The following is a 133,721-nucleotide window of genomic DNA, read 5'->3' on the forward strand; positions in this document are numbered from 1 at the left end:
GACACAGAGTGAGTGATAAAAATATATTCTGCTTATTATGTTTTCTAATTGGAGGAGACTTTGGCATTTATTTCATTTTTTTTTTTAATATGGAAGGATATTAGATGAGATTGTACAGCCAACAGGGTTACTATTCATAGATATCCTTGTAAGCTGCCAGTCATCAGAGCCAGTAGCTCTGGAGAATGGAAAATTCATGAGATGGTGGAAGTAACATAAAGCTGTAAAGCAATATTTTGCTCTTCAGCCCTGGGTCAAAGCTGGTTCAGGTGGGTACCATTTCAGAAATAATTAGGATTGCATGTCATATAGGTTGGAATGATCTTCTTGAATTTTAAATTACACAAGATAGGTCTATGTACTAATATTTAAAGGAGTATTAGTAGTAGGATGTTGGAACAGCTGGTTCTGTGTGGTCTTGGAAGGAAATTCAATGTGCTTTTGGGTGCCCATGCCTTTAATGAGTTAAAAGTACTGATGAGTTTGAGCCCTTCCTCCTCCCCCTCCTTTCGTCATTGGCTTCTCCAAAAGCTCAGCAGAACTTTGCTGCTTCTCTCCTGATCCTTTGGTTGTTTTTCCAGATCTGGGGAACAGGAGCAGGGAGCAGTGCAAAAAAAAGGGAGGGGGGAAGGAAATGGAATCCTACCAACCTTGTTTGTACTCTTAATGTTCTTTTCTTTATTGTTTATATTTTAGCTGAAGTTTGAAATGTTGGTGATTAATACATGCATGTGTTTGAAGGAAGGACCAAATCAAGTTTTCCAGTGACTAAACAATACAGAAGTGTCTGGAAAAAATGGTTTATCAATGGTAATGACAAAATGTTTATCAACAGAAACAAAAGTTCTTCCAAAAAAATCATTGAACTTCCATTTGTCCTCTTGTTTTGTCTGGTTGTGACAGCAATTAAGTGGTGGAAATCATTAAGAGACAAGAGAAATTACTCTGATGAGTAACTGGGCAATTAACTACTCCTAAATCAATAAAATGTTTAATATCACAATTTCTAAACTTTTTTTCCCCATTTGATTTAAGCCTTCTCCCCAAACATCTTTCTTTAGTCTTTTAGTCTTTAGTGGTGGTGCACGTATAAATGCTTGAAACTCCAGACATAAGCAAACAAAACTAGACTCTTGTTTAACATGAATATGTTAAGAAGTTGCAATTCTCTTCCTTCAGTATGTCTGGGAATACAATAATATTTGAGGATAAAGAATAATGAACCCAATAAAAACAGAAAAACTTTCAAAACTACAAACCTTGAGAGAAAACTTGAAGTCTCAATATTCGTTCAATGTCATGACATAACCATACAATTCCATGACTTCTAAAATTGCTTAATTGTTTCCATCTTTTGATTCTGCAGAGAAATGTGCACTTGCTTGATTTTTGTAGGATGCAATAATTACCATATATTTTCTTTAGTTAAAGGCACAGGTGAGATGAAAAAAGTAACAACTTGATTCTTTCATAGAAGAATTGCTTTTGCTCCAAGTAAGGCAAGAACATTTTTGGTACACTCCACAAGAGTGCAAATATATGATGACTTCTGAGAAAAAACCCACAAATTTTATATGATTTTTTAGTCAATACAACTTTAGTCAGAAGACTTTTTGTATAATATTAGAAATAGATTTCTCAGCACACTCTTTTCATATGAAACTGTTGCAATAGCAAAATGCAAAGTTAATCATGATGAAAGGCAACTTGCAGAAGTTCAGAACCTTCTGCTAAATGCCTTTTAAAAGACCCAAGTGTAAGATTTCTTGGTTCTGAAGCTGTGGGTTTCCACTGATTCTGAGCTGGGCTTAACCAGAAACCTACAACAATAGTTAGTACATGTTTAATGTGCATTGATAATAACAGAGTACAGACATCCCCAGTCCTCTTTTTCCCTCTCTTTTTTTTTTTTTTTTTTTTGTTTTTCTTTCTTAGTACATGTTTTATGTGCATTGATAATAGAGTACAGACATCCCCAGTCCCCTTTTTCCCTCTCTTTTTTTTTTTTTTTTTTTTTTTTTTTGGCTTTGCATGTTAATCTGCCATAATTAATTGCAATTGGGAGTGCTGTCAGTATTTTATCAGCTGCACATTTATGGAGTGGGTAAGATGTTGATTATTAAGATTATTAAGAAGTTCCTCCTGATAACAGAGTGCTAGATGTTGCTGGGGATTTAGGGGTTTATGGTTGGGTTTGGGTTTTTTTTTTAAATACAGGGAGGGAAAAGATATGAGCAAAAAGTAGGAATGGTGAATGTCTTCCAGTGAAGTTACAACTCAAAAGGATCAGGAGATGTAATTGCAACTGCACAGATACATGGAGCAGAAATGCAGTGCATTGATTCCATACCTTGATATTTTCCAGGATATATGTGGGAGAAAGATTACATATATTTAGTCAAATCAATTCCATGCTCAATCCTAAAATTAATATTTTTCAGATAACCTGGCAAAACTGCATGAATAAGATAAATGAAAAAAGGCTGGCTTTGTCTAACCCCCATTTCCCATCTACCCACTTAAAAACTCCAAAAAGTGAACAAATTGATCTTTTGCAAGTATTCCCAAGCCTTAGAAATGAAATATAAAGGAACACTTTTAATGTAAGAGCCTATAAACACTTTTTATTTTTAATTAGTTTGTTATGGTGACAGACAAGTCAATGGCAGAAAAAGGAAAGCTGAAGGAGAAAGAGTTTCACCACCATGGTTTAACCCTTGGTGACAACTCATCCCCACTGCTGCTCATTCACTCCCCTCCTGTGGGATGGGGGGAAAATCAGGAGGGTGAAAGAGAGAAAACTCATGGGTGCAGATAAAGACAGTTTAATAGGTAAAGCAAGAACCACACATGCAACCCCAAAAAAGGGAATTTAATCACCACTTCCCAAGGGCAGGCAGCTGCTCAGCCATCTCCAGGAAAGCAGAGCTCCATCCTGCATTATAGTGACTTGGGAAGACAAACTCCACTCCAAACATCCTCCCTTCCTCCTTCCCCCAGCTTTGTATGCTGAGAATGATGTCAAAGGGTATGGAATGTCCCCTGGGTCAGCTGGGGTCACCTGTCCTGATGGTGCCCCTTCCCAGTTTCTCAGGCACCCCCAGACCCCTCACTGGGGGGAGCACAGTGGGAAGCTGCAAGGGCCTGGACTCTGTAAGCACTGCTCAGCAGTAACAAAAGCTTCCCCAAATTATCAACATTTTCCAGCCCAAACACAAAACACAGCTTCATATTGTGTATTGGGAAGAAAATTAACTCTACCCCAGCAAAAAACAGCACCCAGACAATACCAAGATACTATGAGGGCTGTTATTTTATTTTATTTTTTTTTTTTTGCTTAGGGGAAGAATTGTTCAAAAGCGAGAGGCATAGATCTTACCCCAAGCTGTATTTAATATCTAGAGCGAGGTGTGTGTCTTTGCAGCATCACATAATTTCAAAACTATCTCAACAGCATAAGTGAGTATGTAGCTGTGGAGTTTTTCTTTTGTTTTCTTTCATTTTATTTTCCAGTCTGCACAGGTTATCTCTTCCCACACAGTGCTGCTCTCCCATGGGCCTGGTAATATCCACATCCTTCTCATATTTGCCAATACCAGCCCTCATTAATTTCAAAGTGAACTTCAGGAAGCCCTAAATGGGGCAAGACCAAAGACATGGGTGCATTTTACAGAAGAGCAGGTGCTGACAGTGTCAAAACAGAGCACAGTGAATCCTGCAGGTCTGGCTGCTGCCCTTGATCCTTAGAGGTTAATACTCTCTCCCCCTTATTCAAGAAAAAAACTCTCAGTAGGAAAAGATTTCCCCTCCTCACAGCTGTAAGTACAGCTCACGCTGGTGAAACTAACTTCATTGCCCAAAGATGTGAGATGAAAGTCCTGCATCAGACACCTTTATGTGTTTCTAAAAGGCATCATCTGAGATGCTTTTCTGGTGCCACTGCAGAAGCCACACCAAGCTCTCTGTGGTCCTTGCCAAAATGGTCAATGCCCTCAGGTGTTTCAATCAAATAACATCCTCAGCTGATTGCACAGATTTGAGACTGAAAGATGGTAAAAAATCTCCTCCTAATCAGTGCTCTCACTTCATGTAGTGCTTTGAGGGGTGGCAGAAGGAGAACTTGGGGCAAATCATGCCTGTGCCACCCTCCCATGCGTGCTGTTCGGAGAGCCCTGGCCTGCCTCCCACCATCACCTCTCCAAGCAGGGGGCTTGACCTCCCAGAGACACGGCAGCTGAGGCAGGGTGGCATTATTTGGTAATTGCACGATTAGGTGGGGATCCCTGCATCCAGGTAAGGCAAAGCAGGTGGGCAGGGGAGCTGCACCAGTGGGGAAGGACATGGAAGGTCACGGACTTGGAGAGCCCTGTGTGTCTGGAGCTGTGTGGGAGGCACTGGGAGCATCCTGGGGGGTGACTGGGGGAAGAACACCTGCTGTTACCACTCGGAATGGGATGAAGAACGATGCCCCAGTGCTCCTGGACGCAGCTTGAAGTTGTTCTGGCAGCTCTCCTCTGCCACGCAAGGGAGGGGAGTGATTGAATTGACTGATTCTCTTGCATGTTGCTTTCACTCTCCCTTTCCCTCCTCTCCTAGCACACGCATACACACAGCCCTTCTCCGCCACTTCCTAAAAGGCAAGGTCTCCTAGGTAAGGGATCAAACAATCTCAGCCTGGGCATGGCAGACGGGGAGAAGCGGCTCCAGCCCCTCTCAGAGAGGGGCGGCACAGCCGGCTGAGGCTGGCATGAGGGGAAAGCCCCCCGGCGCCCCCCGCCCGCTGGGCAGCCCGCAGGCAGCCCTGCCCTCTCCGGGAAGCTTCTCTCGCCACGCCCGCTCCGGGGCAGCCCCTGGGAGGGCTCCGGGCTGCTCGCCCACCTCCCGCTGAGAAAGGGGCGCGCCCAGAACAGCATCGCATCCACACCTCCGGGAGGACAGCGGCGTGGTGAGAAGGGGAGGGAAGACGAGGAGGACAACGCAACTCTCATGCCAACCTCGCAGCCGGCTCTTCCTCCAGGAGGCGAATCCCGGGCGCTCCCGGGGAGCCGTGCCCCGGCAGCGCCGAGGGGATAAGGATGAGAGGCTCCGGCGGCGGCTGCAGCACCGCGGACAGCGGGCGGGCCGAGCGGCACCGCGGCCTGCGCCCCGCGGCCTCGGGCCCGCCCCGGCCCTGAAGCGGAGCCTGCCCCGACGCGCACATGTAAGATCCTGACCGGGATGGATGCTGCCCCTGCCCCTCTCCCCTCGGCTCCTCTGAGAAGCTCCCCGGCTCTAATGCCGCTGCTCACTTACACTGGGAAGTTTTGCGGGGGTTGGAAAGGTCTCGGGGCGCTCGGGCTCCTGCGAGCCTGGGATGGGCGGTGGGAGTGAGGCGGGCGGGCTGCGTGTGGCAGCGGTTTGGCTTCTCACCCTTGGAATTTGGGCTTGCTTTCAGTGTAACGCAAAGGGCTTGTTGTGTGCTACCTGCCACATGGTTTGGAGCCACGCTGTTGTCTTCTTTTGTAGCTGGGTGAAATGTTTAAGGGTTTGTTTTTTGTGAAAGCAGTGTGGGCAAGGTGAAATTAAAAAAAAAAAAAAAAGTGAAAGGGGACGCTGTTTCATGCCTGTTGCACCTTGCAAGGTCTAATGGTTGTCAGGAGTCCTTCTCTGCACGTTGTTTCCTGTCTTGAGATAACTACGAAGTGAGCATTGAAAAGGGTAGGGAAAATGACATACAGCGAGAACAGAGATTACTAGTTCTTTGCAAAGCTTTTCTTGCTCTTTTTAATGGAACTCCTTGTTGAAAATCAGCGTTACACTGCCCCCTGCTTGAACAATTAGAGATTTTTCGTTTCTCTCATCACTAGTAAAAATTTATGAATGAACAGGTATTTCTCTGTTGTGTTCTCTAGTATGATCCAAGCCTGAGTTTTGAAGTACTATTCCTAGTTCTCAAAGCCAGATTTTAAAAAAATAAAAGTAGAACTCATTCTTCTTGTGACAGTTCATTTGGTGGTCAAACATATTAATGCATGAACAATGGGAGAGAATGTAAAAATAGCCTAAGTTTTGGTACATCTATCTCAGGTGTTCTGTGATAAATTTGTAATAATTAGCCAACTTCACAACCAGAGATTAAGGGGAAACAAGGAAGGAAGGGGAAAAAAGTAACCTACTCCTTATTTTATAATACAAGAAGAATTTGAGTAAAAGAACAAAGGTGATTATTTGTCAGTCTCTCCAGCTGTAAAAGTCTTGTATTGGTGCATGACATTTCTATGGGATGGGAAAGAAAATGCTGATGATTAGTTTATAAGAAAGAAGAGGGTGAGACAGCTGAAAAGCAGCGGATGTTTTTTTTTCTGCAAGATAGCTGGTAGAAAACCAAATTCCATTTCCTTTTTGCTTCCCAAACCACAAGGCAGAGCTGACTTCTTTCTAACAGAGACCAGGGAGGATTTGAAAATGTAGATGCTGCTAAAGATTTGGTGGTCCATCCTAAGTGTTTCTAGGCTATTGTCCTCAGACCTTACACCTCACGTCATGAAGACGTTAAAAGTGTTCATGTGTGTCATCAATCAGCATTTTTTAATGGCAACAGAGCCTGTTTTATCTTCCTGAACATTCTCATGCTGCCATTCCCTAAAACGATTTGGAAAGGTGCGGTTTTGCTGACTGCTCCTGTAATTGCATGAGGAGAGAGACCTCTTTCCAAATTTTTCTTCTATCTGTATGAGGAGTGGGAATGATGGGGAGGGGATATTACTTCCTGCATCTGGTTTGTAGGGCTACTCTTCAAATGAACGAACATCTGCCTGCATGGGCTAAAAATTTCTATTAATTACATCTAAAAATCTATTAGTGAAAAATTTTATAATACATCCTAGGCATGTACTCAACTTTACGTGTAGGAGAATGACGACATTGCTGACAGTATTGAATTGGGGTTTTCAATGTTGGTCACAATCCAAGAATAAATAAAGTGTCACTTCAGCTTTTCAAAGCATAGAAAAGTTCAGAATAAGCTGCTGCCAATCAAGGCAGCCATCCCAAATTTTACCGAGTCTGTTTACATAGTAAATCAGCAATATGTGAAAAAGGATACTTAAAAGTCTTGTCTTACAGGAGAAAAAGCTTGACTTAAGGTAAGATTTAGAAGGCTGATTAAGATATTTGACAAAAAGGGGGTATCAGAGGACTCTGGCAATACAAGTCTATGCGGCATTTGGAATACCAGAGTAGTCTATTGTATATAGGATAATAAATGTAGGCAGTTGTGTTCAGTCTGTGTTCCTTGCCTGAAGTCTGGAGTATACTTCAAAATAAGTTGCAATTTTTAATTAAAAGATTAAACAGCTTACTATATTTATCCTGAAATTTTTGAATTATTCTTTTAAATTGATTGATTTTTATATCAGTTTGTGTTTGCTTTTAGAACCCAATTTCCTTCTATTTTGTTCATGTTTATAGCATGTCTTGGCTGGCCAGGTTTTCTGTGTGGAACCAAGGGTTAACAGAGAAAAATGGTCCTTTGATATATAAGAGCTGTGTCAATTCCAAAGAGGCCTCAGGGAGTCTGCAGCCTTTATGTGCCCTGATTCTTTTCAGAAGTATTGATGTAAGTAGAAAGAAAAATAATAAGTAAAGTGTCAATTTGACAGTTTCTGAGGCTCTGTAGGAACTGAGGGCAGTACTTTTAAAATGGCTTTCAGAAACTGAAATTTTCTTTTCAAAAAGGCAGAGTTAACGTCTCATCAAAGCCTGCTCTGATGGGTGCTTACAGAGCTTATGGAGCACAGTAATGGTTACATATCCAAAGTCTCTTCTGTAGTTTTTGGACAAAGGGGGCCATTGAAAGGTCACAGGGAGACTCCTGCAAACCTCTCCCCACTTAGTGAAGGCAAACCCAAAGTGTAGTTAGAGACCAAGCGTCCCTAAAGCTGCCTTTGTAAATGTCCTGCTCAATTTCTAGGCTTAAAGACAAGCAAAGGTTGACATCACCTGAGAATTCCAGAATTGCTGCAGTTCCTAATACCTATTGATTTCAATACCTTTCACAGACTTTGGATGTTTTGAAATCTCAAGCAGGTACTATTCAGCCTCTCCTACACACTTTTAAAACTCTGGTTCAAAGCCAGGTGTGAAAACTCCAATTCAGCCTTTTAAGGCACTTGGATCTTTGAACATTTTCTCCAAGGCCCAGCTCCAGGTGGTAGCCCTGCCCTTCCATAGGTTTTTGTGTGGGACTAGAGAGGCAGCAGAAGGTGAATGGCAGAGTCTGGAGCAGTGAGGAAAGGGAGGTCAAGGAGAGGCCATTTGCTGGAATAAGCTCCCTGTGAAGCAGCTCAGCTTCTTTGTTGTGTCCATCCTATCCTCCATGTCAGCACTTAGATCAGTTAAAAGAGTGTGGCTGCAAAAAAAAGCAGAGTTTCAGCTTCAGTGTGTTTCTAATGCCTCGACATTAAGAGTGAATCTCATGTTATGCCATGTTCTCCTCTCAGACACTGAGTGCCTCAGCACCGTCAGAGCCAGCTGCAAGGACCTGCTCTCAGTCACTTCAATTAGAAACTGAAATGCTCCCAGAGGAAGATTTGTTACGAGCTAAATCACCTTTCAGAAAGAGCTATTCTTTTCCACTCCTCACAGGAGTCCAGACATCTTGTGGCTCCCTCAGCCATGGAAAGCTGGATGTGCTTTGCTGCAACCAGTGTTCAGGCTCTGAAATTCTTAATTCTCTTTTCCTGGGCCATTTTGTCTCCAAGAGCACTGCATGCATTGGCATCCTTTCCTAGAAAAACACAGTATTTAACTGCAGTGCCTGATGAGTTTGATCACTAGCTGTCTCAATAAAGAATGCAAATACAGATTCATTTCAATCCAAAGCACCTTTGAAGAAAAATGGTAAGATAAATGCAATCAAGTCACAATTACTTTTATTAAGTGAGCACATTACACAGTCTCAGTAAATATAATTAGTTCTAAATCTGCCTGCACATAGCTGAAAAGCAGAGTAGAACATGGTGTCGAGTACAGTCGTGACATTGCAGTAGGGTTCAGTTTCCAAGAGCTTCAGCTACTGCATACTTTGCTCTTTGCAGTGCTACTTCTCTTGTCATGATTCAGTGCTCAGGTCAAGCGTAATTATAACTTCTTTTCAGAAGGGGGTTTGACAGCTGAGCATGTCTAATGAAATTATTCAAAGTTAAAAGTGTAATTTTTTTATTCATCTCTACTTCTCCATAAAGATGATAAAGTGTGATAGCTGAGATATTGATCTTCTCTGCTGATGAGCAAGGGGATGGAGCGGGTCATAATTCATCTGAGGTGAAGCTCTCTGGCTGATGCTGCTCTTGCCCTTAGCTGCAGGGAGTGGAGATCAGCTTCGTGCTGTAGGGACATCCCTGCAGAACATTTATGGCAAGATAAATATTGGATAGTCATTATCTCTGTGAAGAGCAGGTGTTCTTTCTTGTTTCCTCTTTTTCTGATGCAATTTCTGTTGTTAGAAACTGTCTACGAAACCAGTGTTCTCTCTGAATTGAAAAATGAAATGAAGGTCCTCTTTTTCTGGCATGTTTTTACATATACAACAAACAGGTGTGAATTAGCTCTAGGCCAAACTCTAACCTCTTTTTCAGGCAAAAATCTTAACTAGGCCAACAGTAATATTTTATGTGGGTTTATGTTTACTTTGGGTGTGATTACAAGACTATCTGTCCCATCTGTCTGGGTTGTCCTTTACAGGTAATAACATAACTGAAGAGAGAAGTTTTTCTAACAAAAAAGTAAAGTATCAAGAACTGTACTTCTACATCAGGAAAAATATCTAATAGATTTCTCACTGCTGGAAATTATAGACATTTCTGTGTTGCTTCCAGTACTGACACCTAAATATAACAACAAATGTAAGATTGCAAATGTCTTATCATACATGGGTTTTGAATATCAAAAAAGCCCAGTGGAATCCTCCAGCTTGAAGCAGATAATAAAATTAACTGTCCTAAAATTTTCAGGCATGTGCAGTCCTGCTTCAGTTGTGGGTGATTATGGAGCACCCACCTGGGCTAAACTGGTTTCCTCTTAATCCCAGCAATGATGGCTTAAATTATCACTAGCTCATCCTTTCAAGTTGCTTAACATTTTAAAAGATTTAATTCAACACTCAGGAACTCCCAAGGCTGTAAATTTTTAAAGTGCTTTCTGGTTCTATAACTCCCCACTTAACCAAGTCACAACTCAGAAGTGTTTCTTTGCATGTGCAGTCCTTGCTTGAACTCAGCAAGGTTCCACTACATGTTTAAAATGTAAATGCTGTCCTGAATAGCTAAGGACAGGAGTTCCAGTTTAGAAAAGCATTTGTGCATATGGTTAAACACTTCTTTTTAACCACACGTTACTCGTCCTAGCCTTGCTGGAACTGCTTCTGAGATGAAAGCTAATTGTTGAGGAAAATATGTGTGTATACGCATATATGTTTCCAAAATTTGGACTCCATTGATCAATGAAGCTTACAATGTTGACTTCAAAGGGCCCCAAATTTTACCCAGGCATTTTTTGGCTTTAGACAACTCCATATCCCAACTCAGATATGTTAATTGCCTACTTTATTTCTTTAGTTGTTGTTTTCTTTTCTTTTACAGTAAACTTCATGCAGTCTAGGGAATTAATTCACTTAACTACATTGCCTTCATTATTCTTGTATCCCTCATCTCTGTGTGCTTCTTCAACTTCAAACCATACTGGAAGGAAATAGCTTTAAGATTCATACAACACTTTATCTCTCATTGAAGCCTGGGATGATATGTTCAGTTCCTACGAGCTTTTATTAAGATGTTACAGTGATGCACCAAAGCTTAGGGGGAGAGGTTCTTGATTATGAACCTCTGTTTCAACCTTGTGTAGTCGCAAAATTGATTTCTTAGGATTTGTTAAAATTTTTATGTAACTCCTAAAAAATCCTGTAACATTTCTTTGAAAGTCTTCAGTCCATATCAGCACAAAAGTGATTAATTAAAATGATAAATATGTGTTAGCTCCGTAAGAACAGCAACCTTGAGAATTTCAGTGTCCTGGATCTTTAGGTATTTTGACTTTCTGATAATCCTGTGTTCTGTCAGGTTCTTGCTGGTTTTACTCCTTTTTTACCTGTTCTTGAAGGCAATGGACCTTCTCCACTTTGGCTGCTAGCACAGGTCCCTCTCATCACTCCCTGCAGAACTTTCCAACTTCTGTAGTATTTTTTCAGAGCAGCCCATGAACTTTTCATTGACTGAAGGTCAGAACTGACTTGGAGAACAGATGGAGTGTGGAAGGATGAACCTTTGCCACCCACCGAGCATTAACACCTGCTTATTTGTTACATCTGTCCACTGCAGCTCCGAGGCTCCTGAAGATTTTACCCAAGTGATTTAGGACTTGCTGTTGGGCTGAGTGCAAATGCTGTCTGTGAAAGAGGTGTTATTTTTACCTTTTTACTTAGGCTACACATTCTGTGGGCTTTGGATGGCAATTAACTCCACATGCTTAGACTCTAAAAGGCGCTGTGAGTGTGTTGAAATGCTGCTGCAACAACATTTTTTAAAAGAGCCACTTTGAGGCAGCTCTGTATGCAAAATGTGAATGTTTTAAAGGCACAGATACATTTAGGATTTCCATTTATTTCATACAAAAGTGTGTTTTCTCACCCATGTACCCTCTTTGGGACTTCCAGAGAAGGTGGAATAGTTTGTCTTCATCTCACCAGCTCCAAGTGAAGGGCATTTCAGCCACATAATCAGAGGAAATTTATGACCCTTTTTCTCCTGCCCTCTGTGGTGAGAGATCTGTGTCTTGTATTTCTGCAGTAGCTCTCTAAGAGATGCTTACTTGGGACTGAAGTGACACTATATCAGGAGTTATTCCTGTGTTTTTCTAGACTTCTCCCTGGATTTGGGTACTTGTATTTGAAGTAGTGGTCAACTGTATTTCAGTAAGAAATTAGACAGCTCATTATTAACCTGCTCTTGATGAGGAAACAGAAAAATGGTATTATGTACCTTGAAAAAAAGCAGGGAATGAAAGCAGGTGGTTTTCTTGTACCAGCTGAATCTTAGCAGAATATGCAATATAATTGTCCTGTTACCATATGTTTAAAATTAGAAACATATAAACTTCATGGAACATGGTTTATTGGCCTGATCCAAGGTCTATCGACCAGGGATAGTCCTGCTAACTTTCTTTAGGGCTCATGCCCTCAAGGAAAAAATTCAAGAAAAGTAGTTCAGAGAAATATTTTCATGTGTATATTAATCCTAAATACGATGTAATGAAGTTCTAAACAATACAAATGAAAAATTATGTGTATGTCCATTTCTTTTCCTATTTATGAAGTCAAGAATGTGCTGAGCATCCTTGTTGCAGTAAGGAAGGGTGAACAAATCACAGGAGACCTTGTCTTTTGTTCAGAAGCTAATCTTTATTCCATGTGTCCTAAATGATTTTAAGTAACTGGCTCAGGCCATAAAAAGCTAGCCAGATGTGGTCATAATGACGCATTTCCAACCTTACGTCAGGTTCTGTGAAAAGATGACTCTGCTAGGATATATCCAACCTTCCCTTCTGGTTTTCTGCAGGTTGAGACACAGCAATTCTAAAGACATGCATCGGCGGCACGCCACCCTTCGGGAGAAGGGCCGGCGCCAGGCCATCCGGGGCCCTGCCTACATGTTCAACGAGAAAGGCACCAGCCTCACGCCAGAGGAGGAGCATTTTCTCGATTCCGCAGAGTATGGCAACATTCCCGTCGTGCGAAAAATGCTGGAGGAATCCAAAACCTTGAACTTCAATTGTGTCGATTACATGGGACAGAATGCCCTCCAGCTGGCCGTAGGGAACGAGCACCTGGAAGTGACAGAGCTGCTCCTCAAGAAGGAGAACCTCGCCCGAGTCGGGGATGCCCTTCTGTTAGCCATCAGCAAAGGGTACGTGCGCATTGTGGAAGCAATACTGAACCACCCGGCCTTTGCGCAAGGACAGCGCCTCACGCTCAGCCCCCTCGAGCAGGAGCTGAGGGATGATGATTTTTATGCGTACGATGAAGATGGAACTCGGTTCTCCCACGACATTACCCCCATCATACTTGCTGCCCACTGCCAGGAGTATGAAATTGTTCACATCTTACTCCTAAAAGGTGCAAGGATTGAAAGGCCACATGACTATTTTTGCAAGTGCAATGAATGTATGGAAAAGCAGAGGAAAGACTCCTTTAGTCACTCTCGCTCAAGAATGAATGCCTACAAAGGATTAGCCAGTGCTGCTTATTTGTCTCTGTCCAGTGAAGACCCTGTCCTTACTGCCCTAGAGCTTAGCAATGAACTGGCCAGGCTAGCCAACATTGAAACTGAATTTAAGGTAACTCACCACTGTGCCTTTTTCCTTGGGCTGAGAGTGTTCAGGCTATTGAGTAGTTTACATGTTTGATCACATTTTGGGCTGCTGTTTGAGAGGTGGGGGAGAAAGACTGGCAGAGACTGCCAGATGTGTTAGCTATGCATAGATTCAGATCACTGTCATTCTTCAGTTAATAAATGCTTGGAACTGAACATTGCATATTACAGCAGAAGCTTAAGTTTCTGTGTTGCACACTGTGATTGCTTAGAATCTCTAGTTTGCAGCAGGAATAAAAATTAGATTATTCAAAAAATGGAGACTCGTTTTTTGTAAGAAAGGTAAGTCTTTTAATTGAGCAATCTATTTTAGAGGCAGAGTTCTAGAGACTGTTTTAAGAAACCAGTACATCTAGTTCTGCTACAATGATAAAAGGTATAAATCAAGAAGTTTTGGTTCTCTGTAAAATAATTGAAACTGCATTGCATCTTAATGGTTTTGTGCTGCATCTATACATAATGAATTGCATGAAAAAGGAAAAGAGAAACAATCAGTAAATAGCTATGAAGTTTATCATCATGCCAAACATAAGAGTAGAGCTTGTGGAACTCTATTACAAGTTGAGATTTCCATTATCATAATGAGTTTGTAAATGTCCAATGCCATTTGAAGTATTTCTGTATGTCATTTACATGATGTAAAGAGCATTGTCTCCCTTTCTAATCTAAATTAGCCATTAAACCCCTCATTTTCAGTGGCTTAGCCGTCAACATTAGACTTTTTTCTGACTTACGGCTACTGTGCAGCTACAATCAGGATCAGTGACTCTGGGTAATAAAGTCCATGTTGTGAGTACACTGGGGCAGGATGCTCACCAGGAATCCATCATTTCTAATTAAGAAAACTATTCATGTGTTAAAGCATCTGTTTCAGGATTTGTAGCTCTATACCACAAAGGATTAGTGAGGAGATCAAACCCCTGCACCAGGCACTGGAGGGGCCGCCTTCAATCCCAGGTTCAGTTTTGAGCCCCTCACTCCATGAAAGATTTTGGGGTTCTAGAGCAGGTCCAGAGAAGGGCAACAGAGCTGGGGAAGGGTCTGGAACAGAAGTCTGATGAGGAGCAGCTGAGGGAGATGGGGGGGCTCAGCCTGGAGAAAAGGAGGCTCAGGGGGCACCTTCTCAGTCTCTACAGCTCCCTGAGGGGGGCTGTAGCCACCTGGGGATTGGTCTTTTCTCCCAGATAACAAGCAACAAAAGAAACAGCCTCAAGTGGTGCCAGGGAAGGTTTGGTCTGGGTGTTAGGAAGAATCTCTTCACAGAGAAGGGGGTTAAGCCCTGGAAGAGGCTTCCCAGAGAAGTGGCTGTGTCACCATCCCTGAAAGGATTTAAGAGATGTGTAGATGTGTCATTTGGGGATGTGGTTTAGTGCTGACCTTGGCAGTCAGGTTAAAGCTGTGTCTTAGAGGGCTTTTCTGACCTAAATGGTTCTATGAATCTGTGCTCTCCAATTTAAAAGTAAGAAGAAAACATATTCTCAGGCTTCACAACCCTTTAGTAACTCTAACAGGAAAAAATTCCCAAAGCCCAAAGATTTTATTTGGCAATAAAATCAGGATAAAATTTTGCAAACTCTTTTTCCCCAAGTGCATCAGAATGCAAGGACACAATAATTTGAAGGGGAAGTTTTATTTGGATTCAGTCTGACTGAAGCAGCCTCCTTGGGCTCAGTGAATCCAACTGCTTGACCGAGGGTTGCTCCAGTGTGAAAGCACTGGAGGCTCATGCCCACACTTAACAACAATAATATCTCATTAATGCTCCAGCTTCTTTTCACAGACAACTGTATATTGAGAGGAGCATGAGCAGCCTCAAGCACTGCATGCCTGTCAGTCCTGATAAGTGTCTGGCTGCAGAACAGTAAATATATTTCTACCAGAATCCTTCCTTTTGTTCCTGGAGTTGCCAGTGGGTCTGTACTGGCACTGGCAGGGGCACACATCCTTCAGGAGCAAACCAACCATCCAATATTGAAGAGCTTCATGGTGGTTGTATCTCTGCACTGGCAAACGGATGGGAATAAATCAATACCACGAAAACCCCCAAAACATTAGAAACCATTTGCCAAATGACTGCATTTCCAGGTTTTCCAAGTTCATTGTCTTATTGGAAAGGTCTGTGCAGCACACAGCCATACATGTTAGTGAAGCACCTGCCATTAATTTTCTTCAAAGATTACACATTCTTTTGGTATATTACTTTTTCCAGAAATAAGAAATTTCTCAAGATTCTAATGTATCCTCACTGTAGAAAAAACCCCTCAGAGCTATGTATTTATGTAAAAATATTTATTCTTATTAACATAATCAGTGTGATGTGAAATAGGGCATTAATAAAACAGTGGGGGGTTTTTCACAGAACATGACAATTTAAGAATTTATTTTGAGGAAAGAACACAATTGCTGAAAACGTATTTAAGAAGCCCACAAATGAAGAAAGTTGATGAAATTAGACAAGTTCTATAAAGCTTTTTTTATGACTAAAATAGAATTTTCCCAGAATCTCAATATGTTTGATTCCTAAAGTTTATAATTAAAATTGGTACTCAACAGATTTATAAAATTATCACTTGGAATTATTTAAGAACATAATTTTAAAATTATGTGCAATTGCAGAAATGCAGTTTTCAGGAGGTACAAAGAGTCCTTGAAATGGAAAGACACAAAATTTTAATAATGTAGGTGGACAAACAGTAATTTAGTAACCTCTGAAGAAACTGCTAGCATGAGCTAATTAAAATATAAATGCAGTGCCTCTTGCCTGCTGCTTGCTGCCCCAAATCTCTTATGCAATAGCACCTTTCAGCACACCAAAATGAGAAGCCAATGCATGTGCTATTTTTTTAGAGAACATTATTTTTTTAAGCAAGTTGCCTCTTTCTGCAGAGAAATGTGAAACAAAACAGCCACGTGGACCACTTCTTTCTTTAAAGAAGAAAACTCATGTTACTTGTGGTAGGCCAATTTATCCATTCTTTAGGTTTTTTTACTGTGGTAGAAGCTGAGTAGATTTTTATCACCCTAAATTGCTAAGATTCAGTAATATGCTACAAAGCTGAAGAAACAGCTTTGCAAAATGTTGCCAAAACCCAATTTTTCTTAAAAATTGTAGAAAAAAAAATTGCTATGAAATATGTAGTCCATTAGTCTAGAAATAAATAAGGCCCCTTCTCCAAAGTAAAATGAAAAATATGGAATCAATTGTTTCTATGAAAATACATGTACAAATGGGATGGGTGGGAAACCCCTAAGAGATGGATTTCAGAAGAGAGAGAAGAAACATCAGAGTCCCTTTGCATGTTTGCATGTCTTTAAGCAATGATATTCCCCTGTATTGGAGGCAGCCCACATTGAAAAAAATAACCTTAATTAAGTGCTTTGTCATTTTTGTGTATCCCACTTGAAAGCCCAAAATTAAGAAGTAGTTCATGACTTTCTCTCTCCTTCTAGTTTTAATTTTGTGTTTTGAGAAACCAAACCAACATCCACTGGAGCGAAGGCAGAGCAGATTGGGGGCCTCATTTAGTCCAGTGGATGGGTCCCCTCTCCTGTATTGTCCTCGGGAACACAGAGAAAGAGAGGATCCCCTGTGGATTGAAGGGCTCCAAGTGACCATGCCTCTGCAGAGTGTAGGAAAATCTGGGTAGGAAACTGAGGGACACATCAATTAAAAAATCAAAAGTACCATTAAAACAATATAAGGCAAAGTCAAAGTGCTTTGTAGTTTTCCACAAAGGGAGGAAAACAGACATTAGGCTAATGATTTATATGTGAAGCTGTTTCAAGGGAGAAAGCATTTATTGTCAACCTAGCAGAGCTAAGATCCCTCTAGTCCACACAGGAAGAATTCTCCCCTCTCATTCTCCCTTTTTTGCTCAAAAAACCCATCTCTGTACATTCCAATTTCTTTGAAAGTTTTCAGATCTTAGACCTCAGCCATAAAGCAAATAATCCCTCTGCCATCTACCACAGTTTGTTTTGCTCATATAAATAAGTCTGATGTCACTTGCAGTGTGAATAACACGGCCAGGATTTGTCCATCTGAAGCAGTCATCACCCTGAGCCAGGCTGATGAGAACTGCTCTCCTCTTTGGTCCAAAGAAATCCATCTCCCTCGTGGCAGCTCGGTGTGAAAGCATATGCAGATGTCTGCGCAGTTACCAGCTGTTCACAGCCAGGTGACTCATTTCCAAGACTGGAATATTAAAAGCAGTGTCAACAGAATCGTTTTTAAATGTCTATCAAAAGCCTTAGGAGACTGAATTTCTGGCAAACAGCCTGCAGGAAATGCCTTTGCAACTGTCTTTAATAGCAGCATCAGCTTAATATTACTGTCCACAATGTGGAACTGAGTGAAACCCAGAATTATAGTTCTGTTTACTTTTGCTAAAGCAGTGACTGTGTACTGCTGTTTCTGGTGAGATCCCCCTCCACAGCCAGGACTGTTTTACAGCCTTGCATGCTCTCAAATTAGACCACATGCTTATGTATGTCAGGAAGCATCCTTGTGATGAAGTAAATCAGGCAAATCATTCCATTTAGCAATCCAGACAAATCAAATTAGAGCCTAGCAAAGGAGGCTTAGAAAAGATCTCACCAACCATAAGCAGTAAATCAGATCTCAGCTCCTCCTGACTAAAAGCAAGATCAAAATCACCACCTGGAAGACATATGGTGTGTAGTCTTTGTTTACTGCTCCCACCAACATTGTCCGTGCAATTACTACAGCATAACATGTTGGGGTTTTTTCCCACTTACATGTTTCTTACTGTCTCTTTTCCTCTAAAACACTTTCTCTAAAAGCTTTTGGGATCCAAAAGCAGGTCCTGGCAGTGAGCCTGCTCTCATGTGCAGGTGAGCACCAGGTCCAAGTTCAGCTGGCTGAGGGACTGTGGGATGGGAGGCTGGTGGGGCAGCAAGTCAAGTATGTGGATGCCTGCAGGGATGAGCCTGAACTGCCTCTGGTTCCATTGGGGCTGCAGTGATGCAAAGCAGCTGAGCCTCAAATCCCTCTGTTCTCATGACGATGAAAGAGTGACAAAGCAGCCCTTGAGACTCTATGGCTTGTTAGGATGATCTGACACTCCTCTTGCCTCAGGAAGTCAGCTCCAGCTTTTATTCTACCTAACTATAAATTGTTAACTTCACAGGATATGTTTAACCTATATTTCTTAAAAGAAATTACTTAGTCCATTTTCTCAGTATTTCTGGCTCCATGCTGCAGGGAGTTAAAAAAATCATTATTAGACTCTTGGTCTTTTGAAATGAGTGATAAAAAGATGGAAAATGGAATAAAACACTGAAGAGTAAAATAGTAGGAGGGGGAAATACTTTGAGAGAATGGAGGATAGCAGTGAACTGGGAAAGAGAGAAATACTTGAAAATCCTCAGACTGTAAAACAGCAAGGCTGCACTTAGAAACTCTGCTTCCTAGCCAGGCTGAACAGACTCTGGGGTTTGTTTGCTCTCAGGACTGACTGGTGGGAGCGGGTGCCTGCAACTCATCTCCCATTGGAACCAGAAACTGGCGTGGGAACCTCTCTAATTAGCCTCATGAACATTCCTGTAAATCCATCGCTTAATGTTTCCGCTCTGACCCCTTCTTCCTTGAGTGATCTTTTCATCTTTTCCTAATCTCTGCCCTCAGCATATTCTCTGGCAGACATCTTGCTTCTGTTATGTTTGGGAATACTTTTTTATGACTCATATTTATTATTTCAGCAAGTTAAAGGCTTTAGTGTGTTTATGTGGCATTTGTTTAAGTTTTCATTTAATTTTTCATACATTCTGTTCTTTATTTTTCTTCCAGACAGGAGTTGCATACTTTAAAGAGATGAATTTTTTACTTAAGCAGCTTTCTTTTTCTTTTCCTCATGTTTCTCTTTGCTGGGTTTTAAGAAGGGAAGGCAGCAGGGAACATCAGAAATTTGGTCTTGTTGGCAGAATGTACTCATTGCCTTTTACTGTTGTTTTTATTTCTCTTGCACGGCTCTCAATCTTACCTGTGCCTGTTTTGAAAATTAAGCATCACCAGTACAAATGAGTATAGGAACATCACTACTCACAAGTGATTTTTTTTAATATTAATTTTTCCTGGTCAGTCTTATGTGGTTTGGTTATTTTTGACTTTAAAAATAACTGATCCTTTTTTCTCCCTCTCACCTATAAGCCAATTTTTTCCACTGCCAGGAAAACACACACATTTAGAACCTATGATTTTTTTATTTTAATTTTCCTTGTGCAAAGCAAATGCATAAACAGGTACAACCAATTAATTACACAACTCATAGTACAGGAAAGAATCAAGTCCCAGAGAAGCAGGAAAACAAATTTCCTATTGATACAAGTTTAACTTCTTGTTGGAACAAATTAGGTATTAAAATAAGAGAGGAAATTAAAAGTGATAATGGAAATAGCCTGGGAGAAGGAGAATATATTTAAGCCTTCTAGTGAAATCAGTGTTTGGCTCACTGAGTGGGATTCACTCTGGGCAGAAGGAACTCATTCTCTATGCTGTTCTTTTTCAGAGACAAATTCACTAATAATAGCTGCTACACCAGCTTTGTCTTGATAGCTAAATTAATTAATCCTGGTTACATTTTTTCTAAGGATATGTAGCAGAGACTGTGCAAAAAGAATATATATAGTCTTTCTGCCCTTAAAACCCACCAAATCTGTGACTCTTGTGTTGCTCTCTACATATTTATAAACTAAGAAATATCCTTTATATTTTGAGAGTTGTTATGGTAAGTGCTCTTTTTAGGTTCTGTGATTAAATAATTTTCTGCCTGGCATATTGCCCAAGAAAAATGGTTTTAAAATGTTACATGAGAAGAAAATCTTCAAAGCTTTTCAGAGGGGTGTAGAACTGTTGCCAAAGCTGTGATGTCTGGAGCTGCCTTGAGAAATCCAGATTGGTGTTTCTATGTGTGAAGGTGTGTTAGCATCTGTCTGTGTCTGCTCCCAGTCAAGCAGAGTAGCAGGTGCTGTGGTTCACAGTGAAGGGTTTAACTCAGTCATCTGCACCCCACACCTGTACCTGGGAAAATTAAGACCATTTTTCATGAAAGTTGTAACTCTGTTGGCAGCACAAGCCACTGAGCAATCACATAAAATTGGATAATGTCTACTGCCCACAAGGATATTGCATCTACCTTAGGGGTGACATTGTTGTTAAAATCTCCCAGCTAAAAGAAAACCTCTTTAAAGTTATCAAAATACTTTATATGCAGGAAAAAGTTTTCTTTACTTTCCTGGGGAACCAGCCCATTCTCTCTTTTGAAAAAGTGAAAAGGGAAAAAAGGTTCTTTCTACACATCAAAGCATAGACAATGCACCAGTGTAAGAAAATGGAGTATTTGAACTAATGCCTCAAGGGTTTTACTCCCCTAAAAAATCTCCAAAACTTGAAGGAAACTTTCAACATTTGAGGCTGGCCAGACAGATGTAACCCTGGAAATACCTGGCTCTCCCAGAGAGTATGGCTGGGACACATTTGTTTCCTGTGATGCTACTGCAAGTGAGATTTTTGGCAATGCCAGTGTGCACACCATCAGTGCAATGTTTATTACCCTTTACAGCTCCCTGGGAAGTCATTTTTAGTCCTACTCAGTTAAGGATGAGCAACATTGCAACTGCAGCACTTACATCTTACTGCTTCTGGCTTGATTGAACACGTCCCTGGAGCAGGATTTTAGTTTAGGTGAGCAACAGACATGATAATAAAAACATAAAATAACACGGAATCATCTTATAATCATTAATGGGAGAAAACATCTGGGAAGCAGAGAGCAATAGAAAAGTGTCACAAGGAAGCTGCACAGCAGTTGCCTCACCACTGCCAAGCAATTCAGAAACGTTTTTACATATAAAGCTTTTAAGCCAATCACTGTGATGCTTTAGCCAGGTAGAGAAATAAGTGTAAAATCTGGAACCAGCTGAAATTGCTTTAAGGTAATTTTCCTCCTGGAATTTCAGTGTTTCCTTACAAATAAGCAGCCCATCCTCCATCAACAGCCCATTTCTGAGGAGCTGGAAAATCCCTATACAAATAGTTTAGAAATACTGTCAAAATTTAAATGTAAAAAGTTCAGCTAACCACAATCTTATTATTGTCACATTTTGATCTTTATAACAGCCTTAACATGGGAGAAAAACTCAGTAGCTGGCAAAATCATGACCCATTTGACCATCATCTTCAGATTTGTTGAAGCCATGATTTCTTCCTCACTCTTTGAAAGAATGACGTGCAGTGAAGTAGTGGGGTGACCAGCAGGTCTGATCCGAGGCTGACCACTGCTCACAGATTCCTCTCTCCATAAAAATGAGGAATAACATCTCACATCTCAGATCCATCACAGCAAGGTGTGATGGGTTGGTGTATCAGCAGGTGGGACGGATCCCTAGCACAATCTCTCCCAATGATCTGGATCTCTGAGAGGATGAACCTTTGTCTCTCCAGTCTCTAAGCAGTAAAGGTGAGACAAACCCCTCTGTGCCCCCTCCTGCTGTTCCCTGGCTGCCCTGTCCCTGTGCCGTGGTGCTGGGCTGGAGCATCCCGCATTCCCTGCCAGCTCTGCTGCCAGCTGCTCGGCACTCTGATCAGCAGGGACAGTGATTTGGCCACTTGCCTGTGTTTAGTTAACAGTGACAGAGTGTTTTCCTTTCTTGCCCACTGAGCGTGGAAGACAAAATGATCGGTGCTCAAACTGGTGCATGGCAGTGCAGCAAGGAGGGTTCCTGCTGCCCTGAGCTGGCTGTTGGAAAGGAAAGACTCAGTGGGCCTTTCCATCCCAGTCACTGCGTCCTCTGCAGGGATCTCAGAGCTCCTCTGACTTTGAGCTTGCCCTTACACACTCACCACTCATCTAAGAGAATTTTCTCAGCACACTTACTGATACAAAATGGCACAGCAACACAATCCCTCTTCTTCCTCCCCTCAGCAATGACTGGTACCAAGAGGGGTCCACCTTAGAGCACCATAGACAAAGATATTTTTCAGAAAGCCAAAATCCAATTCTTGGTGAGGAAAACAGACAGAATAGGCTGCAATCACTACTGTGATATCATTCCTACCCAACATTGGTAAGCTTTGCATTTAATTAGTACCACCAAATGGCCAACCATTCAGCTGGTACCAGCACTGGGTTTTGGGAATGGTTAGGAGCCAGGAGGTTTATGATGAGCGAGATGACTGCTTTCCAAAGAGTGCTGCTCATTATTCATGTTGGGAAGGGATATCTACTGGAACTACAAATGAGCATAATGAGGATGATTGCTCCGAATAGAATAATGATGTTAGATCAGCAGATGGGAGAATGGAGTCAGGTACGTTTATCCAAGGCACTGTAGGGAATCAATATCATATTAATGAATGTAAACGAAGTGACACATTCTGAGGATTTCAAGTCTGACATCAAATAGGATGCAGATGGGAAGTGATTTAGTTTATCCCTCATTATGTTATTAATTGTTGTTGTTGTAGGTAATTATGATGAACTTATCCTCACTGAGTCCAGGCAGACTATTCAGAGAATTGTGGATAAACAGTAATGGTATACAAACAATTTCATATTACTTTAAAATGGTGCTAGGTACTGTCATATCTATGTTTTTTTGGCATTTACATGATCAAAAATGACAGTTTTCTGGAATATAACTCGTTGCAGGAAAATTTTCACCAGTGCAGCATGGAAACAGCTCATTGCCCACTGGGCTTCATTTAATTCTCACTGTTCAAACTCCAGGATCTGAACTCATTTCAGGACAAAGAGATATAATTGTGCACTTTTTATATTCATATTTCTGCTCAAGAAGTTCTGCAGCATGACTTCTAGGTCTGCTCTTCTTAGAGAAAGGAGAATTTCCATATAGTCAAGAGTGCTCTGTGCCAGGACTCAGCAGCTGGAATCACATTTTTCCAAAGTGCTTGGTTGCTCCTTATCTGCCGTGGGAACCACAATTTCACCTCACTGATGCTTGTGACCAGTTTTATTAGAAGCTCTCCTTGCTGGGCATTGAGAACTGTGGTAGTTGGCTGTTTGAGACCTGGAAAACATAAGGTTATTTTAATTATTAATATCACTTGCAGTGGCTCGCAGTTAAGCCAACATTCACTTGCAGGATGGATTTAGGAGGAGTATTTTTCCTGATATGCATGTATGCTTGTAGCCAAGCTTGTAGCCAAAATTCCTGTGAGAGGAGGGACTCATAGCACCTTTGAACTTATAAGTGTGTTTCTTAAGCAAGTTGGAGGTGCCAAATTTACCTCCAAATTTTTAGCCTAAGGGATAGATGAAGCTGTCATTAGCAAACAATTACTTTGAATTTAAATCCATTATTTTCTCCTGTTTTTTCCTCATCTGATTTTCACGAAACACAGAAATTTCAAGCAGCTGAGCTGAAAAGAGCCTTTTGAGTTGAGGAAGAGCAGCTAATTCTCAGTTAGCTGAAGAGTTGAGGAAGAGCAGCTAATTCTTTTAGTGCAAGGAACCTATTTCATCTCAAATTGTATAGGAAATAGAAATCTTCCCCAGTGAAGCTAGCAACAAAGAGATCAGGAATGTAATATACATGGGAAAATGTCAGAGAGAAAAAGTGTGGATGGCATGAGAAATGAGAAGCTTGGCCCAGAGGTAACTTTGTGCTTTGATAAATCTCTGACATCAGAGCTGCAGAATGACCTGAAAGGAGGTTGTGGTGAGGTGGGGGTTGGCCGTTTCTCCCAGGTAACCAGTGATTCTCAGTGTCATATTCCCACACGAGGAGAGAGCAAATGTTTGAATGTCATGGAGAGGGATTTGGAGCAATGCACTGCATCATCATGAGCTTGATTTTACTGCTGACATGAACAGAACTTACACTCTTCTTCAACCACAAAACCATCAGAGTGTATTTTGAATTTGTTTGCATTTAAAGAGAAGCTGTTGACAGGACATTGGAGACAGGCCCTCTCCTTGGTCACATTTGTGTATTCCCCACATTTGGCATGCACATTTCACTAATACCTCGGCCCTCTTTATGAGACATCCAGACACTTGATAGTTTATCTTCTGAAGACAGGTGTTTCAGCATAAACATTCAAATGAGCTAGGGAAAATCTGCAAGAAAAAAAACACCTTTCACTTAGCTGAGGAATCAAAACCTGTGGCTTATTTGTGATGTGTGCTTGAAAACAAGCTGAGATGATAGCAAAGAGAAGTACCTCAAGCATCAAATGCCATCTTATGTTGAAAAGCTGCCATGCCAACCTTGAGACTTTAAATATTCTCATTTTTAAAAAGAATTGTAGACCAATATAATTTCTGTTCTCGGTTAATTAAATATTTTCAGAGACTTGGAAAGGGGTGGTAGCTCTCTGCTGAATAGCACTGATATTCCTGCACAGGGATGCTCAGTAATGGTACCTGTCAGGCTGAAGGTGACTTTGGGGGAAAGGAGTAGAGGAGATGGAGGTGTTTTTCTGGCAACTCATTAGGTATGAAAAGAAAGACTGTATTCTGTTCAGGGTGAGAACTTTGGATAAGTCAAATCATCCATTAATTTCAGTGTAGAGGGAGTACAGGAAACTTATTTTAAGTTTCAGATAGTAAAGAAAATCAATAAAAGTAATACAAAAGGCTGAGAGTGGACTGATTCTGAAATTTCTTATCCTAGGGAGTCTAAAACTTTGATTGAAGAGTTAGGAATCATGCTCAGTCTCAGTCCTTAACTTTCTTTAAGGATTCTGTTTGATTCCTGCTTTGGCTTCCCCAAATAATCCATCCATTAATTTTAGATTTAAAAAAAAAAACCATCCAGACACCTTCTAAAGGAATTGTTCCAAGGGGAGGTCAAAGTTAAGTATTTTTCCTTTTCTGTTTTTATTGATGGAAAAACACCTTCCAATATTTATTCATTAGTTTTGGTCCCACAGAAGCTACATTTATCAAAAATACTAATAATTTCCCAGAAGGTATTATTGGTAGAGTTTGTAGATTTGTAAGAGCTAGAGCAGAAAAGAGCTAAAGTGCAAAAGAGTAGAAATGAAACAGGGAGGTACAAACCTGTCCTTTCTGCTGCTTTTGACAGTTCACACTTCAGAGTTCTTGGAATGTTATTACTGAAGATTAAACACATACCTGGACCTGCAAATGATGCTGCAAAAACATGGTAACAATTCTAAAGGATTTTCAACCCCACAACTAGAATTACTACCACCATCTTGTTGAGCTTCTTGAAGGACTTGATGTATCTACCAGTGAATTGGTATAAGATGAATTCCATGTGGTTTGATTGATTCCTCACTGCTCTATCCCCTTGTGGAGGGATATGCTCTCTCAGAGATGAGCTTCTGCAGTGCATATGAGGAGATGAATTGCAGCTAGAAAGCTGAGAAGAATAAAGAGATGCCAAAAAAAAATAGCCTCATTGTAAATCAGTCAGTGCAACTGCCATTGAAATCTTTGTAATGATGCAAGGGATGTTATCTCCATGGCTTGTTGGAAGTCAGAAAATTTTTGGTTCTCAACCAAATGATGTTGTTATTTTCTGGGCTTCTTTGGAGAAGAAAAATGTCAACACAGACACACGCTGGTTTGTCCTCAGGCTTCCGTATTGGCCACATCTCTTGGTGTCTCCTGACAGAATCTAAAATCCCCCCTTGCCTGGAGGCCCCTCTGCTCTGCCATGCTGCAGCCTGGCACTGCTCACAGGACAAACCACAGCCATGTTCATCTTGGCTCCATTTAGAAGGATCCAAATTGCTTGGAAAGCAACAGAGTCACACTTGTGAAGTGTCAAACTCTTGTATCTGAACAGGTTGTTTATTATGCATGCTGGAGATTAAGAAGTCAAGGTCTGGATCATTTTGAAAATGAACTGAGGCACCTGTTCCTACCTCTAGAAACATTTAGCAACCTGCACCTGAGTGGGGAAATGTGTTAAATGAGCAGTGGGCTCTAAATTCAGAGACATGCCCATGGGTATGGCACAATGCACCCAGAGCTCCAATAATTCTCTGATCTGCTGCCACTTAAGGAGGAAGAAAACATAAACCAACTGGATGTGCTTTCTGCAGAATTAACTGTACAGCCTTGGCATAGACTGTGCATGTAGGCATTTAGTCTGGAAACAATAAGAATGCATTCAGCTGTATTCAAAAGTGTCAGCAGCTGGCAAAGCTCTTTGGGAGGGTGCTCAGTGCATTTCAGAGGATAACAAAAAGTTACATGGTCAGGATCGGTGCAGGGCCCTTCCTCAGCATCTTCTCTCATCACCTTTCCTGCCACAGGCCTTGTGCTTCTTTTCACTCCCTACCATATGGCCAGTCAAAGACACTGTAAGTACTCAGAAGGAAATCTGTCCCACAGCTTTTCTATATAGGCTTGTGCATATTTCATGTGGTATCTAATTGGTAAAGATTTATAAGCATTTTGAATAATTGACATGATGGTTTATTTAACAATTTCATTTCAAAATCTAACAATTTCATGCAAATCTTGCATGAAATATTTCTGCTTTTTGTCCCACTCCTTTCTCTCAGCTGTTTTCTTTCTACAATAATTTTTACTTGGGGGAGTTTTCTGTTCATATTTACAGAATTACCTCTCCATTTTTTTCTTGCTGTCTCTTCTCAAAATGCTAATCTAAGCAATGCAATATTTCTCTCCTTGATATATGTGCTATGTGTGATGTAGAATAAATACAAAGAGCCAAGAGCTCAAAGAAACATAAAAAGAGACTCTGTGCAATGTGCCCACAGCTTTCATTTGCACATCAAATTTAATGCTACCCAGAAATGCCAAATAGGTTCCTAGTCTTAGTTTTTCTCATTTCACTTAACTTTTTTACTCAGACTCCATCCCTCTGACCTGAAACAGCTCTTTTCTGAAAAAAAAAATCTGGTTGGTTTTGAACAGATGTGGAGACATGACAGAGTTCATTTAGAACATAATCAACAGATAATAATAGGGTACTCAGAGAAATTGCAGTGAATGACAAGTACCATCAGCCTTTTCAAAACAGCAAAATTAGACATTTTTAACTCCACATGCACAACAGTGTTAGAAGAAGCAGGAAATTACTAATTTGGAATCCTTTTATTACATTCTAGTTTTTAAAAAATGATATTGTAACATTCTCAGGCATTATCCTGATCCTGCTCTGCTCAGTGCCTCTATTGGAAATAAAATTCTCTTCCATGTGTTGTTTGAAACAGGGTGGCTCTCTCGCCTACTTGGTTGTATCCTTCATCTTCCTCTCTGAGGTTTGACAGCACTCAGCCTATCAGGATGAGGCCCCAGCATCTCTCATGTGTAATTTGCAATTTTCATTACTGTAAAAATCCATCTGGTTTATGAGCCTCTTAATCCTCAGACTTCCATAATATGGCACCTAATTGGGATGCTTGGGAAGGTTTGGGTTATTGTCATTGCCTGTGTCTGCTTGTGCTGCCCTGCCAGGAGAACTGAGCTGGATTTTGTGTCTCCAGCCCTGAGTTTCTTGTTGTGGTACAAGTCTGACCCTGCTTGCCACCCACTGCCTGGCCAGGCTTGCAGCCAGGATGGTTCTCCACAAAACTTATTTAGACAGCAGGGCCATGAAGTGCCTGGTTCAGGGGTTGAGCCTGGCTGGCAGGGCAGTGGTGAAGTGGGGACTGTCCCTTTGCACCCCAAGACACAGTGGCCATCTGCCCCTCTGTGTTCTGGCAGAGCCAGGGGAGTCCTCAGGGCTATGATCTTCAAAAACCTTGGTGTAACAAGAATCACAAAGAATCACAGAGAATCACAGAATCACAGAAGCCTCTGAGTTTGAAGGCACCCACACAGAACATCAAAGTCCAGCTCCTGGCCCTGCACAGAGCAGCCCCAAGAATCCCATAATGTTCCTGAGAGTGTTGAGCATCTTGAGCTCTGTCAGGTTTGGTGCTGTGACCACTGCCCTGGGGAGCCTTTTCCAGTCCCCAGTCACCCTCAGGTTGAAGAATATTTTTCTAATATCCAACCTAAAGCTCTCCTGACACAGCTTCAGGCCATTTCGCCAAGTTCTGTAACTGCTCACCAGTGTCTGGAAGTATCTGGAAATGCATCCTTGTTCTTCTTCACCTCTTCCTCTCACCCCTGGCTAATCTCTGCCCTGGGGTGCAGCCTTCCATCCACAGTCCCAGCACTCCTCCCTGCAGGGAAAGCAGCATCTTGGATGCTTCCAAATGTGTGAAATACAGGTGAATGTGTGAAATAAACAGTGCTGGTATGAACACCAATAGAGCTTGGATGCTGCTTGTAAATAAATCTTCTTGGCTTCCTTGGGATTTTCCCCGTGCATCAGAATTCACAATTCAGGGTTTTAGATGCAGGTACAGAATTTCTGCTTGCGTCACCAGAACTGTGCTTTGCAATCCAGGATCAGGAGAAGCTTGGCTGTCAGACCTCTGTTCATCTCAGGTTTTAAGTAAAGAATAATGTGTGCTTGAGAGAAATACCCTGACATGAGGAGAGTCATTGAGTGTGCTCTCGCCATCAGGGTGATCAGGATTTTCTATGATGACTGTGAGCACTAAGGAGGCGAGAACAAAGATGACAAATGATTTTGTAAAAGGGATCATCAGAAGAAACAGCAGGTTCAGTGATCTTTGAGACTTGTCTTAACAGATGAGCAGCCTCCTGAGAGATGTAATCTGCCCACCTGCCTGGCTGCAGAATTGCTGGAGGCCATTTTATTTATTTTATTTTATTTTATTTTATTTTATTTTATTTTATTTTATTTTAATTTTATTCTTTCTACAGCTTGTACCTTGGATAGGATGTATGCCTGCTTGTGTCTACTTAAAAATCAGACTAAAAAACTTTGAATGAGAAAATCATCCATAGTTTCTACAAATGTACAGAACCAGTAAAAACATTAAGGTTGGAGATGTGCATAAAGTTGGGTCTTGAGAGAGTTTTCCAGCTGGGAACCTGTCATTTGCAGATGCTTTGGAAGCACTTTCCTAGTTGCTACTAAATGTCTTTCCTCAAAGAAAGAAGAGGGAATATAATCTAATCTAATACAACCTAGTTGTTCAGGTGATGTAGAAGTGGTGATGACAATTACCTAAAATGTGCTGGTTAAGAGATAAGCTTGTGAACTTTGCAAACAGTACATAGAGGATGGCATTAAAGCCCAGCAGAGTTCTCACCCTTGTTCTGTTTTAAGCTGCTGGGCTAATTAAGCATCTCCATTACCTGTGGCAGCAAGGCATTTCATTCCCACCCTACACATGTTTTTAGATCTATCTATATTTGCTGTCCTTCACTATTTCTGTAATTATTTTGAGGCTAATATATTTGTTTGGCCATCTATTCTTTCAGTGAATAGGTAAGCTTTCAATTTATTGAAATTCATCTTGGTGTGGGGAAGATTAAAGCATGGAATTGATTTGAGAGGAGTGCTTTGAAGCCATAAAGTACAATCTGTCTTTCATTTACATTTCAGACCTTACCTCACCCTGTATTTGTAAACATTTACTCCAAAAATCCTATCTATCTACACAAAATCTAGCTAGATAGATGCTAGATTTCGATGTAAATGAGCCATCATTTTTTGCCTGAGGCATAAGAACATCTTACATCTTAGTGCTCTAGCCTGAGACACTTATGGAAGTCTTGGTGCCCCAGCTTCTGCATTGGGGCATTCACCCAGATAAAGATCTGCTTATTGTACTCTCAGGTCTCCTCTTAATGAAGATTTGAAGTTCTTGCTCCTCTCCATTAAAAACACAATTAGAACACCTGGTCTGATTACAGCACTCAAGGACAAAGAGAGGAGCTCAGATCTAAACTTTTTTGATACATAAAAGGATGTAAGCATACAAGTTTCCCTTGCAGAAGGTGTCAGCAGTAAAATCCCCACTATCCCCAGTGTCTTCAGCCCCTTCTCCTAAACACAGATCAGAAATGGCTTCTTCCCTTTCCTCTCGGAATGCCCCACTTGCAGCCCTGAGGGGCTTCCTGGGCCCCTGTGATTATTATTCTGTGGTTATTCAATTATTCTGTGCTCTTCCCAGCTCTTCCATGCATGAAAAACGAAGTTGGGACACGCACACACATTCGTGATAGAAGTAACCTCAAACCTATGACAAAGTCATTAAACCAACTGATTTTAAAAACTCATTATCATCTCAGCTCTGAAGGGTTAAAACTGACCAAAGAAGTTAAGCCACCTCTAATTAAGTATTTTAGACAGTGCTGTTCTAATTAATGAATGTTTGTACAGTGCTTTGAGATCTTTGTGTAACAAGGAAGGCTAATATGTTGCTATGTGTAAATGATAGAATTGATAATTTAGAAAAGAGAGAAGCACAAAGCTAGGTTACCTTTATCACTTCATCAAAGCCAGGTTTAACTATCTTCTTTTGGCTGCTGGCTTAATTAGATAAGGTACTGAACTTAATTAACTCATCAAACCTAATTTGAAAAGACCTCTCAAGTCAGTTAGAACTTGTCTTATGCTTATTGTTCCTATTTGTTGCATGGAGCCTTTAATATCATCATTTTGTTATGATATGAATGGTAGCCTTAATTGTATTCTACTTTACAACATTTACTCAGATGGTGGCACTTTCCTCATTTTTTTAAGTGTCAGCACATGAAAATCAATCACAATTTAATTTAAGGCAGGGAACTTGCTCTTCTAGTCCTCTGTCAAGTCAGGTAGAGGTTATCTCTTTCTCCACACGTGTAATTTGAGTTTTCAAAGTGAAATTATTTCACAGGAAATCATGTTGAGTTTCTGAAGTTCCATTTCTTGGAGAAGTGTTGTGACAATGATCATCTGGATGCTCTTTCAGGAATGTTTAACTAAATTCTAACGTTTGAGGCTGAAGTTGGTATTGCAACTGTATTATTCATTTGAACACATCTGTGTGTGATGCTTGTACCAGTCTAAAACTTCTTGAAAGTTAAGAAAGAAAGAATTACTAGGAAAGAATCTAAGCTGAAAAGTTTGCTGTATATTTTAACCAGTTAGTAGGACTTTTTTTTTTTTTTGCCATATTTTTACATTCCTAAAGATACACCATAAGGAGAGCAGAGATCAACTGATTGCTTAAAATCAAAATTTCCCTAGAAATTATTTACTTGTTCTGTAAAACCTGTTCTATTATCATGCAAACTATGCTGCTGATAGAGACATTGCTAATTAGGTCTGGAGGAGTTCCTGTACTTTTGTGAAAAGCCATCAACATGCTGTGTAAATCAAATGCTTTCTTACTCTTCCAGGAAGCAGTTTTGCAGAAGTAACCTTGCTCACAATTGCTCTCTCTTCCCTTTTTCATTTGCTGTTTGCAGCCCAGCTTTCCAGCACACAAATAAATATTTTTTCTGTTCTCCCTCAGAACGACTATCGGAAGTTATCTATGCAATGCAAGGACTTTGTCGTGGGGGTGCTGGACCTGTGCAGAGACACTGAGGAGGTGGAGGCTATTCTGAATGGAGATGTGAACATCCACTTGTGCCCTGAGCACCACCGGCCAAGTCTGAGCAGGATTAAACTTGCTATTAAATATGAGGTCAAAAAGGTGAGCTCTTCCTGGGTCCCATATGTCTTCACATTTAATTATGCTTCCTTGATGCAGCCTGAAAAATAAGCAAAAGATAGATTTTAGTGGTACAAGGACTGTCCCTAGAATTTTAGCAACTTGTGGCTTAATTTGCATTCTCTCACATCCTTTAATATGGAGAAGTTTATCTGCAAAATGAAAACTAAATTTTTCTAGAAGTATTTGAAACAACTAGTCAGCCTTACAGAAGTGTGTTGTGTGAATGGAAAATGTTATTCTGGCAAATTCTAGGTCTGGGTGGTCCCAATTAATTGCTCCTACAATATGCTTTGATGGAAACTGGGCTCCTGCTACAGGACTCAATGAGCATTCCAAATTTTTGAGCTAACATCTGCTCTCTCATTCCCCTCCCAGACCCACCACCTGCTTCATTTTTCCTCTTGACTGTGCTGCTGTGCTGGCTGGAGAAGGTCTTTTCCTGTTATGAAAGCCATTAATTAAAGAGAATCTTAAAACATATTTGAAATTAAATGCTTTCATGCAGGAGCACGTAGCATGGAGCCAAATATTCTCTCCTAGGATGCTGTGTCTCTGCTTTGTTCCATCACCAAGACCAAGCTGAACATCTCAGTTCACTCTCAGTCTGATGTTCTACAAGCTGGGTCAAGCTTAGTTGTTGAAACTGTTGCTTTGGTAACGGGAGGCCAAACTTGCTCTGGTGCTCTTTCAGAAAATGAACTAATCTAGAAGACACAGATAGTACCTCATCATGGAACAGAGCCCAGTGATCCATGACCTGAGAATCATCAGTCACAGAATCACAGAACATTCTGAGCTGCAAGGGACCTTGAGCCTTTTCAATGTGTGAATTCTCCTGTGCTACTTTGCTCACTTATCCTTCTCAAAATTTGTGTCACCCTTTTGATACCAAGACCACGAACTGGAGCTGCTGTGCCGTTCTGGGCACTTCCACCCTGGCTCACCTGGTTCCAGAGGGACATTCCCCATTTCTGACCCTGTCTGTATGTGCAGCTTGTCACAATGCATGAACATTGAGCTAAAGCACCAGCGGGAGGTCATGTACAGTTGATCTTTTCATGTATAAATATGTTCCTAAGCCCAGGAAAGCTGAGCATCCTTTGTGGATCACAGCAACCTGTTGCACACTGATAAAAACTGTTAAACTAATTGCAGGACATGCACAGGAGCATTCAGCAGTCTTGTGATGGCTCCCAGGTCAGCACTTTTCAGCACATTCTTTTCAGCAGCTGGTTTGGTGTGTGTTTATGTGCAAGATGAATATTTAACTGCTAACTCCAAAACAAGACAGTTCAGTCTGTGAGAGACACAGACACACAGAGAAATAGCTTTGGCTTTGGCAGTGACATGATAATGGACTGATACTGGTCACACTTGCTGAACAAAGACATTGGTTATGGCATCACAGTAACTAATTCCTTGAGAGACAATGCACTTCAGGTGCAAGCTTTTTATTCAGTTGAGAGATATTTAGGTTCATGTGTACAGATCTTGTGATTTGAAATCCATTTTCATTTTAAGGAAATCCTATAACAGAGAAGGGTCAGAGGGAGGGTGAAGTATTATGTATATTTAATAAACTGATTCTTGGACAGATTCTGTAAATTTCAAGTAACTTTTTCTAAGCTAATGACTCATCATGACTAGACCTTGTCCACTTCTGGGCTCCTCAGTACAAGAGAGATGTGCTGCTCCAGCAGAAAACAAAGTTAATTAAGGCACTGGAGCACCTTTCTTATGAGGAGAGCTGGGCCTGCTCACACCTGAGAGGAGACCCCATCAATGTCTGTCAGTGCCTGCTGGGAGGGTGTCCAGAGTGTGGAGCAGGCTCTGCTCAGTGATCCAGCTAGCAGGACAAGAGACATCAGACAGGAATTGATGCCCAGGAAGTTCCACCTGGATATGAGGAAGAATTTCTTCTCTGTTCATGTAACCAAGAACTGGAAGAGATCACCCAGAGAGTGTGGAATCTTCCTCATTGGGGATATTGAAGAACTGTCCCAACATAATCCTGTGCCATGTGCTCTGGGATGACCCTGCTTGGGCAGGAGTTTTATACAAAAGAACTTCAGAATGGTCTGACAAAAAAAAAAAGAACGAGGGGTTTGTGGTTATGAGTTATTTTTTCATTAAGTTCCTATCCAGACTAAATATTTGCACTTGCATGGGAAATTTTAAGAAATATTTGATGTTTAAAAAAATCTATTTCTACCATTAGCTTTTTAATTCACATTTCCATATTAATACTCAGTGCCTACAATAGGCTTTCTTTGATGAAAAATTGCAGAGAACCATGAAGCACATTGAAAATTATTATTTAATATCCATTACTTTACTTTTAGAGCTGCTGATGCAGTCTGTATTTCATCACATTTTTATTTCTAGAGTCTGGGAAAGATGTCAAGGACTCCCACCTTCAGACAGAAGAGCAATTGCATCTGCAGAGTTTCATCAGGCCTTTGCAAAATCTTTTAAAATCTTCCCAGTTCTTCCAAATTTCTTTGTTACATCACTGTCCTCATACAGTGCAGTTACTGCAATCACAGTGTCTGAGGAAAATCTGTGTTCACATCAGAGCTGGAACCTTCTTACGTCCTCTGCTCAGTAAATCTGCACCTGGTACCTATGCAGGTTTTTGCTCATATTAATGGAAATGTCTCTGCATTTTTCCTTCTGTGCTTCCAATTAAAGTCCCCTGTTACCTTGTTCATTTTCAACTTCAAAAAAGCAATTCTCTGCTCAAGTGAAAGGACACAGTTTTATTGATCATTATCTTTTTTCCTAATTCACAAAGTTTGAGATGAACCTTATAAAGTCATTCAAGAAAGCATCAACAATTGCAGGCTTCACTTGTTGGTCTCTTTTTTCCTTTTCTTTTCTTCTGCAAAGCATCCTACTAACACATATGAGAAGATTGTGAGAAGCTTAAGGCTCTAATTCAAGGACTTTCTATAAAAGGTTTTTGAAGAATTAAGAAACTCTGCTTTTACATATTTTGCATCAAGGAGAAACCCAAAATTACAGTAGTATATAAAGTGTTTATAAAAACGGTGTATTGCTGTTATTCTTCACACTTTTTGAAAGAACTAAATAATCACTCTGTACTCCAGGATTTTTGGAAAAAATTCACCCAAGTGTCCTCTGACCAAGTTTTCCAGAGGCATTTTTCTGTTTAGATCAGCTGTCCTAATGGTTCCTTGAATTTATCAAAATGGAAACAGTTTGTCAAGAGCAAAACAAACCACTTTCAAACACTTAAGCATTTACTGAGTCCTTAATTCTTTCCAAGAACTGAACTTTTAGCCCATGTATGGGATTGTTGCAAATGTACCATTGTCTCCCCTGGTTTATTTAGTGATGCTTTGCACTTGCTCACTTCAGCCAATTCGAGATTTCTTTCTCATCCAGCACTGCAGGGTCTGGGGCACAGGGAGGAGGAGTGTTGGGTGCAGGAGGAGCAGCCAAGCACTCTGATGATGAACTCGTGTTCACCTGGACACTGGAGTAGAGGCTGGGAGATCTCACAGTGAGAGAAAACTCTGGTGGGGTCCAGCAGCTGCTCACAGAAGAGGCAAAATAAAAAGCAGCATTAGGGTGGAACAGGTGGCTTTGGTGGATTATAACCAAAAGTGGCTTGAGTTGCTAAGTTGAAGTTCTGATCCCAAGGACCATGGGCTCTGTGGCCATGGATACCCACATGCTCCTCATGCAGGTTTACAACACCTGAAAGCCTACTGTGCTCTTGACTGAAAATTTTATAGTAATGGTTTTTCTCTTTTCTTGAAACATTCAAACAAACTTGTTTTCACCCAGGTACTTGCTATGTAGGGGTAGCACACATTTTTTCCCTGTGTGAACTCATTTCTAATTAAGCCAGAATATGATTTCTACTTTTGAGAGGCAGAGGTACAGAGGTTGGAACCACTCTTGGACAGCCAACAATGAGAAAATTAAAGTTTTGATGTCTCACAACAAAACCATTTTGCTGCTGTATATCAGCTGAAGGGATGCACATATTTTATGTTCTCATTTTAGTCTGTACCAATATGATCATTTCTTGTTTCTCTTTAATGTTGGCAGGGGACTTGTGTCAACATTTACCTTTAGCTGTAAAGCTGTGGCTTCTCTATAGGTGTAAAGCTATTGCTCCTCTCTAGGAGGTGACATTCATTTCCCTTCTTTCCCAATGGCAAAATTATCATTATTCTTCTAATTTCAAATGTTGAATGCCCACCTCTGTCTTCTCAGCAGCTCTGTCCACAGCCACCACAAAGCCAGAGCACCTTTCTCTTTCACCAGTTTTAATTTAATTAACAGTAAGACACACAAATTGGGTTGGGAAAAAAAAATAAGAATTAAACAGAACACCAGATGGCTGTGTAAATCCTATTTAAGAGAGAGCTGGAACAGGAACTTTTTTCATAACTATATTATTAATAATTAACATATGGAGGATGCTCTGAACAGAATACTCATGGCTGCATTAGATTATAACTTTTCACTGTGTTGGTCACATGACTCAGAGACTTGAGGGCATGAGCAGTCCCAGCTCTCATTAACTGCTGCAACAGCCTGAAGGGAGCTGGGGAAGGCTCGGAGAGCCAGCCCTGCCTGTGCTGAAGAGACAGTTTTTCCCCCCAAACGTGCAGTTACAGACACTGCCCCAAACAAGCTCCACCAGAGCATCCTTAGGAAGGTTACCTGGGACAGCTCGGGTTTTTCTCAGGAAGCACAGGAAAATAAAGTGGAGAACAGAGGGCAGGAGAAACCCAGAAGTGACCAGAAGTTCTGGCAGTAGCAGGGCAAGGAGTGTCTCTGTGCCACATGCCATGGTGGGTGAGATCTCTCTGCTCTCAACCTGCAGCTTTCCTGCAGGGAGAGCCCTGGGGCAGGACTGCTGCAGGGGAGAGGGCAGAGGGCCCACCAGGGCCCAGCCACACCTGCACACCAGCCTGAACACCCATGGAAAACTACATTTGGATAACCCAAATGAAGTGATTCACATCCACAGCTTCAGTGTAGGAATTTCTCACAGGACAAACATTGACCTTTCAGTGCCCCAGTGGCTGTAACACACACAGATATGGCTTGGAACTGGACAGGGTTATGGTTTGCCATCTGATGAGAAGCCTCAAGGAGAAGAACTTCTCAATCAAGAGGGCTTTCAGAAAGTTTGTATTTTTGTTTCTGCAATCCCTCATTATTTCTTTTTTCCACTTTTTAGTTTCAGGAATATGTAACTGAGGTCTTGTGAAGTCATTGATGGCCTGGACAGAGGTGGTGGGAAGAAAAGCTTCTCTTGCTTCTGTCAGGGGAGAGCCAGTAAAATGTAATTTAATATCAGTGGAAACACTGTGGTCATTCTGGACTCCAAAGCTTATCCATACAATTTTTCTTTTTACATTTTTAATTGCATGTTGCAAATGTTTTGACAGAGATTGGAAAGGGAAGGAGTTACTTCCCTTCCCCAAAGAATGCACTTCTATATCTGAGTATTTCATTAGCAAGGTTCCTTCCTCCCACTAAAATCTGTGACTCTGATTATTTCCTTTTTCCCAGATGTTTTAATTTCTTTTCTTTTCCTTGACGAATCTCATTTTGTTATTTCCTGCACATACATCCATCCTCTTAAGGTTTCAGTGAATCATTTCTCCATCCTGAATATTGTCTGCAATATTCCCAGTTTACTGTAATATGCAGACTTAATTATTTTCATTTGCAAAGTGTCACAGGGTCTTAAGTGTCCATCAAGATACAGACAAGTGAGCACAAGAATACATCAAAACCATTGTATGGATGTGCATCACTGATGAAATGGCTTAAAATTACCTTTATTAATAATTAATAATAAAATTCCCATAGAAAAGGGCAATTTTTATGGTTTGCTACAAACCTGACCTTAGCTGACTCCAATTTTGACTTTGCCTAAATCCCCATAGGCAATGTTTTAAATCTCTCATTCTGTGCCCTCGGTGGCTGTTTTTTATATACCAAAAGGACATTGTTGTTTGGTAGTTTTTTATTGTGGCATGTTTTTAGATGAATAATTCAATGATAAGGATTTTCAAGTGGTTTTGATTTTGCACAGATATGAAAATCCTGGAATGTTAAAGGCTGGGACTTGCAATTCAGTCTCTTGTTTTCAGATAAAGAATTCAGTGATAAGATTTATTCATATATGTAAAAAGAGGAGAAATCAGACAGTAACAATAAATCTCTTCAGAAAACATGCAGCCCACTAGAAGAAGAAACTGAAGTTTTCCAAGAGCCGAACACCTTATTCCCTACCCTAGAGGAGAATGCTGAGCCCGAAAAAGCCCGATCTTTATCTCAGAAAAGTCAAATTATAAAGAAACTTAAAGGCAAAGCAAAGTTTGAACTGAACCAATCGAAGAATTTGTGTAAATTCTACATTTTCTTGTTACATACATCAAACAGATCAGGCTTACCTTTTCATTTCATATGGTCTAAAATTAATAGGAGAACAACAGAAGTCCCTTCCGCTATTATTATTAATTTTGCCTTTCCAGTCAGTGCTGAAGAGCATTAGTGTCAGTGGGCAAATTGCATTTGCAGTGCTCTTGGCAGTTTTATTTACCTCATTATTTTTGTTTTCTATTAGACCAGTTTGTTTTTAGTGGGTTTAAGTTGTTCCTGATCAAAGCCTGTTTCCACCGCTGTCACTCATCTAACAGGATCATGCCTTGCCCTTTCCAGAGCTGAGCCACACGGGGGCTTTGGGGCCATCACATCAGCAGTGCCCTGCTTCTGTCCCCTGCCACCTTTGCCAAGTGAGATCCCAGCCCTGGTAATGCACTCACAGATTTAGCAGGGAGCAGATCTGCCTCAAACACTCTTCTTTTCATAGAGTGAGTCACAGGAAGAGATGTGGCTGTAAACTGGAGCTATGCGAAGGTTTTCAGGGTTCAAAATTATAATTTTGTACTGGATAACTTAGGTCAACCAGCAAGTGGATCCAGATACTGGATTTCAATAAAACTGGGGGAATGTGTGAGTATCCTGGGATTTGGTGTGAGTATTTGCCCTCTGCCAAATGGCTCTAATAACAAAGATATTTTGGTTCAGAAGGAAACAATGTGAAAGGTTTTGTGAAAGGTGCAATTTATTACTAAAACTGTTCTAAATATTTGTGGGTTTATGGCCTAAATGTAACTCAGAGGCTGAAGTTGCACAATTAGTTGGGGATTTTTTCCCTCATAGTCCTGGCTCAGCTGGGCCTTGCTTACAAATACAAACCTTTCCCCTTTGCTACAGGTTTAAAACCACTGAAGTTAGACTACAGACAGCAGGTCTGAGTATTCACCAAGCCTGTCACAAAGCTCATCTGCAGGATGAGCAAGAACCTCATGAATATTTGTGTGATGCCATTAGACAGTCAAATGGGCCCCAGGGACAGAGGGAGAGCTGCAGCAATCCTCAGGGCAGGGACATTGCCTTGTTCTCTGGCTGTCTGCAGCAATATCTCACAGGACCCTTTGTCACGTTCTGTTTCCTTTCATGCTGTGGATAGATCCCATTGAAATGAGATTTGATCAGCTGAATTTTCTCTCATCCATGAAAATATTTCTTTTGCATCTGGGCAAAGGAATTTGGACCTGTTTTTAGTCTCTCTTGTAAGGTTAGTCTGGTGCAAAGTGTTTTTTTTTAAAACAGGGCTTGTGGCCATGGATAGAATATAACTATAATTAGAGCAGATCTTTTTTTGTGAAAAGGTTCCAGTGTCACAGCATGGGTTTGTTGAATGGGACTTTACTTGTTATTTTTAATTCATTAGCAGTAGGGTATGTACTTTTCTATTTATTTCTTAAACTTTCTGCAGTTTTATTTGCCTCTCTTGCAGCCACAACAGCAAAGAGTGAACCAAGTTCCAGCCATATTTACCCTCTGACAGAATTTAATAGCACATGCATTTGCTAAAGACAATTTTTTTCACACTCCAGAGCATGAAATAAATACATAATATATAGAATATCCCACCTGCTTCTGCTAAGGTCTCAGAATAGTTTCTGTAAAACAAAGGGCTCTTTGTTCACTTGGAAGTTCACAGAGCAGAGTACAATGTGGAGGTAAGGAAAGGCTTCTGTCTGTGCTGGTCTTTCCCTGCACTGCGTGTTTTCCAGCTAAGTTCAGTAATTCCCTCTGAGCTCTATCATCTTTGCTCTGCATCAAGTGAAACAACTCTGTAACGGGTCTTTTACTGGATAAAAAAAAAATATTTTGAGACATTTTTCACCTTTTTTCCTGCCCCCAAAAAAGTATGTTTCAGTTCAAGAAAAGTATTTTATTCAGTGTAAATGCAGACCCTTTATTTAGGCTTCAAGTCTTAAAAATGCCTAAAATATCAAAGGAATCTTCAAAAGGGAGAGGTGTTATAAAAGCAGGTAAACAATGTTTTTTTAATACACTCAGTGATTTTTTTTCCCTCTTATTTGCATGTGGGCATATGTTTACCTCTTAATTCATCTGATCCTCTTTGGTGAAATGGCAGGATACTTTTCACCCTTCAGGGGAAGAGCAGCAATATCTGCTTTGACCTTTCCCTGAGTTTTTTCCACCCCTGCCAATGTTTGCTGATACTCCCACAGTGTTCAGCGACCTGCTGAAAAGGGATGATTTCATTTCTCCTTTGGTGAAGGCTTTGCTGGGAGAATCATGGCACTGCCTGTGCAGCAAGCCCAGCTTTCCCTCCCTCCCTCCCTCCCTCTGGTTTTGCTCAAGCACAGCAAAGCTGCCAAGGAAGCCTCAAGTCCCCTTCCAAACCAGCCCTGGCTTTGGTCCTGCTGGGAACACGAGCATGGGAAGCTCAGCTCAGGCTGTGTTTGTCTCTGAGGTGTCAGGAAATCTTTGTGATTATTCTGATGTACTTTTAACTTTCCAGATCACACAATGTGTGTGGTCCAGATCCCACCTGGTTTTTCCAGTGTGTGGATCCCTGCAGGAGCACTGCTCCTGTGTTCCTGACACCACAGAATCACAGAATGGTTTGGGTTGGAAAGGGACCTTAAAGATCACCCAGGGCCAACCCTCCTGCCATGGGCAGGGCAGGCAAAAGGGGGAAAGCCATGTATGCAACCCATTTGCTGCCCCCTTCTTTTTCACTTGTAATTCAGGGGCACAACGTGCCGATTGAAACCCTTTGGATGACTCATTTGAATCAGCATTTTCCCTCAGATTTCTGGCATTTGAAGCATTACACACCCAGCCCAGGGTTCCTGTGAGCAGGTGCTGCAGCCTAAAATGTGTTAATAAATGAATAAATGTAGGTTTGCAGAAGCAAAGAGCTACATCAAAAGATAAATGCTTAATAATGAACCCAGAAAGGTTGCTTCAAGGACATGAATGCAGCTACATGATGGAAAGAGAAATTGCTCATCCCTGCCCCTGCCAGTGTTTCTTGACATCCCCTACTCCTTAAAGTCTATTTATGCAGCTCCTTTTTAGCTCACACTCAGTGATTAAACACACTGAAGTCTGCAATAAGGCTGACAGGGAAGGCACAAGCTGAGAGGACACGACAGGAGCACCTCAGGACTTTCTAATCCCAGGTTCATGTTGTTAGTTCTGATATGCAGGGTTTTATCTGTTTTCACTGCTTCGCTGATGAGTTTGCCTTCCTAGCACAGCCCCTGGCTATTCAGTGTAGGGTACATTAGCAAAGTGAGGTGATCCTGTCTGAGTGGTTAATTCTTTTGCCTCAGTGGTAGATTTCTGTACTTTTAAGGGAAATAGAATTATTTCAGTAATAAAAGAGATACTGGTTTCTTTCTGCACGATTAATTCCAATCATCTGAGGTTGACCTCTGTCTCTTAGCTGTCTTGCCATAAGTTTCCTTATTTCTGCTGACAACATTTTTCTGTCCAAGATAGAGACTCTCCTCTCCTCTCCTCTCCTCTCTTCTCTGTTAAATATAATAGAAAATAAAAAATAAAAGTCTTTCTATTGCAGTGTATTCTATCAGAAGTAACTTTCTGTATGTTTATAAAATACAAAGGTACTTTATCATCTGTGGAGTGAAACTCCCGCTTTCATGAGCAACTATGATAAAGAAAAAAACCCTTATTCTGTCATAAGAGCTCAGAAGTGTTTCCCCACAATGCATATAACATGTTAAGTTACCAGATGTGGAGTGAAACTCCTGCTTTCATGAGCAACTATGATAAAAAGAAAAAAACCTTATTCTGTCATAAGAGCTCAGAAGTGTTTCCCCACAATGCATATAACATGTTAAGTTACCAGAGAGAGCTGTCACACATCAAATTAAATAGAAATGTGGAAAAGTGATCACTCAATGTGGCATTCACAGTGGTCTCTGAAACACCCTCTTTATTCCTATGTGTAAAACTCTTCCTTTGGGTCCTTTCAGTTCTCACTGAAGTCTTCAAGAAACTTTTTTCCATATTCCAGATAAATATTCATGTCTCTTATTTAATCCTCTGTAGCACAGGGCTTTTGGAGGTGTCAATACTTACCTGAGTCTTCCACTGCCTCTCAAAAATGCTGCTTTGGTGGCTTCATTATTTGAGCTGATTAATGTGTGATTTTATTATGGATTTTTTAGCCTTTTTTAACTTAAAAAGCTGTATGACATAGGCTGGAGGGAAGAACAATTTCCTTCCTATATCAGAGGTATGCACAGTAGCAGGAAAAACCACTGCCATCTGCTGGGATCCCAGGCCCTGGGGCCAGCAAAGCTCCCACCGTGGTTTCTGAATGCAGAAGCACTGGAAAACATTTTGCTTGAGCTCACAGATCCTGATGCATTACCTTAGTGACTCTGCCCAGGAGATAAAGCACTCAATGCTTTTAAGTGGCTGGTTTTGGAGCCAGGCAATCCCCTCCACTGCCAGTGCTTCCATTTCAATCAGAGATTTCCTGCCCTTCTGCACAGGCCTGGTCACACTGCTTTTTCTTGTCTGCAGCACAGGAGCACCCACAGTTTGTCCCTAAAAGCCTCCTCGCCTCATTTTCCAGCACTGAGGAAGGAAAAGAGCATTTAATGGGAACATTGAAAAAGCACTGCAGCATTCAGTCCTCTGAAATTCAATATCACACATCAGCATTTGTCATTATGCTTTGAAGCATTCTGCCTTGAAGCTTTTGTCTCAAGCTCTGTCCTTCTCCATGCCTAAGTGTCTAACCAAAGCATTAGTGTAATCTTTAACTTGGTGTCAGTGCCCACACCCAGGGAAGAGAGAAAGTTAAATGTAGCATCTCTGAGGAGATCTATGATCAGTGTCTGAAATGTTGATAGCGAGAGGGCTGGCAGTGCCCAGGGGGTCACTCTGTGTTTCATTAATGTCTGATACCAAAAACAATGAAAACTGTACTGCTTGCTGTAAGCAAATAGCAGATCAAAACTCATTCATGCTCTGATCTTCCTGATCCTTAACTTGTTTTCCCCTTATTTTTGTAATAATCAGAGTAAGATGATGTCCTGGGGTGACTTCATGATGCTGAATTGTATCCCCATTCATCTGTTTAGCCCAGAAATAGATTTTGTGCCTTTAAAATTAGATCCAAGAGCAAAGAGGGGGAGAGGTAAAGCAGTGAATTTTTTTTGTGGCTGTATTCAAAACCAAAGAGCTTCAGCTATGTGTGTTGTCTGTGTTGTCTGCAGAATGGACAGGGAGCATGAGAGAGCTCTCCTTGGATTTTAGTTAGGTTTTTTTAGTTATCTGAGGCTGGAAGTTTTTTTGGAACTGTTCAGCTGTTGTTCAGTCTGAGAACACCAGGATTATCATCCAGGCCCCCGCCCCCCCAGGCTGCAGTGCAGCTGGGACACCAGACCTGAGCCCCAGAGAGAACAAGAAAAAAACAAGGACATACCCACAAAAAAGACTCTTTCTCTCTCCAATCCTCCAATCCACAGAAGGACTTTCTGAATTTGCCATCTCTTCAGAACAACAGGTTCCATTGTTCAATATTATTAATCTTTTCACATTTGTGAGTATTTTGCTTGTTAAATAAGTAGTGTTTTTCACTTTTCCCCGAGGAAATCTTTTCCCAAATCAGTGGCAGGGAGGGGCCACTTGAATTTGCTTTCTAGAGGAACCCCTTTGGAGGTTTTTCCCCACATTTGCCCTAAACCAGGCCAAAAACTCTTTTGGTGCCCAATGTGAGGCTTGAGAAAGTGGAAAAAACCTGCACTGATTGCATTTTGGTTGTACTTACTCTGTACTGGGATAAAGCAGTCAGTAGCCATGCTGCTTCAATCCATAATGTCTCTCTGGGTGGAGGCCTTCATGTGGTTCTGGTCTCTAGGCTTTTTGAGGTTTTAACACTTTTCTGGTCCCTGGGTTTGTTTTCTTATCTGGAGACAGCTCCAGTATTGTCCCTACATGTAGCTTTTACAATAGAGGGACATGGATTAGAATAGCTATTGTGCTGGGCTCGGTGATAATGATTTATAGGGAGTTTACAAAGGTACTGGGGTTTGTTCAAGGTATGTATGGTTTGTGGTTTCTTCATCCTAACCCATGTCCTAGTTCCATTCTTTGGGGGTTTATAAGTAATTGCACCCAGTTTGTTAGAGGAGGAGCAGGGGATGAGGGTTTTCAGCCTTTCCTTTCCTTCTTCTCCTTTGAATCTGTTACATCACTTTTTTAGAATGTTCTGCTCCCCTGAATGTTAAAGAGACCACTTTCCTGGTATTTTATCTGGTAAGCTTCCTGTGCATGGTCTGCAGCACGTCTAGAGTGGCTGGTATGTCCAGAGGGGCTGATGAGACCCCTGACCCAGGACTAGACCCAGTCATGGGAAACCCTGAGTGGCGTGGGGAATGGGAGGATATGGGCCAAACAGATGACAGAGGAACACCACCTAGGCTCTGTGGCACTCTGCCTGTCTTTATTGCCTTGTACAAAATAAATTGTTCCACTGAACTGGGTTTTATGGCAATTCCTTCTCAATTTTCCGATACTTGTGTTTTTATTGTAGCTGTTTCCAGACACATTGAAAAAATGGACAGATTAAAATGTCTGATGAAGTCTCTGAAATACCAACCAGAAGTCTTTGACTGTCTCATTGCCAAGGACAACTGAATTTCTTTGTTCAAATCAATCCTGAACAATTGCAACAGGAGGAAGAACTCTGGATATTGCTTGGGCCCTACATCCCAGAATTCTGCACATTCACCAGTGTCATTTCCCTTCCCATGAGTCACTACAAGTGTTGTTGAATTCATGACATCAAAAGGGATCAGTTCTCTACTGAGCTTCCTTCCACTTCATTTTTTTGTCCATTTGCCAGGAAGATAACAAGCCCAAGCAGCATCAGGGCAAACATAAACACCAGGCTTTAGGAAATGCCCTCTTGTAATACTGCTGTCATCACCTCAACCTTAAACTTTAAATGCTCAGAAGGACTAGGACTCATGATTTATAATTACCTTTTTTGAAAGCATTCTTTTTCGTGAAAGCAGCTTAAAAGAAAGCATATTAAAATGTTAATATTTCCAGGAAAAAAATTCTAAAGACAAAGGAGGTTAAAAGTACCCATCAATTTTCTTTGTTCTGTTTGATTTATTCAGTGGAAGGGGTAGAGTCTCATTTTCTTTTTTTTTTTTTTTTTTTTTTTTTTTTTTTTTTTTGTCTTCTTTTTGAGAAATGTAGACCCCAAAGCCTAATTCATCTCAAAAGCATATTTTAAACAGCTGCTAATGTGCTGTTATTGAAGGAAAAGTGTTACTGCAGAGCAATCCTAATTACTGTGCAACTGTATTTCCTCCTGAACAGTAAAAGTTCTGTTATGCAAACATCTCAAAAAGAGTCCATTAAGTTCCCAAATCGATCATCGTTCACAGGTAGTGAAGATGAAAGCACAGTTAGGATTTTCTCTGCTTTTCTCTGCATTTAATTTTACCTCTTTTATTTTTTTACTTCAGAACAGTAAACTGAAGAGTCCCAGTTACAGGGTACAAAAAGTCATGGCAGTTGAAATCCTCCAGCTGGGTGATCCAGGGCAAGGTGTGGCAGTCAGGTCCTTGTCCCTGTCCTTGTCCCTGTCCTTGTCCCTGTCTCTGTGGCTCCTGAGCCCTCCGCAGCCTCTGCTTTCCTCCTCTCTTTTTTTCTTGACCCCCTTCCTCCCCCCATTCACCTCCAGAAAGTTCTACTCTTTGAAAGAGCAGAGCATTTTACATTTCCCTCCCAGGAACATTTATTCATCCACAGAACTAATAAATGAAACCCTCAGTTCTACTTATGAAATTAGCTGCACCAGCAACATATTTATTTCTCATTTTTTCTTTCTATTCTTTTGCATTTTAAGTATTCTTCTTTGTGATTAAAATAGCCACATTCTAAATTCAATCAACTCAAAGAATAATATGAACTAAAGTTTAATCTTTTATTATAAAACTGTTAGGTAGGATCTGGTAGTGCTGTAATTTTGCCATTAAGAAACTGCCCTTTTCACTTTTCTGCCACTCACATTTACTTTTACCTCTTTTATTTTTTTACTTCAGAACAGTAAACTGAAGAGTCCCAGTTACAGGGTACAAAACAGGTACTTTCTGTACCAGAGCACCACAGCTTTTCCTACTGCTTTTGAATTTGTCTTTTTGTCCTATCAGTAAAGAATGAGCTGTCATGTTTTGAAAGGCACTCACAGATAAAGCATTTAAAGTAGCAAAATACCAGCCAGATCACATAATTTTCAGGAGAGCCCTGCAGAATGGCTCCCTTTGGGTCTTTACAAAGTGAATAGAACAATATAATATCAGCTTCTTTGTCAATGGCCTTGGCAAAGTCACCACAATGTTTTTCAGCTTGACTTCCAAGCCCCTCTCTGTGTCTTTTCTAATCTCAGGGTACACTGTCTTACCCCGAGACATAACTTGCTCAGATGCATTTTGTCAGTGCTAACCACTAATGGATTTTGGGGTTTGGCTCAGACATTCTGCTTTTTAGTCATACAAAAATAGCTTTTCTCTAGAGAAGACAAGGAGCAGAAGTGATGCACGTTCTGCCACCACCTGGGGCTCCTGTTTGCAGTTTTCTGTTTGTTTGTTTTATGGACAACAAAGACATGACCTGTCATGTTCCATGGGCAAGATCAGAAGGTTATTCCCTGAAATCTCTTCCTCTTCAGACAATGCCACTGATGTCTCTATTTCTGCTTTTCTTACAGTTTGTTGCTCACCCCAACTGCCAGCAGCAATTGCTCACCATGTGGTACGAAAACCTCTCAGGCTTACGGCAGCAATCCATAGCTGTGAAGTTCTTGGCTGTTTTTGGGGTCTCCATCGGGCTGCCCTTCCTTGCCATAGCCTACTGGATTGCTCCCTGCAGCAAGGTACAAACTCCTGATGGTCTGGGGGGGTTACAGGCAGTTTTACCCAGGGCCTGCTGGGTGAAACCCCAGATTTTTCCATAAAGATGTTGGGAAGTGATTCGTGGTATCCTCTAAGACTGGCCCGGGGGAGAGCAAGCTTGGGGTGTTGCTTGACAGACACAAATGGAACTGTCATGGTTTGAGGTTCATCTTTACAGAGAAAGAAGTGGGGTGGTGGGCAAAGAGGGTGAGGGGGTGGGTGACAGGAAAACAAAAGGAAAAAGTAATGTGTAGGAGATAACAACATAGGGGTGAAATGAAGAAAAAATAGAAGAGCCACCAAAACTGGAAATAACTAAAGGAGGAGATTCTTGTTTAAGTTAACTCTGATGTTTAAATTCTTCCTTCATGCACTTTTTGTTGTGAGTTCCTCCCCTCTTCAGGCCTCCTTTGTTACCTTTCCTCCTTCTTTCTGAGCTTGTGGTTTTAGTTAGTGGAGCATTGTTGTGGGTTTAGTTAATGCAGCATTATTGTGGTTTTATTTAGTGGAACATTATTATGACATATGGGCCTGAAACTCTGGCAAGCCCCAGGCAACTTGTTACTGTTGCAGCAAGGACTAGACTTAATCATAAAATCTTTATGGTTTTGAGGGAAGAGATGATGCAACTTGGAGTACTGCTGTATACCTAAATATAGATTAAACTCTCCTGTGGAGGAGAGTTTGTTGAGACCTAGAGGTCAAAGGACCAGAGCCAAACATTAGCTTAGGTAAAATCTTGAGTTGTTTGTGGTATGAAGTCTGTAGGGGTTTCATCCTGAAAGAATCTGCTCAAACAAGTGGAGATAAATAAGTGTGTGGCTGAGTGATAAAGAGCTTTGTCACTGATCTTGCCACAGAAAAAGGGGTGGCAGGGGAGAAGACCATTTTACATTCAGCAATAGCCAGCAATATCATCCCTTACAAGGTAGATGTCTTCTGCAGGAGGCTTGTCACAGATCTTAAATTTGATAAAAATGACCCCTGGCACTGGTATTTTATTCAGTCTTTAAAGGATCTTCTTCCACTTCCTCTAAAAACAGTGAGGAATCCTTTCTAAATGTGTGAAACTCAAGTAGTTATAGATCCATCAATTAGTATTGAGGAAAGACTGTAATTTGAAATACATATTAACACAATCAGAAAAAGTCCTTCAGTACATCTGAGATAACAAAACACGTTTAAGCCTTGGTCTCCTCCAGAATGGCTCCAGGAGGAATACTTTGTGTTAGAGGATATGAGGATGTAACTTCATCTCCTCGAGGTCTGTACCAGCACAAAACCTCTCATTTTTCATGGGTACCAGCCAGGACTCAGAGGTGCTCACAGAGAAGTTCATGCCAAAGCCAGGCTGTGCTGTGGGTGTTTTTGGCTGGGTCATGGAGGGAATTATTGTGTGGAATTATCACCTTGATTCCTTCATGTCAGACCGCAGTCTAGCCAGGATTTATGAAGCTGTTTAATTTCCTTCACCTCTGGTGAATGTGTTGGGAGTTGGCACACCAGCCAAGAGCAACATTTGTGGTGCAGTCTCAAAATTAATATGGCAATAGTTGGGAAGAACAATTAGACTATAAATAAATGGAGAATTTAAAACAAAAACATAAAAACTAAGAGGAAAGAAACTGAGACAACCTCCTGCTAAAACTAAAACAGTTTTACAGCAGAAGTAAGAAATTATTTGGAAAGTTACTTGGTTTTAATTTCTTGAGGTAGGTGTATTAAAATTTTAAAATGGGGGGAGGGGGATAGTTAACTTTTCATCAGCTCTGATTTCATTATCCTAAACCTTTCATGCATTCTCATTTTTCAATGTTCCTTCCTTTTCACCCCACTAGACTGTGAAAAACCACATGTAACCTTCTAGCACAAAGGCCAATTGAAATTTCTTTCAGACAGGTATTGTCTTTTAATGCATGGATTTGCCTTGATCAGAACAATATAGTCTTGATTTTTGATTGGGGCCTGTGATAGAAATAACTGAATCACAAACACAATTTTTTCCCTAAGAATTGGTACCTCACCCAAAATCATCACTGTTAATTTCAAGGGCTGCAGGTTGATCCAAGAGCCTCCTATCCTCTCACCGTGTAATTGCAGAAAATTCTACAGAGGCAGCATATCCACTCTGAGCAGCCCAGTTTTGTCCTGGTCGACTTTACGAGTTTTTTATTTGGTTTTTACTGATGGAAGCAGTCTTGAGTTTTCACAATTGGGCAAAGAAATCATTTTTCCACAGTAATAATCAATTAAGACATTTGACTTAAATCAGGCCTGTCTTCAGAGACTCATAGGTGCCCAGGCATGAGTCAGGGGCTCATTTCTGGAACAAGGCAGTGAGAAAAATGGAGGAAATTTCTAATGTGGAATACTGCAACAGGAGCTGTCCTGAGCAACACTACTGTGTGTCACATTCTTATGATGATCGAATTCTGCAGTTTCACATAGAGTAATAGAGGCCTTCACATTCAAAATTCCTTCACTGATGTATCTTAGCTAGGAACATACTTTAATGCCTGACCTCCCCAACAGAAAATTGTCTTTAATAAAGCTCTGTGGGGTTAGAAGGTACCGTACCAAATACTACCCACAAAAAATTGGTGCATAGTATTGACTGGAGTTTGTACCTCAACCTTACATGTTTTTTAAATTCAGTGTCACAGAACTGATTTATTAAAACCAGTTTTAGTGTCAGTCAGTCACTTCATGACCCATGAAATTTAAGCCTATCTTGTCCGGAAATATCCTTGCTGACTCATCCATGTCCTGGAGGCCGTGACTCTGAAATAAGCTGTTGCTTTTGATGCTGGTCTCCAAAACGTTTTTTTCATTGGTAATGAAAAGAGAAAAGAGATTGGATAGAAAAATTGCACAGTCTGTTGCCTGAAAATGTAATGACAAGAGCAAGAGGGGCTGTTTGGATTGTCTGCTGAGCTTCAAGGTGTGTTTTCTTTCTCGGGTTGGTTGAAGTGCGCGTTCAAACATCACAACACCGAGAGGTCACTCACACACAGCCCTCTCTCATTTCCTGAGACCACACTGGGGGTTTGTGGAGTGCAGCTCCCACTGCAATAGACTCTGCACTGTTGAAGCACTGGAACTTTAATGGTTGCCTCTGCCCAAGCCATATCTGTACCTTTTGACCCCTAAAATAAATGAGATCACTACAACAGCATCCTTCATGCTTCTGCTACAGGCACAGTACTGAGCTTAGTAATGGATTTTTCTTTATGCTTCTAGCCTTTTTTGTTCTCACCTCCTCAAGCTGAAAAAATTTGTAGTGATACCACACTATATATTTTTGTTTTGACATGAATGTATGCTTCATTATTTTTCTATCATAGAGATAGGATGCTAAGTCATGAAATTATCTGCTCTCTTAAGAATGAACCTTTGTATTCACACACTGTCAGTGTTTCTATCTTAGCAGTAACAGCCAGACACTACCCTGCAATCCTGGTTTGATGAAAGGTGGTACTTTGATTTTCTAAAAAATCAAGAAATTTATACACTCATGCAGTTACACACCTTGTGTTTAGCTGTATCATGTTGTTTGAAAAATCTTATTGTCATAAAGCATTAGACTAGCTGGAGGAATTGACACTTCATAATTTGTTTATTTTTAGAATATTTTAGTCTACACCTTCTGTAGCTCTTAGCTAAAAATTAGATTTCTGAGAAGATATAGAAAGTGTCAGCTCAAAAAAATAATGGTAAGCTTTCTGCAGTAATAAATGGGACAAATGGCTGATGTTACATTAACTAAATGCAGATTTCTGTTAAATCATGAGAGAAGTAAGGGAAATTACCCACAGAATTCATTTGGTTCTGTAATACACGGGATTATTTCTCTGATAACTGAGACTATGCTACTTTAATCTAAGGTCTTTTTTTAACATTTCTGTAGACAGCAGGAAAAGTCTCTGTGGAGAGGATTCATGATTCAATAGGTATTGCTTTTCTTCTTTTAGTGAATTCAGGGTAGAAATGAGTCTCATACGGATTACAAATGCACTTTCTTAAAAACTTCTTGCTAAGGATTCATGGCTGGTGTTCCACTTTACTCTTGCAATCTGAACTCTCTCAGGTCATAGGAGGAAAACTGTGTGATTTCAGACCTATCCCACCACCCCATGGAGCTCAGTACTGAAATTATAAATTCTACTACAAAGCAAAAATCTACACAACATCAACCATAAAGAACTGTTGAGAATGACACCAATGGTGACAGCACAGGAGGTGAACCAGAGCTGTAAGGGTTGAGATTGGTTTTAACAATTCACCCACTCCTATGTCTGCCATATTATTCCAAGAAAATATTAAATAAACTTGGGTTTCAAGTCAGTGCAATATCTACCCAACTAAACATGTTCTTACTGACCTCAGAGAATGTTAATAAGGACCTCAGGAAAGAGCAGATATTTTCATTTTCTTTAATGAAAGTCTCTTCAGTATTTAGAAGCATGCACATTTTCCAATAGGATTTCCTATTCTGTCAACTTTATAAAATATTTTATTGACATTTTATAAACTCTAATAAGAAAAACAAATAAATCCCAGAATCCTAATACTTCCTTTGAATTTCTGCTAGACCTAGACACCTCTGCTTTTGAAATATTTCCTGTCCTGCCATAAGAAGAGACCAGGGCTCCTTGGAATTAATCTGCTATTGGAGATAAATACAAAAACAAATAATTTCCTTTTATGTCCTTTTTCCTATGAAGTTTTATTATCAAATCAGTGGATATTAAGAAAAAATGGATGATATCTTGGCATCAATATGAATCAATGAGTAATAAACTGAAAAAAAAAATCCAATTGGCTTTGAGGAGAGTTTGGAAAGACCCCATCCAGGCCAGCTTTTCCATTGCTCCCTGTTGTGTCCAACACTACAGGCTTTGACCCTACTGCTCCTGAAAATGCTTCTACTCTTTCCATCATTCTGAAGTAATGTTTTCTTGTGTCACAGAAAATTTAAAATTTAAAGAGTGATATTTAAATTCATTAACCAAGAAAGCTTGTCAAGAAGAGCAGAACAATTATCTGTAGTGAAGAGACCTGCTGCTCTTGTTCTTGGCTTAGTGTCTTGAAATAAATCCTTGTATTCTGGGAGTAATTCTCCAGCTTTGGTACTAATTATGAGAGAAGACTATCATAGCAAAGATTTGAAAAGCATTACTAAAGCATATTTAAACAGAAGGCTATTTCTTACACATTGATAATGAACCAAGAATTCACCATTAATAAAAGATTCTAACATGTAAGGATGAGAATTGTGTCCATCATTAGGATTTATATTGACACATGAGTGCATTCATATAACACATGCACAAACAAACATCTCTCATATAAATGTCCTGTCTCTTCATTTTCCACTCACCATATGGCCAGGGCAATTAGATATTACATGTGGGTTTAAAGAGGCACTGTAAGACATTGCCATGCATAGAAAATTACCCAATGCATAATGTCTGGTAACAGCAAATAACAACTTGAACAAATCTAAACCCGATTTAGCTAATGATCCAAAATGAATTACTGAATCCTTTTCACTGTGGGCAAAAGGTTTCAAATTTTATAGTGAAAAAATGTCTAGGAGGTGGGTAAATAAAAACCTTATGACTGTGCATGTTCCATTGCAGCTGGGACGTACCCTCCGCAGTCCTTTCATGAAGTTTGTGGCTCATGCAGTTTCTTTCACAATCTTCCTGGGACTGTTAGTAGTGAACGCCTCAGATCGCTTTGAAGGAGTCAAAAATCTCCCCAACGAGACCATCACGGATCATCCAAAACAAATATTCAGAGTCAAAACAACCCAGTTCTCATGGACAGAATTGCTGATCATGAAGTGGGTATTGGGTAAGTAAAACCAAAATGTCCACAAGTCCTCTGTGGAAATTCAACCTCATTAGGAATAGCATGATACACAGTGACAAGACAAAAGAAAAATTAAACAAAAACAAAACCAAACAAAAAGCCAAACCAAACCAACCAAACAAAAAACCTAACAAAACCCCAAGCTAAACAAACAAAAAACCCAAACCAAGAAAACTCCTCAAAACTGAAACAACTTACTATGAGTCTAGAGGTTGATGTCAAGAGTTTTGATTAAAAGAGGAGTGAAAAAGACGTTGATCTTGGCCACCACTTTTGAAAACATTGAATGATGCTTAGCAAATTCTCATTTACCTGATTTTTCCACTTTCCACCGTAAATGCTATAGATGTTGCCTATTTCTCTCTGTTGGCTTAATCATTGTATCTTAAAGAAGGTAATATTATAATAGGAACCTGTGGCTTCACTCTGGGACAAAGTGAGCAGAAAGAAGTGTGGTGAGTCTGTCTGATTTATTACCCTGCTATGGGATCCTACTGTAATTCACTGAACCTCAGTGTCTTTGCAAAATGAGTATAACGTCATTTGCTTTTCTTGTAGTGCCCTCCAAGCTCTAGTGATGAAACCTAGGCAAGTAAGAGCTAGATTTTATGAAATTCATAGTACGAAATTTGTACTGGTGAGAGGACAGTGCAGTGCTCAAATCTTACAAAAGAAATTAAGTCATTCAGCAATTACAAAGTAAGGATTCTTGTGGGTGAACCCTTTGAGTGTGAAAGTGTGCCACATGCACAAGTCAAATTTCTAAGGAGTTTCAGACTAATTCAGATGTCTCACTTTTCCTACAGGCATCATTTACTCCTGGCAGGTCACTTAGTTTGAACCACTAATCTAAACAAGTTCAGGAGAATTTATTGGGAAATTGAGCTTATCAACTCTGTAGAATCTTTGTATACCTCTTCCGTAGCTATTTTTGTTCACCACCATGATTTTGATTCTCTTCTTGCAGAAAATAATTCCACTGTTCCATAAGTACTGATGGCATTAAATTCCCCTGAAAAATAGGGTATGGCTGCTCTATCTGATGACTTCCTGGCCAATGTTTCTTTGTTCCCTGTCCCTGTGATAATCAGAATCCCATACAGGATATTAGGCTAGAAAATACTGAATAGATGCCAGACTGGATATAGTAAGACTGTAAGATATATTTTTAAAATTATATTAAATCAGTTGGACAAGATGATTAGATTTTAAACTAGGTATTCTTTTCTTATAGGCAGTAGGTATCTGTCTGCTTGTTGAGTTCCTGAGAGATGAAGAAGAAAACATTTCATTTAAAGTGAAGGTTTTCACTTTTCTGGGAGAAGAAAGATGATTCATTGTACAGACTCCTGAATATAATGAGATTTTCTAATGACTGCCTACATCTGCACTGACAATCTTTTCTGGCCATTTTACCTGTGTGCCTCCAAGAAATGTTTCAGCAATACTGAGGTGATAGTTTGGTGCACATGGCCTGCAAACACCTGCACTTGTTGAGCCCTTTGTGTGACCCTGAACTTCAAGGATTGTAAAAGCACTAAGGGTAGCAACTTTTGGTGCTACAATCTTACAGATATTATAAATACCTATATGCAAGTAGAAATATAATTAAAGTGGCCAACATAGACCTACCTAGTGGCCTTCTCTGATGGAGTGACTGTGTAAGTGCACAAGGACAAGCTGCAGATGGCATTTAACTGGACTTCTGGAAAGCCTTTGGCATGGATCTCCACAACATCCTTCTCTCTAAATCAGAGATAGATGTATTTGATGAGTGGGCTGATAGGTGTGTAAGAAAGTGTTGGAGAGTTGTGTGGCCACTGGCTCAGAGTCCACTGATGGACATTGGTGACAACTGGTGTCCCTCAGGGGTATGTGGACCAGTGTTATTTAACACCAGCATTGATGGCAGAGACAGAGGGCTCAAGTGCCTCTGGTAAATGCTGAAGCTGACACACCTGAAGGATGGGATGAATTGTCCAGACAAGTTTAAGGAATCATGGGGATCTCATGAGGTTAAACAAGACCAACATTCCCTTTGTACATGGTGCACAGCAGTTTTGGCTCATGCACCCAGGGCTCATTACTTGCCTTGGCTGCCTCTTCCCTGTGGCCAGGACTTCCCAGCTCTTGCCTTCAAATGAGGAAGGCTGGCATTTTCCTCATGGACAGCATGGACTGAAGTGTGCGCTGAAAGCAGGGCTGTTTATTTCTAAATCCCCACTGCAAAAGCAGCCAGGGTAGCAGTTGAACTCTGGGTAGATGCAATCTGAGCACTATTAATCTCTTAATCCAACAGCCTTTGGTGGACCAGGAAGGCTCAAAGGCAGCATCTGCAACATCGGCTGCTCCTGATTTACATACCAGGCCAGAGGATATAAAAATCTGACAAACTGTTCCTTTTTGTGCACAGGTGGTGAACAACACTTCTTGCACACTCCCATTTTTCTTCCAGATGGTCTGTGCCTGTATCTTGACTCTCCTTCCCCTGCTGAAACCAGAATTGCCCATCGAGGTGACATTTCTGATTATCCCTGTTGTGGGAACAACAGACATGCAGAAGCTGGAGCCTAGAGCTGCTCATATCCCAAATATCCCATATCCCCTGCCAGAGCCATTGGGGGCCTCAGAAACACCACACTGCAATCTGGCAGAGTTGCATTGTCTAACTACTTCTCCTTTTTTCTAATACCTCATCTTATGTTCCATCCCCTGAATTTTAGCTGATTTTTCTCTTCTCAATACTTTTACTAAAGAGGAGCTTTGAATTACTCTCTCACAATGTATATACAATTACCCAGCAGTACTGACCAAGTAATTACTGTAACTTTTCCACTTGTCCTGAAAAGACATTTTTAAAAAAGGATTGCCACAAAGTTGGGGAAAAGAACAGTGGAAATTATAGGCCAATAGCATGTTACTTTCACAGAGGGGTTCTAATTTTAGTCAGACTCCTCACTTTTAGATACTTCTTACTTCATTAATTTGTGATTTAGGTATATTAAGTGAGCAAAATTAGAAATAAATTTGGATGGGAATCATTTCTGGTCATCAGTGAACAAGTGTTTTGTTGGGCAATGCTACCACACATCTGATATTTCCTTAAGTGCTTTAGTACCTTTATAAAGCACACATATAATGCAGAGGGCTAATGGCTCCTATCCATCATTTCTGGAATGCTTTTTTTTCAAGGCAGAAATGTTTCTTTAATATTTCATCCCTGCTCTAGGAAAATTCCTGAGAGACCAATTCTTCCACCTTCTCCCTTAGGCTATTTTTTACTAAATCTCGCTCATGGTGAGTGACAGTGTGGGATGAAGTTCCTGCTTTTACACAGCCAAGCACCATGGAGGAGGAGAGCTGGGAGGCTCCTCTCCTGCCCCCTGCTCAGCATTCTGCAGATCTCCCTGGACAGACCTAAATCAGGGTACATCTCCAGGGCTGTGGAGGTCACAGGCTCGCTGTGACCTTGGCTGATGGTGCTGTGGATAGTTCAGCTTTCCTTTTTTTCTTTAAATCCTTCCCTGTGCACAAGGACTGAGAGCAGCAGTTCTCCACTCCTCCACCCTCGGGCTAAATTCCCACTGACCTGTTTCCCTCTCTGTAACCCAACTTCCCCGTGCACCTCTGGGGACACCCCCTGCTTCCAGGAGCTTCAGAAGTAGCCAAGCAAAAGCATTTACATCCCACACCATGAGAGCTTCCAGCACAGAGGATGAAAGCAGTTCACAGAATGGAGAAGATTGCAGGAGGTCACATGGAAATTGGCAGGCACTGCTCCTTGATTAAATGTGAATTTTGCTGCTGCTATGGAAACAGGACTGGGTAGAGTGCAGGAAATATTTATCAGTGGGTTAAATATTCCAACACTTTAGCTATTCAGGAATAAGATTTTGGCCCTGGAGCCCTGCTGGAATTGAAAGTTGGGCAAATTGGTGAATCTGACCTGAGCTCTTTGACTGAATTCACTTGTCCACTCCAGCTCTTCCCAGTAGGACATGGATGTCAAACATTTGAATTCACTGGGTTTGGCATTTAGGTTTATTTGTAAGTCTGTTGTCAGAAATCATAAATTTGGGCTAAAAGTGTTTTCAAAGTGGTACTTCACACTTTAATATATGGAAATTCATTATTTAATATCAAAAGCTTTATGAAATTGGAAGGACAGAATTTCTGCCTTACTCTTTTTTAATCATATTAAATTTATTCTTGAACAGTTCTGTTTGCATTCTCAAAATGGACACACCCACTATCTTAGGGACGGAGGAAAAGAGCAGCAGAGCAAGCAGTGTCATCTTCAGTGCCATGGTGCAGGAACGTTATTCTGGGGAACAAGAGAGGAAATCTACATTTTTTCTGACTATATCAGTAGTAGAATTTTCTGCTGTCATCAGAATTTCTGAACAGTGCTTTTTCCGTCATCATCAGAAATCAGCTTTTCCATTGACTATACTACTTCCATTGACTTATATTTTGAGATTTCTGCTTCATAAGCAGAAAAGGTTGTATTAATTTTTAAGAAAAGATGGCACGAGTCGTTCTCAATTAATTTGTTTAATTAAAGAGTCTTTTGCTTCAGTGTTAGAAGCCACTGCAAGCAGGAAACAAACAGACCTGTCTGAATACAGAAACACCTTCTGTGTTTGCCAGCTCAAGATGCTCTGATCCCTCCACAGGTATGATATGGTCAGAGTGCAAGGAGATCTGGGAAGAGGGTCCACGTGAATATGTGGTGCATCTCTGGAACCTGCTGGACTTTGGGATGCTGTCCATCTTCGTGGCATCATTCACTGCCAGGTTCATGGCTTTTCTTAAAGCCTCTGAGGCACAACAGTACGTAGATCAGTACGTTCAGGATGATGACCTCAATAATGTCACCCTTCCCCCTGAAGTTGCTTACTTCACCTATGGTAAGATGCTTTTTGCTCTCTAATACTTCCTGTTCTTTTAGGTTAATGTGTGGCAGTACTGAAAGCAGTTTTTTTTTGTGATATTTATATAGTTTTTTCTAAAAAAACCAAGTTTTCCCTGGATCTACCCATTCCAGCCATCTTCCTAACCAGTTGGAAAGGACCCGAACCTCATTCAGCCTCTGCTCTTGTGCTATGGCTACATTCAGGTCAATCACATCCTAAAAATGTAGCTTGAGCAACAGATAATCAGGAACTCTGAGTGAGCAGAATGGAATTTAAATTACATATGAAATAATCTGCTTGGCTTTCCAAATGAGAGAGGAGGGAAATGTGTGAACAAACACAGAATCTGAGGCTGCAGTAACTGCATTTCTGTTACATCCAACACCTCTACAAAAATAAATAAGAATAACAATAAAAATAGCTGCTGCTCATCAAAACGTACATTTTTGTAGAGCCTGTATCGTCTATAAGTGCTGACTTTGGGAAATGCAAGGCACAGCAGTGCCTTGAAAATGTTCTTTTGGATGGCTGAAATGGTTTTCCTTCGCTATACAGAAATGACCAGAGCTTCACACACGTGTAGGGGCTGGAGACACTGCACAACTCTGTAAGCTCTAGATGGCACCTGGGCAAAACCCATGGGGATTTTTGCTCACAGGGGGCAGCAGGAGCTCCAGAGCTGGGCACCAAGCAGCACCAGTGGCTCCCCAGGCCTGTAAGGTGGTTGTTCTGGTGCTGTGCTTGGGCTGGACAGGAGAGCTGAGGCAGCACCTCCTCCACTGCAGATTCACACAGCCCCAGAGCCATGGGCCTGACCCACAGACAGCAGTTCAGAGCCACAGGAGCTGGGTGGCCTCACCAGCTCAGCCTCGTGCCTCCCTCTCTGCCCACGCAGCAAGAGGCCAAGACGAGGTTGTGGCTTCTCCCTCTCTGCCTTGCTGCTCACCCATTTAAAGTGAGTTCATGACACAAAGGTGCAAAGGGTCCAGAACAGAATATCCCAACAAGATCCTGTGAATTCCTCCATCTGCTGCTTTTCCTTTGGTTCAGATTACTGCAAATAATGCCTAAGTTTGCTGCTGTGGCCCTGAAGATGTCACATGTTTTAACTGTGAGTCACAATCTTTCCATCAAGAACCTGAATTGATGCAAGGACACTTATACGATGTATTATTATAAATATTTACATTTCAGCAGATTAGGTAAATGATGCATATCTAGAGCTTTCTAAAGTAAAAATATTAGGGTAACTAGACTTCAGAAACTGGTTTGAATTTAGAGATAACATTAAAATGGTACACAATGTTTATACCTGCTTTATCTGAACAAATCCTAACTTTCTGATCTAATGGTGGGAATAGAAGATCTTGGTCTCCCTAATGCTTCCTTTCCAAATACTGACACCGTGCCCTGTATCCAAATCTACAGTTACACCTATACTCCACTGTTAGTGGTTTTGGTTTTCCATCTCAAGAGCTTCAAATGGAGAAAGCACAGCACAGCTGATATTCAACTAGGAAACAGAAAATATCAAATTTGTTTAAAGCCATGCTGTTTTTTTCACTGTGTGGCTTCAGTAAATCCCAGTGATTTGGTAATTTCCTGCCTTTACCATGTGAAAAATACAACTGATTCACCATATTTGTACAGCATGTTGTGGTCCATTGTACAATTGCCCCAAAGTTGGTTTTTTTCCTCTTTAACTCCCACCCAAACACAAGACTGCGTCTGGAAAAAGGTCATTTATCATAGCAGCTTCCACCTAACCCTTTTTGTTACTAACACCTAGTGTACATGTATTGTTTTAGCCAGGAACAAGTGGCTCCCCTCGGATCCCCAGATCATTTCAGAAGGCCTGTATGCCATAGCTGTGGTACTCAGCTTCTCCCGCATTGCTTACATTCTTCCAGCCAACGAAAGCTTCGGCCCCCTGCAGATCTCTCTGGGGAGGACCGTGAAGGATATCTTCAAATTCATGGTCATCTTCATCATGGTGTTCCTAGCCTTCATGATTGGGATGTTCAACCTTTACTCTTACTACCTGGGTGCAAAGTACAACCCCGCGTTTACAACGTGAGTACCGCGGGAAGGAGAGAAAGAGGGAAGGAGGGAAGGAGGGAAAGAGGGAAGGAGGGAAAGAGGGAAGGAGGGAAGGAGGCTGCTCTGCAGGGCTCGGGCCCTTCTGGGGCTCAGGGGTTCCTGCTGCAGTTGTTAGGGGAAATCACACCCAGGTTTTGACAGGGAATCTTGTGCCGCAGACTGCAGCCCTGGCAGCCAGCTCTAGGCCTGAGTGCAGGGAGAGGAGCAGTTCAGAACCAGTTGTTTCTGGAAATCAAAATAGCAGATCAGGGAAATTGTTGTGAGATGTTCAGTTTGATGTTTCAAGAGAAGCAGTGGAGAAGTTAAACCTAAGATTACTGTTCTTAAACCTGTAAGATGAAATGTATGTAAAATAAGGAAGGCTTTTTCTTCTCTGAGAGACAGTGTTATGGGTTCAATTCCCATGGGGGCCATTCATTTAAGAGTTGGACTCAATGGTCCTTGTGGGTGCCTTCCAATTCAGAATACTCTGTAATTGTGTGGTCTGTTTTAGGACATCATCCCAGTACAGCTGTGATTTTTGGGTGCCCTTCTGCAGAGCCAGCTGCTGGCCATGGTGCTCAAAACAGAGCAAACCACCCAGGGTGCCTGGGATGTGGGGTTTATGCCCTGACTGGGAACTTTTCAGCAGAAGCCATGTGAAAGCTGCACAGAGCATCACACCAGGCTCCTCCCCACAGTGGGTCAGCCTGGGCCATGCTCCCCTGCCAGCACTCCCAGCCCTGTAGAGCTGTCTGTGCTGGGGGTCCCTCCTTCACCTTGGCAGGCATGTTGGGAAGAGAAAGAGGTTGGCAAATTCCAATGGAATAGGTTCAGAGTGAGGCTGCTTTTGATCTTACAACCCTTTGGTGGCAGGGCAAAATGCAGTCTCAATTCTCCAGGACCCCAAGAACACAAGTCCCAATCCTGTAGGGGACAGCTGAGGTCCTGAAGGGGTTTTCAGAGCAGGGGACAGTCCTGCTGAGTATGAGGGATGTGTCCCATGCATCCAAGGGAAAGCCTCCTCCCTCACTGCAGTGTGGCACCAGCACAGCACTGGGACAGTTCTTTTGTGGCTCCCAAATCCACTTGACTTGCCTTAGGGACACAGGGGGACCTTTCCTTTCCACACTCCTGTCTGTGGGAAGCTGACATGATGTTTTCCCCTTGCTGGCTTCCAGGAAGCCACTCCCAAGCCACAGTGCCTGAGTCCCCAGTGGTTACTGTGTGCACAGCAGACATTTGATGTGTCACTTCTGGAACGTGTCACACAGTGAGCCTGGGGCTAAGCTCATCACTCCTCTTGGAGAAAAGACCTTTCCAGCATCATTTCTGTCCTGCAAGTGGCTGTTGCCTTACAGTTTTACCACACCACCCTCTTGTGCCTCATGTAACCTGTAACACAATGTTTGTTTTCCCTTGTTGAGCCAAATTGTTTGAGCCTTGTTTGCCTTCTAGACCTCTCCTGGAGCCTCAGGGTGTATTTTAATGGAAGGATTTTTGAGACCAGATGCATTTACATCTATCTGTTCTCAGTAGTTAGGGAGAAGAGAACTGAGTGTGTGGGATGGGACTTGCTTCAGATTTGAAAAGAAGAAGATGCCCTTGAAGCACAAGAGTTAATGAGAATCAAGGCAGTACCATCCCTGACTACCTGGTGGCACAGCAGCCCTCACTTGTGGCATCCCCCAGGCACATCTCTGGAGAACAGCACTGACAAATTCCAGCCACTGGTGCAATTCAGCCCAGTAGCTCTCTTATTAGCACTCATTATCTAAGTGCATCTTCCAGTAGTTACTGTCTTTTGATTGAAATAATGATCAAACATTCACGAAAATTATGTCTGCTTACTGGAGTAAAAATTGCTTTAAATGCCCAAGAGATATTTGGACTGAGGAGAGATCCTCCTTAACTTCAGCCTGCTGACGTATCCTGGGGGAACTTCATGTTGTTATAAAGCAAATTTTCCATGAGCATAAATTTTCCTTTCAAGAATTTGGAAGAGACTTTAAAAATACTTACTTTCTTCTGGTTATTTAAACACACAGGAATGGCAAATGATGATCAGTGAAAATGAGCCCTTTCATCATGTGAAACAAAGAGAATAGATTTACATTCATTCAAAAAATCCTTCTTAGACATTCCATGCAACAAACTAGAAGCCCTGAGGTAGAGAGTCTCAAACAATATTAATAAGCTAATTACAAGGTTGTTTTGGCAGATGGGCAGACACCAGTTGTAGCAATGCTTCCTGCTCTATTTTTGGTGGCTGCTTGTTGGCCTTGCTGAAGGTGGTGGTCTCCTGCTGCCATCAGCTTACTCATGGAAAGGAGGAAGATTTGGTACTAGAGCTTGGGTATCACAGCTGTTCATTCCCTGAAAAATCACTGGGGCAAAAAGGGGTCATGCTTACTTTGGTGTCCTCATAACCTTCTGTGACTGCAGCAATATCACAGAAGGCATTTCCTGGGAGCGTGCTTGTGAATTTTGATGAGGATGGATAAAATTTTACAGCGAGTTTTGCAGTCAGAATTGTGACTGTTTAACTGTGGGACCTGAGTCTCAGAGGTCACTTGGACAGTTGTGACAGAAAAAGACCCACTGGATTGGTGCTCATAATTGACTGTGGGCAGTTCCAAACAGCATTGACAGCTCCCTGGATTGCCTCAGTGGGAAACCTTAGACAAACAGCTGCTCACTAAAATTCAAATTACACATTTAAGAAAAGCACACCTTCCCAGGGCAGTATGTAAGCAGAAAAAAAAAGAGTGTACACTGAGGGGATTGCTTGCTTAGTTCTAATGATAATAGTTAGTGAATATTTGGTTTAACTTTCGCCCTCCCTTGCTACTGTACTTTGAAATTTCGTCTACTCAATTTCGTCTCTGTTCATCTACAGAGCAAGCACATAGCACCCCAGTGGCCTCTGATTTGAGTTATTATATGAAGTTTCTGTCATTTCTTTCCTTTTGATGTTCTGGAAGCAAAGGAAATAAGGGTGCAGTTGTCTTTACTCCACACAGTTAAATATAGAGATTATTTCAAAATTTTTTGGAAGTTCTTCAGTGCTGAAGAGCAGATCATTTCCACAGCACCACACCAGCTATGTTTATCTGTTTATCAGATGCTGTGTACAGCACACAGTTCTTGAAACAGCCTGTAATTAAGAACATGCTATGCAAACAAAATCGAAATGGAGGCAAGGCTGATTGTGTTCATCTTGCTTTCTGCATCAGAAATCAGGCTGAGGGCTACAAGGCAAGGTTTTCTGTCTCACTCTCCCCAAAGGGAAATGTGACTCACTGTTCAGTGCCAAAGCTACTTCGAGGCTTGAAGGCTTTTTTCTACTTGTTTTGTTTTGTCAAAATGCGATAGTTTTGTAGATTACATTGACTGCATTGCTTTTTTTTGGCAGGGTTAGTTCTCAAACTCATTTAAGGAGATAAATCTGAAAGGATGCCTTAAGGTTTTTTAAAGAGGAAGGCACAAGACTGATATGAAATGAGAGCCTTGCCACGATCCTTTTTGATGAACAGCACACAGCTGTATACAAAAGTGAGGTAAACCTGCAAAGAGATAATTGGCTATGGTCTGCTAGGAAGCATCACCTTCCTCAATGAAAAATCTTTAAATTTTACTCCAATAAGTGCAATGAAACAAACAAACAACCTCTGTGGTCTCCCCAGTGCAGTCAGCTCTACCACAGTAAGGGTGATGCTGCATAGCCACCTCCACAGGGAGCATCTGCCAATCTGTCACTGCCAGACCCCCCTGCTGCCAGGAGCTGTCAGTCTGGGCAGGACTCCTGACTTCCTAAATCCTTCATTTGTTTGCCTTTGAGAAGGATAAAACACCTGCTGACCTTGCAGGAAGGGGGTAAATTGCTTAGCTGGCAACAAGGAGACACATTGGCATCTTGGAATCCTTGAGAACTTGGCTCCCAACGTCCTCCTCTCGTGTTTTAGTGAGATGTTCTTGGAAAAATAACAAAAATCCCAACTGATGTTCCCTGTAACCTGTGCCAAATCTCTTGCAACCTGGCAATAATCTAAAAGGGAGAAGGAAAGAGTCATCCAGCCTTTTTGAAGGGTAGGGATGGACTAGTACAAGGTCTCCTTAAATCATTTCCTCTGACAGAGAGACCTGCATCTGCCTGGGGGCACTGCTAAACTTCGTTTTGGTGCTACAGGTTAGGTCAGCCTCTCCAGCAGCCTCCCAGTCCCACCACCACGGGCACTGGTTCCTTACCTGACACTGGAAATCCGGTTTATGGACATGACAGAGGAACCTGGCACCCCCACCCTTGCCTCTGGAGCTCAGGGTGGTCAAGGCTGCTTGCAACTCTCAATTTACTTTTCAAGGAGCATCTGGCACTGCTCAAGTATAGAGGTCAATGCTTGAGCTGCAGAAAAGGAGCAGAGCTGACACATTGTATTAAAATCTGCCAGCAGGGTGGAAAACTGAGGGAACCTTTCTAAATTAAAAAGGAAGGCTAATAGCAGGGTGCAGCTGGGCTCAAGGCTGGAGTTATAGTTTTTTATTAGTTTGGGAAATCACCTCGGTGGTGGGTTTCAATGCCAGAGATCATTGGTGTAATATGTGTTCCTTAAATGGAAAATACAACATCTATTGAAGAAGCAGTGGCCAGATTGCCACTGCACAGTGCAGGGAGTCTGACACATTAATGCCAGGTCAGCTCAGCTGCAGATGAGGGCAGGAGAACAGAGCAGAGTGTTACAGGAGTGGAAAAGCAGGAGGAGAAGTGATGGCACCTGAGTGTAGCATGGTCAGAGATCCCCCAAGGGTGTCTCTGCAGCCATGCAGAGCAGCAGGAGTCAGGGAGTGGGGTATCCATGACTCTGGGGATCCGGGAAGTTGTGCAACATTTATTGGAAACATCACTCAAGGTTAGTCTCCACAAAACAATATATAGAGTAAATATTATACTCTTTACTGCAGTTTTACTACTGCTTGTAAATGAGCTATGGAGTGCCACAAATTATGATGGGAATTAAAAACCAGTTTGCTGCAGCAGAAAGGAGCTGTCCAGGAATCTGCACCAGCCTTTCAAAGGGTTGAAATTAATTTCTCTTGCTTTTATGAATGGTGTAATTGATGCTGGAATTGATGTAAAGTTTATTTTTCCTGTTGAATATGCCATGGTTTGTGTCTGTAAGCTGTTTTTATAAACAGATTTAGCAGGATTAGTAAGATGCCACCCTAGTAAGAAACATTTCATCGAAATAATTTTTATATGGCATTGTTTCATTTGAAGGTGCTACCTCCTGGCAGGCAGGAGGAGAAAGGAGGCAATTAACTGCTAACAGGCTAAGGATTGCTCAGCAAAGGCAAAATGCCTTCTAAGTTAAATATTAGGGAAAATGCTTTCAAAATGTGCCAGCATCCCTCCTCCTCCTCCTCCTCCTCCTCCCCCTCCCCCTTTCAGCTGCTCACCTCCCCTGTTACTGCCCTGACTCCTTGGATCAGACTCTCCTTTTGACCTGTTAGTCCACTTCATTCTTTCCAGCACCACTTATCTTTGTCATTGGCTCATTCCCCTTTTTCCTATCTTTCAACCTTTTAATTTTCCTCTTGCTCCTTTCTACTTTCAAGCAAGAATAATAATCAAATTGAAATGCCTCTCTGCAACATCTTCTACCACTCCTTAAATCCAATTTCTTCCTACAAATGCTTGGGTGTCTGACATGTTTGGAGTCCCAAAGCAGGATGGGAAGAAAATCAGACTATGGTCTGACTATATTTGCACTCGGTGTTCTTTATATTAATGCCACAATGCAGAACTTTTCAATCCCTTCTCCTGGGTAAAAGACATGCTTCTCTTCTGCCCTGGAAACTGCATAGAAGGAGGTCAGACTTGGTTCTATCTTCTTGGGATGAAAAGAGAGTGAGTGAGTAGAAGCAAAAGCCCTACATAAAAAGTTTCAAACTGCAAGTTGCCCAGGGATTTGTCATCCCTATTAGGGACACAAAATCCAAGTGTAATGCACCTGATAAGAACAGATGGAGCAAATCAGGGCACACTGTAACTTTGTAGTATTAATCAGAAATCATTTTTCTTTATCAAATCAGGAAATGTGATTTGGCACATCCCTGGGTGATGGATAATGGGTTGCAATAACTGTGCCAAGATATATTTATGTTTGTGGATTGCTGCTTTTATTATTAGCATGTGACCTGGCTAACCCAGTGTCAACTCTATCAAGAGATTGTTTGCTTTATTTCTAGGGTAGAAGAAAGTTTTAAAACCTTATTCTGGTCAATATTTGGCTTATCTGAAGTGATATCTGTGGTGCTGAAGTACGACCATAAATTCATTGAGAATATTGGATATGTACTCTATGGAGTATATAACGTGACTATGGTGGTTGTGCTGCTTAATATGCTAATAGCCATGATCAACAACTCCTATCAGGAAATTGAGGTAAGATAAATCAGATTACAAACTCAAACTGAATTATTACTGATAATGAAAATGGTAAAAACGCAAGGAGGCTGTAGTTTACTTTACATCCAAGGTTAGAATCCTGAAAACATCATACATCGTATAACAGTTAAGGCTGAGTCTGTCCCCAAACTATGATTTAATTAATAATAAACAATGAATCATTTCTATAACTATTTCAGCTTCCTTGTTTTTAATGACCCTCTGTGGGTAAACCAAGTTTTCTTTACATGCATTTAATGAAAGTGGTTTGTGATATTTTTTATTCCTTTTGTTGGCTATGCTAATTTACCCATGTGTGTTGCCTTAGCTGCCTTGTTTGCTTATGACAGAGTAATATTTCTTCTGACTTTTTGCCCTGTTCTCTACTGCTTAAACACTCCAGCCCATGTAGATCTGAAACTCATGTGCATCCATGAAAATGTTTAGAAATTCCATATTGCCCAATTACCAGGCTTGATACAATTTGATACAATTTTTTTGAAGAGTCCTTAGAGTCTGCAAAACATGACTTTGTGGACATTTACAAAAACCGTCTTTTAAAGCATATAAACAGAGACCTCAAGGAATATTAATAGGTTTCTGCAGAAAGGCATTTGCAGGGTTTACCCAGCCCTGCTCAGTAGTGTGGCTGTTAGCAGAGTGGATTTGCTAAATGCTTTGGACATAAACAACTCTCTGCTAATCTAAATAAAAGCAGAAAAAAAATACATTATTTGGATAATGTTAATATTGAGTCACCTTTTACTTCTGTTTTGTTAAATGTCAACCTTCTGCAGTTGGGTTTGTAGTAATTACTTGTCCTAATCTCCCCTCCAAACCTGACATTGAAAAAGGCCAGGGCTGAAAATATTTTCTCACTGTAATGTCTGATTCATCCATGAACTGGAGTACAAATATAACTCTATCCTGTGCATGCTGTAACTGAGTCTAAATGTCAGAGAGACCTTACATAGGCTCTCTGCCCCAGAATCTTTCAGGATTGCAGGAAGCAGAGTCTTTTCTCCAAAGGTTTCTAATCACATAGGATCAAGCAATTCCCTGAATCCTATTCACCTGAAACAAATTTTACTTCAGAAGGGGTCTCAGCCTCTTACTGCATTTTCTAGTTTATTGTAGTAGACAGAGATGCGCTTGAAGAAAAACAATCTCTGAAAATATCTGAATAGATGGCCTAAATTAACTTTCCAGTTTAAACTTTGTGAAAGTCATTTTCTTGGCAAAATGGTTTGTCATCCTTGATTGCATGAAAATTTTCAAAATTTGTTAAAGATTACTTGTAAGTATCAGCAAGCAAAACAAGTGTGAGTGTTTGGCCCAGATCCTCCTAACTGAGGAAAAACTAGTTCTTCTCATAGTAATTAATTTCAGTACGCAAGTTCTTCTCATAGTAATTAATTTCAGTACTCACTAGTGTGAAATTTCAAGAACTCTCTGTGAATCTCTGTGAAGATTAAAGAGAATTGTAGAATCTGAGTCATGTAGGTTGGAAAAAACTTATAACCATTGATCGAGGTGGCCAAGGCCACCACTAAACCATGTCCCCAAGTGCCACATCGACACATCTTTCAGTATCCCCAGGGGTGGTGACTGACTGCAGAGGAAGTCCCTATTGCCAAAGTGTTTGCCTGACCAGAGCAATGTCAATTTTGTCCTGGGATGGACATTACTTAGGAATTAAATTCCATTATGGTCAGTGGGCAGATGGTGTGCTATTAGCTGGAGTGACAAGACCATATTTTCCTGCCTTGCATTTAATATCTCTCTTTGCTGCTTCTGGTTTTCCTCTGTTTATGCCTCAAGTATTGGTGCTTCCTGACAAATTTGGATTTATGGAAAGAAATCCTTTTGCTAGCCATAGAACAGAACTTCTCCCATCAGTAGTACTTTTAACTGCTTAACAGAAAGGCACTAGAACTGTTCACTAGTGGCTTGTTCTGTATTTCACCTAAAGGATTCTGTGAGGTGCAACCCCAAACCATGAGAACAGCAAATGGCAGAAGGGAATACTGCTGCTCTGGTGAAGACACATTGCTGTAGCTGTGGCAGAATTAATCTCCATGGTGTCATGCCAGTTCCTGAGGTTATGGATTCCAGCAGAACACAGATGTACACAAGTACAGGGAGCTGGCAGATCTTCACCTCTGTTGCTGCTTCTGCCCTCCATGTAAAGCACAATGAACACAGTGTTGCAGCAGCTGTATCTCATCCTTTCTCCTGCCTGACAAATGCTCCTGGTACATGGCCCTGATCATCCTCCCATATAAATGCCAAGTGAACGATTTCCTCCACAAAATATTTGCTAACCTTGCCCTGGTTACTTGGAAGTGATCCTGGCCACTTTGACAATTCATAAAGGACATTCACAGACACTGAATGATGGAGTTGTTCTCCACCTTCATCAGTGGCAGGAGGTGAATAGTAGGAGAATTAAGGTGTATAGGGATACATGGTGGTGAATACAGGCAGGACCCAAGAGGAAATCAGCTGATGACTGAATAAAGCAGTGTCTGAGCCTCCCTAAGGGGACTCCTGGCCAGTGCAGTGGTAACAGATGGCACAGAGCACTGCAGTTCATCACAGACAGTCTTTGCTGTTGTTGTGCTCATAAAAGTTTCTTCTGTTTTCCATGTCTCTATGTTCTGACACATCCATTCATCAGCATAGCAGATAAACCATAAAAAACCAGATTGTTACTGAGACAACGCCTTTGAAATACAAGGAAATAGTCTAATATTTGGAACATACACGTGCTCTGTTTATGCATCACTTTGTTTAAATTTTCCTTGTTTTGAAATTACCACAGAGAAGCCTACAAATATGCATTTTGTGCAGGGGCCTTGTTCTGAGAGGCAGAATTTGGTTGTACTTAACTCCTACCTCTATGTTTGTCCTGGTCAGAGCTAAACTCCTTCCTATTTACTTTTTTTTCCTATTTCCTTCTTATTATAATTTTAATTTGGGTGTTGATTTGTTTTTCCTTCTTCCCTTCCCAAGGAGGACGCAGATGTGGAGTGGAAGTTTGCACGTGCCAAGCTCTGGCTATCCTACTTTGATGAAGGAAGGACTTTACCTGCTCCTTTTAATCTAGTGCCAAGCCCTAAATCATTTTATTATCTCATACTGAGAATAAAAATGTGCCTCATAAAACTCTGCAAATCTAAGGCCAAAAACTGTGAAAATGACCTTGAGATGGGGATGCTGAATTCCAAAAAACGGGTATGTTTTATTTCCATTTTTCAGCTTCTTTGTGGGAAGGATTCATGCCAGGGAGCTTTTGGAGAGGGTTGCAGGGTACACAGAGACTGTGGGGACAGCACAGCCTCTCACAGGACTTCACCACTGCACATTGTTCTCTGACATTGCAAGCAGAGGGTCCTCCCAAAGGTGTGGCCTCATTGCACCAGGCACCAGGGAAAGGGCAATCTTTATAAAAGCAGGCACTTTTCTAACTTTTGTAAAAGCAGGCACTCCAAGGCCAAATAAACAAGGTCAGATAGAGGGGCAGAAGCAGAGGCACAAACCGGCTCAGGACCTGTCTGGCTCAGGGCCATTGTTCCAGGCTCTCCCAGCTGAGCTGTGTGACACTGCCCAGGGAGGGGACAACAGGGTGGCACTCTCCAGCTGAGATGTGTGCAGCCCACCCTCAGCTGTAACCTTGGAAGGGATACTGAGGAGAAGGAAAGGAAAGCTAGAGGAGGTTTTGCAGAATTTGGCTTTGGGACATGTAGGCTGCTTTAAGGACTGCCTGGATCTCTTGGAGGAGCAAACAACTGAGCCCAACAGCTCATGGTGAACCCTCCAGCTCATGGTGTACCATCCAGCTCATGGTGAACCATCCAGCTCATGGTGAGCCCCCCAGCTCATGGTGAGCCCCCCAGCTCATGGTGAACCATCCAGCTCATGGTGAGCCATCCAGGTCCTGGTGAACCATCCAGCTCGTGGTGAGCCCCCCAGCTCATGGTGAGCCCTCCAGCTCATGGTGAGCCCCCCAGCTCATGGTGAGCCCTCCAGCTCATGGTGAGCCCTCCAGCTCATGCTGTACCATCCAGCTCATGGTGAGCCATCCAGCTCCTGGTGAGCCCCCCAGCTCATGGTGAGCCCTCCAGCTCATGGTGAGCCCCCCAGTTCATGGTGAACCATCCAGCTCATGGTGAACCATCTAGCTCATGGTGAGCCATCCAGCTCAAGGTGAGCCATCCATCTCAAAGTGAGCCATCCAGGTCCTGGTGAGCTCCCCAGCTCATGGTGAGCCATCCAGGTCCTGGTGAGCCCCCCAGCTCATGGTGAGCCCTCCAGCTCATGGTGAGCCCCCCAGCTCATGGTGAGCCATCCAGGTCCTGGTGAACCATCCATCTCCAGGCAAAGCTCACAGCCTCCAAAGAGGATCATCCTCCTAGGGGTTTGAGAGAACTGCTCAGGTCTGGTGCTCACCCAGTCTCTGCCAGCACCTAAATTGAAGGGAGAAGTCTGTGCAAGGGGTTTACTCTGTATTATCAAATAATTTAACTATCAGCATGGGGAGCACTGCTGAGATAGACAAGCATGTCTACAAATTCATTTATCACTGCTATTGATTATCGGAAGAACTACTAGAACAGTGGAGTCTCAAAATGAAAGAAGTGTTTCTCCTTCAACTACCTCAAATAATGATTTTAAAATGTTTTAAAATGTTATTTGAATTAGACTGCACTAAGCTCGCTTTGTTTGAAATTTAATTTCTGCTTCAAAGCCTAAAACAAAGTAATAAAATTTTCTCAAAGCCTCTCCTTCCCCAAGCCTGATGAGAGAAAGTGTCTGGCTTGCCCTTTTTCATGGAACTCATGCAAAATTCATATTTTCCATGGCTTTAGCATAAACAATTAAGAATATCAGTCATTTCTTGCTTGCCTATTGATTTTGTTCACATATCATCTTCAAGAGTCTCTGTAAGCTCATGATACACCTGATGAGTAAGAAAGAATTTTTTTTAATTACCCTATTACTTCAGACATTTAATCTAATCATTATAAACATCCTGATTTGAAAGAAAAAAAATAATCAGGATCTCTGGTTCAACCAGGGAAGAAAAGCCCTTATCCAGGGCCTCCCCTCTACATACAATTGATTATAAGTGCAGAAGGCTATGATATTTATTCCTCTGATTAAGTGATTTTTTTTGTTAGTATTGGATCAAAAACCTCAGAGGTGGATTACAGTCAAAGAAATCTCCAACAAATATTTGTGTAGTGTCCAGAAAAGTCTCTTTGGAAGCTTCTAGAGCTGTCATGCCTCTAATAAAAATAAAATTGTCTGTTTAAAAAATGCATATTTTTCTTGACCCGAAAGAAATAGCGAAGGGTACTGCTTTTTTTAAAAGGACACATGAAAATCAATTGTGTTTCAGAATTTTGTTTTGTACCACAATCTTGTTCTTTCCAAATACAAATAGTTATCTTTCTTGTGTTCTGAATTGATAAGCATCAGCCTCATTAAGATAAAAGTATTTAACTTAACACCTTGTTGTCTAAAACTTGTGTGTGAATACCATTTCTGTCTATATAATTTAGAATCCAGATTTTCCATTAATTTGTGTATTTTTTTGTTTTTTCTGTCTTCCAAAAATTTCCTTTTTTGGCCTGAATGTTCTGGCTTTTACTGTACATAGAACCATTTTCTACTGTTTTTCTAAAGCTCTGCTTAGTTTGGGCTGTCTGGGTATGAGAAGCTATCATTGATTTAATCATGTCATGATGTTTTATAATTTCAGAAAGTTCGTTTTCACTCTAGCATTCAAAACACAGAGAGTTTTTCTGTGAAGAACGCTTACACCAAGCCCACAAGATACCAGGTAACCACAGCATGAAAGCAGGAGCCAGGGGAGAGCTCTGCCAGTGCCCAGCTCTGACCTGCAAGACTCACCTTTGCCTTCTCCCAGCCGTGCTGTCCTGGCATGTGCCAGGCTGGGGACTGGCACAGGGCTGGGCTGGGGTGTTCTGGAAACAAAGGCAGCCTGTACCCCATGGAAATACGCATGGTGTTAGCATTTGTCATGCTAATTAATGCCTCTCGAGGGTGTTTAACTTAACACACATCACCCAACCTCTAGTCCTCCCACCTTGCATTGACAGCATTTCATCTCCCACGGCTCAGCCATCTCTCCAGCTGCTGCATTAACACTTGCATGTGCTTCCTCCGGCAGTGGCTCGTCCTGCCAAGCTAATCCTGCAATGTGCTACGGTTCAGAACCCCCCTGTGGCTGCAGAGCTGGCACAGGCTACCACAGCTGCCTGGCCAGCACCAGTGTTGTGCCAGCAGATGTGTTATTTCTTGTGCCTCGCAGGATTTTTGCTTTCTTTTTTAGCATAAAGTGGAAAGGAATCTGATGGCAAGTGATGTGTCTGAAGGGACTGACATTAAAGACAGATGAGGAAAATTATAGTTAAATTGGCTAAAATGTGCAAGGGCAATTCCAGAAGTGGTTTGTCTTGTGTTGGTACAGCTTCCAGCACAATGGGCTCCCAAGCTGTTCAGCAGACCAGTACAAAATTTCTACTGGTTTTAAAATTTTTTCATGCTTTTCTACCACAATAGGAGAGGTATCTAAAAATCTAAGTTAGAAATGGGATGCATTCACTCTGGCATCTGGAGTTAGTTGTCTTGATTCTATCAAAGGAAAAGGGATGAGAGATTGTGTCCTGCTCAAAGTGGCATTTCAGCACTTCTGACACGTCTCCATCCATTCAAACCCACAAGTGATGTGTCAGCCTCTGCTGGACTGGTTCTCTTCCTGCAGCTATTATTTCTCAATGAGACCACCTAGTGTTTGTGGTAAATTAGACCTTTATTTCCAATATTGAAAAAGTCAAAGATGACCATGAAAAATAGATAGAAAAAGATAAGTACCTGTTGTTTTGTTTTAATAATGCCAGTTTTGTCTTCAAACTACCCTAGAACATTTTGGTTACTGCAGAAAGAAATTGCCCAAATAATATAAGGAGAATGTAATAGTCTTGATTATCTAAAAATAAAGAAGAAGGAACAGTGTAATAATCTGGCTGGAAAGCTTTTCTTCTACAACTGGGAAAACCTTTGAAGCAGTTGCTTTTAGCTTAGCAGTGTTTATCGAGGGATGTGTCTGCAGTGTTTGCAGTCTGTGTACTTAAGACTACATATGAACAGTGCTCTAGAGGGATAACAAAAATATACAGAATTCAAACATGCAGTATTTTGAAAAGCATAAGGAACAAGTCAACACAGCTGTCATGATTTGGGAATAAATTTGTCTAGGAAAAATGATTCTTTTATCAACGAGAACATGGGAACTGGTGTAAGGAGAGGTTATGTATAATTTTTTTCCAGGTAATAAGAACCCGTGTTCTAATTCCTTGTTTTAGTCTAAATCTCCTCTGACTTCTGCTCTGGAAAAAAATACTTATTTTTGGATCCAGGATTTCCCTACTTTCCCCAAACATTACTTCATTTATGTTTTCTCAGGTGACAACCCTACTTCCCTCTGGATTCTACTACCTTGGCCATCTCCAGCACACCGTAGGTGCACTGTACCTCATCTCTGCTGCCTTAGTGACTCACCTGCTTAGCCAGATGCCTCTGACAGAAAGGACAGTCTTAGACATCCCATATTCCATGGCTGCATGGCATATACAAATGACTGGATCCTTCTTTGATCTCCACAAGCCTTTTGCACTGCTACAATCTTTATTTGGCTAGTCAGAAAAAAGAGCAGGTGTACTGTTTTCTTAATTTCACACTCTTTGTAGCATTTTTCAGATGTTCCAAGCAGAGATGTGATTGCTCTGTGAAGAAGTGAGTCCATGCTGGGAGAGGCTTCTCCTTTAACTTTGGACATCTGGTCAATCAAAGACACTGAGCTCTCTTGTGTTTGCAGAGGATGTATGTAAATCTCTGTCTCTGAGAGACCAGTTCTTTTTATGTTTATATATTGTTATTCCTTTCTTCCTTTATATGTTTTTATTATGAGATTTTTTTTCCCCACTGGGGTGTCTTTTACACAGTGAAGATGAAGCCATCAGCTGTACCCCAGTGCAGCCCATTACTGCCAAAGTTACTTTACTTCTAGATAAATGGAATTTAGACAGAAATAGGCATATAAATGGAAATAGACATTCTTGGAACAATAGCACATTGCAAGCTCATATCCATAACTATCATCTATTTCCATACTTACTCTTCCTTACTAACAATCATCTTCCATTTTGTAAGTTTACATGGCTTTATATTTTTCACCATATATGTCTCTTAAAATCCATCACTTCCACAAGAAACTTTTCTCCCTTAAGCCAAGTTCCCCACCTTTGTTCAGACTCTCTTTTCTCTTCCTTCTCTAAATTTATTTTCTCTTAAAAACCCAATGACAAGGCTAACAGAGTCCTTCTGTGAACCTCAGGTCAGCTGCATTGTGAGTGAGTTTGCTAACATCATTAATTAACAATTTATTTCTTCCTGTAAAGTACTATTAGACAGCAACATGCTAGAAGAAGGCTCTGGAACCCATTTCCTTAGCTTTTTACTGGATCATCTGTGTTTTCTTTCTGTCTGTGGGACATGCCCTATATTCACATGCATCCCACAAAGATGTGCTTCATATGTGGGGTCATGATTGAGTGGCTGTCAATCAACTACTGTAGTGCAATGTTCACAATATAAAATGTAAAACAAATTAATAATAGTAATAATAATAATAATAATAATAATAATAATAATAATAATAATAATAATAATAATAATATCCCTAGTGAAAGCAGATGTTTGAATTCCTCATAGTAAGTCTGGCATGTGGCCAGTCTCCCACTAAAGGGGTGTTTCTGCTCTCCTTTCAGAAGATAATGAAGCGTCTGATTAAGCGCTATGTGCTGAAGGCTCAGGTTGACCGGGAAAATGACGAGGTCAATGAAGGCAAGTGGAATTTTATAATTAACCCACCTAACGAGCATGTTCTGTTATTGCTGCTGATCTGGCCAGTACAAGGGATGAGCTTAGTTAAGATGCTCTGTAGAGAGAGCTTGCTTATGCTCACACTCAGGTGGGCAGTGCTGACTCTGAGCCACCCTTGTGCCCTTGAAATTCCAGGTCTTTGTTTGTCCTTAGCAGAGCACACATCTCACAGGATTGTCACCCAGCCCTGCTCATCCCTGTAGCTCTTACTCTCCTTCCTTTACCACCACCAGGGTATTGCCAACACCCAAGCTTACCTTGGTGTCTACATGAAGCATTTTCTGACTGCACTGCCCAGGCCTGCCCCAAGGACCCTGTTTTGAACGGGATCCAGATCCATATTGCTGTGGTGGCTTGTGGGATTTGTGTGCAGATGGAAAAGAACCTCTGTCTCCTCTTAAGTACACCTCCCCTTACCTACCTCCTATGTAGGTGGAGATCAGTTTGTGGAGAGAGAACAAATTTAAGAAACATGAACTCTCCACACGTATTTGCTGTTGCTGTTGGTATCACTACTGCAAGTACAGGTTATTCCCTATAACTACAGATATTAAGTGCATAATGCAGGGAGATGAAATGCAGCTTCACACCTGTTCCTGACCAAACACACTGCAGTTATTGCTCTCTCAAGTCTTGGAACCATGGGGATTCCTGACTTGGTTCAGTATGGCTAACAAGAACACTTTCCTCTTTCAGGAGAACTTAAAGAAATCAAACAAGATATTTCCAGTCTCCGCTATGAACTCTTAGAGGAAAAGTCCCAAGCTACTGGTGAGCTGGCAAAACTAATACAGCAGCTGAGTGACAAGTTTGGGAAGACCTTAAATAAGGACATTTGATGGAGAATACAGAGAAAGACAACTTGTTTTCTAAGCATTGTTCATTCTCAACCAGCATCTTAGGAGGGCAAAAAACATGTGAAAGATGGGTACTGCATACTCAGCTTTTGCTGACAAGCAAGTGTTGGTAGGAGCACTTTGCATTTCTCCTGCACTTGGTGAGTGACCAGTTAAATCTTTTCTGATACAAAAGTGACTTAATGGTGAAAATCTATGCCCCTCGACATCAGAAGCCGATGCACCATAGAGAAGGCACCTGCAATTAAAGGCAGAAAAAGCCAGATCTTCATTTATCTGGTTCCAGAGAAGACAATGTAACTGTGCTCATTAACAGCAACAGAGTCTGTACTGACCAGGAATGGGTGAAGCCTGAAGAAAAAATGTGCCAAGCATATTCCCTGCAAAAATTTTTTGACTCCTATTCTTGGGTGTGTGCTCTCCTTTTATATTTCCATTGGCAACCCTGAATATAACTTTGGCAACCCTGAATATAACTTTGATCAGCACTGTGGCTAATGAAAAACTAATGAGAAATCGTCTGTTGAAGTGACTAAGGCAGTGAACAAGAGGTAGACACTGACAGCATTGGAAAAATGAAATCAAGCCAGTGGGGTAAATTATCCTTAACCTGATGAAAGGATTTCCAGCCAAACACTCCTGTCCACCTTTTCCAGCTGTATTAGCTAGTCTGCTGATGGATATGGTCTCTTTGTATGCACTTAGCATCTCTTTTATCTTTCGTCGATCCCATCTCCGACAACAGTGTACTGAAATATTCGTAATGATGTGAAACTCACTTCCCAGGAATACCCAGAGATAAAACACCTTGTGCTAATGTATTCAGTTCAAAGAACAATATTAATCCAGAGACAGCAATGCAACTGAGCTCAGCTTTCAGATTCCAGAGGTCAAACTGCAAGCCATAGAGAGAGATCAATCACGAAGGACATTGCCCAGTAGTTTCCAGACTTGATATTAGTACAAAAAGGTTTCAATTGAACATTCTGACCAAAAGAAAAGAAAAAAAAAAAAAGGAAATAAAGGAAAAATCATTGTAGAAATTGTTGTCATGTTTTTGGCTCTTACAGAGGATGAGAAAGGGATTCAAACTGTTCTAAGGCTGTGGTAATAGAAGGATCACACTGTTTCAACAGGAAAGTTCTAAGTCTGTGCAACAGAACTGCAAACATGGATGGCTTGGGTTTTCATGGTTGGCTACATGATTTCAACTACTTAAAGCACACCTTACTACTTGGGAACCATGGAACTGGACTGTTTGTTTACATGAGACACCTATAAAATGAACATGACATCTAGGTTTCAGCTGAGACAAACAAGCAGAGCCAGAAGGTGACCTGTGATCAGTTCTTAAGTGCCAGATGAGAATACATATAGCCTATTAGAATAATAGTTATATTTGTACAAAAATGAAAGAAAACAAAATAAAAAGTGTACTGTACGTAGATCTGTTTAGAGAAAAAAATACTGTATTTTTACCTTTAATAAAATTATCTTGTATACGGTAATATTTTTACCTAAAAATGGAAACAAAATAAAATTACCTCATAATATTTTGTTGTACACTGAGTGAAATATTTGCTTGATCTTTTGACTGCCTATTACATGGGTTTTTTTTTGTTTTTCTCCAATATATGAACAATGAAATCATTATACAAAGTAATTTTACCATAGGCATTCTGAAGCCTGAAAGAGCCAAAATGCAACTCATAAACTAAAATACATTTTAAATGAATAAAACTAGGGAATGGTATTTACTCGGCACTTTGGGCTGTCTCCCACAGCAAGTATTGCCAATATATATCCAGTTTTCTCCATAAGAAGAAGGAATATATTTCATGGCAATACTACTTGTCCCCTCCCCACCTTTCCAGCTACTGTGTAAAACTTTTTTTCCATTTGAAAAACCAGCCCTGTTATCATGGCACTGTGTTGAAATTTAATCTGATTACATCTCTACGCTGGGCTCCTGATCAAAGTATTCCTTCACCCTTCCCATTTAGTGTTTTAGGGATTTAAGGAATATTGTTCTAGGTAGAACTTACAAGGACCACTATAATTTAAATTTCTCATGATATTGAATGCAAGTCCTGCAGAAAGGTTTCATTTAAATGCTATGATGCATTTATGCTTTATATATTTCAATGCAGCTCAGCAAAATGCCTGATCTACAGTACAGCAACACCTACAGGAATATTCTTCTACTGCTGAATATTGCAGTCAATGCATGCTCTGGTCAGCACAAAGAACTCCATACTGTGGATAACTGTGGTGAATTTTTGGGTCCCAGGTGGAGGTGCAGCTGTGCCCATCAGCTCCTGCCCTTCCAGCATCTGGAAAACAGTGAAGCAGGGCAGTCCTGCCACAGGGAGTTAGCATGCTGCTCTCACTCAGGAATCTGCCAAGAAAGAGCACAGTATTCTCCAGGACTTCAAAAGTAGACTAAAATATTAAAAATATTGTTAAATAAAAAAAATTGCTTCCTCCCCTTTTGCATTTGCACTCTTGAAAGTATCAAAGTACAGAGACTTTATATAAATATTCATGACAAGCAAAATCCCACTACATCAGAGCACTTTTTTCATCTGGTCACAGAAACACAACCAAGAAAGTTGCTCCCTGTGTATTAATGGGCTGTTGGCAGAGGCAGAGTTTATTCTCCAAGGTCAGTTTTATAAGACATTAAAACTAAGAAGCTTCACTGAAAGGGAAGCCTGAGAGAACTTAGAGAGTTTGAAGAGGAAGGATGAGACCTGAGCCATGTGGGTCCCCTGTCCCACTTCCCATCACCAGGGGACCTCCTGGCACAGCAGTGTCACATCAGCTGGGTTGGATTTGGTCCAGTCCGTAACACCTCTGACCTCTGGATTTGTAGTGAAGGTCTTGGACAAATTCCTATTGTGAAGGGATGGAACTTTTTACCCAAATTATTTGTAGATACAGAATTATAACTTTTTATGGGAAATAAATGAGGTCACATAAAAATGAAACTGATCTGGACTCCTCCACACAAAGGTGAATATTCTCCAAGAGATGATCACAATTCTGCAAATACCACAGGCCAATGAAAGTGGAACTTAAATAGACACCCTGAGGAGGATCAGAACAAAGTCTTTCACTAGCCAGTATTGATTTATTGACTGCCCAAGTCTCTAGACAGTTGTTTCACACCTTGCAAAGGCCAAACCAGTCAGCTGCTGCCAACAGAGAGGGAAAAAACCAGCAGGACGCATTAACAGGACTTGATATTTCATGGGGTTGAACTGCCTGGTACTAAGCCAGGGACTCAGAGGTGCAGGTCCCAAAACAAAGGAGCTGCCCAGGGGCATCTGGCACCCTGCTCCAGCAGCAGGGGACGGGCTGTGCAGCCCCAGGGCAGATGTGATGCTTCATGCACATTTTTGCTCTCCAGCTGGATTAATTCTGCCTGTAACTTTGTGGAGAATGACTAACAAATACCGTCCTCAGCTCCTGAAAAACATGGTTTGAAAGTAAATATTATGAAGGATATGAATGGTGTAATGAATAATGGCTTACCAGACTGCCTGCATCCTGACCAGAGCTCATATTAAATTGTCAGAGCTAGGCTTTATTTTTAATTAATCCATATGAGGAAAACATTTCCAGCAGGCCAAAAGAAGTGCCCTAATTAAAAGATGCAAGAAATGAATGATCACTCCGTGAGGACAAGCCAGGACACAGTCCATCACCACAAAGGCAGGAGAGCTGAGCAGCGTGGAGAGGGTTCCAAACACATCTCTCTGCACCACGGCCAGGTCTGGCTGCAGCCCTGGGAGGAGAAGGACCAGCCCTGCACCCTGCCACCCAACAGCCAGGCCCAGGCAGCAGCCAGACACACAGGGCATTCCACCCCTCAGCTGCCTTCCCTGGGTAACCCACAGGCAGGGAAGGGAGCCACAACAACGGGAAGGCTGGCAGGCTGTGCTCAGATGGGCAGGCCAGGTGCTTGCTCTATCCAGACTCTATAAATACTTCCCTTGTGACCTGAAAAACAGTTCTGCCCTTGCTTTGGCCACAAATCTCTCACCACTGCAGCGTCAGGTGCTGCAGGCAGCAGGTCCCATTACTCCCACTTCACCTTGGCTCTGACTGGGCTGTAAACCCTGCAGGTACCACACCTGATGCTGGACAGCAGCCTGCACAAACTACAGCCTTAAGGAACTTGCCTTTTTATTGAGAAAGGAAGAGTTTTATACATTTTTATTGCACAGGGGAAATGAAATAGCCATAGCTTCCAGTGAAGGAAGGCAGATGCAGAGAAATTCAGTGATTTGCCTTAATGACCTGAAAGGAAAGGGCCAAAAATGGGACTGTGCCTCTGAATCTAATTAGAATGAAAATATGCTCATCAGCTTTGCCCTCTCTTAGTCCCTGTTCTGCATCTTTGTAGAGCATATACTCCTCAGTGAGGGATAGGATCTGCCAATGCCTGATGCCAGCAGCACAAGAGCAACAGGGGGATAAAATAAAAGGATTATTGCCTCAGTGATCATATGTAATTTTGGGAAGTCATTCCCTTCAATCTCTGGGAGATTTTAGTGGCTCTATGTCAATGATATGTCTTCACTATTGTTGAATTTAAATAAACTCAAATAGAAAGGGAGATTATAACCAAAGGAGCAAAATAACTAAACTGGTTCTGGAATGTGTGATACCTTTTACAGCAGGTAAAAGGAAGCTCTCTTCAGGTCATTTGAGACAGACATTGAACACAAACCTGCAGTGTGACAAAGGGGATTAAACAGTTAAGGAACAGCTAATTATCCTGTTAATATACAGCTAATGTTTACTATCATACAGACTAATATTTAATTCCCTTACTAATGATTAATTATTGTGCTGCAAGGTTTTAATTAGGCTTACATAGCAGCAGCATGGGGGATCTGGTGAGGAGATGAATTTCTGTGTGAAGTCACTGCCCTGAGTCCAGGCTCTGCTCCAGCAGCTGCCCCAGGGTGGGCACAGCTCTGGCAGCAGAGCACACCCGTGTGCGAGGGAGCAGGAGGTGAAGGTTGCTCCCCTGTACATCCAGATGGGTGGCACAGACTCACAGCAAGTTGCTTTTGAAAACAAGTTGATAGAAACCTGTCCCTGTGCCCAGCAGCTGAGAGCATCCTTCACTGTGCTGTGCTCTCCCACTGGAGCAGGGCTCCCAGCCTCCCTGCCCTGGTACCAGCATCCCTCCTGGTGGCAGGGACTGCAGCAGGCACTGCAGGAACTCACCCCAAGGTTTTCATTTGAAGATGAAAGCTTCCATGAAATTAAAAAGTTGGTTTGATGCAAAAGTGCTCTCTGTACAGTAATATGCTTTGGGCCAAATCTTCATCATGATTCCCAAACACAATTAAAGAATTGAGCTCACCCTAAAAAGAAGCTTGTGGGGCTCATGTGTGTAGAAGAGCAGTGACTGGTTTTGTCAGTCATTCCTGCAGCCAGCCAGGACAGACAGACAGGGCTTCAGCAATATACTCAGAAGACCATACTCCTATTCCCAGCTCTATTTGTTTGTCCCCAGGGGTTAGCTCTGAGCCAGCACAGCTGGCACACACACTCCTATTCCCAACTCCATTTGCAGCCAGCCAAGTGAGCCCATAGTTTAGGGACTTTGATTTTTGTCCCAGATCTCAGGCAAGCCTTTGGGTGAGGAAAGGCCAGCAGGCTTGTTGGAGGGGCAGCCTCTAAGCACACCTAGGAGCAGAACTCCAGCAGCAGTACTCCAGCTTGGCTTTCAGGCAAAGCCTCAGTGAGATCAAAGTACAGCAGGGAGTGAATAACAGAGACCTCAGCAGAAGCAACGCTCACTGCAGAGTGAAGAGACACAACTAGAGGGAGACTTTTGTGCTTCTTAAACACTCTGCCGTGTTTGTTGTGTACCTGGGAACACCTGGTTGGTCCCTGCTGCCATCTAGGCATCACACCAGAGTCACATTTGTCGTGATGCCCCGAGGAGTCACCACTCCTTCTGTGGCAGGAATCCTGGTGGCACATCCAGAGCAGGGGCGAGGGGGCAGAGCAGCCCAGCACGGGCACAGGAGCTGCAGGGCCTTGGGGTAAAACTGCTGCTACACTCCTCCAGGGCAGGATGGAAGGGATGATATCACAGACTTGAGCCACAAACTTAGAGTAGGTTGTGCTTTCAGAGCGGAGCAAGGTGGGAGCAGGTGTGTGCAGCAGGAGAGGTGTGGGAATGAGGGAGAAACTTTGCACTCATGGCAGCTGAGCTGTAGCATGGAGACTGGGGTGTGCATCACCTGCCTCTGCCTCGTTGCCCTTTGGGGTGGGTTAAAGTCCATGCACTCTGAGTTTTACTGCTGAGTTTCTTTAAATATTTAGAAAATTTTTTTTTGGAGGGGGGGGGGGGGGAGGGGTGATGGATGCATGTTCTGCACCCATCCTAAAGTGAAAATTATGAGGAGGGAAAGGTCCAACTAAAAATATAATCAAATGAGAGGAAAAAGTGGGTGTCAGCAGGCATAAGAGAAAATAATAGCCCTTTCTCAACTGGAGATACAGCCAGCAGCATGAACTGCAGCCTGTGAACACCTTTACCCAAGCTGTGCTGGCTCAGAGCTAACCCCTGGGGACAAGCAGAGCAAGGATACAGCTGCAGGGTCTGCCAAAAGCCACCCTGACCCCAGACACTGGCTTTGCCCAGAGACAGCATCACAAGGTGGTGGAACAATTGTGCCTGGTAATTGCAGTTGATGCCCAGCCTGCAGTAAGCCCGAAGCCCCCCAAGTACCCGGTGCTCTGAGAGGAAGAAACTGTTTGCTGTTTGTTTGATTGTTTTTTTCATTTTTTTTTCCTGGCTTTTAACTGTAAAAGTTCAAAGCTCCTGTAGCTGCAGAGAGCTGTGAGGAGTTTCCCTACATTTTCTCCATGCTTTAGGATAAGCTGTGGATGTCTCATGGGGGTTTCAGTGTGCATTGATGAGGGGAAAACACAACCCAGAGCACTCCCGAACACAAACTGCTGTGCACGGGGGAGAAGGGAGGTGGATGGACCCGTGTCTCTTGCTGCTGGTTGCAGTGGGAGCCAGCAGGTTGTGCTCGTGAACAAGAAATCCACAGCTCTGCCTCTGGGATGCTCCGCAGTAAAAGCAAAGCTACAGAAAAAAAAAAAAAAAAAAACCTCCTCTTTCTGCGGGGTTTTTCTCCAGCTCATTATAGTCTACGTGTTTTAACAGCCCATAAAGCCACAAGGATCTGACACTTATTAAATTCTGTTATTAAAGAAAAGAAATTATGAACTGATGTTTTCTTGTTAGAAAGCAAATATTTCTTCAGCTGACTTTGATGCACTCAAAGTTTTCTGCTTTTTACTGTCTTACTTTTTTTTTTTTTTTTTTGTCTGCTGGCTCCCAGAGGACAGCACCTTTCAGTATCTCTCATTTGCACCTGCACAAAATATAGATATAGAGCTCTAGAAGAAATTCCCTCTTCAGCTGAATTTTTTGTGTAGGAACTACTGTGGCCAGAACTGCTGCTTCTCTAGTACAGGGATTCTGCTACTTGAACTGATTTAAAAAATAAAGGTTAGGTTCTTTTCCAACCTGTACCTACATCAAACTGATTTAAATTAGAAAATATAAATGCATGTTTCTGCTATCATCCCACATGCAGGGTTTCCTTAATCCATTCTTCCAATTTTAGTAGTATTTCTAACAAAGTGTGGACAATTCTTACATCTGAGCTACCGAGATGTTTGTGACAGCAGAATGACAGACAATTTTTCCAAATTCTGAAGGGAATCCCTTCAGCATTCATGCTTCTTGGAGCTGGAATTGAGCCTCAAGCCTCTTCTTGTTGCCCTTTCTAGGCACAAAGCCTGTCCTTAATTAAAGACAGCACTTCAGTCACAACCTGAATTCCATAAGTGCAGCACTTTATTTTTTGCTATTCTTCTTGCAGCAGTGACTCAGACCTCGTTGTGTGATCACAGCTCAAACCCACGACCTGGGTGCTCCTGGAGGCACAGGAGACAGGTGGAGGCTCAGGAGCCCAGAGCAGCTCTGCAAAGCCAGCATCAACTCATCCCTGGTGCTCAGCTCTCCAGCAATGCCTGAGACGCTCTGTCAGGAGCAAGGGTCTCCTCTGGGGCTGGGGTGCAAGGCAGGAGTGATACAGAATTATGGGATGACACATCCACCACACGCCAACTTAAATTGGGTATTCACAGTAAAGAAGCTGAGCTGGCCCAGGTAAAGAAGTTCAACTGTTTCTTGAAAAAAAGAATAAAGCAGACATGAAAGCATGCTGTAATCGAATTAGTGAAGATCAGACAAATCAGAATGAGTCCATCATCAGCTCTGTGTGTCAGTCCCACTGCTCCCACTGCTCCCACAGCCCTGAGCTGCAGGGCCTGGAGCCACCCTCATGCCACAGGCACCCCCTGAATGTGACATGCTCAGCCTGAACCACAGCCTGCATCTTGTTCAGGCATGGGGCTGTGGTTCAGAAACACATTGTTATCTAAGTCAACCCTCTCAGCCAACCAATTCCAGCAATTCACTTAGAAAACACCACCCACGTTCTGTAAAAATTCAGATTTGAGATGCAGCCCACAGAGATTAATGAGGGTTTGGATTTATGCCTCAAGAGCTTCCAATGGTTTGGTTTTTCTGCTATACCATTATAATCTTCCTATACATGAAGGCTGCTCACATACTTCCAGAAAGGTCTTGATTTCACAGCTAATAAAAATTGCATTCAGGAAAATTAAATAAATAAAGCAGTTGCTATCACTCAGGCTGTAATTTAGCACAAAGTCTGGTGATGCAAATTAGTGCGCAGTGGCCAAACTGAGTTTCAGGTGGTATTTTTCTCAGCTGAAGCTCTGCCATGTGCAGGTGGGCCCCATGAAAGGGACCCAGTGGGGCAGGGGCTCTGCACAGCCCCTCCACCTGTCCAGGCACTGGGGGGCACTTTCCAGCAGCCCCCAGAACACCATGGGGCTGTTCCCTGTGGAGAGTTTTTCACTCAAGGTTTGAGGAATGGCAGAAGCCAACAAGACCCTCCCAGTATTCCTCAGGCTAGTGACAATTCCAGCAGACCTAGTGACAATTCCAGCAGACCTAGTGACAATTCCTCACCACTTAGGCACAAACGCTGCTGGCAGCCATCCCCTGGGTGCACCCATAAAAAGCAATCAGGCACAGCTCTGCACATCCCAGGCACTGCAGTGCAAGCACTGAACAAGGTGTTAGCTGGGAAACACCTCTGTGAATTTACAGTTATAGTGAATTTATACTCTGTTGTGCTGCAGCAGACACAGGCAGCCCTAGCAGAGCACCAGGGTTTTGCCTTTCTCTGTGAGTGTTGCTTTTCAGATTTCATTTTTATCAAAGTTGAATTGGACATTCTGGGGGAAAGGAGGGGCAAGAATCCCAGCATTGGCTGAAAAGCCAAATAACCTTGTTCACACAGACTATCAGAAGATGTCTCTATCCTGTCCACCTCTCCCAGAAAGGACAGAGAGAACATTCACCTTTTCTTAGCCCCGAGTATCTCCTCATACATATTTCTGAGTGATCAAGGAACCTATAAAGCTGTAGGAAAGAAAAGACATTCTTTCTCTCTCTACACATTCCATGTGAGACACTGAAACAGCTCTCAGGCTGTCCCACAGACCAAGCCCAGAATGACAGCGTGGACCAGCACTGTCTGCCACTTGTGCTATTCCTGCTTCTGCATCCCTTTGAGCCTCATTGTGCACAATCCAGCACAACTGTACACATTTCATGGGTAATGTACTCAAAATAAGCATTACTCAGACTGATGACTAGGTCTTCCCTTACAGCCATCTGGATGGTTTATTTTAGAAAGTGATTTAGAAAACAGTGCTTTATTCATAATTATTCTGAGGGCTCCATTAGAACACAGGGGCTGTAGGGATCCAGCTCCTGCCTGTGTCTTGCTTTTCTGTCTCTGGCCTCCAGCTTCACATTCCCCTCAGGAGCTCCCACGGTTTTTGAAGGAGGAAGATCAGATTTATCATTAACCACAACACCCTCATATCATCAGAGTTTGAACTGCAGCACCAGGCAAGTCCCAGAGGTGACCCACCACAAACTCACTGACCCAGAGCCACCACACACACCTGCAGCACATGTCACCTTGCACTGGGCTGCAGCCAAGTGACAGAGATGCAATTTACATTAATGCAAATTAACATTCAAATTGCTCACTCAGGCCTTTGCTGGCATTGCTGCCTTGCAGTGTGTGTCACTTGCTGCACTGGAGCCATGGTGGGCAGTGGCAGGTTCAGGGTGCCACCCACACAGGTCCCAGAGAGTGATGCCATCCTGCTATGCAAAAAGGGAGAGGCACTTTAAATTTAGGAGGGGTTTCTATGTATCTCATCCAAGCCTCATGGTGCCTAAATTATTAATTGTGCATTTGCTGCATTATTTATTGAGTCCCTTTTGCCCACACATGCAAGGATGAGCCAGTGCCTCTGCCACAGATTTCATACCCCATCCTAGCTCCAACAGTTCCTTCCCGTTCTCCTCCAAAGGACAGATTACCCTGCTGTTTTCAAGGTAAACATGTTTCCCTTGGGTGCAGAGGAGGGAGGTCCCAATCAGCCTCTGGAGAGGCAGGATCTTGCTCAGCAGCTGTGGCAAAATGAGCTGAAATTATCCCAAAAGATGACAGAAGGGGTTTTTCTATAAATATGGTCCTGGCCACTGTGAATAAGGAACCATCTTTTTACCCCCAGGTGTTCACATGCCCTGGAGGGCACTGCTGACTCTCCTGCTGTGGCTCCCTCTCCCAGGAGGCCACCACAGCCATGGAGCATTCCCCATGTTTGAACCACTGAAGCTGTCAGGGACTGGCATGAGGCAGTGCCAGGGGAGGTTTAGGTTGGGTGTCCTCACCCAGAGGGTGGCTGGGGGCTGGAACAGGCTCCTCAGGGCTGTGGTCACAGCACCAAGCCTGACAGAGCTCACTGAGTGCCTGCACAGCCCTCCAGGGACAGGGTGAGATCTCTGGGGCTGTCCTGTGCAGGGCCAGGAGCTGCACTCAGTGATCCTTGTGGGTCCCTCCCAGCTCAGGATATTCTGGGATTCCATGGCTGGCTTTGCTTTCCCACGTCAGGGCAAAGCTTCTGCCTGATATTTCACCAGTGCTGCCTTTTCAGAGAACATTTCCATCTGTAATTACTGCACAATGGGACAAAGTGAGGGTGCTTTGATCATGTATTCATGATATCTCCCCTGCTTTGAAGATAACTCTGCAGAGTGACAGCAGCTGTTTTAATCTCCCAGGTGGTGCCAATAAATACAGGAGCTGGTAGTTTAACACAAGCTATCCGTGTTCTCATATTCCTCCAATATCTAATAATAGAACAGAACTGTGAAATATAGCAATGATCCCACAGCTGCAACCACCTATTAAACCAAGACAAGACATGTAAAGGATGGCTGTTAGCACCATCCAAGCCAGTGAATTGTCAAATGCCCTCCCATCTGCAAAAAGGATTGCAGATTTCATTTATTTCTCCAATACCCATCAGAGCAGAAAAAAATGAAGGATATTTTAAAAGGGTATCAAAAATCATCACTGTGTGGACCAGGATGGAATCTCTGAAATTGTCAGATTTCACAGCAGAGTCTGCATGGCACTTCTGCAGGTCTTTCATAATCCTGCCCTGTCAGAAGGTTATAGGGCTGCTTGTGATTTGATCTCTGAAGTAATTGCTAGTTGGGAGAAATAAGCAAGGCCATTAATTATATTTCACAAAGAACGAAATAAAACACAAAAATAACAAGATAGAGGATAGATTTGGCTTGTTGAAACAGATGGATATTCCCTCAACTACATTTCAAGGGCAGGAAGATGCACTAGTCTCTTTCCCACTGTGGATTTTTAATAAAAAAAAGCAGAAGCAAACAAGGAGGGTTGATACCATGAGGCTGCAAAGGCAGCTGCAGTCTCAAGAGAGGCAATTTTGCCTACAGTTCATGCTGTGTGGTCTCCAGGGATGTATTTGCTGGCATTAATTGGCATGTAAAATCAATACAGCCACGTGTATAAGCTGCAGTGGTTTCCTGGGTCTTTCTTTGCTTCCCCTCCACTGGCAGAGATGTGCTGTATATTGACAAATTGCTGCTTGGGATGATATGTGCTAACTCCACAGTTCCTCATTTCTCTCTAATCCCCTCTGGTGCAGAGGCTTAAGAAGGCAGTTGTGATTCCTGGATCTCTGCCTTTGGCTACACCTGTGATTAATGGCATTCCCCAAGTCTTGCAGATTTGGGATTTTGAGACTATGGTGGGAGAAAAGTTGTATTTGTCGGGCCCCAGGAGTCTAAAGTGTTTTGTGCCAAATCTTCCCTCTGTGGCATTACATTATCCCCATTTACACATTATTTTATCCAGACTTTGCATTTCAATTAGCAATTCTTTAGGGGGTCCCTTGAATGAAACTATGAAGAAACACACTAATTTTTTGCTGCTCTTTCCCTTGAGACAGCAAGCATTTTTGGCTGTACTCTCCTGCATATTCTTCTCTTATTTAAACATGGATAGTTTAGTCTTCTTTTTTATTTCTACTCAACTTTTCACTGTTTTTTTATTGGTTTTTGCATTTCTCTGCTGCTGGTGTGACATCCCAGAGAGGACAGGATGGATGCCATGCAGTCCCAACAGAGCTCTCTGCTCTTGCTGAACCTCTGGGACTAAGTAACATTCTTTGCTCTTTACTGGAGATCTACTAAAGGCTGAAATGACAATAAATAAAGAAAGAAATACAAATTGAGACCATACTGTGCATGGTTAAGGGGGAGTTAAACTGGCTGCTGGTTTTCCCTCTCAGCAGCTTTATCTCCAGACCAGCATCAAAGAGATTTGCTTGACAGCAGCCAAGCAGACAGGAACAATAAAATAAACACACAATAAAATAATTGCACTTACATAGGAATGAGGGCAGTAACAGGGGTGTAGCCAGAATGGTGCAATCCACAAGAAGGAGTCTGCAAGTGTCCTGAGGAAGGGACTTTCTGTTCAAAACCTTCTGATTTCCCAGAATTATCATCTGGCCTAGCAAAAGGCTCTGCTACCAGTTGTAGATGACATTTGGTGCCAGGTTGAGTGTTTGTCCTCAGCTCTCCCTGTGTGAAAAGATGCCCCTGTTGGTGTCCCCACAGACATGGGCCAGAGGAGGAATGTGGAAGGCTGAGGGAATTGGGATTGTTCAGTGTGGAGAGGGAAGGCTCTGGGGTGGTCTTTTTGTGGCTTTTGAGTATCTGAAGGGGCTACAAGAAATCTGGAGAGGGGCTGTTTACAGAGCTTGTAGTGCTAGGACAAGGAGGAATGGCTTCAAACTGAAGGAGAGCAGGTTTGGATCGGATATTACGAGGAAATTCTTCCTGTGACGGTGCTGAGGCCCTGGCACAGGCTGCCCAGAGCAGCTGTGGCTGCCCCATCCCTGGAAGTGTCCAAGGCCAGGCTGGATGGGGCTTGGAGCACCCTGGGACAGTGGAAGGTGTCCCTGCCCATGGCAGGGGGATTGGAATGAGATATCTTTAAGGTCCCTTCCAACCCAAACCACTCTGATTCTATGTCCAGGCCTGACTGTTTGACACTGCTAAAAAGGGACAAAATTAATGCAACATTGTGATGCTTTTCAAAAAGGAATTGCTCATATCTCTGAAGATTTAAATTATTCTGTCAGACATTGCTGCTGGCATGAACTGTTGGCATGGAGACTGATGCGAAATTTAATACAACATAAATAAAATATTAATGAAATAGGAGAAACCAGTAGTGATTTAAAGAGATACTGAGCTGCCAACCAAGCTATGGTTTGGAGTTCATCATATGAACAACAGGGAAATCAGTGATTAAAGCTACAAAGGGCAGTGAGGAACAGCTTCATTCTGCCAAAGTCTTCTGACCATCAAAAGCACTCAGAAAGGTCTGATTTGGCAGAGGGATGAAATTAAGGACTTCCCCAATTTTTTTTTTCTTTTTCCCCAACAGAAATTAATGGGAGGTCCCTGCATCAGAAGCAATAAGGCCAGGCCAGCAGGCTGTGGGACATGGCTGAGAGTGCACCAGATATATCACAGCAGCCACTGAGGGCAGAAAAACCCTGGCCTCAGTCTTGGGTTGCCTTTGCAAGAAAAATAACCAGAGGAGAGGAGAAAGGATATTGCTAGAATGGGGTGCCCAGAGTAAGGAAGCATTGCTGATTATATTAGCGAGAGATTAAGGCTAAAATCCCTGTTTCAATTATAAAATTGTTCCAATAGGTTCAGCTGATTCAGGTGTGCAAAGGCCAAGTTTCCTGGAGGCAGTTTTTAAAATGTATCCCATTCTCTAACACCCTGAGCTATCACCTTTCCCAGTACAATTTTTGGGTTTAATGCTGCATTTCCAGTTTGAAAACTCTTTTTCTTCTGCAAAGCTACTTCATTGAAAAATTCCCAACAATCCCTCATTCTGAATACTCACACTAAGTTATATTTGTAGTCATAATGCTTCCAAAACATGCAAAGATAATGAGCACTGAGTGTAACCTAGAGCATGATGGAAAACACTAAATGAAATCAGATACTTAGATGAGCTTTTCACAGGCTCAGATAATTGAAAAGCTGTTGGAAACTGTCAGAGAGAGTCAGCAGAGAGGCAGGAATGATCAGAACAGGTCCTGAGCTGGTGCAACCAACACAGAGCTCAGGGTCAGACCAACTTTATTGAAATAGCTGGTCTTGATGGACATAGAGGCAGAATTTCATCCCAAACCAGCATATTTATTAATGTCTAAATGAATGGGAAGTTAGTCCTCTCTGCTCACATCTTTTCTCTTTACAAGGCTCTGTTATCCACATCCCTCAGTCCAGATCCTGTTACTTGTTGTACTTAAACAATATTTAAAAATAAATAAATCTTCTGAAGCCTGATAATTTTCCATTTACATAAATCATAAAAATTTCTCTTGTGTGCATTGGAAGAGAAAAGCTGAGTGGTTTGGGAGTAATGTAAGTATATCTGGGCTAAATATCTGAGAGAGAGCTGGAGATGAAAGACTCCCAGATACCATGTATTAGTCATAATTTAAAAGCCCTGTCTCCAGGAGATAAAATTGTCCCAAGTAACTACAACAAATGCTGACTTTCTAGTACAGAACTTACAGCGCTTCTTATTGAATGCTCTGTGCATCACAGAGCACCATCACAAAGAGCCACAGGAGGACATTATGTTGGGTGACAATGGAGACCAGAGCATAATCACTGGGGATTTGTGCTCTATCATTAACTTACCATTCAAAACGAACCAGAGAAAACAAGAGACACATCCTCCAGAGCCACAGGGCAACAAATTCAAGGGCCCTTTTCTGTTTGCAGGTGCAGATCAATCAACTGGGCATTTGTGCATGTGCAAAAATTGTCACAGTGCCTCTTGCACAAATGGGTATAATTGTATCTGAAATATTTGAGCATAATCTCGTTGTAGGAAGCTTACACAGGCACAGGGGTTAGTGGGAATAGTCACTGAGACAACACACATGGCACAAAATCAGTTCACATCCCCATCAATTATTCAGTGAATGAGAGCTCATGTTGGGGCTGGTCGGTGGCTCTGTCAGTTTATTGCACACTATCTAGAAAGCTGCATGAGGTGCTTATTGACTCATGGGGATGTGGGGAAATGCAGGAGAATGGTGTGGAAGTGCTCATTAAAGTGTTTAGCACATGCACCTATTGTGCTTGTTTTCCTTCTATTGTCTCTTGGACAAGCCAGGAGGCTGGGCCGTCTCCCAGAGGGGATGTCTGAAGTCAACATCAAAAATATTTTCCTGGGAAGTGGATACTGACTTATAAACAAAAGTACTCCCAGGCAGAGGCCAAATGTCCTCATTGCCCGGTTAACGTCACCTCTGCACCTTCCATGGTGCCTCTGAATGTGTCCCAGGGAGGACAGGGCTCCAGCCTCATCTGCTGGGGAGGGGCATCTGCAAAGAGATCACCCTGCACCCGTGATGCTGAATGCCTGTTCCTCTGCACCTTCTGCACAGACCTCCTCCCTACGGGCTCTGTATTCTAGACTGAAACTGTCTTTATTCAGCAATAACTACCCCACAATTCTTATGTCATTTTAGGAGAAAAAGACAGGGAAAACCAGGATTCAGTCACTTAAAAAGAAAAGTTTTCTTTCTCTCGGTGCCCAGGTGCCCTGACAATGCTTCTAAGAAAGGGTGCTGGTCTCCTGATGTCCTTCTCTTTTCTACATCCCTACCATCTCCCTCTCCCCATGCCCCTTGCCTGTCCACACTTTAGAGCAGTTCCCTGCACTGGGAGCTCCTAAGCACCCACAGTTGGGATCTTGCTGTTAATCCCTCTCAGATGAACCTTTTAGGTTTCAGTTGGGATACCTGGGAGCAATGATCCCAGCTGTGCTCCCAGCCTGAACCCCTGTCCTCCAACCTCAGGGAAGGCTGTGGAGAGGGCAGCACCTCCACTGCTGACCTCGGGAGCTCATACAGCCCCGGGGTGTATTTTTCTGGAGCAGGGTCTCACAGGAGTGTGTTTTCCTGGCTGCCATGTGCTGTACTGGGCAGAGGATCAATGGCATCCATCAGTGGGGCTGTTGACAAAAGCCAGCAACAAGGCACAGGATTAGCACTGGAAGAGAAAACCAGCAAATATTCAGTTTTAAACAGCAAAAAAAGCCAGAGTACATGAGAGATGCAATTTTTCTTATTTTTTTACCATCATACAAAAGCAAGATCTTTCAGCAATCATATCAGAAAGTATTCCCTAAGCTGCCTGCTGAGCAAACCTGAGACCCAGGAAACCCACAGGAGTCAGCTGCCACCTACTTCCCAAACAGCAGAGGTGCTGCTCTCTTCAGGCATTCACCATTGTGCTGTTTTTACAAGATTACTAAAACACATTAAAAGCATCCGTGTTATGCCAGATTTCTCCAGAGGAGACTTGCCTGGAGGAATTTAAGGAGTTTGCATGCACAGCCTCCTTCCACCTCACCCCTAGGGCTGTTTGCTGTGACCTGGAGATGCAGACACTCCCTGCACACCTTTCCCCTCCCATCCCTCCATCCGAGCTCAGCTCACCGGCTTTGGTCACGAATTGTACCAATGAAGGTTGTCAAAATAAAGCAGCTGATTTTGTGCAGAAACAGTAACCTTTATGTAATTTTTGTCAACTCTGGCTGTGACAGTGGTCATTATCTGCTGAGGAGATGAGATGTGAGCATCAGGTGGAGATGTTTTCTGCAAGATGACAGCCGACCTCCTGGTGCCATTTAAATGCCTCTCTCATTGAGCATTCAAAAGCTGAAGGGCTAGACACATTCTTTGCCCCTCATTTCATCACAGCTGACCCAATAACACACAAAGGGAGCTGATTTGCCTTTGGAATGCCAGATTTTGCAACCATGACAATACGTAAATGTGTTTCCCTTCCCCCTTCTCAGGGAAAGTAGCTGAAATACATAAGCCCAAGAAGAACAGAAAAGTTTGCCCCCTCGGTGAATCTGGAGTGAGCAGGCACTGTTAGCCAGGAGGGACTGGCCAAAGAGTGTCCAAAGTGCCCGATACAAATCCTGGGCAAGGGACTGACAGCTTGCAACATCCATACATGTTAATCTGCTTAGCTGAATTTGCTACAAGCTTCGCCCAGCTTTTAAGGTTTGCTATAAGCTACCAAACAACCCTGCCTGATTAGTTTTTCTCCTTCCAGCACAACTTCCTAAGTCAGAAGGATTTAGCGTTTCTGTGGCAGAAAATTATAAGTTCCACTTGGACAAAGCTTGTACGCAAGGAAGTTCAGAGCCTGAGAGGAACCTCAATGTAATTTTCACCTTCTGCATTCTCCAAATTTCATGGGCTTGTTTTCTTCAATGAGAGAATACTGATACTTCAAGACTTGCTTTAGCACAGCAGAATGAAATATTCACACCTTCAGTGAAACACACCCGTAGCCTTTGGCTCACTTTGGGTGCTCATCTCACTGGTGATTCCTGCCCCAGTCTTGTCACACGCCATTTCTCTGGGGGATTGCAGCCTATTTTCCAAAGGAAATTAAAAAGTCTCCTAAAGACTTGCAACGAAATCCCCGCAGCTAGATAGGAAAATACTTTCAAGGCTGCTTTGTGGCTCCTCTCCAGCCTTTCCTTTGGCTGGGCTGGCTGCACTTCGAGCAAGAGCTACTGTTCTGAAGCTGCTCCTGCTGTGCAGCATCCCAGCCTCCCACGGCCAGCCTGTCCCCAGGCTGTGTTTATTTTCCTGCTGTGGGTGCAGGCGGCAGACCTGCGGATACCGGCAGGGCAGAGCAGATGCTGGGCTCCATTCCCGGCCCTGGGCAAGCAGCCAGGCCCATTCACCCCACTCCATGCACCCCGCTCCTGCTGCGGCCTGCTCCTGCTGCAGCCCGTTCACCCTGCTCCTGCTGCGGCCCATGCACCCCGCTCCTGCTGCGGCCCATGCACCCCGCTCCTGCTGCGGCCCATGCACCCTGCTCCATCTGCGGCCCATGCACCCCACTCCTGCTGCGGCGCCACTCGTGCCAGGGGAAGGCAAAGCTCCTCTCGTTCTGCTGTAGGCACCGTGGCAGAAAACCTTTCCGTCCCCCTGGACCGACCCGGAATAGCTGCAGGAACACACTGGCAGCATCCTGTTTTCCCCTGCTTTCCCGTGTCACCTCAGCCCTTGCTATCCGCTGTGTCTGTCTGTCCTGGCTGGCAGGGAGGGGCAGGACACACAGCAGGGTACTGGGCTCAGCCTCTGCTCCTCGCTGGCTCTCGGGCACATCCCTGCCTGACAAAACGCCGTTTTACAGAGGTTTTACTGGAGGTTTGCAGAGGATGCCGGGCTCTTGCACAGGTGAATGTAGGAATTCTGCTCTCCCACCTCTCCCACCGACAGTAACCTGCTCTCCTGTACCAGCCCCTTCCTCACCCTACACACCCCAAACCTCCAAACAAACTCCATCTAATAATGAGGTGTTTAAATGCACTAACACACTCTTACATGTAGAACCAGCTGTTGCTAATAGAAACAGATGCTCAATTTCTATAGAGGCTGTTTACTCAGAAACTGATGCCAACACGGGGCTTCATCCTGCACGGTGCTGTTACTCAAGGAGAGCAGGGAACCACGTAGGAGGTGCTGGGCATCTATTCTTTTCTATTTCACACCTTCTTGAAAACAGGCAGTGTCTGTAGCTGTTTGGAGAGCAGATTTTGATTTCCCTATGGTGTGAAATAGTTACAGAAGGAAAGAAAACATTCCCCCATCAACAGGACATCTGAGCAAATGCTCTGAAATTAGTCACTAGTTTAGAGCACATAACCAATGCTACACCTCTGATGTCACATTTGATATTGTGGTGATTCTTTGCTACTGTTGCCCATTAGCTTCAATACCAAAAACTAGAAACCTCATGAGAGTTAAATATTGTTAAGGAATTTATCTAAGAATTTATCAAGTGGCATGTGAGCCACACAGCTCAGGCTGTGTCTATACTCACCTGGGAATCCGAAGGCATCCCTGAGGGCTTTTCTGCAGCAGTGGAAAATGATGGAAACGTGCTCATTTGTGACATGGATGCATACACAGCATGGGATTCCCTGGGCTTGAAGGCCCCGGGGGTTCAGGAATGAGAATGAGCAGGTGGGAGTTGGAAGGCATGAAATATCCTGCCATTCTGGGGTTGTGGGTCCTTGAAATCTGCACCTGGCTACAGGATCTCCAATCTTCCAACCACCTGAACATCCCAAGCCCTTCACTCTCTCAGGACACCTTGTGCCCAGCTGCAGCAGGAGGCAGCAGTGCAGGCTGCAGCCTGTGCCCCTGCACATGGATCCCGTGCCCATCCTATTAACTGGAATATCCCTATCTGGGTCACCTCAACTGTCCAGAGGTGGCCGAGGTCACACCTGAATTTCCCATTTCCCAACTTGCCTGTCTCTCCCAGGCAGCAGGGAGAGGTTACAGGAGCCTGAGGCACCTTCAGAAAAACACACAAGACACGGAGGCCCTGCTGAGGAGATGTTGCTCTCACCAGTACTACACCTGCTTCTTTCCCTCCCACCATGGTCTAAGACACACATCCAGGTAAGCTCTTAATAAGTCTTCTCTATTCCTATTTCATTTGGAAGGCTGCTGTTCCTACTTACAAGCACTTGGATGGTGAAGAGCCCTCACAATTTTCTGGTAATCCCAGATCAATTAAAAAAAAAAACCTCTCTGCCTACAGAAATTGCACTCTCTCCATATGGTCTGCTTTTAATTATTGGTCAGTAAAAAATTCAAAATTACATATCAGCATTTAATCTGGTTTCAGTGGTAGATTCTCCTCCGATTTCTCCTCTGATTTCTACAGGTGTAGCATCAATGTAGCATCAAGCAATAAGAAAAACTGTGATAGTGTGATTTTGAGGAGTTGCTTTTTCTTTTTTTTTTTTTTTTTTTTTTTTTTTTTTTTTTTTTTTTTTGTGTCTACAGAAATGGTGTGAAGCTCTACATTTTTCTCCTTCTGCCCTCAAATCTGCCTTATGCCTTCCATAAAAGAGCAGCTCTTTATTCTGCTGGGAACTAAACAGAGAACAGAAACCATGGCAAAGCACAGGCTTGTCTCTCCTGCAGCCACAGGAGAAGACACAAGGTCCCTGCAGGACCACAGCAACCACCACAGCAGCTCATTTGCTCAGTGAAGGAAACCTCTGAGGGATGAGGGTTTGGGGCTGGAATACTCCCCTGACAGCCCCTGCACACACAGATGCTTTACGAGCTTGTATATGGAGGTGCCAGGGATTTCTACTCCTCTCCCAGCAGAAAGATGTGCTTACCTGGTACCTGCTGCCAGATAACCACAGCAGGACAAGAGCAGCACATGTAGGACAAGAGCAGCACAAGCTGCAGCTGGCCCTGGGCTCTGTGTGTGTGCTCAGGATGATGTTGGCCAGGCAGGAGTCTCCAAGCCCTTCCTGCCTCCTGTGTGAACTGGCAAGAGACCCAGGAGAAGATGAGACCTGTAAAATCACCACCTGCAGTCCCTCTGGGTGGGGGGAGGGCAAGCACAGGGGGCCATGGGATGCCTGAGCACAACCAGAGCTGGAGGAGACCTCCAAGGTCCTTCCATCCACCTTCACCTCAGGGAGCAATGACCACACCAACACCATGCCTGGCAAATGCTCCCCAGCCTGCCCTTAGTGACCCCAGGGACAATGTCTCAGAGCCACCTCCCCAGCTCCGCATCTGTGCTGTCACCCCCACCAGTCACTCAGCCGTCTTTTGCCACCCTCCCTCCCCATCAATCACGTTTTTTCTGTCTTCTTTGGTTTTGTTCTGCTTCTTTTTCTGTTCCCTCCCTGCCTGTTCTTTCTCTAATTACTGACATTGATTTCAACACCTTTTGTTCCTCCTCACCCTTGTCTTCCTTCCCCAGATCCTCTTCGTGCCTGTCTCAAGCACAGTCCAGGCTGTGCGAAGTAATCAGCTCTGAAAACCTTTCCAGACTCTATTTTCCTTCTTCGAAAGACTCTCAAAACCAAACAATAGATGTTTATTTTAATTAATGATAGACCACAGCCTAGCATTAAAATCACCTTCTGCTGACAGAATGCACTTACCTGACTCCTGATTTGTTCAGTCAATGAGGCTGCTGGATTCTTTCATTGATTCCAGCCAAGAAAAGTGTCCCACAGCAGACTTGGCTCTGCACATAAACAGCACTGTAATTACAGAGCACATCTGCAGTTAGGTTAAGGCAGTCTGCTTCTGCAACCTGTGATTTTCCAGGCTTCTAACCAGGCAATGATGGGTCCTGCTGAACCAAAACTTCTGCACTTTGCTCCTCGGTGAGTGTCTCATTGCAGCAGGGCTCCAGAGAGGCAGGAATGAACTTTTAATCTGTATAAACTGATAATTGAGAACCCTTCCCACCTTTCATGTTACTCTTCCTATAAGATAACTGCAGTGAATCAGGGAGCTCAAGCTCTCAGTCCTGTGAGTACTGTGCAGTAACTTCCCTGAGACTGAAACAAGTCCTTCCCTGATGTCATTCCCTGAGAATGTCTCTGTCAGGGTCTGTCTCAGACTTCTTCCATGGACAAAAATCAATCAATCATAACCCAAATGAATTTTCCTGGACTCTCTAGGGCAGGACAATCCACTTGTTTAACCTTTGCAAGCATCTTCTCTTAGTACCAGTACTTCAAAGAACTGTAGAACCACAGAGTGGTTTGGGTTGGAAAGAACCTGAAAGACCATCTTGTCATCTTGTTCTAATACCCCTGCCATGGGCAGGGACACCTTCCACTGTCCCAGGTTGCTCCAAGCCCCATCCAACCTGGCCTTGAACACTTCCAGGGATGGGGCAGCCACAGCTTCTCTGGGCAACCTGTGCCAGGATCTCACCATCTTCACAAGCAAGAATTTCTTCTTAATACCTAATCTAAAGCTACTCCCCTTCAGTTTGAAGCCACTCCTCCTTGTCCTATTGCTACATCCCCTTAGAAATTCCTTGGTTTCCCTACAAACGTTTTTTAATTGTTTGGAAGGGGATTTTTTGAGGTAAATATGTAAATAATATTTCACACTGAGAATTGAGTTAATGGCTGTAAATATCAGCACACTGCTTTCCCCTCTGCCTGCATAAACACCTACTGGGAGCTTACACTGGTGTATCTGGAGTGCCTCAATTTTGCCATCCCCACATCACATGGCCACGGGTGACCTTTGTCATGCCATGTGCATCTCCACATCCTCCGAGCACTGGGTAGGCTTCTAAGGAGGTGCTGAGCAATCGTTGCTGCCAGTTCCTGGTGTTCCTCAGGAAATATCCATGAGCCCTTCGTGCTTCTCTCTGAGGGCATGGGGAAACAGCATTCATTGATGGAACCTGATCCAAGAGGAGACAGCCCTGGGCTGGGAAAAGCAGACAGACTTGCTTCACTGCAAGGCACCACGTGTGCTGCAGCTGCCAAAATCCCGAGGGGAGATGAGTCCCACAGAGTGACCCCCAAGCCTGGCAGAGCCTGGAGCTGGGGAGGCGCAGTGTGAGCGCTGCAGATGCGGCCAAGCCTGCACTGCTCCTTGCAGCCCTGGCTGGGACGAGCCAGGAAACAAGCTGGGTGGTGTTACTAACCCTGCCCTCTGCTACCCCAGATGTCATCCTGGCTGAAACACCTCCAGTGACATCCCTCTAAACAGTTTTTCCAGACAGCGTTTGCAATACACCCACTGGTAAAACAGGCGATGCTGCTTTTGGCAGGACTGCTGCAAGCTCACATCTGCTGCAGCACAGCTGCTCACAGGCAGAAAGGTTTCTAACCTGTCTAGTAAAGTGTTGAACACAAACAAATATCCTCCTCCTCCCCACCAAGTTTGTTTAAGCTACACACTTTTTACTTCCCGATTTTATGTTAATATTTCTCCTTTTTTTAAGACAAAAAGCCTGGATCTGAGATAACAGCCAGCCTTCTGCTGGCTGACACATCCATAGTGAGGCTACAAAAGAAAAACAAAGGTCTTTAGTACAAAAAATATTTTAAAATATAAGCAGGAATTTCAGAATTAGTTGCTCTCAAAATCAATGCAAAATTTCTCTTAAAAATTAAATCTTTTAACCAAACACCAGTGAGGTCCCAGCCAATTGCTGGGGAAACCATCACTCTCAAGGATCAAGAGAGAAAAGTCTGCAGCCACTGCCACACACCCCCAGGGAAGGAGGAGGATTTCCAAGGCTGTGTTTGCAGCTTGCCTTTCCCCCAGCCAGGTACCAGGTAACATTTGGGAGCCAGCAGCTGTCAGGCTGAAACCTCTGCTGCTGACAAGCTGCTCAGGAAAGGTCAGTGCCTTATTAATGAAGCCATGCCTAGCAGCAGCACTGAGAAAACACAAACAGTGCTGGGAAGCAGTGGCCACTGCACTGCCCGGGCCACTGGCCCTGTCAGCAACAGCCCTGTGCCCAGTGAAGAGAATCAGAATAAATCCAGGATGGGAAGTCATCTGCTCATGTTTCTTCTGTTCCACATCAAACCAGAACCATATGTGAGGCTCTCTAGGAAAAGGTTCAGACAGGGATCACAGTTTGAGGCCACTGAGCTTCCACCCTGCTCTGGAAACTGGGACACACACCCAAGGCTGTGCCTGCCCCTCCCCACACTGGTGTCTCTGATGGCTGATTTCAGTCCCTTCTTGTCCATGGCTTGTCAGAAAGAATGTCTCTCCTCATTTCTTGTGAGCCAGAGGAAATCCTCTTAGAAGCCAGTGCTGTGATGACACATTCCTGAAAATGGCACACACTGTCCCACAGGGATAGTGCCATGTGTCACCTTGCAGCAGGTCCAGCTGTGATGGCTGTCCATGGCTCTGATGGACCTGTGCAGATCTTAGCTGGATCAAGCATCACTCCATTAATTATCTTTCTCCTGATGAACCTATCTATATACACATATATGCATGTGTGTGTGTATAAATACATAGATACACAGATTCATACATTATACAAAAATACAGACATATTGTATAAAATAACTGATAGCACTGGGCATGAGGATGAGTGACTGAATACCTGGAATAATCAAAAAAGGCAGCAATCTTTTTTTCCCCTACAGGAGAAGGGTATTTAACAAAATTACAATTTAAGCATTATTTATAGGGTAACCTTATCACCAAAGCCTCTTGCAGTAGAAATAAATTAGGGCTCATCCATCAAGAGCAAATGCTGCTGTTCCAGTCTGCCTTGGTGCAGTTTCAAGCCAGACTAAGCAATCTTCCAGCATTTCACCAAGCCCTGGAGCTGATCCCATCTCGGCTGCCTTCAGCCATTCTTGGCTGTGGTTAATCACCCTTTCTGCACTCCAGATGAAGCCAGCACCACATTAAGGTAATCTGGAGCTGCCTGATTCAGCTAATCAAAGTCATATCCCCAGGGCTTGCCTCCACTGGGAAAGAATACAAAACAGCCAGGATGTGAATTACCAGGATGTGAATTACCAGTGCCACAAGCCTTTGCCTTCAGTCCTCCTTCTCCCCACCAAAATTAAAATCTCCCTGTTCAGCCTACCCCAGTTACCACAACAAATTAGGCTGAGTGACTCAAAGGTAATTCCAGAGTGGAGGGAAGGTGTGGTGATGGAAATTAGTGTAAAAACTGTAATTCGGCAGGATCAGCTCTACTGCTCCTTCAGACATTCCAGGTGGGTCTTGGGACATCTTTCCCTGTGGAGGTGGGAAAGCCATCTTCTTCACTTCCTACCCCTCTCTTATTTTAGGTAAGGAATCATGCTTTGCTTTTCCTTCTTTTCGAGTCCTTCAAAGTTCCAGACTTCTGCAATATCAGCAGCAAATAACCTCTGCTGCTATGAAATGTTATTTTATCATTGTTAAATGTCATTTGTCATAGCAGAATGACACTTCTGATTTCTTAAAATGTTTCCCATGTGAGAGACCTTGGTTTCCCCCTAATTAGCAAATTCCTTTCTGATATTCAGAAATAAAGGACATATTACACTCTAAAATTTCAGGATTAACTGGAGGTCACATCCAGCATGGCTGTGAACCTCCTGAACCATGGAAGAGGTGAGAAGACCACGGACAGTGTTGAATCATTTTTGTCAGAGAAAGATGATTTTGTAGACTTTTATAACAGAACACAAGAATTGGAAATAATTTCTGTATGAGAAAATGACAGGGAAAAGCAAAGCAGCAAAGCAAAGTGCCCCGGAGCTGCTGGTTTGTCCCCAGAGCAGCATGCACAGTGTCCTTCAGCTGACAGCAGTTTCATTAGCAGCCAGGCACGCTGCATTTGCTCCAAGGTGCCTAAAACACAGCACACTGACAGCCCTTTCCCTGCTTTACTGGGCCTGTTAACTATCGAGAGGAGCAGGGAATCAATTAGCAGCCAGGCTAATTAAGTTATAAACAGTGTGGACTAACATCCCAAAGCCCACTGTGGAGGCTGGACCAGCAGCCCATCACCCTGAGGCTGCAGGAGCTTCAAGGGAGAAGTCAGAGACAAACAAGGACAAATTTGGGCAAGCTGTGTGAGATGCTGCTCCATTGTGCAGAGAGATCCATAAATCCAGGCTATCCCAGAGAGCACGGATTTGCTGTGGGGCAGCTCTACCCACAGCCAGCTGCCATTCCCTCCCCACCCCATCTTCACATTTTTTGTAAAGTTCTTCTCAGCCTCACATTTTTTAAGTTCTTCCCTGGTGTGAAAAACCTATTTGGACTTTGGGGAGAGAGTTTTCTAGTTGAATCCCAACAGTAAAGCCCCTTTTACAGGCAGCAAATTACTGTCCAGCATAAAAAATATGAAAGCCCAGGAGGAAACAGAAGGTAGGAAATTTAGGGAAAAAATCATCCACTTGGCCAGACTGAAAACAGTCGATTGCTTTGGAAGCTTATCCAGACCATGTGCAAGTATCCAAGATTTTTCCCTTTAAAATGTAAGGTAATCTATACCTACCCACTTGTGAACTTTAGTGAAAATAATGAACTGGCACATATTTATAGCAAAAGTCATGGCACATTAGGTATTCCAAAGGACTTATGTAAGCGTCACTTTCTTTAACGCAGCTTTAGAGACAAGGCTTTAAGAAGCTTTATCAGCATAAAACATATTTTGAATTTAATAGAAATTAGTAATTGGCATGGCAAAGTCAAAGCCATCTGAGTGGGATGACTTAACCCTCTTGGACAGTATTTTTTACTAACTATAATGGTTAATCTGCCAGTGGAGAGAGGAAAATTCTCTTCTATTGTCAAATGCAGTGAAACAAAGGAGGGAATTTCTGCAGCGAGTGGGGACTTGTGGAAATAAATGGAATATGGTAAGTTCTATGGAATAAGGTGCATTCTTCAAAATAAATCCAATTAACCCTAAATTGAGGAAACTGAGTCAGAGCAATGTCCCTGTGACTAAACCAAGCACTGGGGTTTAGTCTGGCCTCAGCCTCTCTCCTGAGCAGGTATTTTCTTCTGACCGGGCAGGAGGGTCCTGGTGTGAATTTCCCATTTAAGTCCTCTGCTCTGAAATATTTGCACCTTTTTCACACCAGATCAGTGGTCGACTCCAAAATTCATTTTATATGCAAATGAAAGAGCCTAAGGCTTGGATTTTCTTTCAGGAATTGGTAGCAGAGTCCGGGGCAGCCAAGTGCTGTGTTGTTACACATTCCTGAATTTGTTCAATTAGATGGATGAATTAAACATACATTTACATATGGAGAAGCCTGACAAGGCTTTGTGGAGTTTAATTTATACCCTGAAATTTGTTGAGCTTTGTCTCTTACCCTGTCATTCTTGTAAAGAACACCCAACCCCACTCACCACAGTAGATGAATTTAGAAGAAAGCCACTCTCTTGGGTCTTAGGATAATTTTGTCATTTGGGGTAGTTAAGGACACCTCAGGCTTGGGATGCATCCTTCTGTAGCTACAAGCCATCTGCTGGCAATCATTCCTTCACAAATTCACTTCCCTGCTATCATCAAATAGATCCCTATTAACTGGAGATGAAGCTCCCTGCAAAAAAAACCCAAAAAAAAACCCCAAAAAAAACAACAACAACAGAAAGAAAGGAAGGGGAAAAAAAAAAAAAAAAAAAAAAAAAGAAAAAAAACAAACCCAGAAAAATAACCCAAACAAATTCTGCTTAAAACCAACAACATACCATCAAAGCTCTCCTATAAAGGACCTTGACTTGTCCTTCATAGGACGGGGTAAGTCTTATTTATCCTAAATTCAGCCAACCTGTGGGTACGGCTGGGCTGGGCTGGGCTGGGCTGGCTACAGCCTCCTCCTGGCCAATCTTTCTTGCTGGCTCCTGCTGCTCCCTTAGACTCAGACTGCAGTGGTGGTATAAAGCCTTCCTATTAGCTATTTAAAAGAGATCATTTTGGATTACAAGACTTTTCCTAAATTCTTCTATTTTCTGGCACTTATCACTTGCTGAATTTTTAATTCTTCATTAGAAGCAGAAACCATATCAAAGCAAGAGTGGTTACCAAGGATTGTTGGGTTCCAAATGAAAGCCTAAATCCCACAGGAGTCAGAGCCGTGAAGATTTGTAGCCTACTAAAATCTAAGAGTTAATGAAATCTCCAGCATCCCTATGCCACTAAAATGTATCACTTCCCTTCAACAAAATGAAACTGCCATACCTCCAAGGTTTTCTTGCACTCAGCCAACTGTAATTTCTACTTTACATATATATAATTTGCTTTTGTTGTAAAACTCTGAACTCTGAGAAACATATTGTCCACCTGTCACTGTCTCCCAGAACCTCCAGCACTGAACTGATAATGCAGCCTTTCATAGAAATACTCCTTACTCTCCACCATGAACTCCTTGGGGCAAGAAATTATTTTTTCCCCTCTTTTTGTGTGTTGTGCCTGACACAGCAGGGGCCAGATTCACATCAAGCAGCACATAATAGGATCTACAACATAATGAGTGATAACAAGCAGAGTGGTAAATGATGTCATTTAGTGGATACTGTCCCTGTGGTTCACTGATGGCAGTTTTTTATTGAACAGGCTTTTCTTCACACTGCCTTACTGATCTAAAAGTCTGTCTCTATCATTATGCCTGTCTGGGTCTCTATTTAATGCTTTCCTACTGCAGCTCCTCTTCTCCTGTCCCTCTTTCTCAGCCTGCTTCAGGGAGCAGGAGACTCTATTCCTGTGCATCCTTTTCTTTTTCTTTTCCTTTCTTTTCCTTTCTTTTCCACTTTCACTTCCCAGCTTGGTAAGCAGTGTGGACAGTCAGGTGCTTCTGAAGGCCATAGTGGGACTGCTTCCACAGAGAAGCAGATTTGCCCCTAAACCAGAGATGATCCTCACAATCCCACACTTCAGAACACGCAGCAGGAGCTAATACAGGGCTGCTTGGTATATTTCAATTAATCATCTTGCCCTCATCCCATCTGCCACCTCTTTGCCTTGGTCTGGCTCACCCAGCTCCCAGTTTCAAAGCACTCAGTGCAGAAGAGCAAATTGAATCCAATCTCTCAGCACAACCTCCAGCATCTGCTGTCCCACACTGGGATCCCAGCACTGGCTGCTCAGTCCCAGCCTCGTCTCTCTTGTCTGTGCCACAGCTCCCATTAGATCAAATGAAGAACACATTCATTAATGTGTACCTGAACTCAGAAGTTTCACATGCACTGTTAGAAATAATCAAAGTAGCTCAGATCTGTGTGGAAACACCTTTTGACTATGTCTTGTCATTATCTGCAGGGCAGCAAAGCCAGGAGCCCCAGCTCACCCAGGGAGCTCATCTCTGCAGGTCAGAAGCAAGTGAGAGATGCAGGTGAATAAATGGAGGGATGGGAAAGCAAAACAGGGAAGACAGGCAAAATTCCAAGGCTTATACCATGTGTGCCTTTGAATAAGAACCACACTTATATGAGTGTGGTTTTCATTATTAACATTTCTTAAAAGCTAGTGAAATTTAAACAGAAGTAAATAATCAGAGCAGTGTGTTTACCTCCAGCAGTCTTACCTGTTTTTTATAACAGAATTTCTCAACAATTCATAAGTTTTAAAGAAGATGATTTTAAAATCATAACCATGAGGTTTGACTTACCACAGATACTGAGGCCAGGGTCTTTTCTGGCACAAGAGCCAGAGCAGGAGGCCAGGGCAGGAGGAGGCAGCACTGGAGTCAGGCAGTTCCAGCACCGCCTGACGAAGAGGGTGAAGTCCCACCAGCCCCAAGCTGCCCTTTGACACCACAGCCAGCTGTGTCCTGAGTCTTGTCCATGTGTTTGCCCCTGAGGAACACCTTGTCCTGCATGGCCTCTCTCTGCATTGGCCATTCATGGGTTTCAGCAGGCAGTGGTGCACAGCAGATCTCTAATCCAGACATGATTGTCCTTTCTGTACCAAAATCAACTCAGTGAAATGATGAACCTGGGTAAACTAATGGAAATCTTATTATCCACCAGCCCAGTTCCACTCTGCTTTCTTTTGGAGGATGCTACCTCAGGCATTCCCTTATTTGACATTCATTACTTTTTCTGGAGCCCAGCTGCATTGGCTCTACCCCTCATTTCTTTTGCTCACAGCACAAATCATTTTGATGCCTGCATAGCTCTGAACCAAAGCAGCCATTTCTTCCTGCTCTACTCAGCCTTGTCCTTCTGCTGGAGAAAATTCATGTGCCTACTGTTCTCATCCATCCCTGGAAAGGGAGAGGCTGGGCTATGTTTAATAAAAAATATCTCACACTGTTTACTGACCAAAGAGTTGTTCGACAGATGCTCCATTCTTAGCCATGCTTAAATTATTCCCTAAGCAAACAATACAAACTGCACACTTCATCTTACCCAACACAAAAATAAACAGAACACGCAAAATATATGGTTCTGGTTTAAGTTCCCATATAAAGAACACTGATTTCTACTTTGCTTAAATATTTTCTGCATGTTTGCTTGGTAATTTATTCTTTTACTGGCTACAACAAATTAAATGTCAGAACCTGTTTATTTTATGAATTTTTAAGTCTAATAGTGAGTCTCCTATTTCAGCTTAAATAATGTTGTTGATGAGATACCTCTTGATGGATTGGATAAATAAAGCCAGATACAGAGATTAAAAAAACAAGAGCTAGGTTTTTTCTTAGTTTTTCTTAGTTTACTAAAGAGGCAAATCAATAAATAAAACAGCTCTATTTTCCCTAAAACTTCTCAGATGTTTGGGTGTCTTGTAGAGAGAAAAGACACTACCTGCAAGATCACTGCAGATCTGCTTTGGGGTCCTTCCTACCACATCCCCCTGAGTCCTGTCTCAGGTGCAGCCAGGAGGCTGGAGGGGATGGGTGAGGCTGGAGCTGGGGTGTCCCGGGGCTCTGGGACCAGCCCCCTCCATCTCCCAGCATGGCCCAGGCTCTGGGGGCCCCTGGGACACCAGGCTGGGAGCCAAAGGGCCAGCCCAAACCACAGAGCCCCTGCTCCTTCTGGCCAGGGATGCCCTGGGGGCTCTGCCCATCCTCAAGCCAGCCCAGCCCAGGGGTCACTCCTGCACAGCACTGCAGACACTGCCAGGAAGGTGGAGAAAAATCTCTTTTCACCCTGACCTTTGAAATACGGAGCTGAGTCAGACATGTCAGACACCAGATCTCATCTGGAGTGAAAATGTCCAAGCAAGGACCTGGTCCATCATGGCCCTTTATCCTGGGCTCACTCTGGGCTCTTCAGGGCTGCCCATAGCTTGGAATAAGATCCTGTCTGAAGTTCTCACATGCACTTAGTATAAATATTTCCCACTAATTAAACAATTTGCTCACAAGCTGTAAGTGGATTAAGCTTGGCAAAGACCTTCTGTATCTCTAAAGCCACCTTATTTTAATTCACAAACAAATTATATCAATTTATTTCACACAAGAAGGCAGAGGGAGTAAGAATCAATTTAGAGACTCCCTGGCACTGCTGGGAACTTACTATAATTTTCACTGCAAAAGCAGATGTTGGGCTGTTCTCTTGCTTTCTTGAAGCTAAAAACCAAAGTAATGTGTAACACAGGTCTCCAAAGCCCCAGAGCTGCCATCCACCTGCTGCCAGCAGCTCCTGCCAATTGCCATGTGCTTGGAGCCCACCAGGGATGTATTTTTGTATCAAGACTTTTTTAACAGGGTCAGGGACAAGCTTCTGCCTTGCTTTTATGACTTACAGACTTAAAATTGTCAGTAGCAAGGAGCAGAGGGGTTGACAGGGCCCAGTGTGTGTAAGTCACATGCTGCCGCAGGGCTTCCCCTGGGGACAAGTCAATACTGGCTTTTGGATGTTCTTCACCATGTCACTTCCCACCAAGTACACATAAAGAGAAGTCAATCAAAAGAATAAAACATCAGGGAACTAATGGGTCTGATTCAAAGGGGTGTTTCTTCAGATTTAGGCAATTCCACCCAAAACTCTGCTTCAGAAATGCAGAAAAACTGAATGCAGAGGCCAACAGTAGGAGCAGAGCAATTTCTGTGAGAAGTGATGCAGCAGCAGTGATGCACCCTTGAGGGAAACGAAGGATGCAGGTGGAAAGAGAAGAAAGGAGATTGCCTCAGTTTATCATTTACTGATGCAATGAACAGAGTAACAAAATGGGGAAGGCCTGGGGGTAAAGAAATGACATTCTGGCTGTTGCTGAGCTCTGCTGTTCTTGCTGGGATCAAGGGGCAGCCCCACTGTGTCATTCAGGGGTGCTGGGCTCCCAGCAAGGGCTCAGGTGGGTGATGGGGAGGGATGGCTGGAGAGGAGAGATGCTCTCAAGGAGGGATCAAAAGTTCAGCTCTTCAGACAACTGGGGTGTTTCTCTGGCTCCTGGGGAGGCTGGGGCAGTGGGTGGGCCACCACCACCACTGGGAGGGTGGACCAGTGACAGATCATTGTGCTTATGCTTTCGGTCTGAGGATGAAAGGGCATTTTTGGACACTGGAGGGGCAGGAGGGATGGCACTGACACCTTCCCAAGGAAGACAGACATAACACAAACCAACTGTTTCTCACATCAGAGTTATTAGACTCCACCACATTATTGTACCAGTGGGTATTCCCAAAACAGGTGGAGAAATACTGGTCTGATTTCTCTCCCTAGCCAGGGGAGTGCTTGTCCTGACTTGGCAGCAGGGATGAAACAGCTGGGCACAGAGGTGTTTCTTTTCAATCTCACCTCTGCAAAACTTGGAGGGCTGGATCCTGACACTCCCAGGAACAACCTGCCCAAGTGTCCACTCTCCAAATGAGATGCAGGTCAGAGAGTGTTAAAGAACACAGAGTCATAGAATGGTTTGGGTTGGAAGGGATTTTACAGATCATCCTGTTCCAACCCCCTGCCACAGGCAGGGACAGCTCCCACTAAACCAATTTGATCAGAAGTGGTAACTAAGCTGATGAGATTCATGCACAGTGGCTCCTTAATTTAAATAACTCGTTTACCAACGTTTATTTCTTATGCAGCAGCAATGCTAAGAGGGATGGAACATCTCTTGGAGCTTCTTCTCACTAAGAAATTCCAAACTCAAGAGAAAAGGCCTGTAACTGAGACAAAGAGGATTTACTTCAGTTCTTTTTGTATTCATGTAGGTTGCTGAGTCTTTTCTCAGTGAATTACAATAGATCACTCAGCTCAGGATCTCTTTACAGTCTTCTGGAATTAGTTCCAATAACAAGTGATGGAAATATTCAATTCAGGCAAAGGATTAGGAGAAGATACACACACTCACTGTGAAAATTAGCAGCTCATGAGAACAAAATTATTTCCTCTCCACCCTGCCACCAAATCTGCAGCCAGTAGTGGGTTCAAGCAGCTGAAATTAAGGGCTGTTCCATGGTTTTTGGGAGCTGAAGGAGTCACCCACTCTGCCAGCAGCTGTTGGGGTCAGACCAGATGCTGAGAAGACCTCAAGGCTCATGTAGGAGCTGGGATCCCAGCAGGAGGTGGGTACAGCCCTTGGGAAGGAGCTGAGGTCCAATCTCCCCTGTCAGAGCAACCCAACCCCACACACAGCTCATGCTCAAAGGAAACGGGGGGATCCTACAGGAATAGCTCTGTTGTACTCCTCTGCTACTGTGAGGGCAAAACTGAGCACACTCTCTCATTCCTGGTCCCATTGGTCCCATCAGGAACCTGCTCTCCACTGATGGACTGAGCTGTGTGACCAACACTGCCTGAGGGTTCAGAGTTACCATGGAAGGAAGTGGCACATTCAGGGCTGGTTCACTGGGACTCAGAGCTGGAAAATGCTTTCAAAATGCACTGAATAGAAATAGATCAGTAGAAGAAATATTGTCACAGTAGGGACAGACAAAGACACCTGTGTCTTCATTCAGAATATCCATTTTTTATTCTTCACAGCTCATATTTTAGTGGTCTTCTAAGGCATCATGTTTAATACTAATTGGTTAGTAACTTATGGCAATTCAGTTCATTGGTTAGTAATGTACATGTCCATAAAAAACTTTCCTCTCCAGAGTGTCCAGAGACACTCTTGTCTCCTGGGAAAAAGATGTTCCACATGGGTAGAATCTTTCTTCTCACAGGTGCAAATTTGTTCCCACAGGAATAGATTGATATCCAAGCTGATTCTCACTGTTAAAATTCCTTTCTCACAGGAACTTATCAGGCTGGCTGTTAGCTGTACAAGCCGAAGCAGAAAGCCCTGAACCATGATTTTAGAAGGCCTTTCTTTTGTCAGGTTTTACCCACATACCACAAAATACATCATAAAATTACTCTTCAAACATCACTGTCAACAGACCCAATATCGCAAATACTTTTATGGCATACTTTCTTGAGAAAGAGACTGTGAAAGGCATTATTCTGTGAATATTGGTATATTTTTTTTCTGCAGGATGAAACAGCACAGACCTATCAATTCAAGCCCCAAGGCTGGAGCAACCCAGATTATCTTGAATATCAAAATGTACAATCGTGCATCACCTGCAAAGGCAAAAAGATCACTTGGCATTGAGTAACTACAGCCTCGTTATCACTATAACTTAATTATTATTTTTAATGCAAAGCTTTTCCTAGTGTCAGACCCACAATCATCTCTAAGTAAGAGGTTTATATTCCTCTTCCTGTAAGTCAAACTTGGGACAAATATAATTTTGTGAAATTTTGTTGACCTCCTGCTGTTGCTTCTGCATTAGCCAGCCCCAGCCAAATCCCTGTGTGTCCTCTTGGACAAACAGTCCAAGTCCTTCCACCAAAATTACACACTAAATTTGCAGCCCCCATGCTTTTCAGTTTTCCATTAGAGAGTAGAAACAGCATAAGGCTTTTATAAGGAGTGACCCCAAAACATGAGAAACTAGCAGCCTCTGCACAGATCATCTCTGAACTTGCAAAAGGGCTCAGTTAGTTGGCTAACAGAAATATTTACCCAGCTAGAGGGAAAATACTCAGCCACAGATTTTTATCTAACAGTGTCTCTAGTGACAGCTTAACATGGAATTTGTACTCTAAGGGGTAATTTAACTTCAACAAGGTTTTCCTACAAAGAACACTGAAAATTGCACTTTCTCTGGTCGATGCTTTCATTGTTTCTGGTATAATGTTCTCTCAGCATATAGAAGATTACTCATATATTGTTACTCATATTATTTACAGACATAGGTCTCAACACATACACAGGTATTGTGTGTACCACTGAGATACTGGAAAGAAAAATTGCTGAGATTTCCCTCTCCAAGAGAGAGAGGTTTGAACCAGTTCCCAGATGTCACATGACAGTTAAAATAGAATTATACTCATGTTTTTATTCAAATAACTACTCTAAAATTACAAAAGATAAGTACTACCTTTCAGCATGAATAAACTTGAATACATGCTAAAAATAATCCCACATTAACTCCTGAAGTCGCTGCCTTCTGGAGGGTGTAAATGGATAGAGTTTGCTTTAGATGTTTTACATAACCATATGTCAAAAAATTCAATAGAACAAAAATTGCATATCTGAAAAGTGAATCTGCAGCCATTTGAGAGGTAGTGTCACTTATTTTTTTAAACAGCAACTCAAATCTTTTATCTAAGATGAAGACTTTTGATGCAAATAGTTTTTTTTACTCTGGTGCCATAAAAATTTTAGGGAATGGTCTGAAACAAAAAAGTCTGAAGCAGTCTAGGGATTAAGGCACAATTCTCTCACCCTCACTTAGAACTGTTTGTACTTAAGAATGTGAATAGCCCTGATGAAATCAATGAACCCCACTACAGAGAAAAGGACAACTCAAAATGAGGAGGGCAAGCAGTGTCTGAGCCACTTCTAATAAATATATAAATATCCTCCAGTGGCAGGCTGTGGTTTCAGCTATAAACCAGAATCCTCTTCTTTTTTTCATTTTTGCATATCACAGCATATTTTTACCTCAGCCAACTGGTAAGAACAGCACAGGACATCACCTTCGGGCATGAAAGATCCTGAGGCTCCTGCAAGCCCAGAGAGTTATTTACTGTATTGTCCCTTATTTTTTATAAAGTTCTCTCAACACAGTGGGTGGCACAGGGCAGAGGGACGGCACAGCAATGCTTCAACAGCTGTCAGGGAGTTTCTTGAGGAAGGCAGGGCTGGGCTGTGCTTGTTTCTCATAACTCAGAGGACAATTTCCATCCTCGATTCAGGCATTGCTTTCAGAAAGTACATTTCATCAGCAGAATGTCTGGAACTGTGAATAATAAAAGAAGGATTAACCCAAGTACACAGATTACAAGATAAAGAACAAACGGCTTCTTTCTTTATGCAAGGGTGAGTTCTGTAAATCCAAGTAAAGCAATACCATAAGGAGGCAAAATACAATACAAAATTAATTTGTAAGTACTAAGCAAAGAGTTTGAGAACTACTGCAAATGGCAATTTCAGAGCATTTAATATGTGGAAGATTATACCTTACTGGAACAGAATTCTTCAGGACTCATCATTTGGGCTGTAGTGTCAAACACAGGATCTCTAAATGCCTTGGCCCTCACTCTGCCACTTCTGTTCACATTTAATTACAAAGAAAGGTTTTCAAAAATTATGGTATATATTTGTCATAAAACAGTTCTACTTACTAACAGTATAGTGGTATCCAAATTCCAAGCTGATAAATGTGCAGTGAGACTCCTTAATGTTACTCAAAGTTCCAGTGTCAGGGAGGAAATTACATACTGGACCAGTTCCCAGAGAGAGTTTGTAAATTCATTCGGGGTCCCTAAGCACTGTGCATGTGAGCTGGTTTTCCAATACGTTACTAGGCCCAACAACACTGAATAATTTTGGGGAAAGAAATTCCCTGTAGAAATCCCAGGAGTGGATAGCCTTTCCAACACAGAGTCTTTCCCTGCAGCGTCCAACTCAACATCCATATCTGGTAGGACAGACTGAGTTAATTTTTCGTTACTGAGATCTATTCAGCACATAACTCCACAGTTCTCCCTGCTCTAAGTTGGTTCTGCTCTGATGACTTCACCCCCTGGAAGTATAAATGCCTGCCTCATTTGGACATCAGATACCACGCACTGGGGGTGGGAGGGTTTTGAAAGTCCACAGCTTACCCTTCTGTCTCCTGACACGCATCAGAAATTCTCCCTGCTCCAACTGGAGCAGAGAAACCCCAGCACAGGCTTTCTTTCACAGCCAGTCCCTGCAGTCACACATTTGTAAATCATTCTCAGCTGTGGATATTTATGATTCAAACATTTCTTCTTTTATCAGTAAACATCCTTCAAAGCCGAGCCTTTGCTCTGTAACTAACTTGAATTCAACAAGCAAATTTTAGACATTTTTTAAGATCCAAACAATATGAATATGCAGTTAAGAATCTTTATCTTTGCAATCAGTCATTTGCCATCATTTTCCTTCTCTCTACTTTCAAGTTTTAACAGAACTGCATGATATTATGTCTTATACAATACAGACTGGATAATTACCAAATGTCCCATATGTTGTAGGTCATTCCCACAGCTGTTGATGCTTAAACTCTTGCCTCCTATTTCTCCATGAGCAGGCATCCTACCAAGTTTTGATGAACACAATAGATTGGGTAAATCTATTTACCCAATATTTACAAATTTATATTTACAATATAAAAGAAAAAGGATTCTTTTCCATTAACAAAAAGGTAAATGAGAGAAGAGAAGAGAAGAGAAGAGGAAAAACAAAAAAAGAAAAAGAAAAAGAAAAGAAAAGAAAAGAAAAGAAAAGAAAAGAAAAGAAAAGAAAAGAAAAGAAAAGAAAAGAAAAGAAGAAAAGAAAAGAAGGTTTTGAATTACCAGAGCAAAACATTTTAATTAGGCTGATAAATAAATCCAAAGAAGTATCAGAATCTTTCATGAGATGGCAAAATTTATCCAGCTGTGAATTTGAGGAGTGGATGCTGAGGGCAGCTTGGGGCAGAGACAGGAAATGATACAAACAGCTGCAGGAGCAGAGGGGTTATTTTATTTACATGAGACACGATAAGCAGCACGGCCCCTGGCACAGGGATTCACATGGAAATCCACATTGCAGGACTGTCAGTGACTGACACTTTGGATCTTGAGGAACAGAACTCCTGGGGCTCCCACAGCCTCATGTTTGGGGGAAGGTAAGGAGAACATTTTGTGAGCAAAATTGGTCATGGCTCAGTGGGAGAGACATGTTGTCATATCAAACTGTGGAGATGCAGAGCTTCCAGGAGGTTTTCTTTTTCTTTTTTCCTGCGGTTGTTTTGTTTAGCCAAGTATAATCTGTATTTTAAGGCAAGCAAGATGGCAGTAACGAATGGGTCACCTCATTCTCTTGCAAGGGCTTTGTGAAAGGGGAAAGTGATTGTGCTGCCTCACCAGAAAAGATGGTGATTTGAGAAAGTAAGCTCAATTGTCTGAACAATATTCTGCAAACGAGTGAAAAAAATTTGTATCAGAGAACAAAGGATGAGTCACACAGAATTACTCAATAAGAAACAGCAAGTCAACTTTCAGAGGATTTGGGTGATGTGGATATCTCCTGAAATTATGCTTCACTGCAGCATCAGTCATGATGGAAACAAGACACACAGCAGTGAAAATACCCTGTCATTCCATAAGTGGAAAATTTCAGGTGACAAAAACCAAAGCAAAACTCAGTCACACTGTATTTCAGATAGGTCATGTAGACTCTGCAAGGTGAGCCCAGAAATCTCCCAAAGAAGTCTGAGGGGCAGTGATGTTTTACCCACTATCCCATCAGGAACAGGAGACTGATGACAGGAATGATTGAGGCTGGATTTTGACACTTGAGCATACATAGAGTAGGTGTAGAGAAGATTACAGTTATGCACACAGATGGAAGAAGTAGATCACTGGAGAACAGAAGTGTGACAGTATTAAGACAGATAAAGTAATTTATTTCATAGGAAACGATTACAGAGTTGAGAATCGTGGGGTGCTTTCTTTTCCATCAGAGCGAAAAGGAAAGAATATCTGATTTTATTCCACATGATCCACAAGATGCGTCATGTGCTTCTGATGGAGTCAGAGACATAAAATGGTTTAGAGAGTGGGTGAACATTTGGATTTCTACCTGATTGACAATGTGCAAGTCAGGGAATTGGCCCAGCATCAATGAGTATCTCATTAATTTTGGCATTAAATACTGTCAACACTGAGGGAAGAAAGTCATGTAACAGGTTCAGAATCAAGACGTTGCCCTATATTTGAAGAATCAGCATAGAAATTAATATAATTTTACTAATTCCTTGTCCCAGGGTTTGCCCTGAGGAAGATGGAACAGTTCTTATGTTTAGGAGTGGGGTTTTTATAACCAATGTTTCTCAGTATCCACTTAATCCAGTGACCAAACATAAAAAAACCCCAAAACTCTGCTGGCAGTCACCCACTGGGAATTATCTTGATGTCAGCAAGAGCTTCCACCCAAATCTGGCACAATATGGTCTTCCGCTCAGAATTGCAAGATTTTGTGTTGCTTTCCAGCAGTGGCACCATGCACAGATCGGAAAATATTCTGCATTCAGGTGCTAATGCTTCTGTCTTCTGTCCCAGGTAAGGTGTGCACAAAGCAGGGCTGATTCCTGGCACCAGAAAGGTTTGTACTTGTTGTGTTCTGACATGCTGAGGCCAAATTTCCTCTTATACACAACCCAGGAGTTCTACAGAAATTAAAATATGAAATCTGGAATTTGGCTTGAACAGGTTGGAAGCAAATGTGTCTTTAAGGAGGAGAAGCAATTTGAGGTAGCTCAAAATAATTTCAGAAATTAATTGACTTTGAAATAACTGGCAATGCTATCTAGGCACCAGGTAGGCAATTTTATAAAGTAAGAGTTCTAAGGGATGTTGAAATTGGAGAGCAGAATACTTGTATAAAATATATGGGTTTTCCTGCTAGTTTTCCATAATGTTATCTGTAAAACACATACAGACAGTGCAAAGGCATCAGAGCCTTTCAAAGCCTTTTGTGTATTCTTCCTCTGCACATTAGAGAGGGAGATATTAAGAGCTGAGCAAATCATCAAAGGAAATGTATGTGCCTAAATTCTCTTTGTTTGAGTAGACTACATATTTTCTGAGGATCTGAGTCCAGAGACACCAGATGGTTGTTTTTCTCAGATATTTAGGCACCTACACATGCAAATAGGTGCCCAGCAGTATTTTCAAGCATGTCCAAACACTTCATTCTCTAAATAACCATTAAAAATATTGATGCAACATTTTCATCCTACGATTTTTTTTTTCTAAAATATCAAAGAAAAAAAAATACTTCAGTGGAAATTTTTAACTGAAGAGATGAGCACCCCCAGGCTACAGAGTGGGGACCACACAGATCTGGGATATTCCTGCCAAATGCAGCACTAGACAGTGGAAAGTGATGGCAGCAGCTCTAGGAACAGCCTGGCTCTGAAGGAGTTAAAAACTGCAGTTGAAGAGAGATTAAAAGCTACAGCCAAATTTAGTTGTGTTGCAACCATGTAGTTAAACATCTCTGTCCCTCCCTACCTTCCAGGATTCCCCCAAACTGAATGGAGACACAAAAATACACTTGGGAGGGGTGATTTGGAGAAGTTCAGATGACATTTACCCTACAAAAATTCAGCAAAAATTCCTGAACCCCAAAAAGAGAAGAAGGAAGCAGCTCAGAGAGGAGAAGATAAGAAGTACAAACACTAAACAAAAATACTAAATTTACTCGCCCTTTTCTAGGGACATGGATCTTGTGTAGCTGAATGCCAGCAGAGCTCTGTGATAACCAAAAAGCCTGTGCTGGGTTCTGCTGAAGAGGAATTGGGTGTAATTCTTGTTCTTAAGAAGAAGATATGATGTTTTGTCCTAGAGATACCTTTTTTTTAGATTCCTGACACGTCAGTAAATTAGTTTATAGCAAAATAAAAGGAAGATGGGCTTGGGGAACAATTAGGGAATTTTAAAATGCAACAAAAAGTTACAGGGAAAAAATCTCTTTGCTATAATTGATAGTTTTGTCTCAAAGGGAATTAACAGAATTTTATGACTTTGATCTTCTAAAGAATGAGGATCTTAACTTCATTAGTCATTTTGCTTCAGTTGCAGCATGGATGCCACAAGAGAGAAACCCCCAGCCTTTTAAAAGGGGCAATCCTCCTACATTTGTCACAGCTGCCCTACTGAAGTTCAGTTCAAGAGATCAGTTAGAGATTTTGTGGCAGAAAATCCATTATAATTAATGAGCATTCATAATTAATGGCTGGCCTGATGTAGCCTTTGAGAAGGATCACAGCTTTTCTCCTTGTGATCTTAATGCAACAATTTCACTTTATGATCACAACCTTTCTATCTACTTAAAAACTTAGCAATGGGCTAAATGATAGCAGCAGTTAGATAATTCCACTCTTAACCAAAGTTAAAAGCTCTTTAGTTTGCTGTTCTCAGAGACTGCACTAACTGTTCTGATTATGAAGCATGAATTTTAATAATACTGTACTGTACTCCTCACCTGCATAGGTTTAGAATTAATTAAAATACAACAGGAATGTATCTGCTTCTATCTAGGCAAGGAACATGACTGAGTAACAAGATCTTCCATCACCTCAAAAGAACCATCTCTTGCTAACACTGATTTCCTCTGCAAAGTTAAAAATCAGGTAAAGTTTTTACTTTATTAATGGGGGAAATTAGTTGTAAGTATTTCTATTTGCTTTATATTTCATGCAGTTTTATGAGCACTGTTACAGATGGGAAAAAGAAAATAATGCTTTTCTAACTAATAGTGGAGTTTGATTTTCTCAAATTTATTTCCATGAAACTATGGCAATGAAATTAAAATGAATTTTCTTGCTCCACGAAGGAGCAGCTATTCCAGAAGTAAAAAGACTTTAGATTATTAAAATAACCCTTGTCACACCCTGGTAGATTTTATTTCCAGGCACATTCAATAAGCCAAAGTTCAGAGCAGCTTTGCCAAGGGCATTTTCCAGCTTTGCTGGGTGGCCATGAGGAGCAGGGCACGCTCTGCTCTGGGTCAGCCCTGGCCCTGTGTCCTAGGGTGACTTTGTGATGCTTGTATCCCCAGCCGAGTGTTCTGTTAATGCTGGATATTATGTTCTGTGCCTTCAAGACTGGCTCTGAGGAGCAAGGTTTGTTTTGGTTTGTTATCAGCCTGCTCCCCCACGGCTGGCGGGACACAGATGGGGCAGTACACAGTGGGGCTTTTGCTTTTTGCTTCTGCTCGCTAGTTAGTTTAGCTAAGCAGTCCAAATCTTTCCCTGGACTGTTTTTCCTTTCCCTTTTTTTGGAACTACTCAAACCTGCTCCGGACTGGGACCTGGGAAACACCAAGAGTTTGCATCTTGTGGCTGCAGCAGCCATCCCCAGCGCCGGAGGGAGCGACAGCAGAGCGACCACCCCCAGGAGAGACTTTGTGAATTTGTCATCCTTTCAGATCGGTGAGAGAGCGTTGTCATCTGGTGTTGCTCATTTTGTGTGCTGGGGGTGCTGTGCCTGTTAAATAAACAGGTTCTTTCCACTTCTCTCTGAGGAATCCTTCCCGAACCGGTTGCGGGGAGGGCCCGTGTGGGTTTGCTTTCTGAAGGGGCCCCCTTTGGAGGTTTTCCCCCAATTTGCCCTAAACCAGGACACCCTGCCAGATTTCTAAGGCTTGCAAAGCAGAAGTGCTCCAGCACGCTGCAGTGCCATCCCCTGTGGCAGCGTGGGCAGCACCTTGCCTTGATCACTGCTAATTACAGGCTCAGGCAGGGAGAGCCAAAGGCACAGCTGGGAAGGGGACACAGGGGACACAGAGGACACAGAGGACACAGAGGACTCACAAGGGTAAGCTGTGCCAGCCTGGGTGGATTCCTCCTGCAGGCATTGACAGCTGGGCTTCCCACTCACAGATCTTGTTTTCCACCTCTCCCTGGGCTTTGCTCTCTCCTGGCTCTGCTCAAAGGTCTGACCAAACCTCTGACAGAAACAGGGAGAGACTCACAGGGATAAGCTGTGCCAGCCTGGGTGGATTCCTCCTGCAGGCATTGACAGCTGGGCTTCCCACTCACAGATCTTGTTTTCCACCTCTCCCTGGCAGCTGGGCTTTGCTCTCTCCTGGCTCTGCTCAAAGGTCTGACCAAACCTCTGACAGAAACAGGGAGAGGGTGCTCCAGGGTTTGTGGAGGAAATCTGGATCACCAGAAAAATGTCATCTGATTCAAGGCTGGGTCTGCTCAGGCAGGGATAGTGCGTGGTCACTTCTATAATAAAATGTATCTGAAGTGGAAAGTGCTGACCATATGTAAATACGTCAAATTTTGTAATATCGACTCCTCTGGGATTCAGACTCCACCCCAGAACAAGGAATAAAAAGACACAGAAACCTGATGTACAGGTCTAAGAGCCTTTTGTCTCCCTTTTTGGGTGGGTATCTTCAGTGAACAGCACAAATCTTTCAGATCAGCTCTTCTGTAGGAATGGAAATGATGTATTTACCCTTCCCTTGTACATCTCCAGGTGTTTTTAGAGAGCAGAAAAATAGGAACAGGTTGATTTTTCTCAATTAAGGATTTCATGAAAAAAAATTGAAACAAAGTTTTTGTTTTGCCATCCTTAATTTACTTCAGTTTGGGACACAAACAAGATTTCAGCTGATGGAAACCTGGGCTCTGCTGAGGACAGACTGTCCCCTGCTATGGGCAGGCCTGTTTTCAGAGGTGTTCTGTGTGTTTTAGAGGAGGTTTCAATCATAACATCAAAAAGACCCTGGAGTTAAAAAACAAGCAATGTGATTTCTTAAGTCAGACTGTTCTGAATGACAAATTAGAAATCACAAAACTGTTTTTCTTTATCAAGCAGCACACAAGCAATTAAACTCCCCAATCCCTGGCCTGCTGAGGAACACTGTGTTCAATTTTCCTTTAATTTTTTCACAATCATAGATGGAAATACATCTAAAGCAGTAGCCAGCCACACTGAGGGACTGGTACTCCAGTGGGATGATGGTATAACTTTCCAGAGAGTGTCAATAGCTTATTAAAATTTCAGCTTCATCACCCCCAGGGTTCAGCTCCATCTTCCACCCTGTTTTAGATGGTTCTTTAGTCTTTTTTTTTTTAATTTTTAACCACATCAGAGCACCTTGCCACCTTTACTGATTAATCCTCTGGATCCCTGCAGGGTAAGGAAGCATTACCAAGTCTGTTTTTCAAACTAAGGAGGAGTTTGCAAACTAAGATATTGCAAAATAGACATCTTGTTGCACAGAACATGACCAGAGACACCCAGGCTTGGCAAGCATGCAGGGAGGCAGGAGCTCCATGGGCTGTAAAATAACTTCCCTCTGGATGTCTAGGGCATCACCTGGGTTTAATAACTCACCTTATTACTTGCTGTTGACTCGCCTCAGAATTTACAATAAATATCAACCTTAAGACAAACAGAGCAAAAATCAATAACCAGAGAAGAAAGAGGAGCCCCATCTCCCCAGGCTGTCCCCTGCTGCCTGACAGACACAGCCACAGCTGCCCACCACTGACAGAGCCTGCCCAGGGCTCAGAAACAGAGGAGGAAACATTTCTGACACCAGACAGGTCAATTGCACCAGCAAGAAGCCATAAATAAAGACAGATTCTGGTAATAAAAGAACACTGTGATGATCTGTGGGGCTTCACAAACAATCCTTGGCTCATCCCAACATCTGATACGGACAAAAATGATGTAGGGAGAAGAAGGGCGATGCCAGAGAATTTCTGCCTGAGAGTTCAAGACTTTTTCAAGAGGTGATGGGGACCCCCAGCCAATGCTGCTCTGAATTCCCTACAATGAAGTTAACATTACAGTTAAGTGGGAAGTTTTGCAGCATACAGTGGAACAGGCAGGAGGGGGGTTATACACACAGGTGGGATATCTTTTGTGCAGCAGCCTGGAGAAAAACTCCTTTAATCCTTTTGAGAAGAGACATGAATAGGAGACAGGTGAGAAGCACAATTTTCCACAGCCTCCCTAAATCTCCTTCTGATCCCCAGAGGATCTATTCAGGATGAGACTGATACTGCCTTTTATTCATATTGCAAGTTGGTGAGAGACTGCTAACACCAGAAACAAACCATATTCAGAACTGAAACCTTCTAGTGAATTTAATCCCTTCATCCTTTCTTTTCTTACTAAAATCAACCCCCAATAATTGGGGTTAAACTCTGGCAATACAGACCCAGTGAGCAGCACACAGCCTTGTTACTGCACATTCCTGTCCTTGGACTTGCCTCCCTGCCCCCGAGAACACCAGGCTGGGCCAGAAACAGCCCCAGGGAGCATCCTGGTGCTGCAGGGCCAGCACTGATGTGGTCCCGAGCCAGCACATGCAGGCAGCCCCACAGTGCCCACCCCAGGGCTGAGCTGGCAGCCCTGAGCTGGGGGGAGCTTTTCTCCTGCTGCAGAGCCCAGCCCAGCTCCACAGCCCCTTTTGTTCCCAGCTGGGGTGAAAAACCAGCACTGTTTGACTCAGGATCTGTTTGAGTGTAAAGGAGGTACCGAAGACAACCTTTCTCTGCAATTAAACCTTTTGCTTTTTCTTCCAGAGCACCTCCTGCTCGTGTTCTGCATGTGTGGATGTATGGAAGCTGCGTCCCCAGGAGCGTCACTGGATGCCCACCCACATCTCCTGGCTGTGTGAAACTCCATCAAGCTGTGCTTTGCCTTCTGAACACACCAAGAAGGTGACTGCACAGAGAAAATGACAATTTTTGTCAGGACCCAGGGAATCCATGCATGACCACACACAACCTTTCACTGAGGGTGAAGCTCTTCGCCCTGCAGAGCCCCTCAGAAACCAGGGCAGGGAGGCTGGGATGCTCCCACCATCCAAGTAACAGCCAGACGAGGTTTCTTCGCCCTGCAGAGCCCCTCAGAAGCCAGGGCAGGGAGGCTGGGATGCTCCCACCATCCAAGTAACAGCCAGAGTCCTCCCCTTCTCCCCACTGGAGCCCAGGCAAAGCTTACTGGGATGGTGGGAGGTGTGTGGTGCTCATTGCCCATCCCATGGCTGGGTGAATCACAGCACCTCCCAGCCTGGAGAAGAGCCAAGGATCTGGATGCAGCACTGACCAAATACACACAAGCTCCCTTTTATAGAATCCCAGAATGGTTTGGGTTGGAAGGGACCTTAAGATCACCCAGTTCCACACCACTGCCTCAGACTTCTCTGGAAACTTCCTAAATGCTTTAGCACTGCTTTAGCTGGTGCAAACATGTCCTGAGGAACCTAATGGTAGAAGTTAGTTTGAAATAACACACACAAGCTCTTCTGAAACAAAACATTTTCATGACTTTTCTGCACTTGAGCCAATTTCTTCAGGCATCCTGCCCCATATTTAAGAACCAAAGGCAAGATCCCCCCATTAGGTGTCTAGTGCTAAATTTTATGGCCCAGCACTTGAAAATATGTTCCTAAATATCTGCAACTCAGGCACCTGGAAATAAGTATTTGCCTTTGGAGTGAACAGAAAAGAAAATAATCCCTGTATGTTATTTTTATTTTCTTTCCTTTATATGGTTTTAAGCTGCTTTTATGCGGCACTGGAAAGTTACAGCCCGTGATTTGTTGCATTCTGGTCTGCTAATAGAAACATCCCCCTGACTGCTGCTCACTCTGCAGAGCAGAAGGATCGTAATGCAGATTGTAAATGGTTGCATTACGGAGAAAGATAATGTTTCTTTCCACTTTCATTTCCCTGGGTTGGTGTTTATCGTGGTAGGGGTTGCGTAAGCACATGAGAGAGAGATCATGCATTATTTACCAGGCTGGAGCTGGGGAAAGGCTCCAGCCTTTCAGAGCATGGATCAATGCCCAGCAATTCCCACCCGCTAAGATTTGTGCTGTGTTTGGTGGGAGCTGGGCTGGAGGATTGTTAAAGCAAACAGGATCATCCTGCCAGCCTGGAGAGCAGCAGGGGATGGGGCACAGGCTCTCTTCTCCCTCTGTTCAGCTCTGGACAGTTTATGTCATTATTTATTTCACACCTTGGCAAGACTGGACCAGAACTGCCACCGAGTCACCACAACCATCAACCAACTCCTCCAGGTCTGCTGGGGCTCCAACACACCTGGACAAAATTTCTTGCTGTTGAATGTAGCCGAGGGCAGACAAAGCCGGAGATGGGGGTGACACAGGGGGAGGGAGAAGCCTTTCCAGCCCCAGGATTGTCCCCAGGATGCCACCGGGGCCAGTGATGGTGACCCAGTTTCTAAGCAGGACAGGAAGTTGCAACACTCTAAAGTTTATTATCATTAAACTCTAGCCAGTGTCAGAGGCTCTGTGTTTGTCCTTGCAGTGCTACTGCTAGTGCACATAAAAACTAACAAAATCAGCCACTAAATGCTGGCAGCCTTGGGAAAGAATTAAAAAAATCCCCAAAACCAAGAAATAAACCCAGTGAAACTACTAAATAAGGAATAAGTTAATGAGGAAAAATTAAAAGGAACTGAAGACTTTAAAAACTCTTCCAAATTAAGGAGAACAAAGAGAAAGGATCAGCTCTTATTTTTGCAATTAAGGTGTTATTTATGGCAATTTAGCTGTTTTAAGACTAAGCCTGGATACAGTGCCACAGTAAATACATCTGATTTACTCCCAAGGCTTCTCCTCAGTTTGTATATGAGCTCCAGCCAGGCAGCCAAAAAGCAAGAGGAGTTCAGAACTCCCTGTGTGCACACAAAGCCTGTAAGACACCCCGAGGATTGCTCCCCATGCTGGACAGCTGCACTGTGACCACTGGAAACAATTCCAGCACTGGCACCAGAGCTGAGACACGGCACCCTCAGGGCAGGAACCTTCCAGGAATGAGAGAGAACATGGTGTGGGAGCAAAAGGGAAAAAAATAAAGATTCTGCTCTGTGTCTACATGCAACCTGTATGTGCAGAGAGTGGAAAGAGGGTGCTCACGGGGGCACCCTGTGTGTGAGGGCAGGGATGCAGCCCCATGAGAGGTTTGGGGGCATTTACTGGGCAGAGCAAACAGCTCTTGCCTTTGCCCTGTCCCAGCAGAGGGAACCATCCTGTCCCGGCCTGTGCATCCTCCCCCAGGGACACACCCAGGAGAACACTCCCCACGGGCTCAAGGGAGGGAGGGATGGAGGATAAAGAAGCCAAGGAGCCCCTGGCAGAGCTCTTCTGCACTGCACTTCCGTGCAGGGAGGAAACACATCAATGACCATGACACCCCTATGCATATTTTGTTGCATTTTCCTCCTATTACAGAGTTGGAAACATCTTCAGAGAGCCTGTATGTTAAACATTAAGACTGTGCACACTGTTTTTAGGATTCAGCCCCAGATGCCTTCTTGGTTTTCCTACATATTAACAAAAACAATAAAGGAAATAAATAAAAAAGTATGTAAAGCTTTGTTAAACTCAAAAACAGTTCAGAGAGGAGAGAGTCTAAGATGGGATAGTGCTGGGAAGACATTCAGCCTTGACATGCTGTTGCTTACAGAGTCTCCTCTTTGAAGGAGGCATGAAAGGAGAGGTTGCAGCATGAGAGTTCAAACTCTGTGGTTCTGTTGATTTTTCCAGCCCCCACGGCTGCCTGCCTCGGCATCCTGCTCTTTGAACCCACAGGGTAAATAGGTGTGGGCAGGAGATGTGCTGCCAGGAGGAGCACTGGGGGCAGGTAGGAAAAGCCCCTGCTGCCGTCCTGGAGAGCAACATGAGGCACTCAGAGCTGAAAAACGGGAGGAAGAGAGAGAGAGAGGAACAAAAGTCAAGAAAACCTTCCACAGAGGAAGACCTCCTTGTGGATGACAGGGTCCCCAGGACTTGTAAGTAAACACACAGGTAATGGCTCTCCTGAGGATGGATGCAGGAGGATGTGAGCAGGAATGTGACAGAGATGTGTCAGCTTTCTACCAGCCCAGCAGAGCTGCTGGTGGCACAAGGGTTTAACTGGAGCACCTGGAGCTTGGCAGATGAGGAACATGCTGACCAGGGCCTTAGAGGGTGTCGATTCGATTTGATTTTATTCAGATCTAACTGACCAGAAGATTCCTCTTCTCTTCATTCACCCTGTCTCAGCAGAAACATTTATTATGCTAAGTGAAATGTTTAACCACTGGCACTGTTGGCTGCAACAGCTCATCATAAGCAGCTTTAGCATTTGCTGGGATCAGCACCCTGGGGCTGGAGGTGGTGTTTTCCTCTGCCCAGTTACTCTTCCTCACTCCTCTCTCATCTCCCCTGCCCATTTTTCAAGTTCCAATGCGTTAAAATAAAAGTATTAACGGCGCTTATCTGATGCATGGGAGATTGTGAGAGCAAGCTGGCGAGCAGCCAGGAGCTAATAGCAGCATAAAGCAATTTGCTGAAAAAAAAGAATTAACATGCTAATTGTCAGGCTGGAGAGGTTGCCGGGGATCACAGAGGAGTAACAAAAAAAAAAAAAAAAAAAAAAAAAAAAAAAAAAAAAGGGACATTGATTACTCTAGATTTAAAAAATAAAGGACTGAAGAAGAAAGAAAGGTACTCTAGATTTAAACAATAAAGGACTGAAGAAGAAAGAAAGGTTTTGAGGCAATTTTCTTCTTTTTTGTCCCGTTCTCTGCTACCCTCCCCCATCTCAAAACCTCCAGCCAGAGCCTCAGGCACTCACGGGAATTTATCCGAAGATCTCTTCCTTTTTAGCATCGTGTCAGTGCCAGCTGCACGGCGGGCTCGGGGCTGGTCGGCAGCAGCGCGCAGCCCTGCCCTGCCTGCCCGGGGCTGGAGCTGCGGCCGGGCAAAGCCGGGTCTAACACGGGTCTAGCACGGGTCTAGCAGAGCCGCACAGCCCCAGCCCGCCTGGGCTCAGCCCAGCGCTGGGGGAGCCTCGCAAAGAACTGAATTCCCAGGGAACCTTTTTTGGGGTTTCTTTCTCGAACAAAGGGACATCGCTCTTTTTCTTTTTTTAATTGTTATTTTTTTTTAAATTTCTTTCTCTCAAAGCAATGAAAAGAGTGCCTGGAAAGCTCAAGCAGAAAGCTCAGCCTCTTAACCCTGGCTCCACAGAGCGCCGTTAACTGGGATTAGGAAAGTCAACTAATGCTTCCCAGCGCCAGGATTTCAGCAGCACGGAGCCTCCCGAGGCACAGAACCGCGACGGCAAATCCGGCAGGATCCCGGGCAGCGGCTGCCTCTCTGTGCAGATGCCGTTTAACCCCGGATTTCTGAGCATCCCACTTCTGCGAAGCAGCTGCTAAGCCATCGTGCCTCCCCTCGGCGGGCAGTGAGGGCTGCCAGCCCGAGCCCGGCTGCTCGGTGCCGGTGCCAGCCGGGCTGACCGGGCTCTGCTGTCCCCAGCCCGTGCCGGAGCGGGGCCCGGGGCTCGCAGAGCGCTCCCGGAGCTCCCCGCACATCCCTGCTCGGTGCCGGTGCCAGCCGGGCTGACCGGGCTCTGCTGCTCCCGGAGCTCCCCGCACATCCCTGCTCGGTGCCGGTGCCAGCCGGGCTGACCGGGCTCTGCTGCTCCCGGAGCTCCCCGCACATCCCGGCTGAGCCGCAGATGAGCCAGCGCATCGCCCCAAACCAGGCGTGCTGGGGGAACCGGGACCAGGACACGAGGTACCTGTATCATTTTTGATTAATATTTGTAGATAAATGCTGTAAATATGAGCCAAGAAGATTTAAAAGAAAGTCACTGAGCCATGCAAGTGAATTAATTTGCTTTAGACAACATGCGGCTGGGTTCCATCCTTTTACAAGCAGGAACATTATTTCTTTCCTATGCCAAAGACTGACTGCGTTTGTCTTCCCGTTTTACTTCTGCTGTGGAAGAAATTTAAGCAAGAACATGTATAGTGAATTGCTCAATTCAACCAGTGCCACCGAAGCTCACCTAATGATTCAGACCAACACGCCCTACCTGAGCAGCACTCCGAGACCCGTGAGCTCCTCTGCTCTTTACATGTCCACAGCCCGGGTGTTAAAAGAAGGGGAAATAAATAAGCCAGACCTGGTGACTTACATCATTCTATTTTTCTTTCTGTTCTTGACTGTGACATTCATTGTGTTCTTCATAAACTGCCAGCTGAAAAATTCTTTTTTTGCTACTCTTCCTTACGACAGATCGCTCAGGGAGGCGAGGAACCCGTGGAGGACACAAGCTGTCTGACACTTCTCGTTCCAGCAGGAGCAGGCACCACAAACCCCGTGCAAAAAGGAGTTAGTGCCATGTGCCAGTGCATGGATGTGACCCCCTTTAGAGTAGTGGGCAGGAGGAGATTGCTCAAAATTATGCTGTATGCCAATCTGAGTAGCTGTAAATAAAAAGCTGTTATGAACTGAAGAGAATGCTTCAGCAAATTGAGACAGTTTTTGCAAAAAATTGCCCCGTGATTCTAGATTGAGCTCTGTGTGTGTGCAAATGTCATCATCCACCCATTCAGTGTCCATACAAGGATAATTTTATTAACAACAATCTCTGATTTGGGCAGCTGGTGGAGCTTGTTCCCCCATGTTTAGGAAACCAAGCATCAAATGTAAAAAACCAGTGTATTTACCTAACAGCTCCTGAGATAAGTTTACTTTCCAGACCCGTTTCTCCCAGCTGCTGGTGGAACTGCATGGTGATGCTGTGGGAGGCCTGCCAGGCAGGAGGAGAAAATGAAAAATGTTTATTTAGGCTTTTGATTGTCATTCTGTTAAGGGCGTTTGTGATGTTTGAATGCATCATCGATCAAGTCTTAAGTTACTACTTATGTGAAACTCTTACTGCCTGAGGAATTTATTTTCATCTTTCATAAGCTGCAAAGGAAATTATTTGCCACAGCATGAAACCAAAATAATCAGGATGGGGAGAAGTGGGGAAAGAAAATTAATATATTTAATATTATGCAAACTAATGAAAAGTGTGAGCAGAGTGCTCCAAGTTTGATACACAAAGTGGATAAGTTCTGAAAGCCATAAAACACAGCTTTATAGGAATAATAGCTTTACTTTGCCACTCCTTGCTCTTCATCTAAACCTTGTCCAATTAGAAGCATGAATTATCAATATGACAACAGCTTTATTCAACACTGGTCACTGACAACCCCTACCATTTCAAATTACTATCAGATTTTGTTCTAAAATCAGAACAAAAAAACACTTCTGCTTAACACTGGTAGGTGACAATCTATTTTGTAGATGCTGATTTCTTGTAAACTTGCAGTTACAGCACAATTCCAGATGAAGCTGCATGAACGTGGGAAAAGTGTCCATAATTCCCACAAACAGCAGGAAAAGGGCTTGGTTTTTGTTGGTTTGGTGGTTTTTTGATGGTGTTTTGGTTTTTTTGGTTTTTTTTTTTTTTTTTTTTTTTGGTTTTTTTTGATTTTTTGGTGGTGTTTTGGTTTTTTTGGGTTTTTTTTTGGGTTTTTTTTTGGTTGTTGTTGGTTTGGTTTTTTTTTAATCAAATGGCTCAACACACTGGAGAATTGCAGCTATCCAGAAACACCCAGTCCTAAATTCTATTTTAGCTGCAGTTTTGGGTATTGGATCATCTGAAATGGGTTTCAGTGGTGTCAGGTGCTGCTCCTAACCCTGTTCTTGACCTGCAGAGTACTCCAGAGGAGCTGCATGTATATATGTGTACATAACTTATTTCATGCAAAGGAGGAGATTTTACAATGCAATTACACACACATACAGGCTTGCACTCAAGAACACAGACAAAATGTGTATATATGGAAGTCTGTTTGCAAGCTGCTTCTTTTTTAACCCAAGAATTGCACAGCTGATAACACTTCCATGTCATTGTCTTTGTTACCATGTTTTATTTTGCTCCAATAAGCTAAACTACTACATAACAGATTTCAATATTTTATTCATTGATATGTGGCCAATATTTACTCTGAACCAAATTTAACTAGTGTAATTCCAATTAATGCAGAAAGCAACAATAAATGCAAGTGTATTTCTCTCAGCCCTTTTTGAATAAATCAAGTTTTATCAAATCAGGCATTTCTTATTTATTTTTAAGTAATGACAGCTTGTTTTCAGCTACCAGCCATAATGAGTTTGGTCTAAGAATGTCTGCTGGCAAAAACCTCAGAACCTGACAGAGCACACGTTGCTTTGCACTCTTTATTTAAATATTCAAGAATAGCTCCAGAATAATCCTATTTTTCTCCACAGCCTGGTTGGAGTAATACTACAGAAGAACCTGTCATGCTAAAAGTGTTAACTGATTTTCTGGGAATGCTTTTATCCATGTCCTGTGTTGCTCTCATCAATATCCAGGATCATTTCTATTGCAGAAGAAAGTTTCATTAATGATATTCAGAATCATAGAATCCCAGAACAGTTTGGGTTGGAAAGGACCTTAAAGATCATCCAGTACCAACCCCCCTGCCATGGGAGGGTCATTTTCCAATGCCAGGTTGCTCCAAGCCCTTTCCAATCTGGCTTTGAGCATTCCAGCGATGGGCACCACCACAATTTTAGCCAATGTATGAAACGTGTAGAAAACTTTCTGTTTCACCAGGCTCAGAATTCAAGCTGACCAAAAAATCCACTTTCCAACCACAGGCACACCAGGGAGGGACTGACAGGCATTGCTTCACTTGCTGGAACTGTTTTATTGGATGTATGACATGTGTGGGGTCCCAACATGGATTCTCCATCCCTTTCCCTCACTCTCTGCCAGTCACAGTCCTGCCCCTGTTCCCTGCATCTTTGACTAAATCCCATTTTCTCCATGTGCCTTTTGAAGCCTCTGAACAGAGCCCTGCAGCAGCCTCCCCCTCCTGATGGCTTTTCCTCAAGGAAGACTGGAGGTCAAGACACTGCAACACAAAAGATGAGTGAAACACCAGAAATTTGGGCCATGAGGCTGTGAGAAGCAGAGTGGTTCCAGTCAGAGAAATTCTTAATAGTACAGGTTTTGCTTTCAAAAGATGAGCAGAGCAGCCCCTGTAACACTTTGAGGAGCATTCACACACTTCACATGCATGGCTAAGGGCTCTGCTGAATCAGGACCTGAGAGGTAAAGAGGGTTCTACCTCTCCCTCTGGGCCAGGGAAACAACTCATCACTTCCACCTGGCAGCAGTGAGATGCTTTCAAGCTGATGCCAGCCTTTCAATGGATTATTATTATTATTGTGATATTTCATTCTGTTTGAAGGTGCAGGCAGTGCCCACAGGGAGTTTGCCACAGCCCTGTACTGAGTAACCAGGGAGAAACCCCCAGCTTTGTGCTCCTCTGGCAGAGCATTCCACTGGGAGCTCACCCATCCCACTGCTCTGCCTGAACTCTGGGTTTGTTAACATTCTGGGGCCCCAGCAGGACCCATCTTTCTTCTCACATTTCCTGCTGCAGGTGGGCTTCCCCATGAGCATTTGTCCTCCTGCACTTCCCCCTAAGAAAAATCAGGAGCTGAGGGTTTTCTATACCCCATGCCACATGGCCATGACAGTTTCTGCTGGAAAGAGCTCACCTGTAGGACTCACAAGTCGGTCAAACTGCAGAGCAAGACAAAAGGCAAAGAATAAATCCTAAGAGCTAAATATTCCATGTCTGTCTGGGGTGTCAGCCTGGTAACCAAGCCAGTGCTGCACGGCAAGGCTGACCATGTGGCACGATCACACTCTCCAAACCTGTATCAAACCACTGCAATTTGTAATGCACTTGCTTTAAGGAGTTTCTTCCAGCAGGTTCAAGCCCTGGTGACAAGCAGCTGCCCCACTCCCACAGAGCAGAGTGGCCAGAGCTGACCCCAGCAGATGAAAAGGTTCAGTTCAGCTCTGCCAAAGCAGTGACCCCACTGAGCACTGCTCTGCCCATGGTCCTTGCTCTCCTACACATTTTGAGAGCCAGGAGCTTTACCTACCTGATATTTGAAACATTTAAAACAATGGAAGATATATCAGACTGAGATGGTGAAAGGAAGAGACCTGTATTGTGCTCATAGCACATTTGTGTTTAGGAGGTTCTTTATTCCAGAAACTACATGTATAAGTAGAGAAGTTTGCCCTAAATCCATTAATCCATACAGAAAGTCTCCAGGGCAACAAGGTACACAGTAACATATTTTCAAGATGTTTTTCCTCTTCTTGCCCTCCTTTTTGCCCTCCTGGTATCATAAAATTCTTCCCTGCAGGGATGAGCATCTGCATAGAACACCAGTGGTGAATTCTATTCAGGAACACAGCCTGGTCACTCCTAAGTTTGCACTTTTAAGTTTAATATACTGCATTTACCTCAATTTCTTAGAGGAAACTTAAGAATTGCTTCTATTAAAATCTTTTAGTGGCACTGCTCACCAGAGACCTGAAATCTTAGAAAAAGTAGTCTCCATTTGGCTCTTGCAGAATAGAGCCCATTTTGTCTGTTTTGTGTCTGAAGTGAAAGTCACACACAGCTCAAAGCTGTCTCAAGTGGCTCCTCAGTTTGCCATCAGCAGTTTCTCTAAGAGACTTCAGAAAATCAGGAATTGCAAGAGTGACTGGATTACACAGCACTTATAATTTAGTCCTGGAAATAAATTCTGTTATTGCAAACAACAAAGTTATTTCTCAGAAAGAGAATGGGGAAAAAAAGGATATTTATAAACAACAAAATAAAACTGGCCTTAGAACAGAAAAGCTGCTAATTTAAAAGGTGTGGGTTTTTTCTTCCAATGCCTTATGGAAAAAAGGAGCCCTGCAAGAAGCTGGAACACAGAATGGCTGGACATGACCCAAAGCTTCTATCCCCCAGAAAGTCACCCTTCAACCCCCTCATCTCACACCTCCATGGGAGTGAAGTAGTCTTACAGAATTTGTCTTCAGGAAGGAAAATGTTATCTAAGTACACTTATTTCTGAACACAAGTTGGAAGCTTATTTTCAAGACCTAATTCTGAAAAAAAATTGATTTCACATTAATCTGCTGGTGTCTATAAACCCCACCTGCCTTTATGAGACTTTTACCTTGCCCTCGCTGTCCCACATCTCCTGTAGCAGGAACATTTCTGTGCCATGGTCCCTGTCTGTGCAATCCCCACCTGCAGTGCAGCAGCTCAGTCTCTGCTAACTCAGAGCATCCCTCTGGTGACAGCCAAACCAGCTCCTGCCTGAGGCAGGGGGCTGCAGGAGGTGACAGTGACAGAGCTGCCTGTGACACCTCGGACGTGCTGCCCACTGCTCCTCCCTCCAGCAGAGCACGGGCAAATCAAACAGCAACACAGAGCTCAGCAATTAAATGTGAAACTGAGCTGGCAGAAAGCTGCTCTCTACTCCAGGACAAGAAAGATCTCTCCTGTCACAGGGTATGGGACACCCAGTGTTTAATTACTTTAATTTGCTTTTCACATAGCAGTGAACAGAAGCAGCCTCTGACTTATTTAACACACAGTGTAGGTTGAAGAGGGAGTGGAAGAGGACTGTTTCACACAATTTTTTTTTCTATCTGTAAAAATCCTATGAGAATAAAGAATTTCAGAGGTTTCTTTGGCTATCTATTCTCCTGGAGTTGTTACTCTAAACACTGTAGGTTGAAGACGGAGTGGAAGAGGGCTGTTTCACACAATTTATTTTTTCTATCTGTAAAAATCCTACGAATAAAGAATTTCAGAGGTTTCTTTGGCTATCTATTCTCCTGGAGTTGTTACTCTACCTCCAAATTCCCCAGAAAGACCAGTAAGATTAAAAAAAGCCCCTCTTCATTTCTACATTATTTAAAACTTTTGATAATCAAAGTATTTTGTTTCCTTGCTTTTTACTTTAAAAACTATTCATAAAAATACACATAAAGCTTCTGAAAAGCCAATAAGCCACTGAAACTTCATCTGGGATCTTGCTCAAAAATTAGGTTGTATATTCTGTGTAAGACTATTACAGTAAATCTGGGGATTCTCATGGCAAACATTGTTTTGGAAGCAAACCCATGAAAAGAGTACAGTATCAAAAGTTTAATTAAAAAACCACATTTCTACCTGAGTGACTGGATTCTCATTCAGAGGAAAAAAAAGCTCTTATTATTGAGAAAATGTCAGAATTTCAGAGTATTACTGCAGGTGGCAGTCTGCTGGTAAAACTAAATCCCAAAGCAGGAAGCCCAGACAAGATAAAGCTGTATCAACATTTTCATTTCAGTTTTATATTTAAGAAATCATCTGTCATTGTGGAATTGGTATTCAGTGTTTTTGTTTTACTCATCCTGCCAAAAAAAGATTTAATATATGCACACCACTTTTCACCCTCTATTTCTGCAGTTATCTTGGTAAACAAGGGAAAAATTTTCTTCCCCTCAGTCTTTAAAAACAAGCTAACATACAGTTCACTAAAGTCCTAAATGTACATTTTATTGCAGCAGTACTGAGTTACAAGAGGTATCTGCTCAGCCCTCATTCACTGAAAGGCTCTTGGTCAACAGTTCAAAGC

At 42.7% G+C, this 133,721-nt stretch overlaps 2 protein-coding genes across 2 annotated transcripts; both read left to right on the plus strand.

Annotated features, from left to right (window-relative positions):
• Nucleotides 1-12,597: 12,597 nt before the first annotated feature.
• TRPC7 (transient receptor potential cation channel subfamily C member 7) lies at nucleotides 12,598-76,420 on the plus strand. The gene is made up of 12 exons (XM_041397746.1): nucleotides 12,598-13,368; nucleotides 31,756-31,938; nucleotides 47,108-47,272; nucleotides 52,934-53,150; nucleotides 57,845-58,078; nucleotides 59,893-60,157; nucleotides 66,410-66,605; nucleotides 69,624-69,845; nucleotides 72,376-72,456; nucleotides 74,103-74,156; nucleotides 75,467-75,542; nucleotides 76,278-76,420. Exons 1-12 carry the CDS (start codon nucleotides 12,616-12,618, stop codon nucleotides 76,418-76,420), a joined length of 2,589 nt encoding a protein of 862 aa, XP_041253680.1. The 5' UTR covers nucleotides 12,598-12,615.
• Nucleotides 76,421-126,882: 50,462 nt separating this feature from the next.
• SMIM32 (small integral membrane protein 32) lies at nucleotides 126,883-127,491 on the plus strand. The gene is made up of 2 exons (XM_041398057.1): nucleotides 126,883-126,941; nucleotides 127,113-127,491. The coding sequence occupies exons 1-2, from the start codon at nucleotides 126,883-126,885 to the stop codon at nucleotides 127,489-127,491; spliced, it is 438 nt and encodes a 145-aa protein (XP_041253991.1).
• Nucleotides 127,492-133,721: the final 6,230 nt, after the last annotated feature.

The sequence above is a fragment of the Onychostruthus taczanowskii genome, unplaced genomic scaffold (genome assembly GCF_017590055.1).
Source record: "Onychostruthus taczanowskii isolate IOZ18803 unplaced genomic scaffold, ASM1759005v1 scaffold14, whole genome shotgun sequence".
NCBI classification, from domain to species: domain Eukaryota; kingdom Metazoa; phylum Chordata; class Aves; order Passeriformes; family Passeridae; genus Onychostruthus; species Onychostruthus taczanowskii.

Excerpts from the sequence above, each read along its gene's own strand:
- TRPC7 (XM_041397746.1), top strand. The coding sequence starts at position 12,616 with ATGCATCGGCGGCACGCCACCCTTCGGGAGAAGGGCCGGCGCCAGGCC. Across the intron at positions 31,939-47,107 it reads TTAAATATGAGGTCAAAAAG|TTTGTTGCTCACCCCAACTG; the intron begins GTGAGCTCTTCC and ends CTTTTCTTACAG. Across the intron at positions 47,273-52,933 it reads GGATTGCTCCCTGCAGCAAG|CTGGGACGTACCCTCCGCAG; the intron begins GTACAAACTCCT and ends GTTCCATTGCAG.
- SMIM32 (XM_041398057.1), top strand. The coding sequence starts at position 126,883 with ATGAGCCAGCGCATCGCCCCAAACCAGGCGTGCTGGGGGAACCGGGAC. Across the intron at positions 126,942-127,112 it reads AACCGGGACCAGGACACGAG|ACTGACTGCGTTTGTCTTCC; the intron begins GTACCTGTATCA and ends CCTATGCCAAAG.